This window comes from Vigna angularis, chromosome 5 (genome assembly GCF_016808095.1).
Source record: "Vigna angularis cultivar LongXiaoDou No.4 chromosome 5, ASM1680809v1, whole genome shotgun sequence".
NCBI lineage: Eukaryota > Viridiplantae > Streptophyta > Magnoliopsida > Fabales > Fabaceae > Vigna > Vigna angularis.
In genome coordinates, this window is record NC_068974.1 from 2,702,140 (window position 1) to 2,843,276 (window position 141,137).

At 36.5% G+C, this 141,137-nt stretch overlaps 6 protein-coding genes across 17 annotated transcripts; 1 reads left to right on the forward strand and 5 right to left on the reverse strand.

Annotated features, from left to right (window-relative positions):
- The first annotated feature begins 25,062 nt into the window (after positions 1–25,062).
- On the forward strand, positions 25,063–35,816 carry LOC108340319 (transcription factor TGA2.2). Of its 9 annotated transcripts, XM_052877608.1 has the most exons (13): positions 25,063–25,228; positions 25,872–26,038; positions 27,986–28,083; positions 29,989–30,065; positions 30,182–30,379; positions 30,643–30,714; positions 30,812–30,871; positions 32,660–32,737; positions 32,873–32,924; positions 33,092–33,363; positions 34,143–34,391; positions 35,407–35,561; positions 35,664–35,816. In XM_052877608.1, the coding sequence occupies exons 2-12, from the start codon at positions 25,938–25,940 to the stop codon at positions 35,551–35,553; spliced, it is 1,404 nt and encodes a 467-aa protein (XP_052733568.1). In that variant the 5' UTR covers positions 25,063–25,228; positions 25,872–25,937; the 3' UTR covers positions 35,554–35,561; positions 35,664–35,816. The 9 variants fall into 9 exon arrangements, with proteins under 9 accessions (XP_052733568.1, XP_017433095.1, XP_052733569.1 ...); XM_017577606.2 differs by having other exon boundaries at positions 35,407–35,816; XM_017577608.2 differs by lacking the exon at positions 25,063–25,228 and adding an exon at positions 25,295–25,317 and having other exon boundaries at positions 35,407–35,816.
- A 6,763-nt stretch (positions 35,817–42,579) lies between these two features.
- LOC108340320 (NADH dehydrogenase [ubiquinone] 1 alpha subcomplex subunit 6) lies at positions 42,580–45,084 on the reverse strand. Its single transcript, XM_017577611.2, has 2 exons — positions 44,761–45,084; positions 42,580–43,043 (listed from the first exon to the last, which is right to left on the reverse strand). Exons 1-2 carry the CDS (start codon positions 44,971–44,973, stop codon positions 42,858–42,860), a joined length of 399 nt encoding a protein of 132 aa, XP_017433100.1. The 5' UTR covers positions 44,974–45,084; the 3' UTR covers positions 42,580–42,857.
- Positions 45,085–47,699: 2,615 nt separating this feature from the next.
- On the reverse strand, positions 47,700–51,952 carry LOC108338835 (peptidyl-prolyl cis-trans isomerase CYP22). 2 transcript variants are annotated; one of them, XM_017575875.2, is made up of 7 exons: positions 51,698–51,948; positions 51,051–51,074; positions 50,073–50,160; positions 49,168–49,260; positions 48,712–48,744; positions 48,556–48,612; positions 47,700–48,063 (listed from the first exon to the last, which is right to left on the reverse strand). In XM_017575875.2, exons 1-7 carry the CDS (start codon positions 51,880–51,882, stop codon positions 47,953–47,955), a joined length of 591 nt encoding a protein of 196 aa, XP_017431364.1. In that variant the 5' UTR covers positions 51,883–51,948; the 3' UTR covers positions 47,700–47,952. The 2 variants fall into 2 exon arrangements, with proteins under 2 accessions (XP_017431364.1, XP_052733705.1); XM_052877745.1 differs by lacking the exon at positions 51,051–51,074 and having other exon boundaries at positions 51,698–51,952.
- Positions 51,953–61,210: 9,258 nt separating this feature from the next.
- On the reverse strand, positions 61,211–81,918 carry LOC128196772 (peptidyl-tRNA hydrolase, mitochondrial-like). Of its 3 annotated transcripts, XM_052878375.1 has the most exons (6): positions 81,637–81,918; positions 78,417–78,560; positions 76,952–77,064; positions 76,672–76,756; positions 76,516–76,583; positions 61,211–61,327 (listed from the first exon to the last, which is right to left on the reverse strand). In XM_052878375.1, exons 3-6 carry the CDS (start codon positions 77,057–77,059, stop codon positions 61,226–61,228), a joined length of 363 nt encoding a protein of 120 aa, XP_052734335.1. In that variant the 5' UTR covers positions 77,060–77,064; positions 78,417–78,560; positions 81,637–81,918; the 3' UTR covers positions 61,211–61,225. The 3 variants fall into 3 exon arrangements, with proteins under 3 accessions (XP_052734335.1, XP_052734336.1, XP_052734337.1); XM_052878376.1 differs by lacking the exon at positions 78,417–78,560; XM_052878377.1 differs by lacking the exons at positions 61,211–61,327; positions 81,637–81,918 and adding an exon at positions 62,345–62,833 and having other exon boundaries at positions 78,417–80,429.
- A 28,416-nt stretch (positions 81,919–110,334) lies between these two features.
- LOC108339723 (uncharacterized) lies at positions 110,335–111,399 on the reverse strand. The gene has a single exon (XM_052877589.1). The coding sequence runs from the start codon at positions 111,397–111,399 to the stop codon at positions 110,335–110,337; it is 1,065 nt and encodes a 354-aa protein (XP_052733549.1).
- A 97-nt stretch (positions 111,400–111,496) lies between these two features.
- LOC128196503 (uncharacterized) lies at positions 111,497–112,327 on the reverse strand. Its single transcript, XM_052877590.1, has one exon. It carries the CDS (start codon positions 112,325–112,327, stop codon positions 111,497–111,499), a length of 831 nt encoding a protein of 276 aa, XP_052733550.1.
- Between the last annotated feature and the right edge of the window lie 28,810 nt (positions 112,328–141,137).

Below are 141,137 nucleotides of genomic sequence, written 5' to 3' on the forward strand. Positions count from 1 at the left end.
GTATTTAGTACATGTAAATCTCTGAGATATTTAGGGATTTGATTACGTATTTTTTTACAAATTTGTCATTAAGAATAGATGAGTTCATTCTTATTTTACTAGATTTTTTGTCGTATGTTTTATTATGAGATTATAGGGATAGTGTCTTGGTATAAAAGTAGGTAACAATATGAATGAGTTTGTGTAGGACTTGTTTGAAAATTAAGTGTAAATTTTACTCTAAAAATTAATTTTATAAGATTAAATTAAATTTATAATTATCTTTCTAAGTATTTACATATTCTTTTTGAATGAAAAACATTTTTTTCTAATAAAATGTATTGTTACAATCATTTAACTTAATTTAATTTAAAAGTGATAAAGTAGGTTGGAGTTGTGTCACGTCCATTAAATTCACTGCTGAATCACCACTCTGCTTCCATTAATGTCCGGGACACGTGTTCAGTGTCATTAACGACATGCACGTACTCACTTGCATGCAACGGTCAGATGTCATTTTTGGAACGTTCCAAAACGTTAATGGAAGACGTGTGTCAGCAGAAGAATGGACGCACGTCCTGCCTGGGAAGAGAAAATTGATTTCTGGAAAACTCTTCCCCTTTCTCTGCACACTTCATCTTCTTCCCCAGAATTTCTGAATCCCAAATTCTCCATCTTCTCTCTAAAGACCATTCTCCTTCTCTCTTCTGCAACTCACTATTTCCTGCTCTGTTCACGTTTCAGCACCGTGAGAACGACAACTGCAACGTGAGCTTCATTTGGAACCGAGCGGTTTTGGATTCTGAAACGGGTAAGTTTCAGACTCTTCATTGTTCTTCCTTAGCTACATGCAAGCCTTGTTCTGAATTTGCATGCACCTTCTCTGAACCAATATTAGTTTTATGTATTTTAGCTTAAGGAGTTTTGGGGCTGAACGTTAAGGGTAGAAGAGTGTACTGGAATCTGGTTTTCCTTCTGTAGAACGAACGCACAATCCGGGTAAGGGAAGCTTATTAAATTTAATTCTTGAGTTATGCTGTGTTGCATGAATGATCCGTGATGTGTAATGTGTTGGATGCATGTTCTGTGAATAATATTGAGTATGAATTATGGTATCAGATTTTACTATATGATTCTGATGATGAAATTGTGCATGAGAATTATGAACTATACTATGATTCTGATTTAGAAAATGTATGAGAATTTGTATTGAAAAATATGGTTACTGTATGTTGAATTTGAATATGAAAATCATATGAAAAATGAACGTTCGTTAGCGAAACGGTCATTGACCGTTCGGTATTCATAGTAAATTCCTTGAAGTAGTCGAACCCTTTCATTTGGAAAGGATTTCCTTTTGAGGACGAACGCCCTCTTTTATCTAGCTTTACGTTTGAGCGCTCGGCCAAACGTGAACATCAGGAGTGTTTGTGAGAATTTGAGAAGTCTGAAAATATACCTTTGAACTCTTGATCAAATTATTAGAACATAAACTTTAAGTATCTCATATAAATCCAAATTTTCTATGATTTTGAATCAGCGAATAGCCTCGACCCTAAAGCGTACGTCCTAAGGGGCGCTCGGTCTCAGACCGAACGCTTGACGAGAGGGTCGCGCCTCCCGCAAAAATTGTGCATAAAATTAATGCAGTATAGACTAGGAAGTGACTCCTAGGTCGTCTCACAAGGACCAATTTGGGTTCAGTCTCAGGTCAACACGTAGGGGGGGTTTGTCAAAGTTTTGTTTGCAGATAAATGAAAAAGCGTTGAAATAAAATTCAAAGCAGTAAAACGAAATTAAAACAGTAAAAACGAAATTGCTACAGTAAAAGTGAAATTACAGCAACATAAAACAGTAAAAATAAATCTGGAACAGAAAACAAAAATACAGAAAATTGCAGTACAGAAAACAATAAATACAGAAAACAGTAAAATCAGAAAACAGTAAAATCAGATATGGAAACATAATTAAAATTACAGCTGCAAAATGTAACAAACAAAAATATAAGAAATCATTTTAACATATGATATAAAATATTTTAAAGCAAAAGAAATGGAAAGACAGTAAAACTTCTCTACTATTAACTGTGACCAATTCATCTACCAAAAGAAATTGAAAAATTGCAAATGGTTGTAAAAACAACTCTTGGGCCGTGAGACACTTATGTGTTGCAAGCAAAGTCAAAACAATTTGCATTCTTCTCCATTCCATAAACTTCCAACTTCTACCATATTTTAATCACTATTCCACTCTTTTTGTAAAAGCAATTGAAAACACATGGTCCACTCTTTTTTTGCAAAAAGCAATTGAAAACCATAAGGCTATCTACGTTAACCCATTACTCCTATTCAATGTCCATTCCAAACAAAAGATAAAGAAATTCAATCAAAGGCCGTGGGCCACTCTTTCATTCACATTAGTCTTCATCCAAATTGAAAAATGCATCCTTTTGTCTTCTTCTTCACATGAAAGAATTGTCCACGGCTCCACCATACTAGTTTTCTATCTAAACTTTCTGACTTGTTGCAGCTGCATTCTCCACTTAAATAATCCATTTCCTTCTCCAATTTAAATGAAATATACTCCTCATTTGCTGCTGGAAACTAACGCCCATTCCACATTGCCGTGCACTCATACTTCTCTCTTCCAACCATTTACTCCTTTCTTCCATGTTCAACCACGGTTTCATCACTTCTCCTCTTCATAACAAGTCCTACTCTTCCTCCTTACGTGAGCTACTCTCCAGCAAAGAAAACCAGCAAAAACAAATCAACACCTCCAAAGTTGCACACGGATCTCTTCTCCTTTACACCGAGACCTCCTCTCAACTTTAACAATTTTTTTTTTTGGTTCATTTCTTTTAAGTAATAGCATCTACTCATAAAATAAACAACTTTCTTTTTGTGTTATTTTCTTTTACTGGATGGAAATCTATCTACTACTATACTGCAAAAGCAAAATAAATGAACTTGTTCTTTGGTTCAACACAAGGCCGACAATCACCTTCCCAGAGGTTACAAAATGGAAGAAGAGATTTTATAGAGGAGCAGGGAACAAAATGAAATATGCAATCAGAATTCAAGAAAAGGAATAAACATCAACCAATTCATTCATCATGAAAAACACATTACAGTTCTCTTGAAGTAAAAACATTCAAAGTAAAAGAACAAACAAGTGGTGCCTGGCTTCCTCCTAGCCGTATGCTTCTCCTTCCAGTATCCACACCAGTTGCTTCTTCCTTCTTCTATCCATACTGAGTGTACTCCTCTCTCTCTCTCTGTGTAGAATAATGGAAGTGGAAGAAGATACCAAGAGCTCTCCAAAGAGAAGTTCCAGAGAGAGCCCCCAATAACTCTAAGCCGTGGTCTCTTTTTGTTCTCCTCTGCATCCTCTCCCAAGAAAAACATTCTCTCCTTCTCCCTAGAATCCATGGACCGAGAGACTTCAGCAAGCATGCAACCCCCTTTCCAATCAACAAGTGGTAGCTGGACAATTCTATGATTTTGAATCAGCGAATAGCCTCGACCCTAAAGCGTACGTCCTAAGGGGCGCTCGGTCTCAGAGCGAACGCTCGTCCAAAAAGTGTAAATGATAAGTAGCGCTCGGTCTTATACCGAACGCTCGTTCTTTCCGTAATTATCAAACGAGCGGTAATAGCGTCCGTCCTGAATTGAAATAGCGTCCGTCCTGAATTGAAATAGCGTCCGTCCTGAATTGAAATAGCGTCCGTCCTAAATTTAAATAGCGTTTGTCCAATCGATCTATTGACGTTCGTCCTCTATTACAAAGAGGGCTGGACGTTCGTCTTTTTATGAACGTGGAACTAAGAATGAAAGTGTGAATAAGAGGAAAGATTAAGATGTGCGAATGGTGTAAGAGATGAAATTATGATTGTTGAATTTGAACGAGCGTTCCAGGGAGGAACGACTCTTGAATGGAAATTGAGATTTGTAAAGTATGAATGTGGCAAGCTTAGCTGGCGGGTCATCCTGATATTCCGTGAGTGCCCGTTCTCAAGTAGAGAGGGGTATGTCATGTGTGGGAATGGCAGGAGGTCTTAGTCCATAACTGTAACTTGGACAGAACGGACTAACCTCAGGTGGCTGCTGACAAGTATTGCAACTATCCCACCTGGGTGCACGGACGTCGTAGCTACACAAAATTCATACAGTCCGGACAGTCGGTCTAGTATCAGGATTTTGATTGAGTTATGGATGAATTGAATGTATGTGTTATGATTCATTTGATATATTTGATACGTATGAAATGTATGTTTTGGCTTGAATTAAATTCAATAAGCTTACCCTGTGTTATTTCCTTGTGTTGTCGTTCGTCCATGAACTTTGGTCTTGTCTATGCAATGATCATCCATGTGGATGTGAGCAGACGGAGAGGCGTTACTTGAAGAAACACTGGAAGAAGAAAATTTGGAGGACGCCAATCTCGTAGAAGTAGAAGTGAAGGCCGAACAGTAAAGGCGTTCGGTTTTTAGTTAGTGTAGTTAGAAGACTGAGCGGCTGTGAGCGAGCGCTCTTTTTGTTTTGTGTAAATATTTGGACGTTCGGTAATGGTTTTGTAAACCGTTCGTCCTCATTTATTTTGTGAACGCTCGTTGAATTATATACATGAAAGACCGTTCGGCCACTTTCGAATTTGTCGTTACCTTTGCTTTAAAACTGTTTTGTCATATTAATATATGTGATTATTCTAAGTATATAGTTGATGATTGTATAATTTTGGGATGTTACAAGTTGTCACTTATATAAGAGGTGAATTGATATTTTTAATTTGCACTCAAATTTCTTAATCCAATATTAATCACTAACGAGGTGTACTAATCTACCAACTTATTTTTTATTTAAAAGTGAAAATAAATGATAGACTAAAAATTAAGTTTTCTATATTGTATTATTTAATGTACAATAATATTACAACTTAAATCATTAACACTTATAAATTAAATTAGAATTACTAATTATAAAAAAAATAATTTAACATGTAAAATAATAAACATTTTAATATATTCAATTAGAGATATTAATTAACCAATAAAAACTTTAAAAACATTTACATAATTAAATGAATTTTAAATATATATTATAAGTTTGTATTCTCATGATCCCAATTCTATGAATTAGGTAATTATTACAATTATGCAATTTTAATCTCCAAAATAGGTGTGTATCCATAATGTAAGATGGTGATTTCAACTTAAACATGGATTAAAATCATAAAAGTGCAATTCTTGATGGACCTAACTAACACAATTAGAATATAAAAGAATAAATTTTTGTTAATGGTGATCTCACATCTAGATACAATATATAAATGAAATATATAAATGAGTATAAATCTTGTTTTATAAGTTAGTTTTATAATGTTGAATTAAGTTTAAAGTTGGTGGGTGGGTGCGTGCGTGAACCAATGGAAAATATATGAACCAATGGAAAATATATTAGAGATTTCATGTCAACTAAAGATAAAACAATTTTACAATATCTAAACAAGTGTAACTTTGCTTCACAAATTGATTTTGTAAAATTGAATTAAATTTAAAAGTGTTGGTTTTGACATTATATTTAATCATATGATGTCTATTGATACAATTGAAACATGAAAGACTAAAACCTCAAAATTATCTCATACAAAATTAAGAGTTTTTATGAAATAAATTTTTTGTTTTAATTTGAAAAGGGTTATATTAATTATTTTTTAACAAATGCACCATGGAGAAGAGTGAATGTATAAAGAGAAAATTTCATGGTTTAAAGCGACACAAAATATTGAAAAAAAAAAGAGTTTTGTGATTTTTCGAGATTTGGTGTGTTCAACACTTTTTTAAAAGTTAATATTAATAATAAAAGTGGGAGGTTTTCTAGCGTATATATATACATAAGGGAACATTTGATACAAAGAAAATTTTATCAGTTCAAAAAATTATGATTCATAAAAACCATCAACTTTAATAATCATATATTGTTTAAAATGACTAAAATATATTTGAGTGATCATAAATATTTTTATAATTTTTATGGAAATAAAAAGCTAATTTAAATTTTTTACTAATTATTTATCACAGTCAAACTCTTTTAAACTCGAAAAAAAAATTCTCACTCTTCTATGAAATTAATTTTATAAGTAACAAAACAAAAAGTCTTAGGAAACATTTTCATTTGTTAACTGTCCATGAAGACAGTTCCAAATAAACATCTTTTCTCTTTCGATGTTTGATATACAATGTTTCACATCATTAACTTAGTACACTAAATCATGAGTTCTTTACTATAGTTTGAAAAATCTATCAACTTTTAAAAAGTGATTCATAACGTCCTGCTTGCCGCCTTGGAAGAGGTTCGGAAGACTCCAGCGGTTGAGTAGGTTGACAAATGTACATAGTATTTTATTAAGAAATACATATTCTTTTATATTTATTTTTTTCTAAAACAGATTTAAACTTTCTTATTGATTTAATATTAGAAATTTTTTTGTAGGTAAAACTTTTATATGTTTCAACTCTCAAAAATATATATCAAAAAAGAAACTGTTTGCGTAGTAAATTCCCTCAAAGGATAAAGAATTAGTCTCACTTAGTAAGCCATTAGAAAGCTAAAATGCAGTTTAATCCTTAAACATTAAGTTTAGGAATGGATTAAGATCATTTTTGCATTAATTAAATACTTGTTCAAACTCATTTTAGAAAAAATCCATCTTTTATTAATTTATAATTGAAAGAAGAAAAATTCAATTCAACCTTTTTTTTTATTTCAACAAAATAATATTATGATGATAAACCCTAATTATGTAACAGGTCAATTATGTGTGTGGTTGGTAAGTCTGAACATAAGAAGAAATTAAAAAGAGAAGTTGGTATTCATTATTTTCTTTCAATGACCACCAGATACATAAGAGAGTTCTCTCAATTCAACTTTAATTGATTTAATAATTTCAACTAATTGATGCAGGACACATATATACTTTGAATAAAATAATTACAAAAGGGAATTATGTACGATTGGCATTTAGAAAAATGTTATATTTCGACTTATAGACATTTTTCAATTCATTTTTTAACCCACTACTTTTATATTGGCATTTCTGAACATATTTATGCAACATTAAGTTATAGATAATTTAATTCTATAGATACTCTAAAGTTTTGAAACATCTGGAGGACCAACAAACTCAAACATCCCTTTTTAGAAGAAATACTACTAGATTTTTTTTTCTGCACATTATGATACTTTTCCTTCATATTTTCCTAAAAGAAATCTTAAGAAAATGAGCTTCTGGACATTCGTAAAGTTTCACGAAATATTTATAAAAAATGTCCTATAAAATATGTAAAACTTTAATACTAAAATAAAATTATTATTTTAAATTTAATTTTAAAATCACTATTTTTCTTTTTTATTTTAGCTTTTTTCCTAATGGTAATAAATAACTCATATTTAATACTACATGTTTAAATATATTTTAACCCTTTTAAAATTGGTGATTTCTTTACTTTAAGCATTGCATTTTTTTTCTTTATTCTTCTAAAATAAAAATGTTTAAAATTAGTTACCAACCATCACACATCATGTTTGTTGCTAATCTATTTGATTTTAATATATTATCTAATTGTGGAACTTAAATTTAAATATTTCAAAAATATATTTTTGCTTTAATTCTATCTTTAATTAAGAGAAAATTTTAATATTCACATTTAGAAAGTATTTAAATAAAAAATAGAAAATAGAAATATTTTAAATCAATGTTTTTAAGCAACACACAATAATATTAACCTCTTCGAATTGTTTATACACTTGAACTATATCGTCTCCAGATAATAATGTAAAAGCTAAATGATTTTCTTTAGAGCCCTAAAAAACTATTGTATTGTTTCTTCAAGAATGATCAAGTGTCAAAGATCAATCACTTCCCATGAAACAATTGTTTTTTCATTTGGTAAACTTATCCTCATTCCAATAAGGACAAGCAAATTTTCTCTTTATTACTCCCTTATAGATTTTCATGTGAGAAAATTATTAATACTCAACAAAAATAGATTCATGTATGTAACTGTCACGTCCCATTTATTACTGTGCTGAGTCACCACTGTACTCCTATAAATGCGCCATGCCACGTGGTCTGAGCGTTTGGAAATCCACCAACGAGCCGTGCATGTGCGCCACTTGTCAAAATGGAAACTTCTGAAGTCAGTAGTGGGGTGCAGGTGTCGACGAGAGGGACGCTCGTCCGTCTGACAGTGGGATTTGAACAAAACTGAATTTTCTGGAAAATCTCTCACTCCCTCTCACGCGCACCTTCTCCCCTTCCAAACTCAGAATCTCCATTTCTCCTCCTTCTCTCTTGAACCCTTCTCCTTCTCTCTTCTGCAACTTACCACCATTATCTCCGTTCACGTTTCAGCACCGTAGGAACGTTCCCTGCACCGCGAGCTTCATTTTAAGCCGAACAACTTCCGGTTCTGGTAAGTTCACTTGGACGACCGATTCTGGAGTACCTGTAAACTGTTTTCAGCTGCATGCAACGGTGTAGGCTAAACCTTTCCTTTTCTTTTGGTTAGTTTAGTTGGAGAGTTTAAGAGAAACGTGGAGAGAGCTTCTTTTAGACGAGTCAAGATCCACCCCTTTAGGGCGTTCGCTACTGAATCCGGGTAAGGGAAGCTTATTGCGATTTAATTTATACTGTATGTTGTATGCATGTTCGATATGGATTGAATGCATGAGATGTATGTTGATGTACTAGTTATGAACGATCGCTGTTGAAATTAATGAATATGGTATGCACTGGTTGATTTGTGTGTTGATGGTTGCTTGGTATGAATGATTTATGAGAACCTTATAAAGTATGTAATTTGATATTTGGTATAAAGTATGAACTGAAGTATGATAATATGAATTCTGTAATGTATGAGATTTATGATGGAGATAGATTATAAGATAGGAATCGTATGAAAAATCTAAGAAATATAATAGTTCTTACTTTGATAATGCACGCTCGTCAATCGAACGGTCTTCTACCGTTCGGTTTTCCCTGACAACGATTTAGAGTAGAAATTCTTTCATTTGGAAAGAATTCGACTTAAGAACGAGCGTCCACTTTGAAATGCTATTTGAGCGTTCGTCCCCAATAGCGCTCGGTTTATACCAAGCGTTCGTTTTAAGTAGCGTTCGGTCTTCACTGAGCGTTCGTCCTAATTTGTGCTCGGTCATCTATTGAACGTTCGTCCTAAGTGGCGCTCGGTCTCAGACCGAACGCTCGTCCATTCCCGTAAATTGTAACGAGTGAGAATAGCGCTCGTCCTGAATTCCCATAAGCGTTCGTCCTAAATTTAAATAGCGTTCGTCCAATATATTTAGTGACGTTCGTCCAAGTCTTCGGTGACGTTCGTCCAAATTATTTATTAAATGCCTACTTTCGCGCTCGGTCATTGACTGGCGGTTTGTCCCCTAAATTAAATTGTGTTCGGTTTATTTTATTCAACCAAGTTGTGAGGTATCTATCCATTGGATTCGTTCCAGAGTCATTGAACTTAAATTATTCTAAGTATTTTCCCGATCGTACTAGAGTTAGTTCATTTAACTAATTCAAGAAGTCTTTCTCGGTCTCGCCCTCGACGTTCGTCCTCGTTATGAAGAGGAGTGAACGTTCGTCTTTTTAAGAAAGTGGAACATAGAATGAAAATGTATTCAAGAGGATAAATTAAGATGTGCGAACACTATGAGAACTGAAATTGTGATTTTGGATTTTGAACGAGCGTTCCAGGGTGGAACGACTCTTGAATGGATATTGAGATTGTAAAGTATGAATGTGGCAAGCTTAGCTGGCGGGTCATCCTGATATTCCGTGAGTGCTCGTTCTCAAGTAGAGAGGAGTATGTCATGCGTGGGAATGGCAGGAGGTCTTAGTCCATAATTGTAACTTGGACATAACAGACTAACCTCAGGTGGCTGCTGACGAGTATTACAGTTATCCCACCTGGGTGCACGGACGTCGTAGCTACACAGAATTCATACAGTCCGGACAGTCGGTCTAGTATCAGGATTTTGGATGAAATTTATGTATAAATTGAATGTATATGTTGTGAACTTACTTGCTGGAATTGATATGTATAAAATGTATGTTTTGGTTTGAATTAAATTCAATAAGCTTACCCTGTGTCTCTTTCTTGTGTTGTCGTTCATCTTTGAACCTTCATCTTGTCTATGCAATGATCATCCATGTGGATGTGAGCAGATGGAGAGGCGTTACTGGAAGAAACGCTGGAAGAAGAAAATTTGGAGGACGTCAACCTCGTAGAAGTAGAAGTAAAGGCCGAACAGTGAGGGCGTTCGGTTTTTAATTATAGTAGTTAGAATAGCGAGCGGCTGTGTACGAGCGCTCTTTTGTGGATTGTAAATAGTTGGACGTTCGGTCATTGTTTTGTAAACCGTTCGTCCTTATCTTTTTGTGAACGCTCGTTAAAATTATGTACATTAACGGTCGTTCGGCCTCTTTCGTTATTGTCGTGCCTTTATTTTTTAAAACTGTTTTTGAATTATTAATATATGTGATTATTCTAAGTATATAGTTGATGACTGTATAATTTTGGGATGTTACAGTAACCAACATATTTTGTTCATTAATACATTATATGTCTCTAAACTATTCTACCATAGTTTTTTCAATTCATCAATAAAAGATTGTAAATACACATCAACGTCATTCAAAAACATCCAATAAATGTTGACATTATGAAATGAAAATCTTTCATACACATCCAAGATGAAAATTTCTAAGGATTTAATGAATTACTCATATTTCCAAATGGATTGAAACTATATTGTAAGACTCTAACACAAAAGATGGATATTCTGAGTCAAAAATTCTTCCAAGCAATAGAATGAGCTAGATGTCTCATTTCTCCATCTTTATTAAAAGCTAATCTTTTTGTGTCACCTTATTTCATAATGTCACATACAATTGTTGTAACATTGAAGCCAAAGGAAAATAGTGCATAACTTTCTGAGGTAAATTTTTATGTGAATTTTATATCTAGTAACGTATCTTCAATAAATATTTTGGGTGTCAAAATTTTTAGATACATGTATACAAGTTTTTAAAAGTGTCAAATATATAAAATATTTTAAAAATTTTAAAAATATTTTAAATAATATATTAATTTATATAAAAAACATTGGGAGGCCAATGCCCTATGCTTCTACTATCTGGTTATATAAAGGTTGTATTCTATCAATAATTGGCATCCAACTTTCATCCAATCTCATACTGTTTCGACCGGATCTGGGACGGACCCTATCAAAACACACAAGCTTGTCGAAGGCCGGGCAAACGATCACGAACGGTAGAGGCGGGTGGACGAACGATGAATCTGTTATGGACCGGGCGGACGCTTTCTCACCAGCTGACGCAGATCGAGCGGCTTTGGCGCCTGAGACACTAGAAGCTAACGAAGACCTGAAAGTCGCTGTTGAATCCCACGAACTGAAGAAGGTCAGGCGGACGGTACAGTGATGGACTGACGCTGCTCCACACTCCAAGTCGAGCGGTCGTCCTTGTACTCCAAGCCCTGCTCCATACTCCAAGTCGGGCGGTCGGGTACCTGTCAAAGGAACTCCGACGCTCAAGTCAGTAATATGAAAGAGCGATTTGTGATGCATGTATGTATTGCATCGTAAGGAATTCGTCCAGAACTCATACCTGGAACCTTTATTTATACTGATTGTAATGAGCTTTTACCTTTCGTGGGCCTGATAACGGCCCAATCATACCTTAATCTTCGTTAAGGGCTTTAATGAGTCATTAGTATTTAACCGCGTAGTCGACCAAGCGCGGGTCGGGAGGGAGGGATGGTCGACCAGGGATGTCAACCTGGGTGGGCGGCCAACTGGTTCTGCTATCCAGTCACACTGGACGCTCGGTCCTGATTGCCCACCTGAGTGGACGTTCGTTCTATGAAAGGCCGTCCTTGGAGGGTCACTCGGTCCATGTGTGGCCGTGCAGTGTTAACTTGGACGCTCAGTCTCGGTGCTCGACTCGGGTGGACGATCGGTTCATTAATGGGGAGGACCGGTCGGTAACACATACCTATGATATAAAAATGTTATATTATCAATTTAAGAAATGTTACTGATACATCATATGAAATATTGACCAAGTGGTTACAAACAACCAACCGGATTTTCAGGTAATCTGTTTATATCTTATTCTGTTTATATTTTATTGGGCTTATATCAGCTTAGGATCCATGAGGTCAATTATAAATACAAAGTTAGGGCCAAAAGCCAGGTACGTTCCACTTACGCATTATTCACTCTAGGCTACTCTCAAATACTTAAGAGTGATAATCATTCACTAAATATCCAACCAAGAGCCGAGGCTCTTCAAATCACACGCCTAACTTGAGCGTCGAAGTATCTTTTGCAGGTACATCCTCCCTCGTCAAGAAGGAGACCGATCGGTTTGCGCCAACACCGATCGACCAACAGTAAGAGTTTGGAAGCGAGCGAGCGGCCCAGACACGTCAGCAGGTTAGTCTCTCGGTCCCAAAAATATCTATCGAAACATTTTGACGCCCACCGTGGGGCCGAGCGTCAAGCCCAATGGTGACCACGAGGAGCATGGAGGAACAACAAAGCTGAACGGTAAAGTCCGTTCCCTAGGAAGCACTCCTAGGTAAAGAACGAGCGGTAAATTCCTCTCGGGAGAGAGGTCAAGCCCTCTCAAAGCCGAACGGTAAAGCTCGTTCTCTAGGAAGCACTCCTAGCTCAAAGCAGAGAGGTAAAGCCCTCTCAAAGCCGAACGGTAAAACCCGTTCACTAGGAAGCACTCCTAGATCAAAGCAGAGAGGTAAAGCCCTCTCAAAGACCAAACGGTAAAGTTCGTTTACTAGGAAGAAGTCCTAGGTCAAAGTTGAAGACCGAGACGTAAATTCCTCTCGGTTCCTGTTGAAGGACGAGCGGTAAATCCCGCTCGGTTAATGTAGAAGGTCGAGAGGTAAAACCCTCTCGGTTAATGTTGAGGAGCGAGAGGTAAATTCCTCTCGGTTCCTGTTGAAGGACGAGCGGTAAATCCCGCTCGGTTAATGTCCAAGGCCGAGAGGTAAATCCCTCTCGGTTCATGTTGAAGGACGAGCGGTAAATCCCGCTCGGTTAATGTCGAAGGCCGAGAGGTAAATCCCTCTCGGTTCATGTTGAAGGACGAGCGGTAAATCCCGCTCGGTTAATGTCGAAGGTCGAGAGGTAAAACCCTCTCGGTTAATGTTGAAGAGCGAGAGGTAAATTCCTCTCGGTTCATGTTGAAGGACGAGCGGTAAATCCTGTAAAGACCACATTTTTCTTGGTGGTGGGGACACGGTGGTCACCCACCTTTCGCATTATTGGAGTGCAATTATGAGGGAAGGAGAGAAAAGGAGAGGGGGGAGGCATTTTACGGGGGAGGCTTGGAAAAAAGAAGGGGGGATTATTGGCATGTGAGAGGGAGAGAGGGAAAGTAGCAGAGGGAGGGAACCCTTCTCCCGTTTACAGCCGTCCAAAGGGCAACCATGGGAAGCTGTACAAACTCTGAAGGGCAGAGAGGAGGAGCTGGGTTGGGCATCTGGTGAGAGGGAAGTTCTTGCAGCCAGATCTGGAGAGAAAGGGGAGAGGTACTGAATTTGCTAAGAGATCTGGAGCTGTATGACGGGAGGAGATGGATCACAAATTTCACAAAGGAAGTCTTCAAGAGGTAAGGGGAGTTTGATTTATTTCATTAATTGTTGAAATAATCTGTATTTGATACAAATCTGAGAAGAAGGGGATGAAAATAAGGTTTTCTGGGTTCTCTAGAATCTGGTGCGATTCTGCAGAATTATGCAAAACGCGCATTCGTCCAAATGGCTCGACCAAAATACTATGAGCGTTTGGTTTTACTTTCTGATGTACCCAGAAATAGTATTCGGTGAATAGTGTTCGACATTAGTGTTCGGTGAATAGTGTTCGACAATAGCTTTCGAGGAATAATGCTCGACAATAGTGTTCGGTGAATAGTGTTCGACAATAGCGTTCGGTGAATAGTATTCGACAATAGCTTTCGATGAATAGTGCTGGACAATAGCGTTCAATGAATAGTGTTCGATATTAGCGTTCGGTGAATAGTGTTCGACAATAGCTTTCGAGGAATAATGCTCGACAATAGTGTTCGGTGAATAGTGTTCGACAATAGCGTTCGGTGAATAGTGTTCGACAATAGCTTTCGAGGAATAATGCTCGACAATAGTGTTTGGTGAATAGTGTTCGACAATAGATTTTGGTGAATAGTGATGGACAATAGCGTTCGGTGAATAGTGTTCGACAATAGCTTTCGAGGAATAATGCTCGACAATAGTGTCCGGTGAATAGTGTTCGACAATAGCGTTCGGTGAATAGTGTTCGACAATAGCTTTCGGTGAATAGTGCTGGACAATAGCGTTCGGTGAATAGTGTTCGACAATAGCTTTCGGTGAATAGTGCTGGACAATAGTGTTCGGTGAATATTGTTCGACAATAGCGTTCGGAGAATAATGCTCGACAATAGCGTTCGGTGAATAGTGGGTACTCGGTTTAGCGTTCGACCTATTGAATCTCATAGCGTCCATCCAATTAGGATAGTAGTGTTCGGCAGTTATGTTTGGTGAATGGTGTTCGACCAAATAGTGGTCTACAAATGGTAATGGGTTCTAAGTTCACTTTGCTGTTGTTTGGGTTGAATTAATTGTGTACAATGTTTGATATATATATATATATATATATATATATATATATATATATATATATATATATACTCTGATGTGATTTATGTGAATGCATGAGATATAATAAAATTACTGTGATGACTGTATTTTATGATGTTAATGTGAGTTGAGGAATATGAGTATGGTATGAATCTCATGGAGAAATTATGTAATATTATGTCATTAGTGTGTATGTTGATGTTGAGGGTCCCGTAGTTGGAGGTTATCCTGATACTCTAATAACCATCCAGTCTCATGTAGAGAAGGATGAATTATGTGGTGAGAGGAGCAGGAGGTCCTGGTCTACGTTCCGGTTTGAACATAGTGAGGGGACTAACCTTGTGAATGGTATGAAGTATTTTGGAAGGGTATATGTAAGAAAAAGTAGAAGTCATCACAAGTGCATAACTTCCCGTGACCGCTCATCAACGTATCATCCGGATGAGTGTCTAGTAGGAATTATGGTATGATAGTATATGAGAATGTCTGACCTAAATATTATATGATGTTTTTATTGAAGCAATTATGCATGTTTTATAATTGTTGTGTGGCATGTTAGCTCACCCTTACTTGTTTGTTTGTGCCGGGAAAATTGTATTTTTGCGATGATCGTATAACGTATTTGTTATACGGGAGCAGAGGAAGAATTATCGCATGATCTGGTGTATATGAAGGAAGATTTGGAAGAGCAGATTAGAGGGATTCAATGATATCTCTGCAGTCAACTACGAGCTTAAAACTTATGTATAGATTTAAGTTTGAGGTTACATGGTGTTAATGTAATTGTATTATTACAATTTTTTTAAAATTTTGAATTTTAAAGGGAAAATTTTTGGGATGTTACAAATCCCGCTCGGTTAATGTCGAAGGCCGAGAGGTAAATCCCTCTCGGTTCATGTTGAAGGACGAGCGGCAAACCCCGCTCGGTTAATGTCGAAGGCCGAGAGGTAAAACCCTCTCGGTTCATGTTGAAGGATGAGCGGTAAATTCCTCTCAGTTAATGTCGAAGGACGAGTGGTACATCCCTCTTGGTTAATGTCAAAGGTCGAGAGGTAAAACCCTCTCGGTTTGTCTTTACATGGAAAAAGTTCTAAAAAGAACTCTCCTCAACCACCAACAGGAGCGATAGGAGCTCTCCAATACAGCAAAACACAGCCTCCCTCAAACTCATAAGTCCTATAGTTAACCACGGCTAAAGCCCAACGCTTAACTCGGACTTGGGGGGCATGACACATCATATGAAATATTGACCGAGTGGTTACAAACAACCAACCGGATTTTCAGGTAATCTGTTTATATCTTATTTTGTTTATATTTATTGGGCTTATATCAGCTTAGGATCCATGAGGTCAATTATAAATACAAAGTTAGGGCCAAAAGCCAGGTACGTTCCACTTACGCATTATTCACTCTAGGCTACTCTCAAATACTTAAGAGTGATAATCATTCACTAAATATTCAACCAAGAGCCGAGGCTCTTCAAATCACACGCCTAACTTGAGCGTCGAAGTATCTTTTTAAGGTACATCCTCCCTCGTCAAGAAGGAGACCGATCAGTTTGCGCCAACACCGATCGACCAACAGTAGGAGTTTGGAAGCGAGCGAGCGACCCAGACACGTCAGCAGGTTAGTCTCTCGGTCCCAAAAATATCTATCGAAACGGTTACTATTAAACTGTGTTAAAGAGAAAATAAAAACTTATAATCTAAATTCATGAAATGATAAAATAAATAATTAAAGTACATATTTCATAACTCACCAAAAACAACTTTAATCTCTTCTCTTCAATTTAACAATCTCTTTCTATTTGATCATGTTCTTCTTTTTCGTCATACTTTATAATTTATATAGACTTACATTATTTATTAAATTTTATCTCTTTTTAAAAGAATTTATGCATATCTTTAATATATTTTATATTGTTAATTTGTTTAGAAAAATATGTTATAAAGTTTGTTATTATACATAATTATAGACAATAACAAAATTTGGTTAGCTAGAACACTTTTTTCAAAAAACTTATTCACTAATGACTAAAGTAAAATTAAGGCTTAATTAATATTTTGGTTCAAATATTTGTGATCCTTTGATTTTTCCTTTGTCTTTAATTCAATTTTCATTTTATTTAAAAAATTCAATATAGTCAATTATGTTAATTTAGTATTAACATCATTTAAAATATGATCATGTACACCGTCTTGTTTTTTTTTAGTTTTCTTCAAATCTTTCTTTTTTTTTCTTCTCCCACTTTTCACCATTGGTTTAGAATGGCACGTTAAGGTTTAGAATCTTTGAATGATTTAGAGAATGTGCTACTATGTTTCACAAAATGTGTATGGTATATAGTAATTAGGTCGGCGTTCAAAATATTATTATTGGGTCAAACAGTCCAGCAGACGACAAAATAACCAAAGATATCTCATTAGAGATATTGATAAGCAGTTTATGAGTAACTAATCGAATCTCCAGGTAATTTTATTTTTATTTGATCTATGAAACAATTATAAATACACTGATAGGGCTAAAGGCTATGTACGTTTTACTCAATACTCAATTGTGATAGCTCTTCGTTAAACACTAAAGATTCAATTATGAGCAGAAGCTCTTTCAACACATGTCTAACTTGCGTCAGAGTGCCTTTTGTAGGTACCCTCTCCCTCGGCTCAGACTTGAAGAACTTGGAGCAGGAGATTCAGAAATCAGAAGAAGAAAGGCGACATAAAAAAAGTGTGTTTCTTGGCCCTACACAAATCCCAACCGAAGCAAAATGCTTATTTTATTTATGATAAATGTGGATGGTGGAAAAGAGAGGAAGACAGAGGAAAAATGGTGGTAGAAAGTGATAATTGCATATGGTGGAGAAAAAAAAGAAGGGAAAAGAAGAGAGAAGAATAGGACAGAAGGGAGAAAAGGAAAAAACATACACATACTCACTTCTCAAATATAATGTTAACACCAATTTAATATATAAGACCACATTTAATTTTTTTTTAAATAAAATGATGATTGAATTGAAGACAAAAAGCAAAATTAGAAAATCACATTAAATAAACCCACAAATATTGAATACAAAATACTAATTAAGTTTAAATTTAATGAATAAGAAATTACTATTTAAGTGTATCACCATAAAAAATATATTATTCCTTTTGGAATTAGTTTTATATATCAATTTTTGTTTTAGAAAAGATGCATAATAAAGTTTGCTATTAACATCATAATTTATAATATAAAATTATTTAATTATAATTATTGAGTGGCTATTGGTAGGGAAATATATTAAAATAAATAAATAATAAAATATTAATATAATCATGTTTAAATTAATATATAATCATACTTCAATTTTTAATTTATTAAATTAATAAATATAACTATAACTATATATATATATATTAACTTTTTAATAAATTTTTATGCGCTTTTACTTTACGTTCTTTGATTTTACAAAACTTTTGTCCCCTTTTTCAATTTTTTTAATTATTTATTTCCTCTTGTTTTGTTAATCTTCAATTAGTATTACCTCACTATCACTTCATCATAGATATTTGGTTGCATTTGTACCCTAAATATTTTGTATCTTCTTAATTCGATGCTTTCAAAAAATGCGGGTGAGTATTTCATCTTCATCATTGTTTATCTTGAGGTATTCCATATAGTTTTGTCATCAAAGTTGCTACTTGTTGCTTTTAATGTTAATTAAGAGGATAGAATAATTGTCACCATTTCGTAATTTAATTAAACTGAGGAGTGTTATTTGAAATATCGAACAAAATTTGGAGTAAATTCAGCTTGAACACTAGTATTTGTAATGAGTGTCTTATCATGTAAGATAAAGAAAACAACCTAAATGATTGGTAGATAAAAAAAACGGAGAATTAGAGAAGGCAATAGTTAATGAGCATAACCTTCTCCGGTTTTGAGATCAACTAAGCGGAACACAGATTCGATTGACAGTATAGCCAATATAAATAAAAATAAGACTGCACCTGCCGACGATACTAAGGCCAAAATTTAGTTGGAAATCAACCCTACCAATGAGGGGATGAGGCTACTCAATCTCTTCCGGTAATTATGGGTTGTACTGGGCGTCTTGCGAAGTTGAGGAGTATGTAACTTGCTTCTGCTTGGAACATCAGTTGAGGGGTAGACTGAGTAGACTTATTTTGTTGAGTTCATAGAGAGCCCCAATATGTTCAACGTAATCGTTTGCAAGGGAAATGAGTAAGTATTTCATGGGAAGGAGAATTGTCCTACAAACTTCCTCTTCAAAATGTTTCGGAGCTTAGGGTTGAGGTAAACAGTCCAACATCAAATATATTGTTCAAGGTCCAAAAGTTGTTCTGAAGTTCAAGGTCCAAAAGTTGTTCTGAAGTTCAAGTTCTCTCGTATGCTTGTTCAAACAATTCGGAGGATACCTGCAGAAGACACTCTTATGTCAAGTATTAATGGTGTAATAATTTAGATCACCAACCTTTTTACCCCATACATATATTTATAGATTTTGGAGTGGGCTTTTGATTAACATTGACCTAATTATGATCGAATTGTAGGTAATCACATTTTACTTCTAAATTGGTCAACACTAAGATTAATTACCTTGACCAATGACCGATCAATTCACTTCCCTGATCGTCCGACCTTGACAGTGGCTCGCTCATGAATCCAAATGAAGGTTGATCGTCTAATATGTAATTGACCAGACGGTTATATGATACAAATTTTTTGAAAGTCTTAACTCAAAATACAAAAAAAAAAAAAAGAAGAAAAAAAAGATGAAGACAATGATGAAGATTATACATCCGAATAATTAGAAGAGTTTCCATCTTTGAATGAAAAATATAAAAATTACAATAAAAAAATAAAGTTAAAACACATTTTGGTAGTGAGTATTGTGACACCCGGGCACTGACAATGGCGAGGAGTGATCGCCGGTGCAAGAGGCACAAAGTGCAAGGGACACTAACAAGGAGCGGCTCCTGGCAGGCTTCGAGTGGAAGGGACACATGGATAAATCGAATATACACCGGAATGAGAGAGATCTAGAGACTGTATAGGTATGGGACTATACCGTTGAAAGATAGCTTAAAGGAATTGATTTGGCTACTTATATCACCAAAATGCATGTGCTTTTTGTAATTTAGGGATTGATGACCTTCTGGGAAGTGATGTGTCTTATGAAGATAAAAATATGGGGAGTGGCTAAAAAGAAATTCTCTTCAAAGTAAAGAAAAATGATTGTCAATTGTTCAACATGATTTAACATTTTTATCCTTTGTTTAATTTTAATGTGAATTTACTTGCTCATAATCAATTATATGTTTTTAAATGAATCGATTCTATTTTTCCTGTAATAAAAGGGGAATCGATTCTCGTGACAGTGGTTACTTTGTTTTTCTGCATAATCAATTCTTCTTTCTGTCCCTCATAATTAATTCATTAATTCTTCGTAATGCATAGTAATAGTAGTAATGAACTGTGAAAGATAAAATGGTAATATTTTATTTTTATCTATTAAAATAGTTTTTAAATTTATCAAATCTATTATATCATGCAATAACTTTCATAAATTTTTATTTTAATTTCGTTTTTTTTATCATCTTTTCTTAATTAAAATAACCTTACACTCATCCCATTTTTTTTCACGAAATTTACTCTCCAAAGTCTAAACGCCAAAGAGAATAATGGAGAATATATATATATATATATATATATATATATATATATATATATATATATATATATATATATATATATATATATATGATGCATATCATTAATTTTGATACATGTTATTAGTATTAAAATTTGGAAATAAAATATGGTTTTTATTTAATTTATTTTGACTAATTGTCTATTTGTGTATTTATTAAATACTTTCTTTTTGTATAATTTATTTATATATTTTGAGATGATAATTTTTTTATCTGACGTATAATCACTTTTTCTTTTGAATATTGTATGAAAAATAGTTAATGTAACATCACAATTTTCATATTATTCAAGATATATCATATTTTTAATATTATAAAACAGTTAACTAAAAAAACATATAAATTATTACGACAATTATTTAGAAATAATAGCAAGATATATATATATACCATATTATACAAGGAGATATTACATTAAACCAAAAACATAATATACACTTTACAAATAAAAAAGGAACTATGAAATGTTCTACTTTAACCTTAAGCTCTGTCACTCGCTACACTAGTACAAAAACACATTTAACATCGTTGTTTTTCGGCCTTTCACGTCGAATTCAAAATTCACGTCATATGGAGAGACGTTAAATTGACGTCGAACATAGAACAATTTGACGTTAATCAAATTAATGTCGAATTTTGTCAATATTCGATGTTAATTAATTTTTTTATTTTTTAATTAATTGTGATCTTTTTTACAACTCTACAATGAAAAGCAAGAAAACAACAAATTTTAGTTTTTGATATTTTATAAAGCATGAACTATGAACGTGTAGTGTAGTATCAATAACAAATAATAATAACAAACAATAACAAACAACAAACAAGTTCAATCAAACAACAACAAACAGGTTCAACGAAACAAAAACAACAAACAAGTTCAAAAAAAAACAAGTTCAACAAATAAGTTCTTCAAAACTAAAACGAAAACTAGTATTCAAAAGCGAGTTCGTCGAAATAAAGTATTGCCACCAGTGAGAGAGAAAGCAGAATGCGTCTATGAAGGACAAGAACACAAAAATAATCGATCAAAACAAACGAAAAACATACCTAAAGTAGTTAATTAACATGCATTTGTAACAAATGAAAGAAAGATTATATATGATGGTCGTCAAACTTCGTTATAGAAAAGTTTGAGCAGAGAAGAGAGTGTCACGCGCTAAGATAAAGTGAATGAATTTTCAATCTCCCACTCAAATTTTTATTGAATTCACTAACCTTTTAACATCTAACATTGCAACATTCGACGTTTTATATCCTTTTGACGTTTTGACGTCTAATTCTAGGGAATTCGATGTCATACATAAATACATTTTCACCTTCGCGCTAAACATTTTCACAAAATTTACCCAATATAACAAATTGACGTCGAATTACAATTCTAAACGATGTCTAATAATTGCATTTATTTACAAAAATGATGTTGGTCATTTTTAACGTTGGTTATTCAGTGATTGGACGTTGAACGCGTGACGTTATACGCTGTTTTTGCACTAATGCTAACTCTTGCTTACCAAAGACACCTCTAAGTCACACCATTAAGTTAATCATTGCAAAAGAAAAAACAAACACATATATGAATATATAAAGACAAAAGGGAAAACTAAAATACCAAAAGAACATTCATACATTTTAAAACAATAATATCACATTCATAATATAAATCAAGACATACATGAATAATCATATCAACTTTAAACTTCGATCATTTGAGTTTTAAAGAAAAATAACAATACCTACTGAAATAATCGATCATCAGATATGATAATCAATTATCTTAGAATACCTACTGTAATAATGCAATTCTGACTGAAATAATCGATTATCAAGTCTGATAATCGTATGTTCCTGTCAGTTTTTGAAAACAACATGATTTTTCTAATTTGGTTATCCCCAATACATATCCAAATGAACAAAATGGTATCCTTGACACTAAAATTGATTCAAAAACATGTTTATATCCAAAATTGAATATCATTTTGCTTATTTTTCCAAAAATGAGATGCATCAGATCAATCACACTTCAAAACTCAAGATATCATATTTTTATGAGTTACAAGTCATATTTTGGTGCACTAAGATGCTAAACAAGTTTTAAATGATCTCAATACAAACTCAAAACACCAAATTTACTTCTACAATGATTCCTTTAGAATTTCACCTATCAAAACTCCCAATTTTCAACTAAAATCAACCTTAACTCTCACTTTTCACTACATCAAAAACCAGCAATAAGTCTCCACCATTTATAATATCAAAACCATTAGCTCACGAGACCAAAACAAGCATATTTCATACAACAACCACAATAGCAAACCAACATCCCAAAATGTCCAATTCAGACCAGTAAAACAATTAAAAGTTAACAAGCAACTTCATCAAAATTGTCTCATCAAGCCATAAGATTTTAAACCCCAAACTCAAGTAATTATACCATAACATAGCAGAATTACAACAACAATTCCAGTTAAATAAATAATAATTCTTATCAATCAAAGTTATCAATTTGACATGTCATAAAATGCACTATCAGAGAATTCAACATAGATTCAACAATGGTTTCGTGCATCTTCACATACCAATTCAGAATATCAAGTTACTATAAATTTAAAAACAAGGTATTTAACTTCTATTACCTTACGGAGGACCTAAATTTCTACAAGAGCTAAGACGACTCCACCAACTCAAAAACTTTATCTGCACTACAACTCACAAAAACATTATCAACACACACATATAGACCTCCACACTGGTAAGATATTGTCCGCTTTGGGCCAAGCCCTCACGGATTTACTTTTGGTACCACTCCAAAAGGCCTCTTATAAATGAAGGTATCTTATGTGTATATAAACTCATGTCCATGTCTTATTTTATCTGATGTGGGACATTGTTTATACCCAACCGTTAGAACCACTGATTAACATAGAATCTTATAGAAGACTGATATGACATATCTAAAAACACTACGACTCGCATGTAACGAAAATGAAACCGACCAAAAAAAAAGAGTAGAAACTAACTTACTCTTTTGAAGAAACTAACTTACTCTTTTGAAGAAACTAACTTACTCTTTTGAAGAAACAGACTTGAAGATCTCACTGTTATGATCACTGAATTGGTCTTTGATCATCAAACAGATGAATGCACAATAAAAACTTCTAAAAAAATATTAGAGAATTTTAAAATAATAAAAGCCGTTTATAATACATACATGTTACCACTGATAAGTGAAAATTTCAAATAATAAATATACATATTACCTAAAAAAAAACTAAGTTAATAATTAATATAAATTAAATCAATTTTCTAAGAATAAATTAATAATTTTTATTCCAAAAGTTATTTAATATTTTTGAAAAATAAAAAAATCTTCCCTCCTCTATTTTTCCTTTTATAGGTGAGGGTAAATTCCCGTGAAAATTTATATTTTTATCTTTTTTTCTTTCTTTTTCACTTCTATACAGAAAAACAAAGGATTGACATTGGAACCACAGCAAATGCGACCAAAGTGAGTGCATAATAGCAGACATACGACTAAACTCAGAGGATCACGTCTTTGTCACAAAACAGAAGGTAACTGTGTCAATAAATCTCAAACCTCTGTTCTCTGACACAGTAAAAACTACTTAAAAATATTATAACAGAAAATAAATAAATAAATATTTAAGCCACATATACAAGTAAATTATAATTAAGAATTTCTTTTAATAATATTATTTTTTAACTCTTTTCAGTTTCTACTAGTTTAATCCATAAAGAACTAACAAAAAAACTACGCACGGTTAAAGTACAATACTTTTTAATTAAAAAAAAACTAAAGAAATAATTAAAATAAAAAATTTAATGACACACTTAGGAAATTTATAATTACCAATGGTATTGTTGAAAAAAATAATAATAAACTACAATAAAACTGTTCTGATTCAATTCAAAATACTTGTTCAAGTTGATAAAGGATTGTAGTTAACAGTAATCATTGTCTTTTTTAAGTAAGATTGCTTTTTAGGTTTATTAACATGTCATTTTTTTCTCTATAATTGTAGTCTTTAAATTTTAAACATGTACATATTTTTATTTAATTTTGAATATAGTTTATTTCTTTTACTTTATCCCATTGAATCTTGAACTTGATATATTTATCAAAGATACCATCAAGAAATAATTTAATTAACGAAAATATAAAATATGAAAGTATGCAAAATTACAAATGTAACAAAAATTATTTAATTTTCAAAATTTAGAATAAAAAATAACAACAACCAAAATGTGGAATTAAAAATAAAAAATATATTTACAAATTAATATAATTTTTTTTTATTTTAAAAAACCACTAATACATGATTCTCTTGTCCGAAAACATACAACTGCATTAAACAAAATTATCTAGCAGAATCTGTAGCAGGAAAACAAATTGATCATCAATCACTTTTTTTAAACTATTGACACGATGCTACCAACCTAGTATTGAAAATTGTTTCGACATAAAAATGTCAAACAAAAATATTAATTATCAGAAATAAAATACTGATAATAATCCATGTTAAAGCACTAAAACATTACCATTAAAATTTTAATTAGAAAATCATTAGCCCTTGGAAAGTGGAAGATTTTAGCAGAAGAAGACATCTAGAGATTGGGATCATCCCTGTTCCTGTCTCTCTCTTCTTTCTCTCTCTTCTCTTGGTTCCCTTCTTTACTTAAATCTTAAAATCCAATAACTACAAACAAAGTTCAACAGTACCATCATCATACCCATCATCATCATCATCATCAGAATTCCAAGGTGGGTTTGCTTCATCTTTTACCATAGTTTTATGTTGCATGAGTAAAGACTGTGATGTTCATGGTGGATTTTAGTGCAACTGGGACCAGGTGATTTTTGGAAATATGATCTAGTTGAGCTTAGATTTGGTGTTTATTTATTTTAAATTATTATTATTATTTTCATTTGGGACATCTGGGGTGGTGTCAAATTGGTCTTTTTCTTCTCAAAGTGTGTTGCTTTGACTTTGGAGCTCTTCGTTTGGTGGGCTGTGTTCTCATTCTCGGTAAGTTGGGGTGGCTTATGGTGCACACGGATGTGCTAAAGTTTGCACTTTTTTTTACAAACGTTGGTGATTTTTTGCTCATGCGAGTTAATTCTGCAGCTTAAGGGTTTTTGTTGCTGCTACAGTTTGTGATTTTGTTTTTCTTTCTGTGTGGTATTCGCCGTGTTCTTCTGATTGGCATTCACTTTCTGGTTTCTAAGGATGTAATAGCAATTTCTGTTTTCGGGGGAGGGGGTGTTAGGATTGGTTTGTTCAATGTTTATTTCTGATTCTGTTTTGTTTTGTGCTAGGTCTGAGAATTTCCTAGTAGTTGGTTTTAACTTTACTGAAGACGCCATGTATTTTATTGAATTTGTTTTTTGTTTTGTTTTGGGTTAGGGGTTTTAGGTTTTCATGTTTTGTTGATCTACTGGGGAACTGAGGATGTGGTGGTGAAAACGATGTATGGGGAGTAGAACTACCGGAGGTTTTGGTGTTGAAGATGACAAGGGAGCTGAAAGAGGAATGCCGAGCTTCAATTCTGAGTTACCCATTTCCAATTCTAGGTAAATTTCCTCTTTCCAATTCTTCTTGGTTTAGTATTTGCATAAATGGAGAAATCTTCTCTTTTCTCTTCTATCATTTTCTCATATTTCTGCTGAATTTTTTGTTGTGAATCTTGGTTTTATTTATTAATTCTAGTAGGTCTTCATTTGATGTTTGCTTACACCAATGGTACATGAGAAATTTCTTTGTTTTGTATTGTGATGTTTATTTGTCCTTTAATGATGTTGGGTGATACTTAGAAGACCTATAACATTGTGATTTTTGTGGTTGCTTGCGTTTCTTTTGTTTTGAATGGGGAGTAAATAATACTAAAAGGTTCTGTTATAGTTATCAGTTTGCTAGAATAAATCTATACGAACTGGTGGTGCTCAAAATGCACTCATGCCCTTGTAATTGGGGATAATTACGTCTCTTCTTGAATCCCCAATCCTTGTGAAGGTTGGTTTCAGTTCAAGATCCTAGGGATATGAGTAGGGATCCACATAGCAACTGTTCTCACAAATGCAGCAGTTGCTCAAGATTTAACATAAAAACTTCAGCCTCAGTTGGGAGCCTAAACCTTGATAATAGTTTATAGTACCTTGGGTATGCATATACTCCAAGATGGACTACATAAAGCCCTTGTAAGTTTGCACTCGTTGGAAGAGGGCTAAAATTCAGCCATTTTGTAAATTTCTAATTAGACAATATACGAGACATGGGAGTACAAGTTAGTTGAGAATGAGCATAGTCTAGGTGAGAGATAACACTTTCTCGTTTTCCTATGGAATTTGCATTGGGCCAGAGGTGTTATCCTTGGCTGGGAGCAAATGTTGCTCTTACGTTGTAGTACTTTCTCTATTTTCACAAATAATATAATTCTCCCTTTTTCATTGGATAGGTGTGAATACCTATCAGTTGGTGCTTGTATTGAGAGTTATTTGGGGTTGAGGGAGATTTTTGTTCTATGCCCACTTGCATGGCTTCATAATACTTTGATGTTGGATACTTGTGTGACAATGTTGAGAGGTCTTGGTCTTATCTTGGTAGTTGTAGCTGGAGACTTTGGGGGAAACTAAGAATAATCAACTGAAAAGACCATGACTTCACTCATGATTGTCATCATATCATTCTCATAGGGAACAATATTGGAAATCTACGTCACACAACAAATTATACAAGAAACTGGATGATGTAAGAGAAAGTAGTCTGCAAATTATTCACGAGGACTTAGGAGAATATGTAATGTGTGCATGCTTACTATGAATGAGTATCTTTAGATAAGTTATTTCACAGAGAGGGTTGAAGAGTGGGAGGATTAAATTATGATATATTGGACAATTTGGTACAATTGGCACAATACCGGAGTGGGTTTCAGTAGCAGCCACTAGCAAATTTCTGTGTGCTATGGTCTCATTTCATTACCATGATATAGGCATATAGCCTTCAATAGCCCATTTTTATATGTAGAAGCAGAATGCTGTTTTTTTTTGTGTGTGTGAAAAATATTGCAGAAAAAGTTACCTCTGTTTTAACTTCCGTTCTGTTTTTATATTTTTCCTCTTGGGTTTTCTTTATGGTGTTAAAACTGATACAATGAGATATATATTTTAAATTAAGTTATAGCATCATGTCATGATTTAAGAAAAGACTGTCATAATTGTTTGAACTTGCTTTGACAAAGTTTACTGCATGCCATTGCCAGGTGTCTCCTTGCACACTTTTTGTTTCCTTTTACATTTTCAGTAAAAGTGCTCTAAAGTTTCTCCTTTTACTGGAAATCTGGGATTTGTTTCAGTTAGAATAGAATATGTATTTTAGAAAGAAAATCATGGATTTGGAAATAATTTGGAAACTTAATTCTGTGTTTTACTTATAGATGACTTCTGTTTTTATGTGATTTTTCCCAATAATGAAGTATAAGACTGCCACGTTTTAGTGCAATTCTGACAGCATATAGTATTCAGTTATGCAGAGGGGAGCACAATTGATTCTTTTCGTGTTTCTGACTTTGGTGCATTTGATCAGCCATATCGCGTAGAGGATGCTGTTGGCCTTAGTGGAAGTAAGATTTCTGCAATCAAACATAACCAAGTTTACATGTAACTGTCAATATGTTGTACTATCTCATGTTATGTTACCGTCAAATTACCTTTATAGGACCTTGCTATTTTTTTTTTGTGTCTAGTTTTTCATTACCATTTCTAAAAGAATGGTGTTGTGCATTTATGGAAGGTTGCTTCTTTATCTTGAGGTTGTAAATTGATTTCTTTTTGGTGGTAAGGAGTTCTGATGTGTAGCTTTGTAAGGATTACATGGTAATTGCAAGAGAGTCTTATCCCACAATATAAGATAAGAGTAATAAACAAAGAGCTGAGAAGTTATAAATCCATGAAACAAGTAGTTACAGTTAGGAAGGTTGTTTAGGCCATCTTGAGTAAAATAAAGGTTTTGGACTAAGAGATAAGAAAACTTGCTGGTGGAATAAGATTTTGAGAAAAGAAGCAAAAGGAAGGCCTTAAAAAGGTTGAAAATTGAGCAAGGTATCAAAAGGCTATAAACAAGGCAAGGAAAAACTGAGTGGGGCCTGATCTAAATCTATAGAGGACTTTTATTTAGACCACAGTCACAAAGAATGGAGTGCAAAAGATGGATAAGCTTGCCAAAAATAGGAACCGGAAATCAAGAGTTTTGAACTATGGTACATGTGTAAAGGATGAAGGTGGAAAAAATTTGGTTATAGATCAAGATATCAAAGAGAAATGGGAGAGCTATTTTATAAGCTTTCTACAGTGGACAAGGATTAAGCTTTAGTATGGAAGCATAGTAGTAAATAGCACTGCGATGCGGCTACTGTTGAAGGTGATTTTCGGTAGCAAAGTTTGCTATAAGCAACTACTATCATCACAAACGTTATTGTCACTTAGAAAACTCTCTTCCAGTCTTTTTTTTACCAAAACCCCAATTTGAGTCGATATTGCCACTGCCTCACAGCTCTCCACCATCGCACAATTCCACTACCTCAAGCCCCCTTCAAACTAGCTTCCTCTCTAACTCTATTAAAGTAAATCCTATCACATCTTTAAAATCTGGGCAGGCTTGAAATCTATAACTTGAAACCCCGTGGTGGAGGCGATTAAGAGTGCCATACCTATGTTGGCATCATCATAAAAAACAAACCAATCATTGTCCTTACTCTTGGCCTTCTCGAGAATCTCTTGAATGGTGGTGAGACATTGGGTTTGTGAAAAGGCTTCCTTTTGACCTAACAATGTTCTTTTGGGGCTTGTTGGGTAAGGTTCCAAACAAGATCAAGAGCTAGTATCCCCTCCATTGTGTTGGTGACCACAGGGTGGGCCTGTGGGGAGTTTGTGCAGTTGAAAGGAGAGATTGTGTTGAAGAAGAGGTGGGTGTAGAGGCTGATGAGGGTGGGGTTTGAGTTTGAGGGGAGTGAGGTGATGAAAGCGAAGAAGAGGATGAAGCTCAAAGAGAAGTGTAGAGACATTAAATAAATTAGGAGAGAAGAGTCTCGTGAAAATAAAAACTGAACGCCAGTCAGAAATTGCCTCCAGTGGCGGCATCAAACAGTAGCCAGAGGTTTGTGGGAAGGGGTGGGGATCTGGTGTGGACAATGTTATGATTATTAGATTAGTCTGATGGTTGTGGTCCTTTTTGGACCACTTATCTAGGTGGTTGAGCATAGTCTTGCTCCTCTTATTTTTAGCCTTTAACCTTCAAGTAACTTTTTAAGTGAAAATAAGTTGGGAGACAAACATAGCCTACTTGGCAAAGGTAACATTAACTAAAAGGAATAATCTCATTCCAAGACACATCAATGCACAAATGCTACTGTTAGCTAAACACCTAGAAATGGATGTTTATAACTTGGTTCATTTATTTTTATGCTACAAACATTGTTTACTTTATAGGCGTACCTTTGGCTAATAATTTTCCCTAATCATTGATTCAGACCCAATTTACAACTCACTAAAAGTAAGTAGCCAAACAATTTATCCGGGTTCTGTTCCCATTCATAGCCTTGATCAGGTGAGTTTCTCTAGTTCTTTTCATCCAATGGATTTTCTGCTTTAGTAAGTGAGGTGAAATTTTAGCTGGGTAGTAAGGCTTATTTTCTAGTTTTATGTATTTTCTCTTTGATGTAGTTGCCAACTTCGCTTGATAAAAGCCCATTGACGAATCAAACAGAGCTGCATAGGTTGCGATTACAGAAGGTTCAATCATCAAATCCTGACACTATATTAATTGGTAATACAGATAACCAGGAGGAGTCTGCCATGGCTGATGCCAGTCCCAGGACTGATATTTCTACAGATGTTGACACTGACGACAAGAATCAGCCGGTGAAGTTTCTTTACCGTCTGTTCTGTTTTCCCCTTACTGTTCAACCGATGCTATCTAATGTTCCTAACCTATATTTGGCAACCAGTTCAGAATGAACTTTTCAACAAGTGCCCAATTGCATGATTGAATTTAATCTACAGAGTGTTCAAATAAAATGTTGGATTATATACGTTGTTTTAAATCTGTTCCTTTAAATCAGCAAAGAAACTTTGTCGGTAGATATTCTTCATAATCTAACATTCGATGTGCCCTGTGTTTGCAGTTTGATAGAAATGAATCCCTTACTATTGTTTCTGACTCTAGTGACAGATCAAAAGATAAATCAGATCAGAAGGTTTAATATATTATAAATTTTGTTATATAGAATGTATCTAGAATTCCATATGGTATTTGTTACCTGATGATAATTGCTTTTTAAAATATTATTGTAGACTCTCCGCAGGCTTGCCCAGAACCGTGAAGCTGCAAGAAAAAGCCGTTTGAGAAAGAAAGTATGGATTGTGTTTACTTAGCTTTTTTGGTTAATATTCATTCATATAAATGCATATATTTTCTTGCTTCCATGTGTTAATATGGTTATTGTGTCATGGTGTTTTTTGGTTGTGCAAATAGGACATAAATACTGAATGGCCCATTGTTGCTCTCCCTTTGCCATGTATTTTTGTGTATATGACCATATTCTTAGAAAGTGGATTTGAGTCTAATCTAACTTTAAAAGAGGGTTTGTAAGGTACAGATTGCCCTTAAAATTTATATAAAATTTAGTATCAGAGTTGTGTCTAGAAATTATGAGGCCTGAACTTTATATTCAAATTTTACTTTAATTTATTATTTATTATTTTTTAATTAATTTCAAAATCATTGATCAAAGTTTTGTTAGTAAATATTTTGAACGTTTCACTCTTAATATATTAAATACCAAATTCATTTAATGTATTCATTGGAATAAACATTATATACTATTTGAGTAATTTTAATTTAAATGTTTTTAAGCAATACAAATAGTTACGTGGTCAATATTACTTTCAAACAATGCATGATTTTGAAATACAGTATAATCTTTTGATATAAAATAATATTTATAGTAGAGTCTGAGTTCCTTTTTTATATGCTTCTTCTAGTAATATTTTTATTTAAAGAATGAAGATTAATATAATAATTTTTTGATCTCCTTATTAACTTAATTTCAATTTTAAAAATTCAAATAAAAAATTAAAAGTGATTTCATGATATTCTAACTTGCTTTCACTTGAATAGATGTCAGTTAGTGTAATATGTATATAAAAGAATCTTTAGTTAAATGTGTAGTTTCATTATCAAAATATTTCTTTTAATTATTAATATTAGATTCATTGGTTAAATTTAAGCATCATATTATTTTATATAGCCTTTTTATTAGGTAGACGGAAGGTAAAATCCAAAATGGAAGGTAAAATCCAAAATGAAGACAAAGTTATTAAAGGAATATAAAATAATTGGGGTCCTGACCTAAATTTCTCATTTGGCTTTATGGATGTGTATTTGAATAATTTTGGATATACAGGTTATCTGGGTGTGCTTGATAATGCAATGGTAGGATAAGATGCTAGATACAACAAAGAACATGAACAGTATCTACTAGTCCTGTGTGTGTTGTTGGAGCTTACCAATGTTTCAAATGCCAATTTCCTTGATTATTGGTTTGCTTTTATTTTCTTTTGGAATCTAAAGGTGTTTTCATAGCAAAGGGAATTGAAAATTGATGTATTACTTTCTTATTCAGTATTGTGCTTCTAGAAATTTTTTGTTTTTTTTTGTTATTAAGGGGTGGACTTTAAAACTAACTCAATCCTACAAAATTGGCTTGTTAGGCGAGGTTTTCACCCACTTATATACATTAAATTGGTCTTATCTCTAGTCAATGTGAGATTTTCAACATCTTTCCTCACGCCAAAGTATATACACTCGAGCTTGGAACTAGACATTAATGGATTGGTCTGATTCCAGTCCGATAGTGGGTGGAACAATTTAAACCCAACAAATTCGTTAGAATAGGCTCTAACAATAATTCTCATACTATGTTAAGAAGTGGATTTCCAACATTTTTCTTATGCTTTCTGTCAATATAATTTCTTTATAGTTGATTCAATGGTTTGTTTATAATGTTTAAACTTCTTTGGCCTCTATGGTAGTTCTAAGGAATAATTATGTTTACGTGCCCACTTTCTATTCAAATGCAAGGAAAAAGACCATCAGGCTTAAGCTCATTTTCCTCATACTTCTGTGGCTTCTTTACATAGGCCTATGTCCAACAGTTAGAAAGCAGTCGCTTGAAGCTGACCCAACTAGAGCAAGAGCTTCAACGAGCTAGGCAGCAGGTGTGGTTTTAATTAATCCTCACAGTTAAATTGGACATAATTCTATGCTTTCTTTTTCTCTGCTCTTGTTGTGTAACATATTTCTTGGCAATCATGTTTAATTTTAAACAAAATATCTTGTTTCTCCCTCTGTAGGGGATCTTCATATCAAGCTCGGGTGATCAAGCACATACACTAAGTGGAAATGGTATCTCACATCTATAAAATAAGTTACTCGTTGCTATTGTTTGATATAAAAATGTGTCTAAAACATAGTATAATCTGTCGTGTTGTAACGATTTATTTCAGTAAACATTGTTCTCCATAGTTATGGTAGGTTATCCATACCATAACCATCATTACATTATTTTCCAGGGGCAATGCAATTTGATGCAGAATATGCAAGGTGGCTGGAAGAGCAGAATCGACAAATAAATGAGCTAAGAGCAGCTGTAAATTCTCATGCAAGTGACACTGAACTGCGCATGATTGTTGATGGTATATTGGCGCATTATGATGAAATTTTTAGGTTGAAGGGTGTTGCAGCCAAGGCTGATGTTTTCCATCTGTTGTCTGGTATGTGGAAAACGCCTGCTGAGAGGTGCTTTTTGTGGCTTGGTGGTTTTCGGTCATCTGAACTCCTCAAGGTGAGGTTATACTGATTCTTTTCTTTTCAGTTGTCATGGTTGCAAGACACAGTAGAATTCCCTCGGAGGAATTTGGGATTATCAAGTTAGTTGCAGAATATTGTGTAAAAGAAGTAATGACATTCGCATGCTAGGTCAGTTGTTGAATATATATTTCTAGTTGCTGTGGTGTAATGTACTATTGCTGGCTGGTCAAAAATCTAAGAGAGTGATGGTGTATTACATAGGGCTTCTTTTGTACGATATGTGAGAATGCTGCTGTTGATGCCTCTTGTAGTCTGTGGTTTTGATTTTTCTCTTGATCAAGGATAGAGTTAGTTTTAGTTGTTACTCGACACACAAATGATTAGGGTTAAGTTGTAGAAAATACAATAAGCATAGTTTCTTTTTGCCCCTAGAATCTTGCTCTGCATTTTCTCGCTGTAATTCAATGAACATGCATAACTGTTATGCTCCTGTGCTCATTCTCATTTATAAACTTTAATTCTTCTCAGCAATTCTGTGTAGTTTTCAACCATAATAATCTTTTGCTATTATCCATATATCTGTTATTCTCAATATATCTTGTGCTTTGTAATCAATTGGCTCTGTATCTTCGACTAATTTCAATAAATATCAACATAAGAATGAGAATCTGCTCTGGTAGTGGTAGCCAAGTGCCAAAAGAAGAATAATTAACATGTGTTCTAACCTCTACTTCCAAGTTTCTCATAACTGAAAAATTAGTTTTTTGTTTCCTTGCATTTGGATTGAGTCCTACAAATTTGGTTGTGTTGCAGCTGCTGGCAAATCAATTGGAACCTCTGACAGAACAGCAGCTGATGGGTATCACCAACTTGCAGCAATCTTCCCAACAGGCAGAAGATGCATTGTCTCAGGGTATGGAAGCATTGCAACAGTCCCTTGCGGAGACATTGTCCACTGGAGCACCTGCCTCATCTGGTTCATCAGGGAATGTGGCAAATTACATGGGTCAAATGGCTATGGCCATGGGTAAGCTAGGAACGCTTGAAGGATTCATTCGACAGGTACATTCTTCTTCTGCTTCGATGCAAATAGCTTGGCACAGTGGCATGGTTTTGGTGAAGAATTGAAAAATCTTTCACTGCATCCTCGATTTCCTAATTTATTTAAAATTGATAATCAACATCCTACACCAACCAAACAGAAACATCCCTATTTAATGTTAATTGTTCATGAAACATAGTAAACTAGTTTTTCGTTATAATAATATTATTATTGGGTTAAATATGTTTTTTGTTTCTAAATTATTATAAAAAATTGTGTGTTGTTCCTAAACCAAATTATAAAGTATTTCGTTTGTATTTTATGAAAGTCATGAAGTCATGTAAAATATCCTCCTCATCAAATGGAATGTAGAGGTTATATTATAGTCCATTTTAGAACTGTTATATGAGAAACACTCCACATGTTTGCTGAAAATGATGTTTTGCATGAATTTTATGTAGTGTAAGGACTGAATACTTTATAATTTAGTTTAGGAATGAAATACAATATTTTACAACAGTTTGAGGATGAGAAACATATTTAACTCTATTATTATTATTCCATAAAGAATAATTAACATGTTTATAGATGAGATATAACATTACACTAATATTATTTCAAGATATAATTAACAAAAAAATGTCAAAATAGAAACATGCCAAAAGGATAATAATATGATACTATTTCAAGATTGGTTTAATTAGCAAAAGACTTTTGGTTGGAAGGCAAGAATTTTATGTTGTTATAACTGTTAGAACTGGTTTGCACAAGAATTTTCATCTCCTATGTAACATCTGTAGTACTGATTTTGCTTTTGTCTGAACTCATGTCAATTTAGCATCTCAACCACCAAAGCAAGAATCATTTGCTTACCTAGACCAACTCATTTTGGTTCCATTGAAGTTTCTCATGTGTTGTAAACAATCTCCAAGAACATCATGCTCTTGTAAACAAACATTTCATGTCTTATTATTTGCAACAAACAACGCTATTCAAATATCTAACTTGTTACTCTTTTTGTGGTGTTTATATAAGGCCGATAATCTTCGCCAGCAGACTCTACAACAAATGCACCGAATTCTGACGACTCGCCAATCGGCTCGTGCCCTCCTTGCCATACACGACTATTTTTCGCGGCTGCGTGCTCTCAGTTCACTCTGGCTGGCTCGCCCAAGAGATTGATCGGCATGGTAAATAGTATGTTAAATTAAATTTAATGGATCCATCACCAACCAGCAATACTTGCTCATCATAGGTTTTACTTTGACAAGTTTACTTGTGTTGTATTGCAGTCTTTGTAACACTGATGTTAGTGCTTCATTAAGGCACATAGTCTAGAAACGAAATTGGTGACAAAAAGTATGCTTGTTGTCTCTACTAATAATATTCACCATTGAAATTGTTGAATGGCCTTGTTTCTTCCATAGAAATATAGTTGCTTATGATATATTTTAAGAGTTGTTTTAGTTGCCATTGTTTTCCCTTGGATCTGAATCCATACAAATTGGTTATATTTTATTCTTTTATTTAATAGTTTTGACCATTGTAATAGTAAATAGCACCAAATCAAAGAATTTTCGATTTTGGACTAATTTTTTTTATCATGAGGTTTGATCCTAAGAGCTTACTTATTATAATACACTTTATATTTATACGAATATTCTGAGAAATACTTGTAGAATTATGGAAGATTAGAGTCATCATGGTTTTACTTACAAGATAAATATTTATTCTTTCACAAAATTACTACAACTCCGTGAATCGTTTGAAGTTATGTTACCTTAGTTCCAAAATAATTACAGCTTTATTTGTATAGAAAATTTTTAAAATGAGTAAGATTTCACCTTCTAACAGTAATAATTTTTAATAAATCTTTACGGCAATATATTTATGGATAAAGTGAGACTGACCCCTAAAATTTAGTGTAACATTCCACAAAACTTGGATGCTCAATTGAATTATAGGTAAGCCGTTTTAGCTTGAACCACCTTAAATCACCCGACTTTGGCAATCACGAAAACCTGCCATGAACCCATTGTGAATTTAATTGCATCACAAAAGTGTGTGAACTGGTCCTGTTACAAAAGCGATCGTGAATCACTTCTTTCGAATTTAGTTAGTTTTGATAACATTTCCCATGAAAATTGATGAACGAAACTTATTAATAAACATTATTAATGGGGATTTCATATTTCCCAAAACTCAATAGAGTTTTTCAATTTAAAAACACATACCAGCAAGATCCACATTAAAATTTTATTTTTACTTTTATAAACAACTTATAAAGATGCTCTTTTACTGTCTTTCATGGGCAAATCAATGTCAGATTGGCTATCTAATTGGTTTGAAGTGATGATATAAAAGTATTAAACAATGTGATTAAAAACAGTCTTTTAACATATTCTCTTCTGTTGGTCAAAATTTATTCAAAAATATAAAATTAGGAGAGGAAGACATAAATAAGTCGTACGATCCATTAAATTTTGTAAACCCTAAATAATTTCGATCAATCAATGAGAGTTTTGTTCAAAAGAGTGATAAATAATGCTACCTTCCATTTCTCAGATAATAAGTGGAAGAAAATCTACAAATTTAATTATTCATTGAAAAAGGCCAAATACTAGAAAAGAATAAAACAATTATTTACATTTTACGAACTAATTTCAAGAATTCATGCATTTTAATCTTCGATTAAATTATCCGAAATAGCAAAACTTAGAATAAAAAGAATATTTGGTATTATTAATAGTAAATTATTTTTTTTTGCTTTTTGAAGCAAAGAACCATATAAAAAATAAAAAAAATCATGAAAAAATATTAATTATTCATATAAATTACTTAAATGGTAAATGGCCTGAAAAAATAATCCATGAGTAAAGAAAATAAAGATTCCTTAAATTTAACGTTTATTAGTGGTTTCCAATACCAATTCACGTATAACACTTTGTAGACAAACATGTTTTGGAATAGGACTACTACAACTACACATAGCAGGTCAACTTTTTCCTCTGTCCAAAAACCATAGTAAATATCCTAATTTCTCAGATCTCGATCATCCATGATAAGATTCACAATTATTGTGTAGTTTCTAACAATGAGTTTTGCATCTTTTACCTTCCTTACACAACTGTGAAGGAGTTAAACTCAGTTGAGCGAAATGTGTAAACTGTCATAAACTCTACATCACAGATCTTAAACAAAAATAGATACTTCCTTACCCAACTATTTTATAATACACACATAGGGTTATCTATTTATAATAGAAGAAATATGGACTAAGCCCAAAATACAAATAAGAAATAATAACTAACTAACTAAAAGATATAATATATCTAACACTCCCCCTCAAGCTGGAGCATATAAATCATATGTTCCAAGCTTGTTACAAAGATAATCAATTCTAGGTCCTCGTAAGGACTTAGTGAATATGTCTGCCAACTGGTTGCTTGAGTTAACAAATTCAGTCTTGATATCTCCGGATATGATTTTTTCTCGAATGAAATGACAATCAACTTCAATGTGTTTGGTTCTCTCATGGAAGACAGGGTTAGAGCTAATATGGAGAGCAGCTTGATTATCACATATAAGTATCATTTGAGTGACATCTCCAAATTTCAATTCACCAAGCAATTGTTTAAGCCACACAAGCTCGCAAGTAGCTGATGCCATAGCTCTATATTCTGCTTCTGCACTGGACCTTGCCACAACACTTTGCTTCTTACTTTTCCAAGATATCAGGTTGCTACCAATAGAGACACAATATCCAGAAGTAGACCTCCTATCAGAAGGGGAACCAGCCCAATCAGCATCTGAATAACAAACAATTTTTGTATCGTTGTTAGGGCCATATAGCAAACCTTTTCCAGGTGATCTTTTAATATACTTCAGTATGCGAACAACTGCATCCCAATGGTCTTCACATGGGGAGTTTAGAAATTGACTCACCACACTAACTGCGAAGGAAATGTCAGGACGCGTAACAGTAAGATAGTTTAATTTACCAACTAGTCTTCTGTACCGTTCAGGATCTGAGAAAGGCTCCCCCTGATTTGGTAGGAGTTTGATGTTAGGGTCCATAGGTGTCTCAACAGATTTACAATTCATTAACCCTGTTTCCTCCAAGATGTCTAACGCATACTTCCTCTGAGATATGACAATACCATCATTGGATTGTGCTACTTCAATACCCAAAAAATACCTGAGTTTGCCAAGATCTTTGGTTTGAAAATGATGACAAAGGTGTTGTTTCATCTGAGAGATGCCAAGATAGTCGCTTCCTGTGAGAACAATATCATCGACATACACTATTAAGTAGATACATCCAGCACTCGAGTGGCGATAGAACACTGAATGATCCGCTTCACTGCGAGACATACCAAATTGTTGAACAACACCACTGAATTTACCAAACCAGGCCCGAGGAGACTGTTTTAGGCCATATAAGGATTTGCGAAGACGACATACCAATCCAGATGACTCCCCCTGAGCAACAAAGCCAGGCGGTTGCTCCATATAAAATTCTTCATGCAAATCACCATTGAGGAAAGCATTTTTGACATCAAGTTGGTAAAGAGTCCATTGTCGAAGAGCGGCCATGGCAATGAAGAGGCGAACAGAGGTCATTTTTGCCACTGGAGAAAAAGTATCACCATAATCCAAACCAAAAATCTGTGTGTAGCCTTTGGCAACCAGTCGAGCTTTCAAACGATCAATCGTGCCATCAGGACCAACCTTGATAGCATACACCCACCTGCAACCAACAACAGACTTTCCAGATGGTAATTGGACCAGCTCCCAAGTTCCATTTTCATGTAAAGCACTTAATTCATCCAGCATAGCTTGACGCCAACCAGGATGAGTTAAGGCATCACTCACAGATTTGGGAATTGACACAGAAGAAATGGATGAGAGACAAGTATAAAAAGATGGAGATAATCTGTGGTAATTAAGAGCAGTATAATGGGGGGAAGGGTTACGGGTAGAGCGTATACCTTTACGGAGGGCAATAGGCAAGTCAGACTCAGTTGCTGGAGCCGGAGGAGACACATGAGGCGGCACCGGAAGTGAGTCATGAGGGAGACAGTTACGGCGACTATAAACCTGAAGGGGTGGAGGTGAAGGATGATCCTGTGGTGAATGAGGGTCTAAAGAAGGAGAAGACAACATGGGTGGAGCATCACCAGGAGGATCACATATAAGAGGAATATCAACAGTAACAGGGAGAGGTACAGAACTAGAAGATAGATGTGAAAAGTAAAAAGAAGACTCATCAAAAGTGACATCAACAGAGATAAAATGACGATTGAGGGAAGGGGAAAAACACTTATAGCCCTTTTGTGACCGTGGAAATCCTAAGAAGACACATTTGTGAGACCTAGGAGATAACTTATCAAGACCAGGACTAAAATCATGAACAAAACATGTAGACCCAAAAACTCAAAGAGGTAATGGATGCAGAGGATCTTGAGGAAATAAGATAGAATGAGGGATTTTGTTATCTAGGACGGAAGATGGCATGCGGTTGATAAGATAACATGCTGTGAGGACTGCATCACCCCAAAAACGTGAGGGTACTTGACCATGAATAAGAAGTGTACGAGTTGTTTCAATAAGGTGTCTATTCTTGCGCTCAGCCACCCCATTTTGTTGAGGGGTATAAGCACATGAGGTTTGGTGAAGAATGCCATGAGAAGCCATAAACTGTTTAAACGGTTGAGAAAGGTATTCACGGCCATTATCACTACGTAAATTTCGAATAGAAACCCCAAACTGTGTTTTTATTTCATTGAAAAAAGTTTGAAAAATAGAAAACAACTCAGAACGATTCTTCATTAAAAACAACCAAGTACATCTAGAATAGTCATCAATAAAGGTAACAAAATACTGAAAACCTAAAATGGACTTAACACGACTAGGTCCCCAAATGTCAGAATGAACCAATGAAAAAGGAGACGACGCCCGTTGTGAGACACTACGAGGAAAGGAACTACGAGTATGCTTCCCTAACTGACAAGACTCACACGACAAACTTGATAGTGTGGACAACCTCGGGACAAGTTGTTGTAGTTTGGCAAGACTGGGATGACCGAACTGAGCATGAAGAAGGGATGGTGACTCCATGACAACGCCAACATGTGGAGAAGGGCGGAGATGATAAAGGCCATGAGACTCACATCCTGTGCCAATCATGTGTTTCGAACTCCGGTCCTGCAACCAAACAGAATCTTTAGTAAATGAAATAACACAATTAAGAGTACGAGTTAAACGACTAATGGACAATAAGTTGAAGGGAGACCCAGGGACATAAAGTACATGATCAATGGATATGGATGGAAAAATATTAACAGTACCAATACCATGAGATGAGACTCTAGACCCATCAGCCATTGTTACTGAGGGTAAATTATTCGGACATGACAAGGAAGAAAACAAGGACTTGTTACCAGTGATATGATCGGTGGCGCCTGAGTCAAGGACCCAAGGTCCGAGGGAGTGAGTTAGACCAACAAAAGGTGTACCTGTACGTGCAACAGATGCAGATGTAGTGGAACCAGAGTGCTGATGATCCTCATACCATTTGAGAAATTCGTTGAAGATTGCAGGTTTGTCTACGATATTAGATGAAGTAGGATGGTCTGCAGACGGTGATCGGGGAGGTGGATCAGAATTTGCCATTGCTACAGGCCGAGGAGGACGTCCATGGAGAGCATAACATCTATCAATTTTGTGGCCTAACTTGCCACAATGGTCACATTTTAAACGTCCTTTACTTGGCTTGCGAGACCGACTTCGATCATCACGTTGAGCAGCCATAACAGAGGAATCATCAGTATGAGGGGATGTCTCAGTGACGGGTTTGCTCGGTATACGCAAAAGAGCAGAACAAGTAGAAGTAAAGTTGGGTATGACAGGAGAACCCAAAATCTGATCACGGACATGAGAAACATCATCAGAGAGTCCGTATAATGCCAACAACATGAAGAACTTTGATCGTTGTTCCAATTCTTCAGCAAGAGTGGAAGCAGGAGGTAATATATCATTAAAGTCATGAAGAAGGGCATGAATTTTACCCAAATATTCTGCCATAGGACCAGGATTGCGCGGACCAATAACAGTGAATAGGTCCTGACAAACACCATAAAGACGCTGAGTGTCATTTGTGTATAACAACTTCGCTTGTGCCCATACTTCTGAACATGTTTCATAGGATCGAAACATTTGTTTCAGTGAGGAGTGAATGGTGGACTTTATAACAATGCATAACTGAGCATCAATTTTCATCCAGCGGGAAGTGTCATCTATGAGAGCAGTAGTCACATTTTGAGTAAGATGATCTAAATACCCTTGACTCTTCAACCAAAGTTTGATGTCGGACGCCCATGTTGCATAATTTGTGCCATCTAACTTGTCAATGGACAAGTGTACATTCACATAATTGGTATATATTGAAGGATCAGAAGATGAGCCACCAATAGAGGTGTTTGTAGACGAGGAAGACGCCATAGAGAAGGAGAAACCCTAAAAATTCAAAGTGCTCCGATTGACGCAACGACCACAGATCCAGAAAGAGGGCGAGGAGGCGATCACGGCGGTGCTGATCGGCGGCGGAAAGCTCCGGCGACGCGCCGGCACGCGCGGCGGCAGCGGCGAATCTTGCGGCGGCGCGTGGCGGCGCGTGGGTGCTCCGATCGCCGCGGTCTTTGTGCGACGGTGGTCGCCCGGCCGAGACGATTCCGATGGTGTGGTCGCCGGTCGATTCTGGAACTCCGACGGCGACGGCGACGGCAGTGATGAGTGCCGGAGACCGTGGAGTTGACCGGAACTATTCCTGTGCTCTAGATACCATATGAGAAATAGAAAAGATTGGGAGAGAATATCCCCTTGTGTTAAATACACACATAGGGTTATCTATTTATAATAGAAGAAATATGGACTAAGCCCAAAATACAAATGAGAAATAATAACTAACTAACTAAAAAATATAATATATCTAACAACTGTCATAAACTCTACATCACAGATCTTAAACAAAAATAGATACTTCCTTACCCAACTATTTTTACACAACCAAATGCACAAACTTATTTTTCATCTATTTCTTCTACTCCCCCTATATCTGCAAAATACCAAACGAATAGTAAAAGGCACTTAATGGGAATGCAAAGACATGATGCTTCATAAAAAATCATTAGCACCTGCGAATCGTGGTGACCGAATATCATGGAATTATTACACAAAAATACAATATTATTTCTCTAACATGCTATCCAATGTATTCATTCATCTGGAATGATATAAAATAGACTTACACGTGTGCAAGCATGCACAACAATAAGCAAAAACATCACTTTCTTAACTTAAGCCAGGAAGAATGAATGCAGTAGTTTGATCCAAACCCAAAAGCATTATCTCATCCAGTATTGACATACAAAAACATTTTAAGATAACTCTTTATTTGAGGAAACAGAACAGCTTATGACCAAGTTTCAAAAGTAGTTGCCGCTGTAGAAATTCTTCAGAAAGGGAGAGATGGCCGGGTCTTTTGAGGCTGAATCCTGCATTTGCCCTTGCTGACCAACTACGTACTGACCAATGATATGATGCCTCTGCTTGGAATGGTTCACAACGTTCATCAGCTCTTCCATCCCTTTGAAAAGCAGCATATCGACCACCTGAACGTCCACAAACATTAGTGATATTCCTAAAAGCTTTCACAGATATAATTCTTTAGTTTTTACTGAAGTATCACTTTCAAAGTCTTCCATGCATTGCATCTGTGAGATACAGAATTTGAATAAAAACTATATGTCCAAGTAGAATATATGTTTTTTGCATTGAAGGGGCGAGTCACTGAGCCCAAGTACACAAAAATAACTCGTGCTTGAAAGTTTCATCGTGTCTAAGGATCAAAGGAAGAATCTGGCATGTCTTCGGACACATCCAGACATAAAATATTTAGAAAGATTGTGGTGTTCTACAAAATTTGCAGAGGTATAACAACATTAAGCATGGCATGAAATAAGAGATAACAAAGCTAATAAAAAATGTTAATTTGCCGACAACCAAAACACGATTCACAGGTTGCCAAAACAAAAAAAACCATTATAGTCATGGGTTGCCATCTGGAAAACCCAATTTGGAGCCTTAATTAAACCACATATCAGCAAGACATATCCTATTTTTCCACATGTTTCTATCATGACAATGATAAAGTTGAAACTAAAACCTCCACCTTCACATTTGCAACACATTAGATCAAAGAATACAGCCTCCTCTTTACTATACGTAAATCATAGAAATGCATCCCCTTGAATTAGAAGAGGAGAAAATCCTATAAGCTTAGCCATTACAAAACTCTTCCCATTCGTTAGCCTATAGTTTAATCAAACAATGTGCCCACAACTTACAAAGTAAAGACACTTTGTAAAATTTTCTCTCGATAAGTTAAGTCAATGTGGGAAACTAAGCCCCTTTTATGTTGGAGAAAATAGATGGGGAGATTGGAAATACTGTTCATTGTTTGATTGAATAAAATAGAGTGGTGTACACTAGTACTTTTCCACTCTATTTCTTACCTATTTTTTATTCATCTCTTCAACTCTCTCCTAATTTGTTTTCTACTTCTCTTCAACCAAGCACCTTTAATTTCCACCTTATTTTTAGATTAGTTTCATTTACCTTTTCTATTTTCGCAGGTTTTATTTCTTTTTTCTTTACCAAACAAACACTAAATGGCGTACACAAGAATTTTCATACAGCATGTTTCAAATGGTATTCCATTAACAGAACAGGCGATTTGAAAGCTAACCAGATTATACATTGAAATAGTTTAACAATAACCTTACCCATAAGGTGAGGTTCGTTGCAAACATGACATCATTAAACGTGGTTAAAAACAAAATTGTCAAATATTAAAACTGAGGGAGATTATCGTATATCCTTTCTAATATCTCAAAAAACGTCTTTCTTATAGAATTCCTAGACTTAACCAAGCTAGCTTGCTCCAAATCCAATTTGAAAGAAACAACAAGCGACCCCATTGAATCAATAATTGCAATGCTTCCACCACAAACAACAAAATGTTACATCTTTATTATCTTACCAAGAAACAGCATCAATAAGAGGGAATTTACTCTACTTTTATTTCTGTTTCAAATTCATATTTTTGCCATTAATTTTTTGTAATTACATAACCCTAATTCCCTGCAATGCACTTACTGAACAAAATCAAATCTATAACACTGAAGGTCAATTGGTGAATGAATAAGTAAATAATAATCTTCAACCACTATCTTAGACCGAAATTGATTGAAGCTCAGAAGAAGATTAGAAGATGTTCAAAAACAAATTAAAAAAAATTAAAGAATAATGAAAAGAAATGAAAAATACTTTTGGATCGCTGACGTCGATGTTCTTGCGGATCTCGGAGGCGACGGTGGAACGAAGCTGGGCGACAGAAGTTACATCGTATAGGTTGTAGATTTCCATGACAGAGGGTAGAGAACGGCACGCTGCTCTGAAGAAATCGAACACGCGCTGACGCGCCTCCTCCACACTCCCCGAGTTCGGAAGCACCTTCACGTTCCGAAGCGCGCTCGCCATTTCTAACTTGAAACTCGGAACTCACTGAGTCACAACTCGATCGCTTTTTCGTTTCTTGCTTCTATTCTTCCCTAGAAATTGCACTGGTTTATTGCGATGAGAAAAATGGAAGAAAGAACGTGTGAGAAACACATGATGGCCACGCGCTCGACGGCATCGTTTCGAATTTGGGCTTTTTGCTTATGCCATGTACACCCAATTGGCGGATTACTATGTACACCAACTTTTGTTTTCTTTTTTCATTTTTCAATTTACATTCATCTACATTACTTAAATTTATCAATTCATTTTTTTTTGTATTTTACCATCATATTTTTTTACATATGTTAATGATTAAAATGTCAATAGAGTAATAAAAAGTGTTACCATTTTTTTAAGAAATTTTTTTGTTACCAATTTTTGTAAAACATAGTTACAATTTTTTAAAAGAAATTTCGTGACATATAACCGTTGTTAATATTTTACTTATCCATGAAATGAAAAAAAAAGGTAAAATGTGTGACAGAAAACTAAATTATAACATTTAAAAAGTAATAATAATAAAGTAAGAGAATCTAGAATTAAATATATTCTAAAATATGCTAATAGTTATTCCCTTATGCCATCGTGGTTGATTATTTCATAATCACTAACATTTCGAATTAAGATTCTGAAAGTTGAGACGTATATTTCGTATCTAGACCTCTAGAATTATATTTATATTCCGAAACTAAACTATTACAAATTTATTTGTATATTATGAATTTATAGTTGTGAGAATTCATTTGTTACACAATTAAAAAATATCAAACCATATAAATAGGCTTTAGAAGTTTTATATTAAAAATTGTAATATTTTGGAGGATGTGAGGAGGAATCATCAAGATAAATAAGTGGCACGGAATGACTTTTGTTCTGGTAGAGTGGCTATGCTAAATGTTTAAAAACTATTTCTTGAGTGTGCATATAACAATATTAGTGTTGATTGCGATTATTTTAATTAAAATAAGAGTTTGGATTCAATAAATTATAAAGTAAAAGCCCCTCCAAAACTTAACACATTACAAAGTCTTAATTTTAATTAAAAATTAATATAAAGAAGATATAACTTTTTTTTTTGGTTTAATTGCTTGCATTGTCCACAGTTTGGCTGCAACGTGTCAAGTTAGTCCATCTTTTTAAAAAAGTTTCAATTACGTCCAAACTTGGTTTAAAAGTGTCAATTTTGTCCAAACGTATGTAAAATTTGCTTCAATCAAGTCCCTCCCGTTAAATCCACATAAACGGACGTTAATTTTTTTTCTCTCTCCTCTGCTTCTCTGCTCTTCTGCTCTGCTGCTCTGCTGCTCCTTTAGTAAAATGTTTTTCACTTATATTTAATATTTACATAAATTAAATCATGATCATGATGTAACTAAATGATTTTATCTAAATTATTATTCCACTTTTTTTTTACCAATATGCTACATATGATTTATTAATAGAGAATTGTGCCTGTTAATTGAAAGAAAAAATTAAAGTTATACAATATCTATTAATTTAAATATGTGTATTTTAAAGTAAAATAATTTTATTAATCTCAAATATAAATATCTATCTTATATTTTATTATCTTAAAACTATTTTAGTAAATAAATTAATTAATAAATTATTTTAAATATATATGATTTATCCTATTATCTTATATATATTTTTAATATACTTTTAATGACGATAAATTATATATATATAATTAACACAAAACGTATAATTCTTTTTTAAAGAAAATGAAAATATGTAGAAACAGTTCAACCAATATTATACCAAAATAAATAATTTTGTAAATACCTTTTTAGTTAAAGAACAGAAAAATGAATTATTTGATTTTTAGATAATATTTTACTACGAATTATAATATTTTAATTATATTTATTGTTATTATTTTAATATAATATTTTACTATGAAAAGCAATTATCGAATGAAGCAGAAAATGGGTGTGAAAAGAATACTTTTTGTTTAGATTTAGTTTTCATGTTTTTGTAAGATAAACTAAAACCAAGTATAAATATATGAGAAATGAGAGTTTCATCCACAATCATTACTCTGTGCAGAAGTTTTGTATAACTTAGTCCACGTATACTGTTTTTTCAATTTAATATATATGCATAATATTTTCAAATTTTCTAATAATTGCTTAATGTATTATTTTATATTTTATATTATCATTATATTATTTTATAATGTCCAAAGGAGCAGAGCAGAGAAGCAGAGGAGAGAACTAAAAAATTAACGTCCGTTTTGGTGAATTTAACAGAAGAGACTTGATTGAAGCAAATTTTACATACGTTTGGACGAAATTGACACTTTTAAACCAAGTTTGTACGTAATTGAAATTTTTTTAAGAAGATGGACTACTTTGACACGTTGCAGCCAAATTAGGGACAATGCAAGCAATTAAACCTTTTTTTTTCAATGGAATTAGTCATTACTTCCGATAATTAATGTGACATGTAATACTTGTGTTATAATGCAAAACTCCTAATAATTTCCCTAGATTTTATTAAGAACATTGGGAGCAAATTGCTAATTTTGAGATTAGATTATAAACTAGGCAAGTATTGTGTAAATCTTTCCTCCATAAATATTCTATACTCCACCTGCTTTTAGAAATAATGTGCCAGTAAGTAGCTCTAGAAGTATTTCTAACACACTATTAACTTGCATACTACAACTGCGTGTACATGTATGATGATTATGGGCCTAAAAGATGCATCAAAGTAAGATCATTCTATCATCCTCGAGCATAACCATTCAATTAGCTGTGCTACTCAACTGTATGCTGATATAATTATACAGTCTTACATTAAAAAATCCCATGGCAAGAATTTTTAGTTTCAAGGGGGCACAAAGAAATACATGTAGTGCAGAAATTCCACATCTGTATAGTGAGTGCAGTTGGTGTAGAGGATTCAACCAATTGTTTGGGGGACAATTGTTTGTTGGCGAAGTTCCATTAAAATTTACATTTCACCACATTCTGCAATGACGCAAGCTAATTTTGGCCGGTTATTGGGTCCAGTTGCCACGTTCTCAATCTTCCTTACAACCAAAAGGCCATCTCCAAGCACTCTCTGCATGAAGGGAGGATAGATTGTAAATGCACAACACATTAAAAAATTTGGGAGAAGGAAGATGCCAGTAAAATTTCCAAAAAAGCACATAGACAAGGAGTGCATATGAATTTTTGAGTTAAATTTCATTTTAGACAATAACTGCGATATGAGCAAGGCATGTAGTCCTCCCCTCAAAGGGAGACATATTATTTTTTCCCATCACATTTGGCATAATAAGCAATTAGCAATCTGTGCATGCCGAAAAAACCTTCACATTTTCTACTTGCGTAACTTAAATTTGAAAGTTGATTTAGTTTGTTCAGATCTCAGGCTTAAGGTATTATTCTAAGTTTACAGATCTGATAAAACCTTGCAATCTTTGTTACCCAAATATCCGGCATCTGAATTTGAATTCATGAAGACATAAAACTTGAGGAACAATTAAATTCAGATTCTGGTGGCTGTTTGAAGAATAATTAATATATGCAACAGAAGATATGAAAAGTATACCCCGAAAACGACATGCTTGTTGTCAAGCCAGTCGCATTTTGCACATGTTATAAAAAACTGCAAGATAGAGAAGATTTATCAATACAAATACATGACCAATTCAAAGTTGCCACTGAGAAAAGGGAAAGAAAAAGGGGGTGACCATTGGAAAGTTACCTGACAACCATTGGTATTTGGTCCACTATTTGCCTGCAGATTAGACAAACTGGACTTAATCCTTTTTTACATTATAACAAGCGAAAGCATAATTTACACATACATATAGAATCAATTGATGCCGTAATTGGTTGAAGTTAGCAAAGAAAAATCAATATGATTTCAAAGTGTTCAGGAAGTAAAACAATTGTAAGTAAATCTGTTCGGAAATATAATATAGAATTGCTTATGTAAGTGCTGCCAATTAGTGCTCCAGTTAAGTAGCTATTTCACGAATTGATAACCATTGTATGATTCCAGTGTGCAGGATGCAAAAACTTTGTAGATTAACCTTGTTAGGAACTGTCGTCTAGATTTGTGTAAGTACTGTCAATTAGTACTCCAGTTACGAAGCTATTTAAGGAATTGATGAACATTGCAATCATCCCAGTACAGAAGGCACAAACGAATACATACCATCGACAGAAGGCCGGGGCCAGTGTGTTTGGCAATAAAGTTTTCATCATCAAGCTTAAGTCCATAAATTGAAACACATCCACTACCATCACCCTGCAAGGAAGAATTTATTAGAGTAAGGATTTTGTATAAAACTAGGATTAGTTCTATTGTTGCTCCTGACAAATTTATCCAAGCCATACAAATCTTACGAATTAAAATGGAGGGCAGAACTGCATGCAGGTAAATTCAAAGATAGATCAATTAATGCATACACATGAACAGCGGTACTAACTAATTATCTACATAAGGGAACTTTGAGGTTGTAAATTGTGTGTTTTTTTTTTTTGTAGGATTCCAAATAAAAAGACATTGCAAGGATCACAAGAAAATTCTAGAAGAAAACCTTAGTACACTAAGTCGGCTTTTGGTCCTTGAAGTTTGGAACAACTCCCTAGCACAACTCAATTTTCATGCAAGTACTTTTTGTCACACAAATTTCTTGCTTTTGTTTTCCTCTGTTCTGGAGTGTTGCTCAGCCTTTCATTTATAATTTACTCAAATTATTAATGTCTTAAATTTTGGATTATTTTTTCATTGTGAGTATTTTTGTGTGTAGTATAAATTTTTATGGATTTGTATTTAAAATCTTCAAAATAGCAGTCATGGCGTTAACCCACTACAGCAGTTTCGCAGTGAACCTCTTCAGCTATAAGGATTCATCACTATAAGATAGTTTCCACAAAAATGTTGGGCATGAAACATGGATGTTATAACTAAGTTAAGCATCATGTCGTATCTGTACTAAAAGATCAAACCATGCATAGGCATCATCTTTTTTTATTTTCATGAATGTTGACATAAACACCTCAGCTATGGCATAGTACATATTTAACAGATAAAGTCAGAAAAACCACACCAGGTACCTTTACAAAATCGCCAGCTTGAATCATAAAATCCTTAATCACTCTATGAAATTGACAACCCTTGTAACCAACCGGAAGTCCAGCTTTTCTGCAAATAAAATCAGATCATGAGAAGTATTCTTTAACTTAAACCCACCAACCAAAAATGTAAACAATCTGGCCGTTTGAATGAGTTTTGGGATATAATTGGGATGACTTCAGCCTTCCGTACTCACAGAATTGTACTTCTATGAGTAGAATAATGATTTCAGTAATCATCCCCTTTCCCCACAAATAGATGTATGCAGCTTTATCCCATCAAGTGGAGAGACCATTTCTAAAATTCAAAACCTTGACCTTCCACTCACAAGATTTGACTTAGAAATACTATCGCACCACGGCAACATTTGACTTAGAAATACTATCATTATCAATTCATCATTATGACAATCATGAAAACAAAGGCTGAAAGCCAAGAAAGCAACACTAAACATCCTAGCACTGGCCGTCATTCAATTTTAAGACTCTGAAAGCAGGAAACGACAAGAAAGTGCTGCCAACTAGGATTAAGGCTAAGAATCTTGCATTGAAATTCACCAGTATAAACAACCAGAGTATACTACGGGGATGACAGTAATAGATTCATATCGTCATAACTATCTTGAGTCCAAATGGAAAATTATAAAAACAAAATATCCCAGTGAAACAGTATGGGGATACAATTGGGATGACTTTAACATCCATCCCCTTTTTTCCCCACAAGTGGAGAAACCATTTCCAAACTATAAAACCATGACCGTCAGGTGACAAGATAACAACCTTATCACACCAGACCAACATTTGACTTAGAAATACTACCATTATGGCAATCATGAAAACAAAGTCTGAAAGCCAAGAAAGCAACACCACCCTAGCATTGATCCTCATTCAACTTTCAGACTTTGAAAGCAGGAAATGACAAGAAAGTGTTGGATAGACTGGAGAAGACTGCTTCACTACCTGTACTCCCCAGTGCAGAACTGCCTGCCAAATAACATAAGCCAAATTCATCAATTGATCTGGAGATGATTCTGTCATTAGAGAGAATCTGAAAGCAAAACAAACACCCACAAAAAAGTCCAAAACAAAACTTAAGGAGAGAGAACAAAATGAAATGGTTTCAGTCCCTTGTTAGGGTCTATACAAGCACGTGTAGTTACGGACTAAACATCAAAACTTGAGATATTTTCGGGAACCAAAAACTCTTTTTTTTTCTCCAATTCGTGGAAATTCGTTCATCAACTTAACAACAAGGTTAACTAACAAGCAAGCCAAGGCCCAGAAAATAGTTATCAGCATAGCCCTCAGTGGTTGCAGCAGAAGCACATAAAGTCAAGGCACAGAGAAATAGTTATCAGCATAAAATATCGGGAGGAATTAAAAACAAACAAAAAATTTATAACGAACAAAATCAAAGCTTGAGATATTTTCTCGCACATAAAACATATTAAAACTTTTTTTCCTAATTCGGGAAAGTTCATCCACAGCACGATAGCAGAAGCCAAGGTTCAAATGAAGAAGTCTAAGCATAAAGCACAGTGGTTGTACCACATGTATTCTAAATAAGGAACAATAGAGACTCTACAAAATCGAACGGAGTAACGAACCTGAAATTCTCGGCGGTTTTGGGCGCAATGTCGGCGAAGAGTTCCATCTTGATTCGACCAGCAGGTATGTTGCCGATGGTGACATCGAAGAAGACGATTGGGTTCTTAGGGTTTGGAGGACGCACGTGCCACTCCACACCCGCGTTCGTGTTCGTGGTCGCGTTCCCTGCCACCGAAGCAGCCATTTTCACCTCAGACAACTACTGCGTAACGATTCCAAGAGCCTCACGCTCGCACTTTAAATTGAAGTGAAGAGAAAAAGTGTGGAATAAAAACCAAATGGAAAATAATAATAATAATAATAATAATAATGTCTGAATTATTAAGTATTAACGGTTCAATTTTTCTGTTTAATTTTAAATATTAAGTATTTTGTCAGTTCTTTTATAATAGATTTAAGAATAATAAACATTGGTTAAATTAATGTCTTAATCATTTTATTTATTTATAAAATTCAATTTCATACCTCTATTTTTTAAATCCCTAATTTTATATCTTAATTTTTTTTTTAAATTTCAATATTATTCTTTTTGTTTAAGTCGACTTGGCATCTTTAAAAAAAAGATTGGGAGGATACATTTGATTAAAGATGATAAATTATTTGATTGAGACTAGTTAGGGACAAAATAAGTTGGTTTTTAGACCAATAACTTGGTTAAAAAAATTGACATAGTTAGAAAATAAATTGATACTAACTTCGGGACTTTCTGTAACACATATTTTTATATAGGTTTAATTCCTATTTTGGTCCCACTTTTCGTAGGGTCTGTTCAAATTGGTCATACTTTTTTCCAAAAGTTCACTAAGATCCCACTTTTCGCAAAAACGGTGCAAATTAGTCCTTTTTGGTTACGGCGTTAAAAAACTAACGGCACAGCTGCCCAGTTGGAAGAAAACTGATGAGCTGTACATTTTTTTGTTGACGTGGCACTGTGAATTGGTGATTCATCCTGAGAGCAGAGGATTCATGGCTGTTTTACCCAAATTGAAAAGCAAAGTTAGGGTTCTGAAATTTAAAAGCAGAGGTTTAGGGTTAGGGATGAATTCATCACAGAGTTGTTCTTCCTGTTCGAAGGCAACCTCCAAAGGATTTTCGCAATCCTCACACGGTGTTGTTTCCAGGGGAGTTGGGATAACCCCTATTTGCCACTGTGGTGATATTGCTGTAATGAAAGTTGCTAGAACTTCAAGGAATGCTGGGAGGAAATTTTGGGGATGTCGCCATTACAAGGTGTTTTGAATAGCGTACTGTCCACTTCCATGTGTTTTGGATTTTATTTGTTTTAACATTTTTGTGTTCTTGGTGAATAATAGGGTGGGATATCAAGTGGGATGTCATGTAATTTTTTCAAGTGGTGTTTTGAGGACAATGCTGATGATAGAGATGGTACAATTGTGAGACAAAGCAACAGGATATTTGATCTGGAAAATAATGTCAAAGAGTTGCAGAGAAGGATAAAGTTCTTACTTGGAGTTGTGTTTGCTGTTATTGTGTTGAACATTATGACATTGTGGCTGTGTTTAGCTTGATCTTAGGTGTGCAATGTGCAATTTTATGTTTTGTTCATGTAATGGGTTAGGTGTTTAACATCATGTTTTGTTGATGTAATATCAGTTGTTGTAATATGAGTGAACAATCTGAGTTCGTGCAATAAAGTTCGTTTTAGTCCCCCCTTTGTTTTAAAAATGTTAAATGTAGTCCCCCTTTGCTTTAAAAATTGTTCACGGTGGTCCCTTTTTCCTTTAAAAATTGTTGAAGGTGGTCCCTTACGTATATTACTGTAATACATATTAAGGATACGTGGCAAAAAACAGATATAATTACATAATATCACTACTTCCAAATATCACAACATAATATCAGTACAACTATAATAAGATATTTAATTAAAGTGGTTAATAAGAATTCAACATAGACAATGAAAGTGCTTAATAAGAATTCAACACACACAATTAAAGTACTTAATAAGAGTACAAAATACATCCAAATACATCCAAATTAATGGTAATTAATGGGAAGGAGTTGATCAAATTCTAAGTGGGGAGATGAGTGTTGGTCATTGATGTAAACGCAAGAAGTGTGGAGTGACCCGTGATGAGTAGAGGGACGAAGTAGTGCATGGGATGAGTCAGAGTGTTGAAAAAATGGTCTGGTAATCGTTTACAGAATCCTGGTAAACGATTACCCGAGAGAAAACTGGATTTTGTACAGAAAGTCCAACACAGGTACTCAGTCATGTGAACTGGGGTCACCATTGGCCAAAAAGGTGAGTTTTAAGCACTTTTGCACTTTTCTTAGGGTGGTCCTGGTGTTTCAATGGTGGGAGAAGTTGGTTGGTGATGTGATGTGAGTCCAATGAGTGTGGGGTGACCCCTCATTAGTTGGAGGAGCAAGGTGGGTTCAGAAGTAAAAGGCTGAGGAGCTAATTGGACAGGAGCATCAAACTGCTGATTCTCGTATTGCTGGACTGGCGGAGGCATAAAAGTATTCTGGAATGGTGGTTCTGGATATTTCTGTGGAGCTTCATACCATCCCAAACTAGGGTCATTCCATCGAGAATTATTGTTGTAACTCTGTTGTACACGGGGAAATTTCTTCAAGAACAAATGCATCAGATTCTCCCATTTGATAACGCACTCTCGAGGAAGACGAGTTTTCCAATCCTTTGCTGCTCCTTTTAACGAGTGGGAAAATGCCCTTAAGAAAACTTGATTATCCGCGACATTTGGAGGTTTCATTGCATAACAAATTAAATAAAACTTCTCCAAATGTTCATGTGAGCATTCGCCGGCAAAACCATGAAACTGGGGCATCATTTTTATCATTCCAATATTGAGAAAGTTATGATCACCATCCTTATTAGGTGGAACTGGCTCCCAAGGAGAGCTCTCAGAAATTGGAGGATGGGCCATATTCTTCTCAACATAGAGGTCAGCAGAATTATAATCATTGTACCACGCAGAAGAAAAATCATAATTGGAGGTATTTGTAGAATAAGCACTGTTCACAACATTAAAATAGGTAGACATGGAAAAATAAAAATACTAACAAATAAAAAATAAATACTAAAAATTAGGAAACAAATAATTCACAACACATTTATACATGCTACAGGTACACACAAAACAGAACAAAATATATTTTTTTTTATATTTTTTTTTAATTTTTTTTTATTTAACAGACATAATACAAAACACAACACAACAAAAATATAAAAGACTAAACATATATTAACACAACATATATTAACACAGTAAAAATCTAAAAGAAACCTGAACTGAAGTGACAACGCCGCCAAAATTTGCTGAAGGTGTCGTTGTCGCCTACAAAAATATACAAGACAAAACACACAAAACAAACATATTAACAGAACAAAACTTTATACAACAAAAATCTAAAACCGAACCGTTATTGGTCCCCGACAGCGGCGCCAAAATTTGGTACAGCTGTCGCGGCCGATCAAATTTAATGTGCAATTAAAATGCAGTATAACTAGGAAGTGACTCCTAGGTCGTCTCTCAAGGACCAATTTTGGTGGTTCAGTCTCAGATTTTTAACAAGAAAAGGGGGGGGGGGGGTTTGTGATTTTTGGTTTTGTTTGGATGCGATAAAATTAAAATTGGAAAACACAACTAAAATTAAAAACGTTGAAATAAATTTTAACGACGGTAAAAACTGAACGGTAAATATACAGAAACGGTAAAATTAAACGATGCAGAAAATAATAAACGGTAAAATAAAAGAGACGGTAAAATTAAGAACACTTCACTGAAAATGAAATTTGTCAAAGATTCAGCATTTGCAGAAACAGTAATTGTGCAGAAAATGGTAAATGAAAATAAAATTCAACGAACATTGATTGAAAAATGCAACTGGAAAATACAATTAAACTTCAATTATGAAACTGGAAATTGAATCAAACACACAACCTCCCCCAGAGGGGAGGAGAAAACCAAAACGTAAATTTTGCACTCCTAACTCTACTCCTAATCTCTAAGTACTAAAATCTCTCCTCCATTCTCTGCTTTGTTGCTGCCAATTTATAGCAAAACTCAGGAATCTAGCCTCCTGTGACTTCTCCATTTGTTCTCTGTCTGTTTGTGTAGCTGGAAGACTTTCTTCACCTCCTCCTAGCCATGCCATGCCATGGGGCCCTCCATTTGTTGTCTTCTTCTTCAATCCTTGGAGCCGTGGGCTCCTTTCTCAATTCTTCTACTTCCATCAGGCCGTGATTGTGGCTGCTGTATGTGCAGCCTTCGTGACTTCCTCCATGCTCCCAAGCTGCTGGACCATTCTCACCAAAGCTCTGCTCACCGTGAGCTCCACTCTCTTAGCCATAAGCTGGACAAGGCCGTGAAGTGTGTACTGGACGTGGATCAGCTGCCTTCTGCCGTGAAGCTTCTTCTTCAAACTCAGCTGGATGTGCTGGACTGTGAAGGTCTTCTCTACTGGACCAGCTGCTTCCAAGCTGCTTCTTCACGTCCCATTCCAGCCCCCTTTGCTCATGGCTGCTGGATGCTTCTTCATATTGATGAACTCAACCTCAGCTGCTGTGTTCTTGTGTGGGGCTGCACTTCTCCTTTCTCTTTGCTGCACCGTGATCTTTCTCCTTGACCAAACCTTCACTCACTGCCTCTCCTCTTTGCAAGACTTGAAGCTGCTGGATTTGTAAGCTCCATCAACGTGAAAGGGTGGCCATTCTTTTCTTCCTTCCAAAATTAAATCAACACAGTCGTGACCTCCTCTTCTTTGGTAGACCAGCTGATGCACTCCTTCTTGCTTCCAGCAGGCCATGTGATCTTCTACTCCATAGAAGCCTTTCCCTTGGACATGAGCTGCTGCTGGGTTTGGACGCTCCAAGCTGGATGCGTGAATGCTTCATGCTTGCTGGACCAGCTGGACCGTGAAGTTCTCCTTAAATAACACTACTTCAAATAAAATCCTGCACTTCTTTAGAACTTCCCATATGTGGCCGTGAACTTTCATGGGGTGGTAGATCCCTTTATTTAATCAAGTTTTAACACTTCAAAATGAATTTTCCAATGCTAACAAGTGGTGGCCCCTTGCAAGTTTCTGAATGTATGCTCTCAACAGAATTTTGCTAAAATAAAATCTCTATGGGCCGTGTGTTTTCTTCATGGTCACTTACAAATGTTTATTTAATTTGTCAAAAGCATAAAAGGAGGTCATGTGTTTTTTTATGAAGAACCAAAAGCTTACCATGAGCTCACGTGAACTCTTCCCAATTACTTGACAAAACGGTGGCCACTACTTGGAACTTGGTGGTCCCTTCCTTGTCTCCCATTCAATTTCACTTGCAAAGAGAAAGAAGACTTTAGTGATTTCTAATGTGAAGTGGCGGCTCCCACCTACTTGTAAATGTTTGCAATATAAGTTGTTCATGACCGTGCTCTTCACTTCCCTTGGTAATAATGGAATAAAATTCAGCATTTGGAATAGCATGTGTGGACTTTCAACCAAGTGGTAGCCCCCCTCATTCCATTCCATTTGATTCACGGCTTTACTACATTCTCTCAAGCCAAACCAAAATTCTCCAATCCTAGGTGGCTCTCTTACTTTTTGTTTCCATCCAAAGTATGTGATGTTTGCTGAAATACTTCTCCATGGCCGTGGCATTTACTTAGAAGGTGGCTTCCTCCAACAACAAAAATCACAATTGTTATCTTTCAAGAGAATTCTGAAACCGTGAGCTGCACTTGCAATGTGGTGGCTTCCTTTCATTATGTGCTTCCTCCAAAACGTATTTCTTAAGAGTGTTGGGAGGTCTTAGCATTGTCCAATTATCAATTCCTAGTCACCACAAGTACCAAACAACAAGCAAATGCAAACAGATTAGAAGTCACTCAAACAGTGTGCACTAAACTGACATAAGAGAGTAAAACAAATACTGGGAACAATACGTAACGAATTTGAACAAAGTAAAAACTATACATGAAAATAGACATCCAAACGAAACTATGAAAAAAAATTGCACGGAAAACGGATAAGAATTGAACTCAAACGAAGACACACAAGTTGACACAAAATTCACGCAGCACTGAGCGAAAATTGAAGTGGCTGAGATGCATTGGCTCAATTGCCATTTTTCATTTAACCTTCAAATGTCCCAAATTTATTTCCAAAATTTTCCTTGAAATTACTAATGCGAATAATTAACTCAAATAATTCAAATTAATAAAAATTAGAATTTCTGGTCAAATTAAGCACAATTAGCAAAAACGGAAAAATACTGGACATTTAAGCACAATTCCCCGATTAATTCTAGCACAATAAACTAAGTGAAGTGAATAAAATAATGATTCATCACTTCCCTTACCTGGATTCGTGAACAAATTGTCCTAAACACAAGATTTGCAGCTCGCCCAACTAACGTTTTCTACCCTCAACGGTCACTTAACTCTTCCAATCAAATATAACCACAAGAAAAACCGAAATACTTAGACTACACCCTTGCGTGCAGCCAAAACTTGGTTTTGCATGTAACCCATAAACGAACGTACAAGGTCGAGAACTTACCAGTTTCAGAATATGGATCTGTTCGGTTCAAATTGAAGTTTACGGCGTCGGGAGTACTTCTATGGTCTCTAAAACGTGATCGGAGTAGAGGAAAATGAGTTACAGTAGAGAGAAGGAAGAGGTTTCTAGAGAGAAGGAGGAGAAATGGAAAGTCAGAATTGTTGGGGAAGAAGAAGGTGCATGCAGAAGAATGGGAAGAGAGTTTTCAGAAAAAATCATTTTCCCTTCCCACGTAGGACGAGCGTCCGTTCTTCTGCTGCCACCTGTATTCCACTAACTGATTTCCGATCCTCGTTTAACAACACCTGGCGTCCGCGCAGAGGAGATTTGGATGCGTTTTAATGGTTCTGAGGAGGGTTTGGACACATTAAATGTGATTTGACAGGTGGAGGCTGGTTTAAATTTCCAAGGCCTTACAGCCAACTTCAATGATTATTATTTTAATGTTATAAGAGAAATTACAATAAAAAGATAAAAACAAAATAAAAATGTAATGAAGCATAATAGCTGTAGTCTCATCTTGCAAGTTGCAACCTTGATAGACATAATTTATATTGGAGGAGATGGTGAATCACAATTATTGCTTTGTGTAATAATTGAGGTTTAGGGTCACTAGTTTTTTTCCTTTATTTCGGGTCCAATATTTTTCTTTTAAATAAAATTCAGAATACATTATTATTAGGCTTTTATTTCTTCCGAATATTACATTACCTTTTCCTTTCCATGAGAGATTAAAGTGTATGATATTTTATTCCATTTTCTATTTTCTATTAAAGTTCTATTCACTTTTTTGCAAAAAGTACTTAATATTGAGAAACCTTTTTACATTAAGGATACAAGTGTATTATCATTTTCTTTTACACTACAACACGCACTCTTCTTTTTAATAAACAAAATTATATTCTATTTTACTCTACAATGTTGACATATGTATTATGCTAATATAAGTTTCTTTTCCAAAGGCTAACTCAAATATTTTTCTCTACAATATATAATAGAGTACCAATATCAGGTCAATGTTTAACTAACACTATTGGTGTAGTATTTATATAAATTCATGAATACATTTGTATTTTGTTGTATATTGTTAATTATTATGTTCATTAAATATAATTCAAATTTTTATAATTTGATTAAATATTTCATTATGAAATACAAAGTAATTATCGGGTTTTATAATCTTGATATACTTTTTAAATTAATCCATATACATGACAATTTTAACATTAAACGAACTTTATTTATTTCAATTAAATTTGAAGTCTTTCCGATAATATCTTAGTAATGTCAAACTGATTGACCATAGATTATTATTATTATTATTATTATTATTATTATTATTATTATTATTATTATTATTATTATTTTGTGATATTGAATACATAAATTAGACCGTTTGAATTTACATTAAAACTATTTGAGACTCATTAAATTAAAGAAAAATATTGTGTAGTTCTAAAAATAAAACCCTTTTTTTTAGAAAATAATAATTTAGAATGAGTAGAATATAATTTGAATACACTGAACGCTAACAATATAATTTTTTTGCATCATTATTTAATTGTAGATGGCAATGTATTATAAGCTTATTGGCTTTTGTAAAAATCATTTTAAAACTGAAGGTTGCTCCCTCCACCATCACCGATTCTCTCTGCACCTCCCATAAAATTTTTAATGATAAAATGGCTCTTTAAATTTTTACTTTTTATTTTAATCTTAAAACCGTAAATAATTCCATCTCTCCTCTCATTCAGTTAGCCGCATCCCCCTTTCTGTCTCACTCTCTTCTCACATTCGTCTCTCATTCTCTTCTCTGTTTTCGGCGCAGTTTCTTCTCATCATCCAGATTTGTTTGGTGTCGTCCATATCCGTTGGAGATCCGTTGGTGGTGTGGGTGTCCGTGTTGCGGTGGTGTGGAGGTGGTGGTACGTTGGTGGTTCGTCGGTGGTGCATTCGTGGGTGGAGAAAGTTGGTGCTGAAGGTTAGTTTTGTTTAGATATTTCTAATTGAATATGAATGTGTGTTGTATGTTTGGTTTGCTGGATTGTTTTGATCCCGGATGGGTGTTGTGGGTTCGTTTAGTGTTCACTGTGTCATGGTGTTTATGTGAAGAAGATGACCGGAGCGCCAGAACGGATGTCGCACATTCGTTTGGCACTGAAAGGGATGTCCCATATCTGTCGACGGATGTCGCACATCTGTTTGAAGGCGAAACGGATGTGGGACATCGGTAGTGCCGTGGGCGGTTTTTCTTTTTATTTAGTATTTATTATTTTGTGAACACTAAACGAACCACATTTTTATTTTGCTCTAATTCCTATTTAGCATCTTCTAAGGACTTCACTACATTCATGTCATTTGTTTACTATAACAGAGGATTCCTCCTCAGGTTGCAAGGGAATCCTTCAATATATATGTATCAGTTTTTTTTCTCTCTTTCAATCTATATCCTATCAATGTCTGATTGAGGGGGGAAAGTTTATTGGTGATGGGTTATTTGCCCCTCAAATCACAAACCAAGATGCAACCTAATCATGACTCTTATGATATCCACATTGTTTTATGAAATTTCACAGTCATTCACAGTAATGTTGATGTACCACAATGTTATGTAATTTGGCTTACTCCATCTATTTTTTCATTATAACAAAACGTAGAACCTACTTCCAAAGTGATGTGAATTTGATTATGTTTCCAATAACATATACATGTTAATTTCAACATAGATAACTATTGGGTTCGGAAATTAGTGAATTACATAATCTAGTGATGCATAATAAACACCACAATATCTCTAGGGCAGTAGGTACTTGGATTAGTAACCAATTTCTTATGGTCAATGTGAAAAAGACTTCAGGATGAAGATAGTATTAATTTAACTTCAGAATTATCATTTAGTATTGTACCCTTTGTGGCTTCCATGACCCCCTTTGTCATAAAGACGAAGCACCCCACATGGCAAGGTCATGTCATCAACCAAAAATAGATGATTAAATAAAGAATAGCACACCAGTCAAGGAGTGGGATACAGAATAACTAACCACAAGCACTTGACTAAGGGGTAGCTTATAATAAGCAGCCAGTGGTCCCGTCTGCAGTAAAATGAAGAGTCATGAATAACATAAATTGATAATAAGAACAAGGTTTCATATGTAACGTAAACATCAACCTATTAGGATTATGAGAAAGGGATAGTTAATACAGGTAGGATATTACTGGTTAGGGAGTTAATAAGTTAAATAAATGCAAGGATTTATATATGTTCATTTGGAGATTGAACTTTGACACTTTATGAAAGGAGAAATCCTTTGTGAAGGGCAAACCTTGGAGGTGAGAGAGTTATGGTATTTCTTGTTCTTTTCATCCTATTCAATAAAAAAATCTTTCTCTTTTCTTGTTGTAATTCCTACAACTTGCCGGATCTTCAAGGGACAGGCAGTGTTGGAGATGAAGTTCATGTTTGGACAAGAGGATGGAGCTGCCAGCATCTATAGGGGCAGACCCAATTGGTTGATTGCTAGGGCTGAAAATTTCTGAGGTACAAGAAATTCAGTCATTCCATAAGCTGCAATATGCATTCATGGGCACGAAGGGTTTGGCCATGCAATGGTTTGAAATTCTTGGTGCCAAATGAACCCAAATTCAAATTGGGAATCCTTTTCTCAAGATTTGATCAAAAGATGCTTATGGTAACCATGTCTTTGAAAGATTGACTACCTTAAAGCAAGAAGAGAAATGAGATGGAAATCTGCATCAAAGAAATGCATACTTCCACAGTGTTCTTGAAAGAGAGGACCAACAATTATCTAAGTTCAAGCAAATGGTGCAGCAGTGGGTGAAGAAACAAGAAATCAAGCCAAATTTCAATGAAGAAGCGTAGGTGAAGTGTTTGTGGTGAAGGCAACCAACTTAGGTGAAGTGTAGCATCATTCTTGCAAGCAAAAACAACACAAGATAATAAGAGTTAAGACACAATTCTTGTAGAGAAAAATGTGAAAGATGAATCAGAAAGGTTGAGGGAATAAAAGAGAACAAGATGTAGCTGAAACAGTAGATGTAAAAGCAAGACAACACTCAAGAGGTGATTGATCCCCATTCAACCAAGCATGTCAAGAAATTATGCAAGGGAGTGATCAAAATATTGCATAATACAGAGGTTCATTCTTGAACAAGAATGGTGTAGTCAGCCCAAACAGGGGGAGATTCAAATGAGGAACACCCTATCTGTTATTACATTAAGAACTTGAAAAGGTACAATGCACTCAAGTGTTGAATGAGATCAAGATAGGGAGATCATCAGAATCCTTGAACCTAGAGAAGTAGGTTTTTTTCTTCGAGGAAGAGGTAATCAACCCATCATCATACTTTGAACCAACAAACAAAATCAGCAAAGGTAGACATTGTTGCGCAGGACAATGGAGATGGGGAGCTGGTTGTTTAGGATTTCCCATCAAAGACCACCCAATGTCTCAAGTAGAAACCTCCCATGGGTTCAAATTGGATCTTTGTTTCAAACTCCAACAGTGGACCTCGTACAACACTCACCCAGCTCAAGTCAAGGTCAAACTGCACTCATCCTACTCAAGAGAATATTTGGCCTGCAAACAAGGGAAAACCAAGGAGTGGCTTCAATGTCATTTAGTTGATTTCGAAGGCCACTAAAAGTTTGGAGAAACAATTACATGAAATATATATGCTATCAATTGTAACCTTGAGGACAAGGTTGTACTTTAAGAGGGTGGTATTGCTAGGACTATGGTAAAGGGAGAACTAGTTAATACCAATGTTGTCAAACTTGAGGAATGAGAGGGAATAAAAGATCGTAACACGACTTTGCAGAGTTAAGCATATTAAAAAACTATACTATAGACATGAACTTAAATTAAGAAAATATAGACAAGAAAAATAACTAAATAAATGTTAGGTTCCTAGGTTTGGAACCTAGCAACACACCCTCTCGATGCCGATAAAAGAGATGAAACCCAAACAATAACACCCACTGACAACAGATAATAGAGATGAAAGAATGGATTTTCTTATTCACTGTTAAAATGTATTATGTTTATGTTGTTGTTTGATGTTGTTTGTGTGTGTACCCAACTTGAGAAGTGGGTTATATTGTGTAATTGTGTTCTGTCATGGTATTCTATATATATATATATATAGAATACCATAACCTTGTAACTTACACTTTTCATATATGAATAAAATGTCTTAGTGTTTTAACATGGTATCAAGAGCCAGACCCAGTGTGTCACTGCTGTCGCCGCCAGTTTCCGCCGCCGCCGATGCTATCACCGTCGCCGCCGTACGCCGCCGCCGTTTGTCAGGCAAAGTTGAGGGTTAGGTTCGCCTAGTGAAGCGCGACCCAACCCTGGTGGCCGCTTCCTCAGAAACCTCCACACGCTCCTCCACGCGCAGCCTCTCTCCGATCTACGCCGGCCACCGTCCGGCCACCGTCACGGTTTTGACTGGTGACCAGCGGATCTGGACCGTCTTCTCGAGCGACGACCAACATCGTCGGAGTCAAGAGCAGACTCCTCTTCACGCGCCGCCACGCGCCACCTATCTCCAGCAAGTTCCCGGCGCGTGGTCCTCACGCGCCGCCTGTTTCCGGCGACTCTCCGGCGCGTGTTCCTCACGCGCAGCCTTCTCTGTACTGGGTCGACACTGTGCCATTGCAGACAGTTTTTCGTAGCTTCCTCAGCGTGTTTTGGCCCCTTGCTTTGCTGGTTTGGTAGTTGTTGTTTGCACCTAGGGTTTTCTCTCTTAAATTTCACATTGGAAAGCTTCATTTCTTAGTATGGTTGAAGAGGGATTCTGATTTCCCATAGTCATAAGACCTTGTTTCTTTTTGGATCCTACTCACAAATCTAGAATGACATCGTCTACTAAAACTAATTTCTCCTTATCTGCCACTTCAAGGAACGGAGCTAATGGAGGATGCCATAGTAGTCGAAGTGGGTATGTGCAATGTTCAAATGAAGAGTATCAAGAATTTTTGAGATACAAGTTTGAGAAATCCACTGGCCATTGTCAGTTTCCTTTAGTGCCAAGTATGTCAAGTGCACGTATCTCACAATCTGCGGAATGTCAAGGTTCATGGATTCTTGATTCAGGTGCCTCAAATCATTTGTCTGGTAACACTCGTTTGTTTTCCTCCATTACCTCTCAAAAAGTTCCTCAGTTAGTTACTATTGCCAATGGATCCAAATTGACATCTCAAGGAATCGGCAAAGTGTCTTTATCTCCCTCACTGAACTTAAATTCTGTTTTGTATATTCCTCATTGTCCTTATAACTTAATGTCCGTGAGTCAATTGACACGTTCATTAAATTGTTCTATAACATTTACTGCTACTTCCTTTGTCATACAGGAACATGGTACGGGTCGTCGAATTGGAGAAGGATATGAGTCAGGAGGATTGTATTTCCTAAAACCTACCTCTCTTGTTTCTTGCATTTCAACTTCATCTCCTAAAATTTTACATGATCGTTTGGGTCACCCAAATTTGTCTAAGCTGAAGTTGATGGTTCCAAGTCTTAAACACATTCCTGTCTTAGATTGTGAGTCTTGTCAGTTAGGAAAACATGTTAGATCTTCTTATCCAAAGAAATCTGAGACACGATGTAAGTCTATTTTTTCTACCATTCACTCTGATATTTGGGGACCGAGTCGGGTTACTTCCTTTGGTTTTAACTATTTTGTAACCTTCATTGATGAATTTTCTCGATGTACGTGGGTTTATCTTATGAAAGAGAGATCTGAACTTTTAGCCATTTTTATGTCCTTTGTTAATGAAATTCAAAATCAATTTGGAAAGACAATTAAAATTCTCAGAAGTGATAATGCTAAGGAATATTTTTCTGCTGCATTTTCTTCATTTTTATCTTCCAAAGGAATTTTACATCAGTCAACATGTCCTCACACTCCACAACAAAATGGCATAGCTGAGAGAAAGAATAGACATCTTATTGAAACAGCACGTTCTCTGATGTTAAATACTAATGTTCCTGTTCATCATTGGGGGGATGCAATCCTCACTGCCTGTTTTCAAATCAATAGGATGCCGTCTTCCTCTCTTGAGAATAAAGTTCCTTATTCTGTTATTTTTCCAAATGACGCCCTATATCATATTCCCCCACGTGTATTTGGGTGTACATGTTTTGTCCATAATGTTTCTCCTGGTCTTGATAAACTTTCTCCCAAGTCTATTAAATGTGTCTTTTTGGGATATTCTCGCATTCAGAAAGGATATAGATGTTATTCTCCCTCCACAAGAAGGTATTATATGTCTTCTGATGTCACCTTTTTTGAGGATACACCCTTCTTCTTGTCTTCCAAGGAGTATCCTTCATCTGTTGAAGAGATGCTTCCTATACCATTATGTGATCCCTTGGTCATTCCCGCTTCTCCATCTTCAGCTCAAACTCAGAATGCACAAGATATTGTTGAACCACCTTCCTCCGTGCCTGAAGATCCTCGAGACTCAGCTCCTTCTCCATCAGATTCTCAGACCATGGATCCTTCATCCTCTTCGTCCTCTCTTGACTCAAATCAGGCTTGGCCTATTGCTCTTCGAAAAGGTATTCGATCTACTCGAAATCCTTATCCTGTTTATAATTTTTTAAGTTACCATCGTCTGTCTCCTACATATTTCTCCTTTGTTTCCTCCCTTTCTAACATCAAAGTTCCTAATAATGTTCGTGAGGCACTTGATCACCCTGGATGGCGACAAGCCATGATTGATGAAATGCAGGCACTTGACAAAAGTGGCACTTGGGACCTTGTACCTCTTCCTCCTGATAAGAAACCCGTGGGATGCAGATGGGTATATGCTATTAAAGTTGGTCCTACTGGTGCCATTGATCGTCTTAAAGCTCGTCTAGTCGCAAAGGGATATACTCAGGTTTATGGTCTCGACTATTGTGATACTTTTTCTCCGGTGGCCAAAATCAGTAGTGTTCGTCTATTTCTTGCCATGGCTGCCATTAGACAATGGCCACTTCACCAATTGGATATTAAAAATGCCTTTCTTCATGGTGATCTAGAAGAGGAGATATACATGGAGCAACCTCCTGGATTTAGTTGTGTTGCTCAGGGGGAGTCTAAGTTAGTTTGTAAATTACGTCGTTCACTCTACGGTTTGAAACAATCACCTCGAGCTTGGTTTGGTAAATTTAGCCATGTTGTGCAACAATTCGGATTAAAACGATGTGAAGCAGATCATTCAGTGTTTTATGGGCATTCTACTCCTGATAAATGTGTTTATCTAATGGTTTATGTTGATGATATTGTAATTACAGGAAATGATGTTGCAAGAATTGCTCAATTAAAGGATCATTTGTTCAACCACTTTCAAACCAAAGACTTAGGTCGGTTGAAATATTTCCTTGGTATTGAAGTGGCACAATCAAAAGAAGGAGTCATCATTTCACAAAGAAAATATGCCCTGGATATTTTGGAGGAAACAGGTCTGACAGATTGCAAGCCCATTGATAGTCCTATGGACTCAAATAAAAAGTTAATGAAAGACCATGGTGAACCTTTCTCAGATCCAGAAAGATACAGAAGGTTGGTTGGAAAACTGATATATCTCACCATAACAAGACCTGATCTTTCTTATCCAGTGGGAGTTGTGAGCCAATTTATGCAAAATCCTCATATTGATCATTGGAATGCCGTGGTCCGCATCCTTAGATATGTAAAAGGGAATCCAGGTCATGGACTATTGTATGAGAACAAGGGAAGTACTGAGTTAGAAGGATATTGTGATGCAGATTGGGCTGGTTGTCCGAATGATCGAAGATCTACTACAGGATATTGTGTACTCCTTGGAGGGAACCTTGTATCATGGAAAAGCAAGAAACAAAGTGTTGTTGCTCGATCTAGTGCAGAAGCTGAATACCGATCTATGGCCATAGCTACATGTGAACTTATATGGATCAAACAACTCCTTCAAGAATTAAAATTCTGTGAAAACAAGCCTATGAAGTTGTATTGTGATAACCAAGCAGCTCTTCACATTGCCTCCAATCCAGTGTTTCATGAGAGAACAAAACATATAGAAATTGATTGTCATTTCATCAGAGAGAAGTTATTGTCCAAGGATCTCATTACAGAATTTGTCAATTCTAATGAACAATTTGCAGATATTTTTACTAAGTCTTTAAGAGGGCCTAGGATTCAGTTTATATGTTCCAAGCTTGGTGCATATGATTTATATGCTCCAGCTTGAGGGGGAGTGTTAAAATGTATTATGTTTATGTTGTTGTTTGATGTTGTTTGTGTGTGTACCCAACTTGAGAAGTGGGTTATATTGTGTAATTGTGTTCTGTCATGGTATTCTATATATATAGAATACCATAACCTTGTAACTTACACTTTTCATATATGAATAAAATGTCTTAGTGTTTTAACATTCACAATAGTAGAATTGTCACTTTACAGAGAATGGGGTTGGGAGCATAACCTCCCTGGTTGAGAGCAAAACCTCTCTCTACAGGCTAAACCTGACTTTACAAAATAATACCCGATAATCCTCTCTAGAGTTACAAGAGCTCTATTTATATCAGCTCTGACCCGCTACCCGTTTTACAACCGACACCCCCACACCCTTAACTCCTAAACCCACCTATTCTATCATCCTATATCCTAACAATAAATCATAAATATTTATATCCAATACATAACAGAACTAATTTTATAATTCATAAAAGAGTTCAAGATGTACTTGGAGATTGACTCATTGGAAGAAATTAGGAAGATAAGTTTTACGTTGATATCCTTCTCCATTCCATGAACCTAGATTTTGATCATGTATTTAGAAACCAATTTTGATAGGTCATGATGTTCCATCCATGGAAAGCCTCATAACTTGATTGCTTCGTGTTCCCATCAGCCAAAATCTTTATGATTTTGCTAAATGATTTGCCAAGGTTGCTATTGTAAGAGATTGGGTTATACTCACGAAAATTATTTCTTTTTACATGGTATTAAATATAGTAAAACTAGGTATAGGATTAATCTCTCTTGTATCTAAAACACACATAGGGTAATATATTTACAATGAAGAATGATACAAGTATATATGGCAACCAAACCTAGATATGGTAAATAAAAGATGTTAAAAACAATATCAACAATATCTACCAATATCAAACTGTTAGATGTTAAGATGTGTGTTTCTGTTGGGCTCAACCTATTCTGTATTAAGGGCATTGGTCCATATCTTACAATATAAATAAACTATCCTGTGTATACAAAACACACAAGGGATATTTTCTCCCAGTCTTCTCTATTTCTCACATGGTATCTAGAGCATAGGAATAGTTCCAGCCAACTCCACGGTCTCCGGCACCCATCACCGTCGTTGTCGCTGCCGCCACTGCCGTTGCCGTCGTCGTCGCCACCGTCACAGGAGTTCCAGAATCGACCGATGACCACACCATCAGAATCGTCTCGGCCGGGCGACCACCGTGGTACAAAGATCGTGGCGAACGGACCACCCACACGCCTTCACGCGCCGCCGCAACAGTCACCGCCATTGCCGCTTCCCGCCGCGCGTGCCGACTAGAACCGCCGTGATAGCCTCCTCGCCCTCTTTCTAGATATGTGGTCGTTGTGTCAATCGGAGCACTTTGGATTTTTAGGGTTTCTCCCTCTCCATGGCGTTTTCCTCGTCTACAAACACCTCTGTTGGTGGCTCATCTTCTGATCCCTCAATATACACCAATTATGTGAATGTACACTTGTCCATTGACAAGTTAGATGGCACAAATTATGCAACATGGGCGTCCGACATCAAACTTTGGTTGAAGAGTCAAGGGTACTTAGATCACTGATGCGGTCGCACCGCATACAAATTTGATACAGATAAATAATGCAGTACAGTGCTAGGAAGTGACTCCTAGGTCGTCTCTCAAAGACCAATTTGGGTTCAGTCTCAGATCTAACACGAAGTGGGAGGGGGGGTTTTGTGATTTTTGTTTTTGTGCGGAAAAATAAAATTAAAACTGGAGTTTAAACACAACTGAATTTAAAAACACTAAAATAAATTTTAAACACGGTAAAAACTGAACGGTAAAAAACGACGTTTGAAAATAACATGAACAATAAAACACGATGACAAAATTTAACGGTGCAAAAAAATAGTAAACGATAAAATAAAAAGAGCAACAAAAATAAAATACTTAAATGAAAATGGAATTTATCAAAGATTTAACATTAAAATAAAATGACTGAATAAAACTCAAACCGAAGAAATGCTCCAACAGATTACACACTTTCAAAAATAAAGTTTTACATCATTTTAGTACAGGAAAATGAAAATCCCAGAACCCCTGGAAGAGAAGAAACCGAGAGCCTCTTCCAGGCCTCCAAGCCGTCTGCCCCTACTCTCACAATTGAGATTCTACACTACCGAGAGCTCTCCTTTTATTGCCAAAATCTTTGACAACTACTGTGTGCCCCTCCTTCATTTCAGCAATTTGTTTTGTCTCTAGCGGGAATTTCTGCCAGCAAATCTTAGCTTGGACGTGAGAAAAGAAAGGTGAGGGCCCTCCATTTTGCCAATTACTCTTGTCATCTTCTACACCTTGCAGACGTGGCTTCCTTCTCCATTCCTTCTCCCTCCACATTTCCATCATTCTCCAAAACAATTGCAAGTGTTGCTGCACGTTCCTCCATCATTCACGTTCCTCCATCAAGGCTTGTTGCTGCACCAAGAACTTGGTCGTGTGTTCTCTTCAAGGGCCGTGAGAGCCTTTTCTTCCCAAGCTGCTGGAATAACCGAGAGCTCCCCTGGGTGCAGGCCGTGATCTTCTCCTCTTCCTTGGTAGACCAGCTGATGCACTCCTTCTTGCTCCCAGCAGGCCATGTGATCTTCCACTCCATAGAAGCCTTTCCCTTGGACATGAGCTGCTGCCAAGCCATAGAGAAAACCGTGAGCTATACCCCCTTGGACGTATCTTCTTCAAGTGCTGCGTGAAGGCTTCTCTTCCAACACTGGTTAATTCCTTCCAGCCGGGCTTCTTTCTCAATGACTAAGGCCGTGTGTGTTTTTATGAATGGAAGAATCAAAACCAAAGACACCGTGACACCACTTCAAGCCAATCTGAATTCATTTCTTTTGTGTAGGGCCGTGGTGTTTTTTTTTTGGTGCTCTTTCTCCATGCCGTAAGATAGACTTGATAGCACAAAGGATAGCTTCATTCTTTCTTCACTTAATGGCTCTTTGATGTGCCAAAAGCCATGAGGGGACCATTTCAACAAAATTCAGACTTTGTTTTGGAGTTGCTACGTGATATGGATCACTAAATGACAAAATAAAGCCTTGGGAATAAAAGTGAGTGGTGGCCCATATGTTGTCTCCTTTATAAAATGATAAAATAAACACAACCAATGCAAGGTGCACTCTTCTTTTTATATGGCCGTGACATTGATTCTTGTTTCTTTTAGAAACCAAATTGAAAACAAAAGAATTTTGCTTTGCATTATTTTTCCATGACCGTGAGCTTCCAAGTAAAGTGGTCCCTCCTTCATTTCATTTGCCAACGTGAATTGTCCACATAGGCCATGCTATTGTCTTCCAAAACCGTGGCTGCACTTAGAACTTCCCTTTGCCAAAATTAATTTTCCAAACATGAATGCTTTCTATTTTTTAAGAAATCAAATTCCCTTTTTGTGATGGTTGCAATTGCTGTGTGTTGTACTGATGCGCCAAGCAATTTTTGCTTCTACAAATTACAAAAAAAAATATTTCATTAGAGATTAACACACATTAAATCACTGCAGAACAACTTCGAGTAAATAACACAGTGTACAAATAAATTTTCTTCCAAATGTCCTAAAATATTATCCAGAATTTTCCCTGCACTCAATAATGTAAATAATTAGTTTCAGATAACTCAAATTAATTAAAATAAGAATTTCTGATCGGATTAAGCTCAATTCAGTAAAATGGGAAAATATTGGACAATTAAACACAATTCCCCGATTAATTCTAGTACAGTAAACTAAGTGAAGTGAAGAAAATAATGATTCATCAATCACCTTACTTAAAATGTGACTACTGCTACCATAAAGTCCACCATTAACTCCTCATTGAAACAAATGTTTCGATTATATGAAACATGTTCAAAAGTATGGGCACATGCGAAGTTGTTATACACAAATGACACTTAGCGTCTTTATGGTGTGTGTCAGGACCTATTAACTGTTATTGGTCCACGTAATCCTGGTCCCATGGCAGAATATTTGGGTAAAATTCATGCTCTTCTTCATGATTTTAATGATATATTACCTCCTGCTTCCACTCCTGCTGAAGAATTGGAACAACGATCAAAGTTCTTCATGTTGTTGGCATTATACAAACTCTCTTATGTTGTCTCTCATGTCCGTGATCAGATTTTGGGTTCTCCTGTCATACCCAACTTTACTTATACTTGTTCTGCTCTTTTGCGTATACCGAGGAAACCCGTCACTGAGACATCTTCTCATACTGATGATTCCTCTGTTATGGCTGCCCAACGTGATGATCGAAGTCGGTCTCGCAAGCCAAGTAAAGGACGTCCAAAATGTGACCACTGTGGCAAGTTAGGCCACAAAATTGATAGATGTTATGCGCTTCATGGACGTCCTCCTCGACCTGTAGCAATGGCTAATTCTGATCCACCTCCCCGATCACCGTTTACAGACCATCCTACTCCATCTAATGCCGTAGAACAACCTGCAATCTTTAACGAATTTCTCAAATGGTATGAGGATCGTCAGCACTCTAGTTCCACTACATCTGCATCTGTTGCACGTATAGGTACACCTTTTGTTGGTCTAACTCACTCTCACTCCCTCGGACCTTGGGTCCTTGACTCAGGCGCCACCGATCATATCAATGGTAACAAGTCCTTGTTTTTTTCCTTGTCATGTCCGGATAATTTACCCTCGGTAACAATGGCTGATGGATCTAGAGTTTCATCTCATGGTGTTGGTACTGTTAATATTTTTCCATCCATATCCATTGATCATGTACTTTATGTCCCTGGGTCTCCCTTCAACTTATTGTCCATTAGTCGTCTAACTCGTACTCTTAATTGTGTTATTTCATATACTAAAGATTCTGTTTGGTTGCAGGATCGAAATTTGAAACACATGATTGGCACAAGATGTGAGTCTCATGGCCTATATCATCTCTGTCCTTCTCCACATGTTGGCGTAATCATGGAGTCACCATCCCTTCCTCATGCTGAGTTAGGTTATCCTAGTCTTGCCAAACTACAACAACTTGTCCCGAGGTTGTCAAAATTATCAAGTTTGTCGTGTGAGTCTTATCAGTTAGGGAAGCTTACTCGTAGTTCCTTTCCTCGTAGTGTCTCACAACAGGCGTCGTCCCCTTTTTCATTGGTTCATTCTGACATTTGGGGACCTAGTCGTGTTAAGTCCATTTTAGGTTTTCAGTATTTTGTTACCTTTATTGATGACTATTCTAGATGTACTTGGTTGTTTTTAATGAAGAATCGTTCTGAGTTGTTTTCTATTTTTCAAACTTTTTTCAATGAAATAAAAACACAGTTTGGGGTTTCTATTCGAAATTTACGTAGTGATAATGGCCGTGAATACCTTTCTCAACCGTTTAAACAGTTTATGGCTTCTCATGGCATTCTTCACCAAACCTCATGTGCTTATACCCCTCAACAAAATGGGGTGGCTGAGCGCAAGAATAGACACCTTATTGAAACAACTCGTACACTTCTTATTCATGGTCAAGTACCCTCACGTTTTTGGGGTGATGCAGTCCTCACAGCATGTTATCTTATCAACCGCATGCCATCTTCCGTCCTAGATAACAAAATCCCTCATTCTATCTTATTTCCTCAAGATCCTCTGCATCCATTACCTCTTCGAGTTTTTGGGTCTACATGTTTTGTTCATGATTTTAGTCCTGGTCTTGATAAGTTATCTCCTAGGTCTCACAAATGTGTCTTCTTAGGATTTCCACGGTCACAAAAGGGCTATAAGTGTTTTTCCCCTTCCCTCAATCGTCATTTTATCTCTGCTGATGTCACTTTTGATGAGTCTTCTTTTTACTTTTCACATCTATCTTCTAGTTCTGTACCTCTCCCTGTTACTGTTGATATTCCTCTTATATGTGATCCTCCTGGTGATGCTCCACCCATGTTGTCTTCTCCTTCTTTAGACCCTCATTCACCACAGGATCATCCTTCACCTCCACCCCTTCAGGTTTATAGTCGCCGTAACTGTCTCCCTCATGACTCACTTCCGGTGCCGCCTCATGTGTCTCCTCCGGCTCCAGCAACTGAGTCTGACTTGCCTATTGCCCTCCGTAAAGGTATACGCTCTACCCGTAACCCTTCCCCCCATTATACTGCTCTTAATTACCACAGATTATCTCCATCTTTTTATACTTGTCTCTCATCCATTTCTTCTGTGTCAATTCCCAAATCTGTGAGTGATGCCTTAACTCATCCTGGTTGGCGTCAAGCTATGCTGGATGAATTAAGTGCTTTACATGAAAATGGAACTTGGGAGCTGGTCCAATTACCATCTGGAAAGTCTGTTGTTGGTTGCAGGTGGGTGTATGCTATCAAGGTTGGTCCTGATGGCACGATTGATCGTTTGAAAGCTCGACTGGTTGCCAAAGGCTACACACAGATTTTTGGTTTGGATTATGGTGATACTTTTTCTCCAGTGGCAAAAATGACCTCTGTTCGCCTATTCATTGCCATGGCTGCTCTTCGACCATGGCCTCTTTACCAACTTGATGCCAAAAATGTTTTCCTTAATGGTGATTTGCATGAAGAAATTTATATGGAGCAACCGCCTGACTTTGTTGCTCAGGGGGAGTCATCTGGATTGGTATGTCGTCTTCGCAAATTCTTATATGACCTAAAACAGTTTCCTCGGGCCTGGTTTGGTAAATTCAGCTGTGTTGTTCAACAATTTGGTATGTCTCGCAGTGAAGCGGATCATTCAGTGTTCTATCGCCACTCGAGTGCTGGATGTATCTACTTAATAGTGTATGTCGATGACATTGTTCTCACAGGAAGTGACTATCTTGGCATCTCTCAGATGAAACAACACCTTTGTCACCATTTTCAAACCAAAGATCTTGGCAAACTCCGATACTTTTTGGGTATTGAAGTAGCACAATCCAATGATGGTATTGACATATCTCGGAGGAAGTATGCGTTAGACATCTTGGAGGCAACAGGGTTAATGAACTGTAAATCTGTTGAGACACCTATGGACCCTAATATCAAACTCCTACCAAATCAGGGGGAGTCTTTCTCACATTCTGAATGGTACAGAAGATTAGTTGGTAAATTAAACTATCTTACTGTTATACGTCCTGACATTTCCTTCGCAGTTAGTGTGGTGAGTCAATTTCTAAACTCTCCATGTGAAGACCATTGGGATGCAGTTGTTCGCATATTGAAGTATATTAAAGGATCACTTGGAAAAGGTTTGCTATATGGTCTTAACAACGATACAAAAATCGTTTGCTATTCAGAGGCTGATTGGGCTGGTTCTCCTTCTGATAGGAGGTCTACTTCTGTATATTATGTCTCTATTGGTGGCAACCTGATATCTTGGAAAAGTAAGAAGCAAAGTGTAGTGGCAAGGTCCAGTGCAGAAGTAGAATATAGAACTATGGCATCAGCTACTTGTGAGCTTGTGTGGCTTAAACAATTGCTTAGTGAATTGAAATTTGGAGATGTCACTCACATGACACTTATATGTGATAATCAAGTTGCTCTCCATATTAGCTCTAACCGTGTCTTCCATGAGAGAACCAAGCACATTGAAGTTGATTGTCATTTCGTTCGAGAAAAATTCATATCCGGAGATATCAGGACTGAGTTCGTTAACTCAAGCAACCAGTTGGCAGACATATTCACGAAGTCCTTACGAAGACCTAGAATTGATTATCTTTGTAACAAGCTTGAAACATATGATTTATATGCTCCAGCTTGAGGGGAAGTGTTAGATGTGTGTGTTTCTGTTATTTGGGTTCAGCCTATTCTGTATTAAGGGCATTTGCCCATATCTTACAATATAAATAGACTACCATGTGTGTATGCAAAACACACAAGGGATATTTTCTCCCAATCTTCTCTATTTCTCACACAAACAATAGCAAAAGTCTACATTTTCCTAATTAACATAAAACACAATATATAACACATGGCTTCCCTGACAAAACAGCCTTAAATCATATACGTACAAACAAGTTTACCTATTAACAAGCTCTATTAAGTCATACCTCTAATCAATGAGACTCCACAGCCTAAGAACTACATCCCAGTGGCTGTCCTCTATGATGCTTAACGCAATATTTCTGGTCAACCCCTCAGTAGGTAACCTTTTCTAGCCCAAGACCGATCACAAGTAAGGTGGCTTTCCAACCATTAACTTGAATTTACAATTCTTAAATTTAAAATTCTTTTTGATTGCCGTATAATGCCAAACAATCAAAGTACTCTCTGTTCCATTCAAAATTTACAAGGTCACAAATGTGAATCTGTCATCAAATAATCATGGTTCACTAAGAGGAACTTTGATTTCAAGATTGCCAGCATGACTACCAACTTGCTACAACTTTCTAGTTTTCAATATGCTAGGCTCTAACATTCTAGAAATATTATAGGTGGCATTTGGATAAGCAGAATAAGTTCTTATTCAAGATTAATATAACATAAGAGCCTATATAATAAGCATACTAAAATAAGAAGAGATTATGTTTATATTCACCTTGAAAGTAATTGAAATAAACTAAAGGGACTCATAAGAAATTCATAAGTCAGTTTAAAATTAGCTCAATATAAGCTCTTCTAAACACACAATATTCAAATGAGAAGAAACTAAGGAGCTAAACACCATCCACTCTGTCCGAGCTTAAACTGCCGACAAATATTGTTATTCCTTTAGCAGTCATTGTCAATTTCAAGATTTTCCTACCCCTGTTGTCGTAATATTAAACTTATATACTTTCAGTCTTTTAACTGTTTACAACTATTGATAGTACATATAACTTCACAAAAATGCCAACCAATAAGAGTAAATTTCAATGTGCAGATTAGAAAAGCTACCATTCAAAGTAGACTATAAGCTTAAGCGATTAAAGGAACTCGTGGTCAATAAATTTTTGTGAGTGGCAAGGCAAGTGATAAGCTATATAGACAGCACAAATTGCACAGTCTAAAGTTAAATATCCACATGGTTAAGAGAGAGAAAAAAAAATCAGCACATCTTGTTTCCTTACTGATTCACCACTCAGATTCATGTAAGTCTGAGGCTTTGCAAGGAAGACAGGAACTTCACCAACAAAACCTGCAACAAACCAACTTGCGCAAAAATTCATGAATACAATAAACATAGAGAGAAAAACAGAAATATCTAAGCAAGGCAGCCGGCAAACCTTTTCCGAAAATGGCTTTGGAATGGGCAGTGTTCATAGGAATCCCCTGCGACTCAGCAAATGCATCAATCATCTCAAAGCCCACCTAGACAAAAACATATTTTGGAAATTCATCAAGAAAATGCTAAATCAGATGCTGATTATGCCCCCGTAACACTGCAGAACACTTCTAATGCAATTTAAAGACAGAAGACTAAAACTAGTAACCACCGAAACAAACTCCTAACAGAGCTGTAGAAGCAGAAGCAGAAAAAAGATAAATGGAAAGGAAAAAAGGTACATTGTGGCGAGTTCCTGCGTACTTGTTACCAGGATTGCCCAACCCCACAAAAAGCCATGGGCGTGGCACAAGGGTGCATAAACAACGGTTGCTCAACCAATTAAGCATTTCCTCTGCAGAAAAATTCAAAAAAATAGAGTTTCACTTTCGTCTATTCGAAGCTGTTGTCAACATAGAAAATCAACGAAACGACAAAGTTGAATATGCATTAGTAAATTAATGAATTAACTCTCTTAGCTATCACCATTCTCTCTCCATCTTCACAATCACTAATCACTGCAGCAACTCACTGCTATGTGTGCCCATGATTCAAAGCCATGCAATCAAGCAATGGGTGTCGGGTTTTACCCGTAATTACTAATGGAATTGTTGAACTAGAACTCTAATCAAGTCTCTCAAACGGGTCAGTGGCACGACCATAAACCACACTGTAGCCTTTTAGAAAACCTATGGCTATCAAATGATCATAAACCACGCTTCTTGCCCAACATCAATTTCTACACTTTACACAAGGACATAAAATCTCATTTCCTTGAGGTCTTCCCCTAGTATATGAAAAATCCAAAAAAGGTTCGACACCATTGATGTACTCTGCATTAAACCTTGGAAGTTTAGTCCACTCTTTGTCCATGCCCCTTAATATAATAAATGATAGAATTGTGTTATATAATGTAAGTTATTCAATAATTTATTTCAAAACTAATATTCCAATTATGGCAAGATTTAGAATAAGTTTCTGAATCTTGTACATGCCACGTGAACAACACAATGACAATAAGAACCAAATTTCCTTTCTTAATTTCATCCAGTGAAAAAATTTTGTGGATTACTTTCTAAATCTATGGAATTAGATTAATATAGACTACTCTTAGTATTTTTTATTATAACTATTGAAAATAGTGAAGAAGATTAGGAGAAATCTCCCTTATGTGTTTAGCATACACATAGGGTAGTTTATTTATAATATAAGATAAGGGTTAAACCCTAAATACAGAATGGGCTAAGCCCAATTAACAGAAACACACAACTTAACATCTAACAATAACAATATTAAAGAAGAATCTATTTTCAAATTGGAGAGAAATAATATATCAGGCAATTATTGCTACCAAGAAATCAAATTTCAAAGACATTTTGTGGAACTTGATATTTGCTTTATTTTCTAAGAAACACGTAACAAGTATAAACTCAATCATGTTAACATCTTGTTGAAATTAGAGGAAATATCTATAGAATCTTCCTAATTAGAGAAAACATGTGTATGATCTTCTAGATTATTTTGTTTCCTTATTTCCCTTTCTGGAAGATTAGATTGCTATAAATAGAAGCAAGGAGAATGTAATTACCATGAATGAAAATAATAAAATCATTCTCTTTTTCAAGTCATCTCACAAATAATGCTAAAAAGAAAAAATATATAAAATAAGAATTAATCAAAAACAGATGAAGAACAATGATCACTAACCTGTTTGTCTGCTCTCTTAGTTCTAAGTTCCTCTACAACTCAATCTTAGAGATCTGTCTTGCTTTCGAGATCCGTAAATTCAAAGTGTCTTAGACAAAAATCACAATCCTCAACAACCAAGCCTTTTCCAATCAGTAAGTTCAGCTAAATGGATCAAATGACATTACATTGTATAGTACCAAAGCAGACATAAAAAAACACAGTTTTTCAAAATTTTAGAGATGCTTCAAACCAGCTCTCGAACAATTACGAAATTCCACAAGTGCATACATGCAATTTGCAAGCAAGAACAAAATTCTGATTAAAGACATGAATTCAACCTAAGAAACTATAACACTAGGAAGAAACGTATCATTTAGTTTATACCAATAACAGACCCAAGTACCAAATTATCCCCACTTGCAATCTATACTTTTCTACAATCAAAGACACAAAAATGTCCATTTATTTAAAAGCAAACATGTCCAACCTGTAACAACCAAGTGAAGCCAAATGTTGTTTCAATATACCAGGGACAGTGAAAAAGAAAAACTGAAAATGAAAATGAAAAAATCTTAGTTTTAAAAATGGAGAGACAAAGACAGTGATGGAGTTTAGTGCAAAAGAGAGAATGTAAAGAATCTAACAGGAGAGAAGTGATGAGAGTCTGTACGGATGAAAAGATTAATAAACAGGGGTTAAAAAATGCATCAAACAAACCTTCAAATGAAAGTGAGTAAGTGGAAAAAACAGATAAAGATAGAACCATTTTTGAAAATAAACCTCTGACAAGACATCATGAAGAACTGCATTAGAGGACAAAAGACGATCACAGAAAGTTAGCAGCGGTAAAGGAAAGTTAGCAGAGGCTAAAACGAAAAACATTCAAATAGTTGTTAAAAACCTCACCCTTGAGACAAGAATTACTGACAAAGCACAATGGTGAAATCCTATGAAAAAAGTGACAATAATCATATGAAGATATCCACAGACAACAATCCTGTGAGCTTGGTTCAAAGGGGGCATCAAATCCCCCTCCCACCCATTCACTATCTTGCTTTATTTGAGAGAAAAAACTGGACTATGAGTTAAGTTCTGCAACTGAATAACACCATTTTTTTAAGGCTAAAATAAAAACTTGCTATCATTGATAGTACACTGTTTTTTTAAATTTCATCATTAAAATTTTTATTATTTTAGTGAACAAACACTTCCCAGTGCATGGCTTAAAGTCAATCAGCACACATGCTTAAAGGCAAGCAAGGAAAATGAACAAGTATTTTATTTTATAACAACCAGGGGCATGTAACAGCCTACAAGTCTTATGCTAAAAGCCAATGCTTTGATGGAAAAATAGAAGTAAAATAAAGAGATCATTCTCATCAATTGTGGGGAAACCTAATTACACTACACATTTCTCAAATCATGATTCCATAATAATTCCATTTCACAAAACCAAGTCACTCTTCAACTTAACCAGAAGCTTCAGGAGCATTAAATTGCACATTATTTCAAAATAACATGGGAAAGAAAACAGGGCAACTAAAATCATTAGGCATGTCCAAGCTTCAGATTAAATATTGGTTCTAAAATTGATTAGCAGAATCAAAGTTGAAGGGCTTAAAGATTAGTTCTATGATTGGTTCATAGGATCAAAGTTTGTAGAAAAATCGTGAAACTGAGATGTTATAGTCTCTATATAGTAATTGGAGTAGTTAAGGTATTTAAAAATGTCAAATTATATTGTATATGTATTATGATCAAATGAAAGTTTAAGAGAAATTATTATAGACTCTATTCATTGTGGAAAACTAAGTCCAAATATACGATTCAATAACATTTTTCACTCTTCCAAATATAAGGAAACGTAAAAGTAAAAAATTCATGAAAAAAAGAAGAAAAATTAACAAACACGTGTTTAATATAACTTTTTTTTCATTATGAACACAAATCAATTACATTTCTAACACTGTTGATGGCACGTAAACATCAAAGCACAAGCATATAATTGTTGTGTTCACACTTTATTCCTCACATATGTGCATATAAATAAATATAATCAGGCTCTTCCTCTACTACATGATTCTTCAATCCTAAGTAACATTTTAGTGGAACAAGGCAAAGAATGACAAGACTAAGGCACCAACCAAGGATTCAACAACAGTGGCTGAGGCACCACTGCTGGGGCCAGGAGCAGATGAGTAACCTCTGTGGCAGCCAATGCTGCACTCATGGAGGCAGCAACTTAACAAATATTTCAATTATGACCACAAAATCGCACAGGAAAATGGGAAAGAAAACAGGGCAAAAAGAAGTTTCAGATTTTTCTTACTCAGATAACAAGATAAAACCCAAACAACTGGAAAACCCTAAAATCAAATCAGCAAAAACTATCTATCATCTACCAGCTGAAGATCGTGAACATACTGTGTTGACTTTATCACAACAAAGAATATTGATTATTTTGGCATACAAGCATAAACCTAGCCTGTGAACTTCCACACACACCTTTTAATCTAGCTTCGTCAAAGCAGAACAACAAATGAGCATCACAAACGGACCAAATATCTAACAGTGAGTTAGATGCAATAAATCAACCACAGTAGAAACCACACACATAGGCAGAGAAGAAACCTACTCGTACAACAATTAGGGAGGAAAGTAAAACACATGTCCTAAATTCAAACCAATTAATCAAAACAGCTGTAAAACCCTAAATTATATTAGAAAATAGATTATTAACCATGTGAACCGAACAAACAACACGCACATGAGGAGAGGGGAACGTGAATGTGAGGTCTGAAATGGATGGAGACGAAGATGAAAGTGTTTTGAGGGAGATGCGCATGCACGAATGATGCTGAGATGAAAATGCACTCAGATAAACGCGATGAGGGGAATTCCAAAATGCGCTTATCAAAATAAGCCTGGCTTCTAAAATTGTTTGCTCTCGAAAGTTTTTGAATTTCTCATGTTGAAATCTAGAATGCATTTTCTGGAATATGCAAAAAAAGAAAAATGCTTGTGGATACAACAATCCATACTATATTTCTTTTTTCCCACAACGTTATCGAATGCAGAACTACATCTTCCGGAAGCAACAATCCAGAAGCCAATGCTTGTTGCCAAAACAAAAATCCAGAATACGAGTTCGAAAGCCTATTTCCAAACTCTGAATTCTGTTAACCAAATTTGCATCATTACTACAAAACTAAACAAAAAGAAACATATTCCTTCATACCTTCTCTACATACTGCAAGTTACATTACTTCAAAACACCGCCAGCACCACCCATTGTCGAACTTCTTTTTCTTCCAAGCCCCAACGAAGAAATCAATAGTGGAAGAACGTTCCGGCAAAGGAGAAGATCATTCCAAATATAAGTTCGAGAGGGTAAAACGGGTATTTCAAAACACATCAGGTGCAAGTAATAAATAAGGAGATGCACGAAGCAAACACCTACCAAGAATAATGTGAAAATAGGTGCTTATTGCAAAACGCCTATGTTGTTTACTGTTTAATTATTATTTTTTTTTCATTAATTGGACCAAACACATAGGCAGAGAAGAAACCTACTCGTACAGCAATTAGGGAGGAAAGTAAAACACATATCCTAAATTCAAACCAATTAATCAAAACAGCTGTAAAACCCTAAATTATATTAGAAAATAGATTATTAACCATGTGAACCGAACAGACAACACGCACATGAGGAGAGGGGAACGTGAATGTGAGGTCTGAAATGGATGGAGACGAAGATGAAAGTGTTTTGAGGGAGATGCTCATGCACGAATGATGCTGAGATGAAAATGCACTCAGATAAACGCGATGAGGGGAATTCCAAAATGCGCTTATCAAAATAAGCCTGGCTTCTAAAATTGTTTGCTCTTGAAAGTTTTTGAATTTCTCATGTTGAAATCTAGAATGCATTTTCTGGAATATGCAAAAAAAGAAAAATGCTTGTGGATACAACAATCCATACTATATTTCTTTTTTCCCACAACGTTATCGAATGCAGAACTACATCTTCCGGAAGCAACAATCCAGAAGCCAATGCTTGTTGCCAAAACAAAAATCCAGAATACGAGTTCGAAGGCCTATTTCCAAACTCTGAATTCTGTTAACCAAATTTGCATCATTACTACAAAACTAAACAAAAAGAAACATATTCCTTCATACCTTTTCTACATACTGCAAGTTACATTACTTCAAAACACCGCCAGCACCACCCATTGTCGAACTTCTTTTTCTTCCAAGCCCCAACGAAAAAATCAACAGTGGAAGAACGTTCCGGCAAAGGAGAAGATCATTCCAAATATAAGTTCGAGAGGGTAAAATGGGTATTTCAAAACACATCAGGTGCAAGTAACAAATAAGGAGATGCACAAAACAAACACCTACCAAGAATAATGTGAAAATAGGTGTTTATTGCAAAACGCCTATGTTGTTTACTGTTTAATTATTATTATTTTTTTCATTAATTGGACCATGTGTTTGTTGTTTGATTTTTTTTGTTTGTGATTTTACTCATGGTTATAATGTCCACACATGACCTTAACCACCCATCCGTCCCCATCTGGAGATGGTTTAGCCTTTAACCTAAACGGACACTCACATTTACGAGTGCCGTATACACTAGCCACCGCATCGGGTTTGTATTTCTGATATTTTCCCCCTCTTTCACATCCAAGTATGACGTAAGTTTTTCTTTCCCGCACACCAGTAGCTATGTCAGAAATACATCGGGTTTGTATTTCTGATATTTTCCCTCTCTTTCACACGACGCATACTCACACCACCACCACAATCTCGCTCGCCAAGAAGAAGAAGATTTACTGCGGGACATATTTATCATGGGGGTGCATTTCTTATAGAGGGAGCAATAATTAATGAGGTAGGTTAGTGTTGGTGAAAATTTACTACGGGACATATTTGTCATGGGGAGATGCAGGAAGTATTGAGTGGAGGTGGAGAGAGCATCTCTCTTTAAAACTCATACGTAACCTAATTTTGTTTTATTGCGTGTGATACTAACAAGGTCCAAATATTGAAAACTAAAACACATGGTCTAACAACTAAGTTATATCTTTTCAATGGGTGTTGCTCCCTCCACCATCACCCTATACTTCCTCCACCTCCCCACATTATTTTAAGTACAATTATATCCTTAAGTTAAAATGATTTTTACTTTTACCATATTTTAAATAATTTGAAACCCTAATTACAATTATATCCTTAAGTTAAAAAGATTTTTACTTTTACCATATTTTAAATAATTTGAAACCCTAATTACAATTATATCCTTAAGTTAAAAAGATTTTTACTTTTACTATATTTTAAATAATTTGAAACCCTAATTTTACTTTCCCAGCACCCACCCATAAAACTCTCTTCCCCTTTTTCCATTTTCGTTTCACCTCCCCACCTCTCGCACTTTCCTTCTTTTTTCTTCTCAGTTTTTTTTTGTTTGAAAGCTTCCATTGCCGCCATGGTGTGAAGGAGCGTCGCCGCCGTGGTGTGGAGGAACATCGAGGAGCGCCAGAGCATCAACCAGCGTGATGAAGTATACATCAACGGAGGTGCCGTCCTTCAATGGATGTCACCTCCGTTTAAAGGTTATATTTTTTATTTTAGAGTTTTATTTCAAGGTTTATTCGAATACGAGGAAGCATGACACGCACTGCACCACTCCACGCACTACACCACGAGAGCGATACTGCACCACGAGAGCGATACTGCACCACGAGAGGGAGACTGCTTGATAATTCTTTCCACCACCACCAACCTTTGCAATTTGTAGTATCTCACAACGACGAAAGAAAGAGAGAAAGAAATATAATGTTAAAATGAAAGAAAAGTATTTTACTCATGTACGAACTAGAATAGGTTATTAGTGAAATAGGTTGTGAATGGATAAAATTAAAAAATAATAACCCTAAAAATAAAATTTTACTGAGAGACAAAATAGTAAAGGGGAGCTGAAGGGAGAAAGGTGTGGTAGTGGAGGGAGCAACACCCCTTTTCAATAATCGTTGTTGTGACGGAAAAATGAGAAAGACATCATAAAATGTTAGTATAAAATAATTTTCATCTAGTCACAAAATATTATGTAGGTTAAATCTATTAATTTTTACAATAATTACCTTAAAAATCATACAAAATGATTAAATAAAAACGTAAAATTATTTTATTGTTTTTAAAATAACTTTAAATATTATTTTTCAATTTCAATAATAAGAATATAAGACTTTTTTTTTGTCTTTCAAGGTAAAACCACTGTAATATTGTATTATTTTATAATAGTTTTACATTATTTTATTCAAAGATACGATAGTTCAAACATGGATGGTGTTTTATGTTTTATAACTTATCAAAAGAGAGTAAAGAAGTACATTGTTTAATGTTGCAATAATGGTTTGGCAATCAAGTGATGTGAATGATTAAGTAAGAAATGATAAAAATTATGTTTTATGAAATTTTCTTATTGTAAATGTGTTAAATGAGAAGGGATTGTCGATTGTCACCTATATTAATGGTAGTTCCAATAACACTCTTTTAGTTATTATAAATGATGAAATGAATGTAATTTGAAAGTATAACAATTTTATTATTCAACATGATATAAATGTCACTTTTCATTTTACACCAATATTATTTTATATTGATTATAAACCTTCATTTTTAAATTCGTAGAAACAATTGAGTAAAATCACAAACAAAAAAAATCAAACAACAAACACATGGTCCAATTAATGAAAAAATAATAATAATTAAACAGTAAACAACATAGGTGTTTTGCAATAAACACCTATTTTCACATTATTCTTGGTAGGTGTTTGCTTCGTGCATCTCCTTATTTATTACTTGCACCTGATGTGTTTTGAAATACCCGTTTTACCCTCTCAAACTTATATTTGGAATGATCTTCTCCTTTGCCGGAACGTTCTTCCACTATTGATTTTTTCGTTGGGGCTTGGAAGAAAAAGAAGTTCGACAATGGGTGGTGCTGGCGGTGTTTTGAAGTAATGTAACTTGCAGTATGTAGAGAAGGTATGAAGGAATATGTTTCTTTTTGTTTAGTTTTGTAGTAATGATGCAAATTTGGTTAACAGAATTCAGAGTTTGGAAATAGGCTTTCGAACTCGTATTCTGGATTTTTGTTTTGGCAACAAGCTGTTAGGATATTTATCCTATTTTATCATCATTATAGTGTGTCAAGGGTTACCCTATTTATCATGATTATATTATGTCTAGGATTACCCTATTTATTATGATTATATTGTGTCTAGGATTACCCTATTTATCATGTACTTGTGTATCAATTTATTCTTATAAATAGAAGATTGTGAGAGGGATCAATTAAGCCCTCTAGAATTATTTTGCAGTTTCAATCTTAAGTTGGTATCAGAGCGGGTCGATCCCGCTCTGGTTTCTATCTCGTAATATATATCTGTCCGGCGCCACAGTTCTTCGTCGCCCGCCACTGTCCGGCCACCGTCCGGCCTCCGTCGCCGCCGGCCACCGTCGTCCATCACTGTCACAGTTTCCTTCGTCTAAACCCTTAGGGTTTTCTTGTTCCAAATTAGTACTATTCGTCTTCTTCAGAAATGGCGTCTGGCAGTACTCTTTCCTTTTCTGGAAGTCCATCAATTACCTCCGAGAAGCTAAATGGAAAAAATTATCTATCATGGTCCTCCACTTCTATGTTTTCTGAGGATGAATATCAAGAGTATTTAAGGTTAAAGTCTAACACCTTGGCACAACCATCTCAATCTCCCAATACATCAACAACTTGCGTTTCTCAATCTATGGAATGCCAAAATTCATGGGTAATTGACTCAGGTGCTTCTGATCACATTTCTGGTAATACCTCTTTGTTCTCATCTATTTCCTTTCAAGAAAAACCTCATTTCATAACCCTTGCAAATGGATCTAAAACTTCTTCCAAAGGAGTCGGTCATGTTTCTTTGTCTCCCTCTCTCAATCTCAACTCAGTCCTTTTTGTCCCTAATTGTCCTTTTAATTTAATTTCCTTAAGCCAGTTGACTAAAATGTTAAATTGTTCAATAACCTTTGATCATAAATCTTTTGTTATACAGGAGCGTGGTTCGGGGAGACAGATTGGAGAAGGATATGAAGCTGGCGGATTATACCATTTTGGATCTCGTCCAAGGGTGTCTTGTGTTGCTACTCCTAATCCTAAAGTGCTACATGATCGACTTGGCCATCCTCATTTGTCCAAATTAAAAAAGATGTGTCCTGAACTTAGTGGTCTCCAAACCCTTAGAATGTGAGTCATGTCAATTGGGAAAACATGTTAGATCTTCCTTTCCTAAAAGGTCTCAATCAATATGTAATTCTAGTTTTTCCATCATCCATTCTGATATATGGGGACCTAGTCGTATCTCCTCCTTTGGTTTTAGATATTTTGTTACCTTTATTGATGAATATTCAAGATGTACTTGGGTTTATCTTATGAAAAATCGTTCTGAATTGTTAGCTATCTTTACATCCTTTTTGAATGAAATCAAGAATCAATTTGGTCAAGTAATCAAAATATTAAGAAGTGATAATGCAAAAGAGTATTTCTCATCCTCCTTTTCTGCCATCTTAAGTTCCCATGGTATCTTACATCAGTCTACTTGTCCTCATACACCACAGCAAAATGGTATAGCAGAACGAAAAAATAGACACTTGGTTGAAACTGCTCGTACCCTTTTGCTTGGTGCTCATATTCCTGTCCATCACTGGGGGGATGCCATCTTAACTGCATGTTATCTTATTAATAGGATGCCCTCCTCCTCTCTTGATAATAAAGTCCCTTTCTCCATTTTGTTTCCTAATGATCCTCTCTTTCATACATCTCCCCGAGTGTTTGGCTGTGTATGTTTTGTTCATGACATGTCTCCAGGTCTAGACAAACTCTCCGCTCGCGCTCTCAAATGTGTCTTCTTAGGCTATTCTCGACTTCAAAAAGGATATCGGTGTTACTCTCCTGAAACTAAGAAGTATTACATGTCTGCCAATGTCACATTCTTTGAACAGACTCCTTACTTCTCTCCATCTGTTCAGGATGTTTCTTTCCTCCAGCAGGTCCTTCCTATTCCAATGGCTGAGTCAAATAGCTCCACTGTCTCTGTCATTCCAACTCTTGATCACAATCCTTCTACACCTGTTCCTCCACATACTGATATCATCCTACACAGGGCCCCAATGGATAGTCCACCTCCCCAAGACAATGGTGAATCTCCTACTTCAGATTCTTCTCCCTCGTCACCTCCTCCCACGCCTCCTGGTGCAAATGATTCAGCATGGCCTATTGCCCTCAGAAAAGGTACTCGTTCCACTCGGAACCCTCATCCCATTTATAATTTTCTAAGCTATCATCGATTGTCATCCTCCTATTTTTCTCTTTTATCCTCAGTGTCCTCTGTTGTTATACCCAAGAATGTGAAAGAAGCACTTGATCATCCTGGATGGCGACAAGCTATGATTGCAGAAATGCAGGCTCTTGACCACAGTAATACTTGGGAGCTGGTGCCCCTTCCCCCAGGCAAAAAGGCGGTTGGTTGTCGATGGGTGTATGCAGTTAAAGTTGGCCCTGATGGTGAAATTGATCGGCTCAAAGCTCGGCTTGTTGCAAAAGGTTACACTCAGGTTTATGGTCTTGATTATTGTGACACTTTCTCTCCTGTAGCCAAGATGACTACTATTCGTCTCTTCTTTGCCATGGCAGTCATTCGTCACTGGCCACTTCATCAATTGGATATCAAGAATGCCTTCCTACATGGTGATCTTGAGGAAGAAGTTTATATGGAGCAACCTCCTGGGTTTGTTGCTCAGGGGGAGTCTGGTATGGTATGCAAATTGCATCGATCTCTATATGGCCTCAAGCAATCCCCACGTGCTTGGTTTGGAAAGTTTAGCTCCATTGTTCAAAAATTTGGGCTAAAACGCAGTGAAGCGGACCATTCAGTTTTTTATTGTCATTCTTCTCTCGGAAAATGTGTTTACTTAATAGTATATGTTGATGATATTGTCATTACAGGAAATGATGTTGTTGGAATATCTCAACTAAAAGAGTACTTGTGTAGACATTTTCAAACCAAGGATCTTGGAAGTCTCAAATACTTCTTAGGCATTGAAGTAGCGCAATCAAAAGATGGAGTTGTAATCTCCCAAAGGAAGTATGCTCTTGATATATTACAAGAAACAGGCATGATTGATTGTAGACCGGTAGACAGTCCCATGGACCCAAACCAGAAATTAAGGACAGAAGAAGGTGAATTATTCTCCGATCCAGAGAGGTATAGGAGGCTGGTTGGCAAACTGATTTATCTCACTATTACAAGGCCAGATCTATCCTTTGCAGTTGGAGTGGTTAGTCAGTTCATGCAGGCTCCATGTGTTGACCATTGGAATGCTCTCATTCGCATTCTAAGGTATGTAAAGAAGGCTCCCGGGCAAGGATTGTTATATGAAGATAAAGGAAGCATTCATGTCTCTGGGTATTGTGATGCAGATTGGGCAGGTTCACCTATTGATAGACGGTCTACAACAGGATATTGTGTTTTTCTGGGAGGAAACATTATTTCATGGAAAAGTAAGAAACAAAATGTAGTAGCTCGATCAACCGCGGAAGCCGAGTATAGGGCAATGGCATCACTAACATGTGAACTTATATGGGTGAAACAATTCCTTCAAGAGATTAAATTTTGTGACATCCATACTATGAAGATGTATTGCGACAATCAAGCTGCTCTCCACATTGCATCAAATCCAGTGTTTCACAAGAGGACTAAACATATAGAAATCGATTGTCATTTTGTTCGTGAAAAGTTGTTGACCAAAGAAATATGTACTGAGTTTATTGGGTCAAACGATCAACTCGCAGATGTATTGACAAAGTCATTAAGGGGTCCTCGGATTGAGTTTATTTGTTCCAAGCTTGATACATATAATTTGTATGCTCCAGCTTGAGGGGGAGTGTTAGGATATTTATCCTATTTTATCATCATTATAGTGTGTCAAGGGTTACCCTATTTATCATGATTATATTATGTCTAGGATTACCCTATTTATCATGATTATATTGTGTCTAGGATTACCCTATTTATCATGTACTTGTGTATCAATTTATTCTTATAAATAGAAGATTGTGAGAGGGATCAATTAAGCCCTCTAGAATTATTTTGCAGTTTCAATCTTAAGTCAAGCATTGGCTTCTGGATTGTTGCTTCCGGAAGATGTAGTTCTGCATTCGATAACGTTGTGGGAAAAAAGAAATATAGTATGGATTGTTGTATCCACAAGCATTTTTCTTTTTTTGCATATTCCAGAAAATGCATTCTAGATTTCAACATGAGAAATTCAAAAACTTTCAAGAGCAAACAATTTTAGAAGCCAGGCTTATTTTGATAAGCGCATTTTGGAATTCCCCTCATCGCGTTTATCTGAGTGCATTTTCATCTCAGCATCATTCGTGCATGAGCATCTCCCTCAAAACACTTTCATCTTCGTCTCCATCCATTTCAGACCTCACATTCACGTTCCCCTCTCCTCATGTGCGTGTTGTCTGTTCGGTTCACATGGTTAATAATCTATTTTCTAATATAATTTAGGGTTTTACAGCTGTTTTGATTAATTGGTTTGAATTTAGGATATGTGTTTTACTTTCCTCCCTAATTGCTGTACGAGTAGGTTTCTTCTCTGCCTATGTGTGTGGTCCAATTAATGAAAAAAAAATAATAATTAAACAGTAAACAACATAGGCGTTTTGCAATAAGCACCTATTTTCACATTATTCTTGGTAGGTGTTTGCTTCGTGCATCTCCTTATTTATTACTTGCACCTGATGTGTTTTGAAATACCCGTTTTACCCTCTCGAACTTATATTTGGAATGATCTTCTCCTTTGCCGGAACGTTCTTCCACTATTGATTTCTTCGTTGGGGCTTGGAAGAAAAAGAAGTTCGACAATGGGTGATGCTGGCGGTGTTTTGAAGTAATGTAACTTGCAGTATGTAGAGAAGGTATGAAGGAATATGTTTCTTTTTGTTTAGTTTTGTAGTAATGATGCAAATTTGGTTAACAGAATTCAGAGTTTGGAAATAGGCTTTCGAACTCGTATTCTGGATTTTTGTTTTGGCAACAAGCATTGGCTTCTGGATTGTTGCTTCCGGAAGATGTAGTTCTGCATTCGATAACGTTGTGGGAAAAAAGAAATATAGTATGGATTGTTGTATCCACAAGCATTTTTCTTTTTTTGCATATTCCAGAAAATGCATTCTAGATTTCAACATGAGAAATTCAAAAACTCTCGAGAGCAAACAATTTTAGAAGCCAGGCTTATTTTGATAAGCGCATTTTGGAATTCCCCTCATCGCGTTTATCTGAGTGCATTTTCATCTCAGCATCATTCGTGCATGCGCATCTCCCTCAAAACACTTTCATCTTCGTCTCCATCCATTTCAGACCTCACATTCACGTTCCCCTCTCCTCATGTGCGTGTTGTTTGTTCGGTTCACATGGTTAATAATCTATTTTCTAATATAATTTAGGGTTTTACAGCTGTTTTGATTAATTGGTTTGAATTTAGGACATGTGTTTTACTTTCCTCCCTAATTGCTGTACGAGTAGGTTTCTTCTCTGCCTATGTGTGTGGTTTCTACTGTGGTTGATTTATTGCATCTAACTCACTGTTAGATATTTGGTCCGTTTGTGATGCTCATTTGTTGTTCTGCTTTGACGAAGCTAGATTAAAAGGTGTGTGTGGAAGTTCACAGGCTAGGTTTATGCTTGTATGCCAAAATAATCAATATTCTTTGTTGTGATAAAGTCAACACAGTATGTTCACGATCTTCAGCTGGTAGATGATAGATAGTTTTTGCTGATTTGATTTTAGGGTTTTCCAGTTGTTTGGGTTTTATCTTGTTATCTGAGTAAGAAAAATCTGAAACTTCTTTTTGCCCTGTTTTCTTTCCCATTTTCCTGTGCGATTTTGTGGTCATAATTGAAATATTTGTTAAGTTGCTGCCTCCATGAGTGCAGCATTGGCTGCCACAGAGGTTACTCATCTGCTCCTGGCCCTAGCAGTGGTGCCTCAGCCACTGTTGTTGAATCCTTGGTTGGTGCCTTAGTCTTGTCATTCTTTGCCTTGTTCCACTAAAATGTTACTTAGGATTGAAGAATCATGCAGTAGAGGAAGAGCCTGATTATATTTATTTATATGCACATATGTGAGGAATAAAGTGTGAACACAACAATTATATGCTTGTGCTTTGATGTTTACGTGCCATCAACAGTGTTAGAAATGTAATTGATTTGTGTTCATAATGAAAAAAAAGTTATATTAAACACGTGTTTGTTAATTTTTCTTCTTTTTTTCATGAATTTTTTACTTTTACGTTTCCTTATATTTGGAAGAGTGAAAAATGTTATTGAATCGTATATTTGGACTTAGTTTTCCACAATGAATAGAGTCTATAATAATTTCTCTTAAACTTTCATTTGATCATAATACATATACAATATAATTTGACATTTTTAAATACCTTGACTACTCCAATTACTATATAGAGACTATAACATCTCAGTTTCACGATTTTTCTACAAACTTTGATCCTATGAACCAATCATAGAACTAATCTTTAAGCCCTTCAACTTTGATTCTGCTAATCAATTTTAGAACCAATATTTAATCTGAAGCTTGGACATGCCTAATGATTTTAGTTGCCCTGTTTTCTTTCCCATGTTATTTTGAAATAATGTGCAATTTAATGCTCCTGAAGCTTCTGGTTAAGTTGAAGAGTGACTTGGTTTTGTGAAATGGAATTATTATGGAATCATGATTTGAGAAATGTGTAGTGTAATTAGGTTTCCCCACAATTGATGAGAATGATCTCTTTATTTTACTTCTATTTTTCCATCAAAGCATTGGCTTTTAGCATAAGACTTGTAGGCTGTTACATGCCCCTGGTTGTTATAAAATAAAATACTTGTTCATTTTCCTTGCTTGCCTTTAAGCATGTGTGCTGATTGACTTTAAGCCATGCACTGGGAAGTGTTTGTTCACTAAAATAATAAAAATTTTAATGATGAAATTTAAAAAAACAGTGTACTATCAATGATAGCAAGTTTTTATTTTAGCCTTAAAAAAATGGTGTTATTCAGTTGCAGAACTTAACTCATAGTCCAGTTTTTTCTCTCAAATAAAGCAAGATAGTGAATGGGTGGGAGGGGGATTTGATGCCCCCTTTGAACCAAGCTCACAGGATTGTTGTCTGTGGATATCTTCATATGATTATTGTCACTTTTTTCATAGGATTTCACCATTGTGCTTTGTCTGTAATTCTTGTCTCAAGGGTGAGGTTTTTAACAACTATTTGAATGTTTTTCGTTTTAGCCTCTGCTAACTTTCCTTTACCGCTGCTAACTTTCTGTGATCGTCTTTTGTCCTCTAATGCAGTTCTTCATGATGTCTTGTCAGAGGTTTATTTTCAAAAATGGTTCTATCTTTATCTGTTTTTTCCACTTACTCACTTTCATTTGAAGGTTTGTTTGATGCATTTTTTAACCCCTGTTTATTAATCTTTTCATCCGTACAGACTCTCATCACTTCTCTCCTGTTAGATTCTTTACATTCTCTCTTTTGCACTAAACTCCATCACTGTCTTTGTCTCTCCATTTTTAAAACTAAGATTTTTTCATTTTCATTTTCAGTTTTTCTTTTTCACTGTCCCTGGTATATTGAAACAACATTTGGCTTCACTTGGTTGTTACAGGTTGGACATGTTTGCTTTTAAATAAATGGACATTTTTGTGTCTTTGATTGTAGAAAAGTATAGATTGCAAGTGGGGATAATTTGGTACTTGGGTCTGTTATTGGTATAAACTAAATGATACGTTTCTTCCTAGTGTTATAGTTTCTTAGGTTGAATTCATGTCTTTAATCAGAATTTTGTTCTTGCTTGCAAATTGCATGTATGCACTTGTGGAATTTCGTAATTGTTCGAGAGCTGGTTTGAAGCATCTCTAAAATTTTGAAAAACTGTGTTTTTTTATGTCTGCTTTGGTACTATACAATGTAATGTCATTTGATCCATTTAGCTGAACTTACTGATTGGAAAAGGCTTGGTTGTTGAGGATTGTGATTTTTGTCTAAGACACTTTGAATTTACGGATCTCGAAAGCAAGACAGATCTCTAAGATTGAGTTGTAGAGGAACTTAGAACTAAGAGAGCAGACAAACAGGTTAGTGATCATTGTTCTTCATCTGTTTTTGATTAATTCTTATTTTATATATTTTTTCTTTTTAGCATTATTTGTGAGATGACTTGAAAAAGAGAATGATTTTATTATTTTCATTCATGGTAATTACATTCTCCTTGCTTCTATTTATAGCAATCTAATCTTCCAGAAAGGGAAATAAGGAAACAAAATAATCTAGAAGATCATACACATGTTTTCTCTAATTAGGAAGATTCTATAGATATTTCCTCTAATTTCAACAAGATGTTAACATGATTGAGTTTATACTTGTTACGTGTTTCTTAGAAAATAAAGCAAATATCAAGTTCCACAAAATGTCTTTGAAATTTGATTTCTTGGTAGCAATAATTGCCTGATATATTATTTCTCTCCAATTTGAAAATAGATTCTTCTTTAATATTGTTATTGTTAGATGTTAAGTTGTGTGTTTCTGTTAATTGGGCTTAGCCCATTCTGTATTTAGGGTTTAACCCTTATCTTATATTATAAATAAACTACCCTATGTGTATGCTAAACACATAAGGGAGATTTCTCCTAATCTTCTTCACTATTTTCAATAGTTATAATAAAAAATACTAAGAGTAGTCTATATTAATCTAATTCCATAGATTTAGAAAGTAATCCACAAAATTTTTTCACTGGATGAAATTAAGAAAGGAAATTTGGTTCTTATTGTCATTGTGTTGTTCACGTGGCATGTACAAGATTCAGAAACTTATTCTAAATCTTGCCATAATTGGAATATTAGTTTTGAAATAAATTATTGAATAACTTACATTATATAACACAATTCTATCATTTATTATATTAAGGGGCATGGACAAAGAGTGGACTAAACTTCCAAGGTTTAATGCAGAGTACATCAATGGTGTCGAACCTTTTTTGGATTTTTCATATACTAGGGGAAGACCTCAAGGAAATGAGATTTTATGTCCTTGTGTAAAGTGTAGAAATTGATGTTGGGCAAGAAGCGTGGTTTATGATCATTTGATAGCCATAGGTTTTCTAAAAGGCTACAGTGTGGTTTATGGTCGTGCCACTGACCCGTTTGAGAGACTTGATTAGAGTTCTAGTTCAACAATTCCATTAGTAATTACGGGTAAAACCCGACACCCATTGCTTGATTGCATGGCTTTGAATCATGGGCACACATAGCAGTGAGTTGCTGCAGTGATTAGTGATTGTGAAGATGGAGAGAGAATGGTGATAGCTAAGAGAGTTAATTCATTAATTTACTAATGCATATTCAACTTTGTCGTTTCGTTGATTTTCTATGTTGACAACAGCTTCGAATAGACGAAAGTGAAACTCTATTTTTTTGAATTTTTCTGCAGAGGAAATGCTTAATTGGTTGAGCAACCGTTGTTTATGCACCCTTGTGCCACGCCCATGGCTTTTTGTGGGGTTGGGCAATCCTGGTAACAAGTACGCAGGAACTCGCCACAATGTACCTTTTTTCCTTTCCATTTATCTTTTTTCTGCTTCTGCTTCTACAGCTCTGTTAGGAGTTTGTTTCGGTGGTTACTAGTTTTAGTCTTCTGTCTTTAAATTGCATTAGAAGTGTTCTGCAGTGTTACGGGGGCATAATCAGCATCTGATTTAGCATTTTCTTGATGAATTTCCAAAATATGTTTTTGTCTAGGTGGGCTTTGAGATGATTGATGCATTTGCTGAGTCGCAGGGGATTCCTATGAACACTGCCCATTCCAAAGCCATTTTCGGAAAAGGTTTGCCGGCTGCCTTGCTTAGATATTTCTGTTTTTCTCTCTATGTTTATTGTATTCATGAATTTTTGCGCAAGTTGGTTTGTTGCAGGTTTTGTTGGTGAAGTTCCTGTCTTCCTTGCAAAGCCTCAGACTTACATGAATCTGAGTGGTGAATCAGTAAGGAAACAAGATGTGCTGATTTTTTTTTCTCTCTCTTAACCATGTGGATATTTAACTTTAGACTGTGCAATTTGTGCTGTCTATATAGCTTATCACTTGCCTTGCCACTCACAAAAATTTATTGACCACGAGTTCCTTTAATCGCTTAAGCTTATAGTCTACTTTGAATGGTAGCTTTTCTAATCTGCACATTGAAATTTACTCTTATTGGTTGGCATTTTTGTGAAGTTATATGTACTATCAATAGTTGTAAACAGTTAAAAGACTGAAAGTATATAAGTTTAATATTACGACAACAGGGGTAGGAAAATCTTGAAATTGACAATGACTGCTAAAGGAATAACAATATTTGTCGGCAGTTTAAGCTCGGACAGAGTGGATGGTGTTTAGCTCCTTAGTTTCTTCTCATTTGAATATTGTGTGTTTAGAAGAGCTTATATTGAGCTAATTTTAAACTGACTTATGAATTTCTTATGAGTCCCTTTAGTTTATTTCAATTACTTTCAAGGTGAATATAAACATAATCTCTTCTTATTTTAGTATGCTTATTATATAGGCTCTTATGTTATATTAATCTTGAATAAGAACTTATTCTGCTTATCCAAATGCCACCTATAATATTTCTAGAATGTTAGAGCCTAGCATATTGAAAACTAGAAAGTTGTAGCAAGTTGGTAGTCATGCTGGCAATCTTGAAATCAAAGTTCCTCTTAGTGAACCATGATTATTTGATGACAGATTCACATTTGTGACCTTGTAAATTTTGAATGGAACAGAGAGTACTTTGATTGTTTGGCATTATACGGCAATCAAAAAGAATTTTAAATTTAAGAATTGTAAATTCAAGTTAATGGTTGGAAAGCCACCTTACTTGTGATCGGTCTTGGGCTAGAAAAGGTTACCTACTGAGGGGTTGACCAGAAATATTGCGTTAAGCATCATAGAGGACAGCCACTGGGATGTAGTTCTTAGGCTGTGGAGTCTCATTGATTAGAGGTATGACTTAATAGAGCTTGTTAATAGGTAAACTTGTTTGTACGTATATGATTTAAGGCTGTTTTGTCAGGGAAGCCTTTGGCAATCATTCGAGCTGTCAGACGATCAATTGTGCCATCAGGGGCAACCTTGATAGCATATACCCACCTGCAACCAACAACAAACTTTCCAGATGGTAATTGGACAAGCTCCCAAGTTCCGGTTTTCTGTAAAGCCCTTAATTCATCTAGCATAGCTTGACGCCAGCCAGGATGAGTTAAGGCATCACCCACAGACTTGGGAATTGACACAGAAGAAATGGATGAGAGACAAGTGTAAAAAGATGGAGATAATCTGTGGTAACTAAGAACAATATAATGGGGAGAAGGGTTACGGGTAGAGCATATACCTTTACGAAGGGCAATAGGCAAGTCAGACTCATTTGTTGGAGCCGAAGGAGACACAGGAAGCGACACTGGAAGTGAGTCATGAGGGAGACAATTGCGGCGACTATAAACCTGAAGTGGTGGTGGTGAAGGACGATCCTGTGGTGAATGAGAGTCTTGACATGCTTGGTTGAATGGGGATCAATCACCTCTTGAGTGTTGTCTTGCTTTTACATCTACTGTTTCAGCTACATCTTGTTCTCTTTTATTCCCTCAACCTTTCTGATTCATCTTTCACATTTTTCTCTACAAGAATTGTGTCTTAACTCTTCATTATCTTGTGTTGTTTTTGCTTGCAAGAATGATGCTACACTTCACCTAAGTTGGTTGCCTTCACCACAAACACTTCACCTACGCTTCTTCATTGAAATTTGGCTTGATTTCTTGTTTCTTCACCCACTGCTGCACCATTTGCTTGAACTTAGATAATTGTTGGTCCTCTCTTTCAAGAACACTGTGGAAGTCTGCATTTCTTTGATGCAGATTTCCATCTCATTTCTCTTCTTGCTTTAAGGTAGTCAATCTTTCAAAGACATGGTTACCATAAGCATCTTTTGATCAAATCTTGAGAAAAGGATTCCCAATTTGAATTTGGGTTCATTTGGCACCAAGAATTTCAAACCATTGCATGGCCAAACCCTTCGTGCCCATGAATGCATATTGCAGCTTATGGAATAACTGAATTTCTTGTACCTCAGAAATTTTCAGCCCTAGCAATCAACCAATTGGGTCTGCCCCTATAGATGCTGGCAGCTCCATCCTCTTGTCCAAACTTGAACTTCATCTCCAACACTGCCTGTCCCTTGAAGATCCGGCAAGTTGTAGGAATTACAACAAGAAAAGAGAAAGATTTTTTTATTGAATAGGATGAAAAGAACAAGAAATACCATAACTCTCTCACCTCCAAGGTTTGCCCTTCACAAAGGATTTCTCCTTTCATAAAGTGTCAAAGTTCAATCTCCAAATGAACATATATAAATCCTTGCATTTATTTAACTTATTAACTCCCTAACCAGTAATATCCTACCTGTATTAACTATCCCTTTCTCATAATCCTAATAGGTTGATGTTTAGGTTACATATGAAACCTTGTTCTTATTATCAATTTATGTTATTCATGACTCTTCATTTTACTGCAGACGGGACCACTGGCTGCTTATTATAAGCTACCCCTTAGTCAAGTGCTTGTGGTTAGTTATTCTGTATCCCACTCCTTGACTGGTGTGCTATTCTTTATTTAATCATCTATTTTTGGTTGCAGTTCCATGATGACATGACCTTGCCATGTGGGGTGCTTCGTCTTTATGACAAAGGGGGTCATGGAAGCCACAAAGGGTACAATACTAAATGATAATTCTGAAGTTAAATTAATACTATCTTCATCCTGAAGTCTTTTTGACATTGACCATAAGAAATTGGTTACTAATCCAAGTACCTACTGCCCTAGAGATATTGTGGTGTTTATTATGCATCACTAGATTATGTAATTCACTAATTTCCGAACCCAATAGTTATCTATGTTGAAATTAACATGTATATGTTATTGGAAACATAATCAAATTCACATCACTTTGGAAGTAGGTTCTACGTTTTGTTATAATGAAAAAATAGATGGAGTAAGCCAAATTACATAACATTGTGGTACATCAACATTACTGTGAATGGCTGTGAAATTTCATAAAACAATGTGGATATCTTAAGAGTCATGATTAGGTTGCATCTTGGTTTGTGATTTGAGGGGCAAATAACCCATTACCAATAAACTTTCCCCCCTCAATCAGACATTGATAGGATATAGATTGAAAGAGAGAAAAAAACTGATACATATATATTGAAGGATTCCCTTGCAACCTCAATGTAGTGAAGTCCTTAGAAGATGCTAAATAGGAATTATAGCAAAATAAAAATGTTAACACCCAGTGACTGTGAAATGACAAGTTCCTCTGCTCAGACTAACAACCCAACACGATGCTTCATAAATTTTCTCATTTCCTCATCCCTTTATCTGTTTTCACGTCAAACTAAACAATCATTCTCTCTCCATGTTTGATTTCTGGCTTCCCGCATTCTATCCTACATGCCACCTGTCCAATTTGTTATTCCTCTCTCTTCTGCTCACAGTCTCTCTCATGTCATGTTTTTTCTTTTCCTCTCATATGCCCCCAGGCCTTGATTCTCAGGTCCATGTTCCTTTCATTCACTTCCTTACCCCTCACATTCTTGCATAATGGGCCTATATCATACATATTATAGTTCTAATGGTTCATCCGTTTCATTTATTCTTTCATGCAACTTTGTTTAGTTTTTCACAATCAAAGATATCTTGTGCTTGTACTGCTGTAACATGTTGATAATAATGTGTTTTGAACGTTGCCCAATTTAATTGTTTCCTAATCAATCATTTTGCAGTCCTTGTTCTCTTCTAAGTCCATTTTGCTACTCGAAGAAACTTCTATCCGCTCTAAAATAGCATTAGGAAGCTAAAAGTATATAAGAAGAGTAAGGATTGAACGGTATATACATTGATACCGAACGGTGGATATGAAAGGAGGAATAGAAGAGGAGGGCCGATCGGTAATGTTGATGTAATATCCGAACGGTAATGTGTTAACACCGAACGGTGTTGCATTGGAGGAGGGAGCTAATGATTGAACAACTCAATAGTGGGGAAGTTTGTTAGTTGTTCGTAGAGAGAGAGAGCATAAATAATTTCAGAATAAGGGAAGAGGGGGGATCAGATATTTTCATTTTGGTTATAGACTGGCCATATTTGCCAGTGGAGGAGGATAGGCCTCTTTGGGGAAGATTATACTTGTATTTTCTTTCACTTTGCAGAATCAATAATACATACATACTTTCATTTGTGTTGTTTGAGTATTTGAGTGAGAAGAGAGGATAGATTTAGGTTACTTGTATAAAGTAACCTAACAAATAGTATCTCACTAACTTTCCGTAAACGAACAGTCTATTAGTACTTTGTATAGAAACCTAATCACATAGTTTTTCTTCACCATTGTTAATTACATTTTCACTTGTCAAGGGGCCATATGTTGTCATATCTGTAACGCTTCATGGATTTTGGTGAAAAGGAAAATAGTTTTAGTGAAGCTGGATTAAAGAATGTGTTTATATTGTTTAAAGGATGAGTGGTGATGGAAATTGAGTTCATGAAATCTTTTCAGCTCTGATTTTTTCTTATTGAGTGCTTCTTGACTCAAGTAAAGCTACTCACCGTACTTCTCCTCACTTCTTACCACAGGCTGAAGAGTGTGATCTATCACTTCAGAGGAAATAGAGAATTTCCTAGGCTGAGAATAGGTTGGTGCTTTTCTTGTAAATCCTTTATTGTTTCCCTAGTTCAGTTTATGGCTGTCTTTTTTATTTTCAATTTGCTTTGTCGATAGGGATTGGAAGTCCTCCTGGGCAAATGGATCCTAAAGCATTTTTGCTTCAAAAGTTTAATTTAATAGCTAGACAACGAGTAAGTTCTTCGTTAACTGCTAAATGCACTTTTGGTTCTTGTTAGATATATTATATCTCTTATCTTTTAGTTAGTTTGTTATTATTTCTCATTTGTATTTTGGGCTTAGCCCATATTTCTTCTATTATAAATAGAGAACCCTATGTGTGTATTTTATACAAGGGAGATTAATCTAAATATAGTTTTTCACTATATTCAAATATCCCTTGTGTGTTTAGACTACACATAGGGTAGTTTATTTATATTGTAAGATATGGGCCAATGCCCTTAATACAGAATAGACTAAGCCCAAATAATAAAGACACACATCTTAACATCTAACACTCCCCCTCAAGCTGGAGCATATAAATCATATGTTCCAAGCTTGTTACAAAGATAATCAATTCTAGGTCCTCGTAAGGACTTAGTGAATATGTCTGCCAACTGGTTGCTTAAGTTAACAAACTCAGTCTTGATATCTCCGGATATGATTTTTTCTCGAATGAAATGACAATCAACTTCAATGTGTTTGGTTCTCTCATGGAAGACAGGGTTAGAGCTAATATGGAGAGCAGCTTGATTATCACATATAAGTATCATGTGAGTGACATCTCCAAATTTCAATTTACTAAGCAATTGTTTAAGCCACACAAGCTCGCAAGTAGCTGATGCCATAGCTCTATATTCTGCTTCTGCACTCGACCTTGCCACAACACTTTGCTTCTTACTTTTCCAAGATATCAAGTTGCTACCAATAGAGACACAATATCCAGAAGTAGACCTCCTATCAGAAGGGGAACCAGCCCAATCAGCATCTGAATAGCAAACGATCTTTGTATCGTTGTTAGGGCCATATAGCAAACCTTTTCCAGGTGATCTTTTAATATACTTCAGTATACGAACAACTGCATCCCAATGGTCTTCACATGGGGAGTTTAGAAATTGACTCACCACACTAACTGCGAAGGAAATGTCAGGACGCGTAACAGTAAGATAGTTTAATTTACCAACTAGTCTTCTCTACCGTTCAGGATCTCAGAAAGGCTCCCCCTGATTTGGTAGGAGTTTGATGTTAGGGTCCATAGGTGTCTCAACAGATTTACAATTCATTAACCCTGTTTCCTCCAAGATGTCTAACGCATACTTCCTCTGAGATATGACAATACCATCATTGGATTGTGCTACTTCAATACCCAAAAAGTACCGGAGTTTGCCAAGATCTTTGGTTTGAAAATGATGACAAAGGTGTTGTTTCATCTGAGAGATGCCAAGATAGTCGCTTCCTGTGAGAACAATATCATCGACATACACTATTAAATAGATACATCCAGCACTCGAGTGGCGATAGAACACTGAATGATCCGCTTCACTGCGAGACATACCAAATTGTTGAACAACACAACTGAATTTACCAAACCAGGCCCGAGGACACTGTTTTAGGCCATATAAGGATTTGCGAAGACGACATACCAATCCAGATGACTCCCCCTGAGCAACAAAGCCAGGTGGTTGCTCCATATAAATTTCTTCCTGCAAATCACCATTGAGAAAAGCATTTTTGACATCAAGTTGGTAAAGAGGCCATTGTCGAAGAGCGGCCATGGCAATGAACAGGCGAACAAAGGTCATTTTTGCTACTGGAGAAAAAGTATCACCATAATCCAAACCAAAAATCTGTGTGTAGCCTTTGGCAACCAGTCGAGCTTTCAGACGATCAATGGTGCCATCAGGACCAACCTTGATAGCATACACCCACTTGCAACCAACAACAGACTTTCCAGATGGTAATTGGACAAGCTCCCAAGTTCCACTTTCCTGTAAAGCACTTAATTCATCCATCATAGCTTGACGCCAACCAGGATGAGTTAAGGCATCACCCACAAATTTGGGAATTGACACAGAAGAAAAGGATGAGACTCGGAACAAGTTGCTGCAGTTTGGCAAGACTGAGATGACCTAACTGAGCATGAAGAAGGGATGGTGACTCCATGATTACGCCAGCATGTGGAGAAGGGCTGAGATGATATAGGCCATGAGACTCACATCCTGTGCCAATCATGTGTTTCGAACTCCGGTCCTGCAACCAAACAGAATCTTTGGTAAAAGAAATAACACAATTAAGGGAACGAGTTAGACGACTTACGGACAATAAGTTAAACGGAGACCCAGGGACATAAAGTACATTATCAATGGATATGGAGGGAAAAATATGAACAGTACCAATACCACGAGATGAGACTCTAGACCCATCAGCCATCGTTACCGAGGGTAAATTAACCGGACATGACAAGGAAGAAAACAAGGACTTGTTACCAGTGATATGATCGGTGGCGCCTGAGTCAAGGACCCAAGATCCGAGAGAGTGAGTCAGACCAATAAAAGGAGTACCTGCGCGTGTAATAGAAGCAGATGTAGTGGAACTAGAGTGTTGACGGTCCTCATACCATCTGAGAAATTCCTGAAAGAGTAAAGGGTTATTTATGGGATTTGATGTAGGATGGTCTGCAGACGGTGATGGGAGAGGTGGATCAGAATTAGCCATTGCTATAGGTCGAGGAGGATGTCCATGAAGCGCATAACATCTATCAATTTTGTGGCCTAGCTTGCCACAGTGGTCACATTTTGGACGTCCTTTACCTGATTGGCGAGACTGACTCCGATCATCAAGTTGGGCAGCCATGGAGAGGGAGAAACCCTAAAAATTCAAAGTGCTCTAATTGACGCAACGACCACAGATCCAGAAAGAGGGCGAGGAGGCGATCACGGCGGTGCTGATCGGCGGTGGAAACCTCCGGCGACACGCCGGCACGCGCGGCGGCAGCGGCGACTCTTGCGGCGGCGCGTGGAGGCACGTGAGAGGTCCGATCGCCGCGATCTTTGTACGACGGTTGTCGCCCGGCCGAGACGCTTCCGATGGTGTGGTCGCCGGTCGATTCTGGAACTCCGGCGACGGCAGCGGCGGCGACTGCGACAACAGCAGCAGTGATGGATGCCGGAGACCGTGGAGTTGACTGGAACTATTCCTATGCTCTAGATACCATGTGAGAAATAAAGAAGATTGGGAGAAAATATCCCTTGTGTGTTTAGACTACACATAGGGTAGTTTATTTATATTGTAAGATATGGGCCAATGCCCTTAATACAGAATAGACTAAGCCCAAATAATAAAGACACACATCTTAACATCTAACAGTTAATGATGGCAATCCTTGTAGTTTTGTCTCTTCCAGCCACTACAGGCCCCATCAGTCAGCGATGGCAATTTAGTCCCTACAGTTTTATAGCTATCAACCGCCGCTGCATTCGCTACTGTGTCAAACAGACGCAACTGCGTCAGTTCTTCTTGGGCTAGAGTTTAGTCCGATCTTCTTGTGATACACTGCTAAGTATCACCACTTGGGAGTTGTCCAGCAAAGAATTTTGGACCTCCAACATGTCTTTGGATCTTTGATGCCTTTGTTTCAGCATTGTAGCTTAATATTTTGTTTTGTTTTAGTGGTCCAGCAACTGTGATATTCCACATTTCTGCCCTTCACACTCAGGGGGAGTACGTTTCCAAGACACTGCAAGTCACATATATATGGGTGTAATCCCTGCAGTTTTGTAGATTTCAGCTACTACTGTTGATCCCATCACCCAACCATCAATGATGAGGATTTAGTGTAGTCCCTGTAGTTTTGTAGCTCTTAGCTTTCAGCTACTACTGTTGATCCCGTCACTCATCCATCATTGATTGGGAATCAGTCCTTGCAGTTTGTCATTGTCCACCACTGCTCTCCTTCATCCACTTTTGAAGTTGAGGTTTCACAAGCTGCTGTTAGTCCATCTATGTTTGTCTCACACTCTTGAAGACAAATCATCTAGTTCAACACTAAGTTCATCTATTCCAAGCTTAGTTCATATAATTTGTATGCTCCAGCTTGAGGGGGAGTGTTACATATATTATATCTCTTATCTTTTAGTTAGTTTGTTATTATTTCTCATTTGTATTTTGGGCTTAGCCCATGTTTCTTCTATTATAAATAGAGAACCCTATGTGTGTATTTTATACAAGGGAGATTAATCTAAATATAGTTTTTCACTATATTCAACAGTTCTCATGGTTCAAATTGCAATGGTGCTCCTCATGTTTTCTACGAAGTACGTAACTTGAATCCAATTATCAATGTCAATGGAGTTCAAATAGAAAGGGTAAATAATGATTTGATATTGTAATGTGATTCCAAGAGGTGATAGCCTTGTTGCACTGCGGGGTGTGACAAATTTCAAATACGATAGCAGTTCAGTCGCTTGCCACGTTAGCGCAATGTCACAAAAACGTGCTAATAGTTTCCATTGGGTGGCTTTATAAAAATGAGTGTACTGATCCTGAAATTTTTAGGCCAAACGTTTTATAAGAGCCATAGTTGTTACAACCATGTGATATGTGGAGGCAGTAGAGCACTACCCTGGGTGACATTACCCCATTTTTATACTAAAGCAGTTTTCTTGTGGAAATTGCTTTTGCATATTTTTCACATCGTAGTACATGCACCGTATTAAAACTGGCCTAGTTACAAAAATCTTCATCTCAATGTATCTGGCTTTTCTCGTTGAACAGATTGACGAGGCTTTGCAAGAGGGAGTTGATGCCTTGAAGCTCCTTTTATCTAAAGGTTCTGCAGAGAGTGCAAAAAGATTCAACAAAGAACAGAAGTATAAGCACTTGAGAGTGCAAAACTTACCAGTTTGATAGGATTCCCTTTTTCTCTTTAGGTTGCAATACATGTGTACAATTTAGTGATTGAAAATTGCCTGAATTTTGTAACATTCCATATATATGTATGTATAAAATTTTCAGTCTTTGATTTGCTTTAATTTGGATATTGTCTCTGAAATGTGCAAACTCAAAACTGGTGGGATAACATTTAAAACGTATTAAAGGTTGCTACATTGTGTATACTATATGGACTTTGATGAAAGGGGCATCATCTGTTAGAGTAGCATGCATGTACCTTCTCCCACCCCATGGAAAATGTTTTTAATGTAATCTGAGACGCGCTATTAACCATGGAGTAGGTAAGGAAATTTGACATAATCAGGTCAAATTATTTTTTGTTGAAAAGTTATTAAGACATCTTCCATAAATTAGTTTATATATACGTTAATTCTAGCTTGGAAAAAAAGATTTTGTTATTAATGTCGAAAAGGTTAATCTAAACACGTTAAAAAATGATTTTTCAAACTTCAACATACAGATATTGGACTTGGTTGCAACTAGAAAATTGCAGATTAGGAACCTAACTTCTACTTCCTGTCCATTAGCTACGTATGTGGCTTGATGTAGAGGTTAGTTAGAAGGTACAAATACTTGGATAAGAACAAGAAAAAATATTGAGAGGATTGAACCTCTGTATCATTATCATAAGACTTGAATAATGTGGTTGGTAAACCATCACTCGTTAAGTTACTCGATTTATGAATTGTCTTTAACTAATTTCTTCTGATGCTTTTATCTTGACTTTTCGGGAGTTAACACCCTTTGATATTAGGTTTAATGTCTCAATAGGTCCCTATTTCCGTCCCAAATTTGAAATAGGTCCCTGTTATATTTGAAGTCTTAATTAGATCCTTATTTTTGTTAATTTGATACAAATAAATCATTTTCGTCAATTTCAGAAAACGGCGTTAAAGGAGTGCGTGACGTGACGTGTGTGAAATCAATTTTTTAATACTCAGAAATTTTGATTGAATTAAATATAGTATAATTCATGCTGAAAGTAATTAAACAGAGGGCAAATTTAGAAAAAGTGAATGTTTTTTTTGGTGAAACATCTCTGGAAGGGAGAAATCAAAATCAACTTGGGAATTTTTCTATTCTAGGGCTCGTGTGGTGTCAGAGTTGGGAAAGAGTGGATGTTGTTCGAGTGGATGCGCGAGTGGGATAGGAATCAGAAACCTATTTCAAATTTGGGATAAAAATAGGGACCTATTGAGACATTAAACACACACACACACATATATATATATATATATATATATATATATATATATATATATATGTGTGTGTGTGTGTGTGTGAGACTAGACATTAGTGAGATTAGGTATATCTAATATAGACATTAATGACCTTAAGTATACCTAATAAACACAAATTTTATTAAGATAGGTTTTAATCTATGACTCATGTCATGTTAAGATATGAGTTTTAAGTATTAATTTAACTTTACAAAATCAATTTGTAAGGTAAGATTTGCATTCAAATATATTTTAAATTGGTTTTTTGTCGTTGGTGAGATGGATGTTGTTCTAAGAAAGTACAAGTTTGGGTATTTATGAAAAAGCTATCATTAAACTAAACACCTTTTAAAAAAATTAACATTCAACAAAAACTGGAATTCATACATCTAGTCAGCCAATACATAGTTAGTTCATTTTGTTTGTTCGTCAAGAATCATCACAATTGTCAAAAAAACCCAAAAACCCAACAATGTAATGAATAGTTCTCTATCTTGTTTATGAAAACAATATTATTCATGCTTATTTTACCAACCCTTGTTAATTTGATGGTTGTTTCAAAGTTTCAGAAATGTAAATTTCTGGGGTCTATTTTTCTAATCTTCAGTCAACACGGAAAAGAAGGCCTTAGTACCGAGTTGATGTGGTTGATATATATTATAGAGGGATGATCAAGATTGTAGTATATTTTGAGTTTGTAATTTTACCTTTGATTTAAAGAACACATTATCTTTTAATGGTAATTGATCTGAAATATATTGCTAAAGGTTTTAAATAAGGTGAGATACTTGTCCCAGCGTGATATTTAAGCCTTTGTAACTTTATGTTTCATTTTATCAATGGTGCAACGGAATGGTTAGCTTAAATCCCTTACAGATAATTTAAAACAAATAAGAGAGTAAGGAAGAGAGAAAATTACGCAGGTTAGGTGAGTTCAAATCATAAGAATTATATGTCTAGTTGTTAATCTCAAATAAGAATTAAAGATCTATCGTTACAAACCAACAAACTGGTACAATTATAAAGAAAATAAACAAGTTTAAGGTTATAACACAGGATGATCACTTCTTTTGAATATTCATAAAAGATGACAAGACTATGACTTAGCAACAATAACCGCGTTCAATTACAACTCTTGTGAAAGTTTTTGCTCTATGTCCACACCAAGTTCTCAAGCCAGTAAAGGGTTACACAAACCTATAACACACGTATCACAGCTAAGGTTGGCAAAAAAACGGTTGGCAAAAAAACATGTACCCGTAGGTATTTATGCATAAAATCTGCTTCGAGTATTTAGTACTCGTAGATAAGAGATATCCGCGAGTAACTAGTATTTTAATACCCATTTATTAATGTGTCGGGTTCGGATATCACACTATCTGATGGATACTTGTTACCCGTTTGAGAAATAAAATTACAATTTTGTCCCTTAGGTTTTCTTATTTATTCTCTCTGTGGTCAAAGAAAAAAGCAAACCCTAAATCTCACTTTTTTTTTCTCATTCACTCTCCCTTCCGTCACAGAACTAGGGTTTCCTCTAGTCGTTTTTCTCATTCACTTCCTGCCGTCACAGAACTAGGGTTTCCTCTAGCCAGTGCAACAGTTGCAAGACCCATTTCACAACGTTGTTGAGCGTTTGTCGCGTGCTGATGAGTGTGCCGCTCTCAACGTCCAAATACACCATGTTCCATTCCGTGCGAAATCGAAGCAGGGACGGCGACGAACTAAGCGAGAGCGACTGTGGACCGTGAACGTGTTGCGACTACACGATGCCACAAGGGACCTACTTGAGGAGGTCGACCGACGGTGATTGACGCAGGAGAAGGAGATCAAACCTTTTGACTTTGATTGCTGGTTCGTGAGGTGATGACGGAGAGGTTAAAGGTGAAAGATGAGGCTGTCATCTCCATATCTGCTTAAGTGAAGATGATCCTGGCTTTGTTATATTTTTTTACAAATCTGGTTGAATTTAGTGTTATTGGCAATGTGCAGAAGAGATTGTCTATGAGTTTAAAATGGGAAGAGAATTGAAGAAGAAGGAATGACTATGGGTGAGAGAAGGAAGTTGTCGTGGAGAACTTCTCTAGTTCTAGAAAGGAAAGAAACATAGGGTTTGAGCTTGTCCATTTTCAAACATAAAAACAAAACAATATAAAAGGTGATTTGAGCTTTTGACCCATTTTCAATTCTGAAAATAAAGGACTTGGGCATCCAATTTTGTTTTTGAAAATTATGTTTTTTTTTTCAATTTAATTTGAACTTTTTTTAAAAAATCATAAAATACTTTTAAAAAAAATATTTATGGATTGAAAAGTATACGCGGGTTGAAAAAAATCTACGGGTTTTTTTTATGCAGGTATCCGCACGGGTAACATATGTTTTTTGTATGCGAGTTGAGTTGCGGATAGATACTATTCGTGTCTAATCTTACTCGTTGTCATTCTTAATCACAATATATAGCAAAACAAATAAGATTTTTGAAATTTATGTAGTTCGTATTTTAAAATGTCTCAAGCAAATTTATAGAGATCTCACTCAAGGATACCTCTAAAAATTTGTTCTCAACTATTTAATGCGAGACAATCGATTATCCACTTATGGTAATCGATTATGTATTTAATGAATACACAACTATAAAAAATTTGCTTGAAAATTCTCATAATTGCTCGTGAGTTGGTAATCGATTATTATGAGTCAAAATGAAATTTTGTGATTTCAAAACGAATTTTAAAACAGACTGAAAACAAACCGATACATGAAATCAACATTCTATACATTAAACTACTAAATTACAAAAGTTTTCACATAATATAAGTTTTCATAAAGATATATTCTTGCAACATAAACATTTGAGACTTAACTTTGAGACATCATCAAAATTTCTAGCTTTATTCTATGCTAGCATTATTTTATGCTAGCACATTTGGTTGAAATTTTTTATACTCCATTTGCTTTATTATAATATTAAGATTACATGTAAACATATTTTTAATCTATACAAATAATATAACTCTGTTAGTGGTGTTATATAGAAACTATGATTGACAATATGACAATGTTCTATTGTTAGAGCAGAGTTTCTTGAAGAATTTGTCCATATCCACATCAAGTTCTCTAATTAGGGTTAGTTAATACTTGTCATCCTTACCTTAGAAATTTCTACAGCTAAAAATTAAACACGTCTTAAAGTTATTCAAGTTGGCTTTCGAACAACTCCGTAAGAATATATACAAAAAAACATTAAAATTAGTCACTTTATAGGTTAAAATTATTTAAACTAAAATAAAAAGATAAAAGTTCAATGAAGTTATAATAAAAATTCTATAGAAAAATATTCTTTTTTCTTATTTTCCAAACTTGGGATCTTGTAAAAAAATTCGTCTAAATGAACCGATACTATATTATACAAAAGTTGCTCAATTTCCACATGGAAAACACCCATTTCATACACCAGTTTTGGTCTGGACAGATATAACAGTAGAGTGCATTCTGATTAGTAATAAACATTCAACCATGCAATCAGTACAGTTATTCAAGTTACTACCCATCTTATACATTCTAACAGTGCACAATGAATATGAACATTTTGGAATCTGTAAAATCTACCATCGCATTGCAATAGGCTAGATTAATAGGCAAAATGTTTCTTCATATACTGCATTCATATATCGGTTTTTTTTTTTCAGTCTAAAAAGCCAGAAGGATACTGAATTATGTCTAAATGCATTGACCCTGTAATGCTGTGAAATCTGTCTAGGACAATGTACCAGTGCTAACTAAGATCCTATAGTATCATGTTAAACTTGTTTTTCTGAACATTCATGTCATTAAATTCTGCAAGTATATATAAAAGGAAATACATGTTAACAAGTAGTAAGGTTTTGGTTTGATAAACTAATAATTTTTTCAACAGTAACCAAATTTTGCTATCTTTAATTTTTCAGTCACTGTCTTCAGTTTTTTGATTCTCTGTTCAAGATCTATTACATTCATTCCTGATACACAATTATAGCTTTCACCTTGAGCCCCAGATAGGCTCACTCTCTCAATAGACAGCCTTGCTTCTTTTCTCCCATTTGCATCTTCAAGATCTTCCTTCAAAATCAATGGGTTAACAGTATCTTTCCCAACCAGTTTTTCCTGTGGTGACATCCTTTTAGCATTTTCGTAATCTGCAGTAGAGGCTGAAGAACTCTGGTTGGACAAATTTTTATATCTTGCTGGAACTTCAGCATCAATATTTTCATTATCTTTGAAACCATCTTGAGCAGAATTTCCAGAAGGAACAGTTTTCAAGCGTTTTAAAAGAAAATCAGAAGGCACATTAGCATCACCGTTACGTTTCCTAGCATTTGAAGCATCATCATTGGATTTTCCAGAATACACAGTGCCACCAAGTTTGGGAGGAAAACCGGGAGGAACATCAGCATCATTGCCATATTCAAGACGACGTGACCTTAGACTTCTCTTTCGCTGCACAATATTCTTAGCAAAATCATGTTGATTCGGTAGCACTGATTGCTTCCACCACTTTGCATAACTTGTGGTAACATCTCCCTCAAAAAGCCTAGCAGGAAAATACAACTTATCGTTAGATATTGGCCTGCAGTAATTTCTCCAAGCAAACTCTTTACTCCCATTAAATTCAGGCACACAACCTGGAATATCTTGATCCATTCCAAATTGCATAGCAACTCTATGTGGCATGTATTTCTTTATAGTATATTCAACTCCAACAAGCACAGAAACTTTCAAGCATGTAACAAAAGGGACTAGTTTTTTATCCAAATCCGTCTCTAATGGTACCAACGTTTCATTTTCTGGATAAAACACATTGAACCTATCAGCATATTGAACATAAGGGCGCCATCGAAAATGCTCCATACCCGAGTCTAGTGCCAATCTCGCATTGTCAAAATTCAAGGCCTTAACCTTGTGCCACCTATACAACCAAGGGTTTTCAGGGTTCATCACCCTCGGCTGTGGTTGGAAATTCTTGAACCTCTCCCACCCCCAAATTTGCACCAAGTAAAAGGGTGAACGAAGTGTTACCTCCAATTCCAAGTTATCACCAAGTACTAGTTTTTTTTGTCAAGTCAACTACTGTTTCCTTTAACAAAGACAAATCCTGATATATGCTGGCCAAAACTGTTGGTCCCAAAGCAATGGGGTTCCCTCTAGCAAGATGAATGGCAATAGGGAAAACAAGTTGATTAACACAGTCATTGGGGGAAAAACCAACCATTGTCAACCAAGTTGCTAGGAATGCTTCATGCTCTATTTCACTACCACTATTGCGAAAAATATCCATCCATGCTGATAAGGAAACGTTACCTTTATTCCTCTTCCAAGGTTCCTTTCTTGCAAGAATCAGTTTTTCCTGCACTTCTATCATTTCCTGGCTTTGAAGTGTGGTGAAGATAGGATCACCAACAACAGGGTAACCCCCCAACACCATAACATCCTCCAAGGTGATTGTTGCCTCACCCCATGGAAATAAAATGGTATTTGTCTGAGGACACCACTTCTCAGCAACCCCAATACACAAGTTCCGATCTTTCACCAGGGAACACTTGGTACTCATGATGGCTTCAAAGATACCAACTTTCTTCCACACTGATTCATACCTGTCTCGAAGGGCATCCACCCATTCAACCCATTTCCGTTTTCTGGAGCGCCACCAGCTGAAATGGACAATCAAAGGCCACTTCTTTGGTTCAAAAACAGGTGGCAGTGGCATATTCATAGAAGTTGAAAGGACCTCAGAAATTGATCCTTCAAGGGACTTTGCAAGGGGTTTCTGAAAATAGGCAGATCTCAAAGTTGGTTTACTGTCACCATCTGGTGAAACCATGAAATCTTCCCTCACCTCCATGATGCTCGACAATGATTCATCCATGTTGAAAATTAAAACCAAAAACTTTAGTTCTATTCTAAATTGTTCAATGGAATGTGAAAATGTAACAAAAGGTGCAAAAGATTAATAAAATGAACCCAGATAAACAAAAGTGGTTACTATCAATACTTGCCTGGACCAAGAAAATGGCTCATGTAGTTGCTGTGTGCAACTTCAACCATCACCATTCTTCAAAGAGGAAAGGGTTAACACGTGTCTTCTTCGTTTATCGGAAAATTTGGAATTAGTTCTTCTTTAAAATTTGGATTAATTTAGTTTTCAAATTTTAAAAATATGTGAACTTAGTTCTTTTAATTAAATTTTATTAATTTTATTTAATGTTTTAAATACATTTCTCAATTAACATTAAGTAAAAATGTATTAAACGGTATAAAGAATTCAAATGTTATCATGAATTGAAACATCAAATAAATCTAATCAAATTTAGTTAAAAAAAATAAATTCACACATAAATTAAGTCAAAGTTTTAAAGATGAACTAATTCCAATTTTCACTGAAAGTTAAGAGACCAAAAACATATTTAACCAAAAGAAAAATTCTTTTTTTAGTGTGTCAAAAAGAAGAAAAACATCTCCAAAATAAATAAATAAATATTTGAAATGTGATTTGACCAATAATTTTTTCTATATTAATATATTTAAAAAGCAATTTCTAAAATATTTTAATATAATAATAATAACATTTAAAAATATAAATTATAATTAAAATAAATTTCAAAAATGAAATAAATAAAAAAGTTATATTTCAAAATAAAAATATATTACAATAATTAATTTATTTAATTATTTATTTTAATATAACACAAAGTATAATTATTATTAAAATGCTAACTTAATTATTTTATTTTTTTTGTTATTTTGTTATTTTATTTTTATTATTTATTTCTATAGTACAAAAACGTATACTCAAAAATATTAAAATTAATTTATTTGTTTCATTTATTATTTATTAATATTATTTTATTATAATATACAAGTATATTAACGAAGTATTAATAATATAATTAATCAAAGTTTATAAATTCTTATAATGTATTCTAATATTTAAATTGTGTGAACGTAAATGTTAATAAAACACAATCTCTTAGATCTATTTTACTGTAATTTAAATGTAAGAAAAATAATATAGTATTAAAGTGTCATTATTCTTTTATATTGAATATAATAGTGACAAGTAGACAATTTTAAAATCTAGGTAAAATTAAAAGTAAAACAGATAATTATAAAGTATTTGTGTAATTATTTTATTTTGTCCCATAGTATATTCTCTTGGAAAAAGTTAGTTTGACCAAAGAAGATTCATTTCACACTACTTTTAATAATATAATAATATATATTTTGATTTTAAATTAAAAAATAATATAATTATAATCAAAATATTATTATTTAACATGTCGTTTATGTCAAATATAAACGTAATTTGTCGTTTTGTATAGTCAAAGTATCACTGCTCTATTATTTTGTAAGTGTGGTTCATCGAGGAGACTGACAAACACAGATGTAAGGGCTCGAAAATGTAATCAGTCTCCAGATGTCAAATCACGTTTTAATTGTTCAAAAACCCTGTTCAGATTCTTATTAAGAAATGCGCTCAAACCCCACACTCTGACCACCATTTAATGCACCTACGCCGCACGTTCAGTGTCATTAAAACGCATTCACACCCTCTGCATGCAGCTGTCAAGTGTCACTTTTGGAACATTTGAAATCGTTAGTGGGATACAAGTGGCAGCAGGAGAATGGACGCTCGTCCTACGTGGGAAGGGAAAATGATTTTCTAAAAAACTCTCTTCCCACTCTTCTGCATGCTTCGTCTTCTTCTCCAGAATTCTGACTTCCAAATTCTCTACCTTCTCTCTAGAAACCTCCATCTTCTCTCTACCATAACTTACCTTCTTCTTCTCCGATCCAATTTCAGAGACCGTAGAAGAGATCCAGACGTCCTAAGCTTTCCATTAAACCGAACAAGTTCAAGTTTTGAAGCTGGTAAGTTTCTTCCCTTAATCGTTCGTTCTTAGGTTTCATACAAAACCAAACCTGGTTACCTGCATTAACTTCGTCTGAATCAAATTTTGATTCTGTAAATTGTTTTAGTTTGCAAGTGTTGAGTGATCTGAGGATAGAAGTGATAGTTGGGCGAATCCAGTTTTACACGTTTGGACGTTCGTTCACGAATCCAGGTAAGGGAAGCTTATTAAGTTTAATTCATGTGTATGTGTTGTGTTGTATGACGTATGTGATTTTATGAAGTATGAAATCTGTATTATTGGATCTTTGGTATATGATTTTGACTTTGAAATGATGTATGAGAATTTGAAAATGTGCTATGGTATGAGTAGTTAAATGTATGGAAGTTTATATTGAAAGATGAGTTTACTGTAAGTGAGATTTTTGAATATGAAATTCTATGATAATGAACGTTCGTTATCGAACGGTCCTTGACCGTTCGGTATTTTTATAATTCCCTTGAAAAGCAGAATTCTTTCATTTGGAAAGAATACTTATTTAGGACGAACGCCCTCTTATATTAGTCTTGCGTTTGAGCGTTCGAGCAAACGTAGGTGTTCTGAGTGTTATGTGAGAAATTGAGAAGCTTGGAAAATATAAATTCTATACTTAGTCATTCTGGAATACTTCACTTCCCAATTGTTATCTTATAAATTTCTATTAATATTTCGCGTACGTCCTAAGTGGCGCTCGGTCTCATACCGAACGCTCGTCCCAAAACGTACGTCCTAAGTGACGCTCGGTCTTATACCGAACGTTCGTTCTTATCCTTAATTACTAAATGGGTAGAAATAGCGTTCGTCCAAAAGTTTCAGTAACGTTCGTCCAAAAACTTCGATAAATACATATTACCGCTTTCGGTCATTGACTAACGGTTAGTCTCTTTTATTTAAACGTACTCGGTATCAGTATCTAAACGCCTTGCGGAGTCTTTATCCTTTTGGATTCGATCTATGATTATTGTACTTAAATTATTCTAAGTATCATTTGAATCGTTTTAGAATCAGTTCATTTAACTGATTCAAGTGGTCATAACGTCCGTCCTTGGAAAGACGTTCGTTTCCTTCCTTTCAGAAACGAGAACTTCTATGTATCATGATAACGTTCGTCCTCATTATGAAGGGGGCTGAACGCTCGCCTTTTTATGAAACTAAAATGGAGTATGAAAATGATGTTAAGTTGGAAAGTTGTGAAGAGTGAACTGTATATGAGGTGAAAATATGATTGTGGATTTTGAACGAGCGTTCCGTGGAGGAACGACTCATGTATTGAATATTGGAAATTTGTATAGTATGACTATGGTAAAGCTACTGATGGCAGTTCATCCTGATGTTCCGTGAGTGCTCGTCTTCACGTAGAGGAGGGTAGGTCATGTGTGGGAACAACAGGAGGTCCTAGTCCTTAGGAGTACTTTGGACTGATAGGGCTAACCTCAGGTGGCAGCTGTTGAATGTTTTTCCAGTTACTACATCACCCGGGTGCAAGAACGCCTGTAGATACATAGATTCATACAGTCTGGACGGTCTGTCTTATGAGAGTTTTGAATGATAGTATGTGTTGTGAAATTCTTATGTTTATGGATATGTTGATTTGTATGAATGAAATGTGAATTAAATTCAATAAGCTTACCCTGTGTTCTTTCCTTGTGTTGTCGTTCGTACCTGTACGTCCGTTCTGTCTATGCAATGATCATCCGTGTGGATGTGAGAAGACGGAGAGGCGTTGCTTGAAGAAACGCTGGAAGAAGAAAATTTGGATGACGCCAATCTGGTTGAAGTGGAAGTTAAAGCCGAGCCCTAGAGCGCTCGTTAGGTTTTAGTCTTTAGTATTTCTGTTCAGCTTTTTGAACGTTCGGTTAATGTTTGTAAAACCGTTCGTCTCTGAACTTTGAAATACTGTTTTGTTGTATTTTAACTCTGTACTTAAGCCGTTCGGCTTTGGAAGTTTGTTATTAGTGTAAGACTGCATGACTTAACTGTTAATTGTAATTAATTCTAAATTATAGTTATTACTGTATTTTGGGATGTTACATTAGTGGTATCAGAGTAGTTTTGTTCTTTTAAGGACACTGTAGGTTATGAGTGCACTGTGTTTTTGTTGTGTGCTTATTGTGTGTTTAATGAGTTAATTTTTCAACTCTTTGAACATTACTAACACTCGTTTTTCTCTGTTTCCAGAGAACAAATGGCACATAGACTCCTCCGCCACCACAGCCAAATGAACCTGATGCGTCCAACAGCACTAGGCTGTTGGAAACGGTGATTGATAGATTGCAGCAGCATAATAACACTCTGATGGAGCAGAACGCTACTTTGATGCAACAAAACCAGAATGCTATGCAGAGTTTAGAGGCCTCTCGCGCCAACTCTGAGGCTACTCAAAGGCAGTTAATAATAATATTATAATACTTAACAAAATAAGCATTTATTGTGTGTGTGCATGTATGTGGAGGGGCGTGTGTGTTTATGCATTTAAATATGTTTATTTATCATTATGACATAATTAATGCTTTATATTGGAAAACCCTAAATTATATTGTGTCGCAACCGGAATCGCGACGGGACGACAATCCAATAAAAGAAGAATAAATATATTTTGAAAAGAGATTTTGGAGTCGCCACCATAGTTTATTCTGGAAAACTACGGAAAAACCATAAAATGATAAGGCATGGTCAAATAGAACCAGATTCTTGGTTCGGGAGTCGGTTACGTGTAGGGAAGGTATTAGCACCCTACAACGCCTGCCCTAAGGCAGTACCTTTAACTAAATGCGCGAATGTGGATGTGGTTTTCAAAGTGTTTAACATTCCCTTTAAATAAAACTCTAAAGAAACAAACAACATTTTTTAGCTTTTTGGGGCCCGACAAGGATTGACCTTGCTCCTACGTATTCTCATGTGAGAAATCAGGGTTACGTAGTTCTTTTAGAAAACTGCTTGAGAAAATTGTTTGGAAAATTGTTTGAGAAATTGTTATGGATAATTTGGATTTTTGGGAAAGTGAGCCTGACAAGGACTGGCCTTGCTCCTACGTATCTCCACTTTTGATGGAGAATCAAGGATCACGTAGTTCTGGCAAGGCGATATTGTTTGTAGCTTTGAAAAGTAGATGTTTTTGGTTTTTTGAGGATTTTTATATTTTTTGGTATTTTTATTTAGGAAAAAGAAAAGGTTTTTTGGCACAAGGACGATGCGTGCGATCACACATGTGCCTAAACCTTTAAAACATATTTTTTGTAATTTTATTTAAAAGAGAGAAAAGGTTTTTAGCACAAGGACGATGCGTGCGATCACACATGTGCCTAAACCTTTGGAACGTATTTTTGGGATTTTGAAGAAAGAGAAAAGGTTTTTGGCACAAGGACGATGCGTGCGATCACACATGTGCCTAAACCTTTAAAACGTATTTTTGGTATTTTGAAGAAAGAGAAAAGGTTTTTGGCACAAGGACGATGCGTGCGATCACACATGTGCCTAAACCTTTAAAACGTATTTTTGGTATTTTGAAGAAAGAGAAAAGGTTTTTGGCACAAGGACGATGCGTGCGATCACACATGTGCCTAAACCTTTAAAACGTATTTTTGGTATTTTGAAGAAAGAGAAAAGGTTTTTGGCACAAGGACGATGCGTGCGATCACACATGTGCCTAAACCTTTAAAACGTATTTTTGGTATTTTGAAGAAAGAGAAAAGGTTTTTGGCACAAGGACGATGCGTGCGATCACACATGTGCCTAAACCTTTAAAACGTATTTTTGGTATTTTGAAGAAAGAGAAAAGGTTTTTGGCACAAGGACGATGCGTGCGATCACACATGTGCCTAAACCTTTAAAACGTATTTTTGGTATTTTGAAGAAAGAGAAAAGGTTTTTTGGCACAAGGACGATGCGTGCGATCACACATGCGCCTAAACCTTTGAAACATATTTTTTGGCATTTTTTGAAAGAGAGAGAAAAGATTTTTGGCACAAGGACGATGCGTGCGATCACACATGTGCCTAAACCTTTAAAACGTATTTTTTTGGATTTTGTCAAATTCATTATTATTTATTTTATTTATTTATTTTTGTAATTTTTATTAATTATAAAAAAGTGAGGGTATGCAGATAAATAAACAAGACAAAAACAGTACAGAGGGATGAGGGTTATCTTACAAGGGGATTACACAATAATAAAAAAAAGGAAACTAAAGCTAAAAAATAAAACAAGAGAAAAGCTCAATTAAATTAGGGGTACAGAGATAAAAACCAGGGGTGCCAAGTGAAACTGAAGCTCCTTTGTTTGGGTCAATTCCTTTTTCTCCAACTTTGAATCTGCCAAGGTGTGAGGACGAAATTTGGGGGTGCCATTGGCTATTGGCTGCTCAGGCCCGAGGTACCTTTCTTGTTATTTGCGGGGAGTGTGAATATGAGTTGCGCCTCAACATGAAGAAAAGAGAAGCCCATGCCGAGCCCAAAGCCTCCTCCCAGCAGCAACATTAGGGGTCTACTCACATCTTCCTCATTCTTTCTCGTCTCTCTCCCATACCGGCCACCCAGGGAGGGGTTCATATCCGCCAACTCAAACACACGGGTGGCCTCCTCTTTGAACCAGACTACCGTGAACCTCCTTCATGGCGTCGCCAGTAACCACCCGCACCGCCAGAGCCTGCATCGGCCCAAGCTCCAGTCTGCCCACTCTTTCTCTTCTCCACTTCCTCGCGTGCAAGAAGAAACTCTCGCCTCTCCACGCCACACCGATGCCACTCCTGGTGAAGCCCAACGCCGTAAAACGTGAACGAAGGTCGCGCTCGTCGTCGGGGTTGTCTTCCGTCAAGATACCAGGGCGCCTCCTTTGTATAATGCCTTCCGCCTCTCCACAGATATACTTGGGTTCCCTTTTTGGTGATTCGTATCTGTTTTGGTGTTCCTTATTGCTAGAGCAATGAATGGGTGTCGATGAGTCTGATGTTCATGGGGTCAGGGGCAGTCTATCGTGTTTGGGTTGTTGGGAAAAGATGTAGCCGTGGGTGAAAAAGAAAAAGTGGTAAAGGTGGTTACGGTCTTGGGGCCGAGGAATTTCCAGTGAATACAGCACGAAGTGTATGATAGATGATGGGTGTTTGGTGATGAAAATGAAGAAGAAATGGTGTTGGCCGCGAGGTGAAGATGATGATTTTGGAAATAGTATATGGATGAAGATGAGGTGCTGGTTCAGTGTTGGAACAGTGTGGGAGATGAAAGTGATGCTATTGGTCGAATGGTAAAGATGAAGTTGGTGGGTTTGGAGTGGTCGAGTATGGGTGTTTGACCGTGGGTGTTAGCAGTGGCCGTAGGTGTCAAGATGGTTGGATGTGACGATTGTTCGGTAATAACAGGCATATACAAATATTCACAACACATCTATTTAACAACAATACATGCAAACTCAACCCATGCAAACTTAGCAACAACATGACAGAGAGACAACGTTCAAAGGCAACGTAACCAACATATTCAAAGACAAGTAACCAAACTCAGTAGAACAAGGAGTGGGAAGCATTACTAACCTCTTGAAGCTTGGTTCATTCTTTGCTAATCCCGTGCGCCCGATGTCTTCTCCTTCCTCATGGTTAGCTTGCCTTTTTCGATAAGGTGTTCCACCCTCTGAATGTGGAGTGTTGTAGCGTGAGGGAGTATTGACTGAAGATCGATGTTGGCCGTGAGGTATAAGGATGCAGGTTGGAGAAATGGCGAGTTCTTCTGTTGTACGTGATGGAGGGTGGCTGCTGGATTCTCACGCTTCTACTTGTTGTTGGTGGCTGGACCGTGTTTCCTTTCCAAGCTGCTGTCCGTATCATCCTTCCAAGTGAAAGCTCCTTTCCCCATAACCAACTGGACGGTGTTTCTACTGCCGAGAAGCTCCTGGACAGCTTGCATGCATGAGAGTTGCTGCACCGGTTTCTGGAAGTTGCAAGAGTGGTGAGTTTCTTCCAGGTCGTGAGTATTCTTTCAAGCTTGGATGGGAGCTACTTGCTGGGACTCTTTCTCGGTGGTTGATGAATTGTGGTTGAAGCTGGAGCTTGAGTCTGGTTTGGTGAGTATGATAAGTGTTGAGAGGGAAGAGGATGGGTGATGGAGAATGGAGATATGAGGCAGGCAGTGATAGGGAGTTTCACGGTGGTAACAGGGTTGAGAAGGTGATGGCATGCAGTGACTGCCACTGTAGTGTTGGGTTAGATGGGGAATGTGATGAAGATGGGGGTGCGGTTTAAGAGAAGGAGAAGTTTGGCTGGGAGTAGTGAGGCAAGGTGATAGTGTGGCGGTGACTAGGATGACAACGGCGGTTGAAGCATGGAGGCAGCAACTTGGCGGTTTGGGTGGAAGGTTTCCGAGGAAGATGATGACGGTGTTGGACCGGTCACGGTGGTGAGTTACAGTGGTGCAATGTTCATTAGAGTGCAAAAACGAATTGGTTCAACCCATGACTGTTGTTTCAATATTTCAGGTTCTCAAAATCTGTCTTGTCTCTGGCCGAGTGGTTATTGATGGTTCCGGGTGAATCAGGTGAGTAGTGTGAGGGGAGGAGATGAAGGTCAGTAGTGGTGTCTGGTCCCTGTGGTTGGTAATGAATGAAGAGTTTTTGTTGGTTCAGAGATCAATGATGGATGATGGGTTGGGGGCCAAAAGGCGTTGGAGATGAAAAATGGGGAAGATGAAAGAGCTCCCCCTGAGTTGTTGGTTGTGTGGGCATATGGAGGATGGGTGGCCGTTGGGAGGCTGACCCGTTAGGTGTTGGTGATGGGTGGTGGTCATGCGATGTTGGAGTTGAAGGTCATGGTGTTCAGTAATGTGGTAAATGAATATGGATGAAGGTGGTGATGATCTCGGCTGTGTGCCCAAAAAATGGAGGATGAAAGAATCAGGATCGTCGTCCTTTCTCTGAAGTCTCCTCCTCCTCCTTGGTGTAAGATGGGCGCCCCCTGGGCACTGCGTGGGTGACAAACAAAAAGTCAGTGCCTCTGCCAAATGATTCCCTCCTTTCATTTTTTTATTCGGGAAACCCATATTGCTTTCACTTTGGAGGCCTGGTGTGCTTGATCATGTGCTCCCGACAAATGCTCTGTCGTGTTGGTCTGCTTCCTTTCCAGCCAGGCCGCGAATATGGAGCTGCCCACGACGCTGCCAGCGTGTTGCTCCCCATGCTTCCAGATTGCGTCTGCTTCCAGCCATGCATCTAACTTTTTCTAAATTAAAATTCAAAAGTGAAAGCCAGCCAAAACTATTCTTGCAGGAACCCATACCGCCAGTTGCTCTTCAGACGGTTAATGGTAGACAGTGGCAGCAGCTGAAGGTGGAAATCTTTGGTGGAAGGTTCAGACCATTTTAAAAATGCAGCCACCAACTTCTGGACGCTCGGTCAAAACTGAAATCGAACGAACGCTCAAATTGTATGAACGAACGCTCTGAAACATCTTAAAACATTGCCCCCACTAAGTTGGACGCTCGGTCAAAACAGCAAACGAACGAACGCTCGAACTAATGAACGAACGCTCAAAGAACGCTTCACTATGTAAAACAATCTGGTACAGGCCGAACGCAAACAGTAACAAAGAACGAACGTTCACAAGGTTAACCAACGAAAACCGAACGCTCACAATCACTACCCGAACGCTCGACATCTCAAACAGACCGAACGCTCGGCTTGGACGTTCGCTAAACTGAGAACAAAAAACACATTAAGAACGAACGTTCAAATAGTACAGACCGAACGCTCACAAGCTTGAACACTCACCGAACGGTAACCATGCCAGGCCGAACGGTTGATGACGAACGTCCAGAGGAAACGAAATGCCGAACGGTTGAACAGTACAAAGGACGAACGTCCTAAAAGACCGGGACGAACGCTCGATCAAAATATTATGACCGAACGTCTGAACAGTGCATAGGACGAGCGTTCAAAACCGAACGCTTACATACAAAAACCGAACGGTAAAAATGAGAGGCCGAACGGTTGAGGACGAGGACGAACGTCCAAAATGAACAAATGGCCGAACGGTCGAATAGTGAAAAAGGACGAACGGCCTCAGCAACAGTGGGGAAGGACGAACGTCACAACAGTGGGGAGAACCGAACGGTCACTGTTTGGACGAACGGTTGAACAATTTGGACGAACAGCCTCAGCAACAGTGGAGAAGGACGAACGCGCACTGTTTGGACGAACGTCTGATCCCCCTTTTTTTTATTATTATTTATTTTTTTTCATTATTATTTTTATTTTTTATTATTATTATTTTTTTTATTATTATGAAAATAAAATTATTAATCAACCCTGACGAAATTGAGTGTTGACATATTGGAAAGTAGATTATTCAACCATGTGAACCAAACATACATGAGGAGAGAGGGGAACACAATGTGAATGTGAGGTTTGAGAAGGATGGAGATGGAGATGACAGTGTTTAGAGGGACATGTGCACGAACAAATGATGCTTAGATAAAAATTCACTTAGAGCAAAGAGACATTATAGGGGATGTAAAATTATTATTCTAAAATGCGTTTTTCAAAATAAGCCTTCATTAAAACGTTTGTAGTAGCCCGCAAGTCCCACAAAGCTACGCACCTCAGTGACCGAACGCGGACTCTCCCATTCCAGTACCGCTCAAACTTTCGCTGGATCTACAAAGATGCCTCCAGCTGACACCACATGCCCTAAAAACTGAATTTCCTTCATCCAGAATTCACATTTAGATAACTTGGCGTACAATTCCTTCTCCCCTAGTATGCCAAGTATAATTCTAAGATGCTCCTCATATTCGTCCTGGGTCTTGGAATAGATGAGAATATCATCTATGAAGACGACCACAAACTTATCCAAATACGGCCTGAAGATGCGATTCATATACTCCATGAACACTGCTGGAGCATTCGTTACTCCAAATGGCATCACCACGTATTCATAATGCCCATAGGGAGATCTGAACGTTGTCTTCTGGACGTCTTCCTCCTTAACTCTGATTTGATGATATCCGGATCTCAAATCAACTTTTGAGAATACTGCAGCCCCATGCAGTTGATCCAGCAAGTCATCTATCCTTGGCAACGGGTACTTGTTCTTGATGGTCAGCTTGTTTAATTGCCTGTAGTCTATACACAACCGCGAGTTGCCATCCTTCTTCCTTATCAACAGTACAGGTGCTCCCCAGGGGGATACGCTCGGCCTGATGAACTGCTTGTCCATCAACTCTTCAATCTGCTCCTTGAGTTCAGTTAACTCTACAGGCGACATCCTATAGGGCTGATTTGAAATAGGAGCTGTCGTCGTCACCAAATCAATGGTGAATTCAACTTCTCGAGGAGGGGGAAGTCCACGTATCTCTTCCGGAAAAACGTCCGGGAATTCGTCCAAAACCGATCGTCCTTCACTGTACTTGTTATTGGACGATCGTTCTTGATCCATCCTTCCGAATTCCTGATCCGCGTGCGTCAAAATCAGGAAACAGCTAGCGCCCTCCATAATGTCTTCTTTCAGTTGACCGAGCGTCACTGATAGTTCCTCTTCTTCCTCACCAGGAAAAATTAATTCCTTCTTACCACAATCTATGAGGATGTGATTGGTAGCCCACCAATCCATTCCTAAAATCATCTCCAAACCTTGAAGAGGTAAGCAGATGAGGTTAACTTTAAACTTACGCCCCTCCACTTCTATAGAACATCTGACGCACATAGTGGACTGATAAGTGCCAAGAATTGGATATCATAAGCACTTATTTTAATCTCCTTTGATGCATTATGGAGTAAAATCTCATGAAAAGTTGTATAATATGTATATATTGTTGATTTTGTATCAGTTTGAGTGTTTTTGTGTGTTTATTTTGCAGATAAATAAGGATTGGAGAAGAAAATAAAGAATCAGTATTCACGCGTTGACCGGCACTATTCATCCGTTGACTTTACTATTCACGCGTTGACTTACTGTTTGACTCGCCCAGCGAGTGGAATATGCTCGCCCAGCTAGCGCGCGCGCCCAGTGAAAAATTATGCTCGCCCAGCGAGCTTGCACCAGTCGCCCAGCGACTCGACCCTGTTCGCCCAGCGAAAAATCACTTACGACTCATCTCTTTAAGAACGCGAACCAGAGGCAGAGAAGTCAGTTTTTGGAGGGGCGAAACCCTCCCAGAGCTCAAGGACGAAGGTGTGGAGGCGCGACTTCACTGCAGGAGCTCATGGAGGCCGCTTGGGGCATGTGGAAGCATCTCTTTTCTCCTCCTTGGGTCTTCTTCTTCTCCCATCCACCATGTTTGTAAGCTTGAGGTTCTTCCATGGAAATGGAGAACCAGTTTCATTTTGTTAAGAATTGATGTAATTACTGAATTCTTGTGTATTTGAAGAATGATTTGATTATATGTATGCCTGCTCTGTTAATTTCTAGTATTCTTATTTCCGAGATTAAAGCATGCATGTGATGGAGACGTTCATGTCATGGACTAATTTTGGGTTTCATGGGTTATGGGGACGTAAGATGGAACCAGAACTGAAATAGGAGTCCTAGTGATTATTGGTTCTAGGGATGGAAGATGATCGCTTGTTGTCTTAAGATCCTAGTTCTTAATGCGGTTTCACCTGTTAGATTATCCAAGACATTGGGATTTGATAAGGAAAACCTAGACTTTTTCACCTAAGAGATTAGGGGTAAAGTGTTTTAGTGGATTGACATTAGTAATTAATAGAGAGGAGATGAAACTTTTTATGCACAAGAGTGAAAGTGGTGAAATCTAATCTGAGCAAAACTGATCCATATCATTTCGGACCTTTTTCCATGTCTTAGTGTCTTCACTACCAGAGTCCAAATTTATAATTATGTATGAATTTATATTTCTGCACTTGTTTTGTAAATTGTTGTTATGTTCTAGAGTCTGGATGAGTTGTTAATCGCACAATTATTTAGTTTTACGAGTCTCTTGGGAAAACGATACTTGGACTTACCATTTTATATTACTTGAAGCGATTCGGTACACTTGCCGAAATAATCGCCTAACATGGACGTCCGCACTTCGCCAACCGCTGGGGTTGACACCACCAGGTCGAACGGCATCTCACTCACTTCTAAACCCAGTTTTTCAACACACACCTTCGAGATGAAGGAGTGAGTTGCCCTAGAATCATACAGTACACAACACAGTTTACCAAACAGCAAGCATTCACCAATTATGAGATTACCTAAGCTTGCTGCCTCAGCGCTCGTTATAGCATATACACGTCCCACTGCTTGTGCTCTGCCACCTCTCGGTTGATTCCTTCCTGCGTTTGGTGGCCTCATCACTGCACGTCCACCCATGTTGAACTCGTTATCCAAGTGCCCATTCCTTCCACAACGGTTGCAGTGTTTTCCTCCCACCAGCTGAGGGCATGAAGAACGGTAATGTGGCCCTCCACACCGGAAACAAGTAATGTTCCCTTGTCCAGCCTGTCCGACAGGAACTATTGCTTGTGACCCACTTGCGTTAGAGGGTTGGTTTGGACGAGCGTAAGGGGCTCTCCTCTGAATAATACCTCTCCTGGACACGATTGGTCCCCTACTCACTTGTTGCGGCTTCTTCTGTCGTTCCGCTTCTGCCATATTCTTCTCCAATACCTTGGCTCGCTCAACCATAGCTGGAAACGACCGGATGCACAAACTGGAAATCAAAACCTTCAGATCACTCCGCAGTCCGTTCTCAAACTTCCTGCACTGCCACTCTTCACTGGTGGCCATCGTATTGAAACGGACAAGGTGCTTGAACTTGTTGGTATATTCAGAAACCGACATCCCACCTTGAACCAGCTGTAGAAACTCCACCTCCTTCGCAAAACGGACGCTGTCAGGAAAGTACTCCTCATAAAACTTGCTACGGAATACTTCCCAGGTGATAGGATGTTGGGCGTCTGCTAAAATAGCTCTCGTGCTCGCCCACCAGTGGCTTGCTTCCCCAGTCAACAGATACTCCGTGAATGCCAACCTGTTCTCATCTAGACATCTCTTGGCGTTGAAGATCCTCTCCATGTCCCTTAACCACTGATCTGCCTCGTCAGGGAGGCCCTTTCCACTGAATTTAGCCGGATGGTGTTGGAGGAAACTTTCCAAGCTCCACTTAGCAGTAGGTTGGGCAGCGTTGGAAGAGGACGCTCCCGGAGTGTGCCTGGTTGCTGCTAAAATTTCCATCAACTGTCTTTGAGTAGCTTCAGAGTTGGCGCGAGAGGCCTCCAAACTCTGCATAGCGCTCTGGTTTTGATGCATCAGGGTGGCGTTTTGTTCCATCAGTGTGTTATTCTGTTGCTGCAACCGATCGATCACTGTTTCTAGCAACCTAGCGTTGTTGGACGTATCAGGTTCAGTAGGTTGAGGTGGAGGAGGGAGTCTAGGCGCCATTTGTTCTCTGGAAACTGAGAAAAACGAACGTTAGTCACATTCAAAGAGTTGAAAAATAACTCATTAAACACAAATTAAGCACACAGCAAAAACACAGTGTACTCATAACCTATAGTGTCCTTTAAGAGAACAAAATTGTTGTGATACCACTAATGTAACATCCCAAAATACAGTAATTACCGTAATTAGAATTAATTACATTTAATAATCAAACAGTGCAGTTTTACATTAATTAAACTTCCAAGGCCGAACGGCTTAAGTACAGAGTTAAAAATACAAAACACAGATACACTGCAATTCAGAACGAACGGTTTTACAAAACATTAACCGAACGTTATTCTAACAAAACAAAACGACTAATAATTAAAACTTAACGTGCGCTCTAAGGCTCGGCTTTAACTTCCACTTCCACCAGATTAGCGTCGTCCAAATTTTCTTCTTCCAGCATTTCTTCAAGTGACGCACCTCCATCTGCTCACATCCACACGGATGATCATTGCAAGGACAGGACGAACGTACAGAGACAATAGACAACACAAGGAAAACGAAAGGGTAAGCTTATGTAATTTAATTTATACATCCACATATACAATAAACATTTCAATCCACACAAGTACATAATTCAACATATAACATCATCCGAAATATATATATAAACTAGACCGACCGTCCGGACTGTATGAATCTGTGTAGCTACAAGCGTCCTTGCACCCGAGAGATGTAGTAACTGGGATACACTCAACAGCTGCCACTCGAGGTTAGTCCGTTCTTATGTCACCCATGTTAACTTATGGACTAAGGACCTCCTACCGTTCCCACACATGACATACCCCCTCTACGTGAGGATGAGTACTCACGGAACATCAGGATCGACAGCCAGTCTTAGCATAGCCACAGTCATACTTTACCAAATCCAATACTCAATATATATAAGAGTCGTTCCTCCCTGGAACGCTCGTTCAAATTCCATGATCATCCGTGTGGATGTGAGCAGAAGGAGACGAGCGGCTAGAAGAGGCGCTGGAAGAAGAAAGTTTGGAAGAAATCGAAGTCAAGACCGGAGGGTAGGACGTTCGAGCAATAGTCTAGTTGTAGTAAGGTGGACGTCCGCTCATCTTTCCTCTTGTTTTAGTATAAACGATCGGTATTGTTATTTTTTTGTAAACTGGTCGCATAGTTTGGTAGTGAGGTACGGTTTTAAAGTGTAACTCTTTTTGTAAGGACGTTCGTCTCAAAGTGTTCGTTCATTAGTGGAAAAACTGTACTGAATTATTATTAATGTGATTATTCTAATATATAGTTTATTGCTGTATTTTTGGGATGTGACAGTTATCTTTAAAAAAAAAATTGTTCTGTTTCAGGTCTGTTATTTTGTTAATGTATGTTTTGTAAATATGTGTTTTGTCTGCTGTCTTTGACATTTGCGTTTTGTGTGCCTTTGATATTTTGTGTTCGGTATTAGGTCTTTTGTTTTGTTAATGTGTGTTCTGTTTTTTATTTAGTTTTTGTTTAAAAAAAAATAAAAAAATAAAAACAAAATCAACATAAGAGCAGAATTAACAAGTAATGGCAGAGAGGTGTAGTTTGAGCAGAGATACTAATTTAAGTGCATTTATTAAAAATAACCAAATACGCCGATAGCATTCTGTCTTACATTGTTAATAAAAATAAAATACATAAAAACATAATAAAGATGTTCGGGGTTCGATCATTTCTGATCGTTAATATTACAGACCATAATAAAAAAAACATAAAAAAATTAAGTGTCCATATTACAGTCCTTATTCAAATTCTGGCCACACTCGGCCAACAAAAACATAAAAAAAATCTAAAAATATAAAAACTTTAAAATGGAAAGTGGTTTCTGGGTGGCGATCTTAAGGTAAGCTCCGTCGAGGGAGCTCTGGTACGGAATGCAGGAGGGATAGGTGGAGGGATTTGTCGTTCATCTCTTTCGTCGTCGATGATGATCGGAATGGGGAACAGATCCAGTAGCCTCGGTGCCCTCATAACTACCCAGTCATATTCTTTCAACAACAATTTGTATGTCAATAATAGAAGAGAAAGAGAAAAATTCAATAAAAATAGAGATATGATCAGAGTTCTTACCATACATGTATCGCGACAGCAAAGAAAAGATAGTGCCAGTGGGGTCTATCTCCGCTTGCATGCGCCTGACCCGATTGCCATGGTTGTTGAACCAGCATTGCACGTTATATTCGTCGACTTCTCCGAAAGTCCTTAGTCGAGACGCGATCTCGAAGACTTGGGCTTTGCTTGGGTGTGTAACCCCATAATTGTATATGTTGGTCATCATCTTGATCTGATCATCAGTAGGACGCCACCGCTGACAGGTGGATCTCTCTATTTCCATCTCACTCATCCTTCCTCTCGAAGTATTCTAAAACATAATATAAAAAAAAAGAACAAAAACAAAACAAAAAGCATAACATAAAAAAAATATTAGATTCTTAGTTCAGTGTTTTCTTTATTTGTTTTTGTTTCCTTTTAGGTTTATTTTGTCCAGTCAGTCTTTGATGTTTCAGTGTTTAGTCTCAGATCTGTTTCACGGTCCTTGCAAAAGGGTCCTAAACGGATCTATGTCCAGTTGTCCTTGTCCATGTTGTTCATGTAAATTAAGTTTCTGTGTTTATTTAGTTTTAAGTGGGGTACGTGGCGTTGTTCTACCCGATTGTCTCTGTCATACCTTCAATCGAAGGGAGATTAACGTCTGGTTTCCAGCCTATATACCCCTTAAGTTTTAAGACAGTTGTGTTTTAAGTGTTTTAAGTTTAGAAAAATGAAAAAAATGGAAAAGAAGGAAAGAGAAGGCAGGAAAAAGTAAGCAAGCAGAAAGAAAGGGAGATCCAAAGTGAAGAGGACTTACCTGGAGTAGTAGGGCTGGTAGAGAAGCTCCTCGCGGTTCTCAGACTCTTCAGAAGGCGCGGGGGCAGAGGCTCCGCGCAGACTCCAGACGCTCGAAGGAGAGAGAAGAGAGAGAAGAGAGGAGTAGAGAGAGAGTGGGCAGTCGGGAAATGTCGCTCGGACGCCGAAGAGTGGCCTATTTATAGCAAAAAAAAATTTCACTGTAGCAATAGTTTCGGTCATTCCCACTGAAACTGTTGTCACAGTGCCGGTCATCCCTTTTGAAAAAAAAAATTAAAAAAAAATATATTAGCATCTACTAATGGGTGCTAGGTGATTTAGACATCTGCTGATGGATGTCAATGATAACATCTACTGATGGATGTTACTGAAAAATTTTCTCTTTTTCCTACCTTTTATTGCACTTGTCTGTAATATGTTTCCTATTTTGATTGCTGATGTATGCTTAGAACACATTGAGGACAATGTGTAGTTTAAGTGTGGTCTATTGGGAGAGATTCTGATCGTTCTTTGTTTTGTGTGTTAAATTTTTGTTTTTTGAGTGTTAAATTTTTTCTGTTTTAAATTGTTTTTAGTGTGTTTTGTGTGCAATTTTACATTTTTCTCTTCAATTCTGGACTCTGTTAAAGTTGTAGACTCGTCTTTCATTTCACTTGATTGATACTCATGGCGTGAAATCTTTGCTTTTCTCTGCTTGGAAAATGATTATGATGTTTAAGAGGTTGATTTGATTGTGACAAATACCCTGTGTGAGAATTTGAGCCACTTTATTTCTTTCTTGCGTGTGACATGTCTCTTGATTGCTTGCACATGTGCCTTGGCTTGACTCTTATTGATGATTCTTGATGGATATGCATGTTTAGAAATGATAAAGGCATTTTATTTCTTGAGCCTCATTAGCCAAATAAGCCTACCCTGTTATTATCATTTGATAACCCCTTTGAGCCTATATTGTAACCATTTCTTTGTTTTAAAGCTCATACACTCGACCTAAGTGAAAAACTATGATTACCTTAACCTTAGGAAATTTTGGAGCTTTGGAAGTGTTTTGGGAATAAGTGTGGTCTCTGTGGGGATTCTTATAAATTGGCTAGTTGGTTCCTCATCTTGTTTTATTTTTGAAAATATGATCCTGTTGAGTGATAAAGAAAGAAAAGAAAAGAGATAGGATAAAAAAAACAATTTTGTGAATAATGGAGTCAAGAAGAGGATTGAATTAGAGGTTTGGGTGTGATTTCAGTGTGTTAACACTTGTTCCCCATTGCTCCTTTATTTCTTTTGGGCTGTAGCTATTTATCCATATTTATCCTCCCTTGTCCTTGGCCCCATTACAGCCATAAAAGACCTTTTGATTTGAACATGCATATGTTTCTGAGTGTTGATTTTAGAGGCTTGCCAAGTCTACTTGTGTTTGTTCTCTTGAGTACATCGAGCTGATATTATTATTTACCCTAGACACTCGAGAGAAACACTGTTAGTGCATCTGTGAGGTCTTGTTATTTTTGATTCACCTCTTGAACTGATTAATTGTTTTACAATGTTTGAATTGCTCGAATAATTTCATGAGTATCTATTTTCTGTGATTTGGTGTCGGATATTGTCTACCTCTTTTCATTGTCCAGATTTCTTGAGAATTATGTAATTCGTTTTGTTTCCTTGTGAGTGTTTATTTTCTGTGTGCTAAGTTTGTGTCGTACCCCTGAGGTCCTTGAAACTATTCCCTGATTTACGTCTTGATTTTGCCCAGGAGTGCAAAAGACTAAGTGTGGTCTATTTTGATGAGTCGATATTTTATTCACTTCACTTAGTTTATTGTGCTAGAATTAATCAGGGAATCGTGCTTAATTGTCTGGTATTTTCCCGTTTTTACTAATTGTGCTTAAATTGACCAATAATTCTTATTTTAATTAATTTGAATTATGTGAGCTAATTATTTTCATTAGTAATAAAAGAAAAAAAAAATTGGAAATACATTTTGGGACAAAAGGAGTATTTTATTTTGTCTTTGGAAAAGTGGACTTCAAGTGGTGTGTTTAGAGAAAAGGGCAGTGCAACAAGAAATAAAATGGAAGAAAACAACAATTGGTTTAAGAGGAACTTTCGGACCAGCAAACTAGGCATGAAGGGGGTGTGCAATCGGAAGAAAATCAAATTAGGTGGTGCCACATCTTTGATTGGAAGTACACGGTCCAACATAAATCACACTTACAGCAGCTATCCAAGAAGCCCACGGAATTAACAATCCAGCCGAAGAAAGAAAGCATGGGAAATAAAGTGGTAACAACACGTGGAGAAGATGCATGTCAGCAAGACATACAAGCATGGAGATATTATTTTCCTTACTGCAATTGGGAGATCGAAGGCTGCACTCATTCACGATCGGGAAGAATAACTGCCACCTCCAGAAATGCAGAGAGAGTGGCACGCTTGCTGCCACGACATGATGGGAAACGTCTGTTGTTCATATTTCTCTGAAAAGAGGAGTGGAAGAATTATTTTTGAAAGGGAGGTGGAGAACAAGAGAAGGTGGATGGCCAAGGAGATTCTCAAACAACAACTCTCGGTCTCATCCTTTTTCCAGGGGAGGAAGAAAAGTGGAGAACATAACATCCAGTTGCATACACTTCTAGAGAGAACTCTCTGAGTTTTGCTTTCGGAGATTTGCTTTTTGAGAATGTTGCTTTGAGAGAATGTCGCTTGGAGAGAGGAGAACTGACCCAGAGGTGGAGAGATGGATCACGGCTGAATGGAGAGACACCAGGACTGCATCCAGCTGCCCTTGGAACGTACACGACCAACTGCACTACTAAGGGAAGAACACGGTCATTCTTGTAACGTTGCATGGGAGAAGAAGCAAGTTGAGTTTGGTCTGCAAGCCACCTAGAAAGCACACGTTCAACAGCCACTACCATTCTCGGTTTGCCTTAATATTATTTCTGCTGCAACGTGTTTTCACTCTCATGATAACTTGAATGTTGTTGTATTTTAATTCTTGAACTGCTGGAATGTACTGTTATTTTATTAGCTCATCACTTCAATTTTATTAGCATTGGCTTATCTTTGCAATTCAAGTTCTTTACTCAACTGCATGTGAATCTTATTTCTGCATGCTTAGTGTTGAATCTTATTGTCGTGACCTTAGTCTTTGTCACGTCTCAATTAATACACTGCTGAGTCACCTGTCAGCTTCCATAAATGCACCTACACCACACGTTCAGTGCAATTAAAACGCACTCACATTCTCTGAAGCACGCCTGCCATGTGTCAAATTGGAATGTTCTGAAATCCATAGTGGAAGCTAGGTGTCTATTCTGACTTTGGCAAGTGTACCAAATCGTTCAAGTAATAAAACTGGTAAGATCGGATATCGTTTCCCAAGAGACTCGTGTCCTAGACAATCGTATAATATCTAACTAATTTAGACTAAAGAATGATTCCATGTTTTTGTGGTTTTCATGCAATTGAATTAAAGATAAAACATAAATTGTAAAAGTGATCTTTGATAACGCAAACACTTAGGAATGGAAAGATTAGAAATGCTATGGAATGATATTGTTGGGGGATGATTTCACCTACATCACTCTTATGTATAGAAAATCACTTCCTCTTCATTAATTAGCCAATGTCAATCTTCTAATTTACTCAAACCCAATCCCTTGGTAGAGAGAGCCTAGACTTACTTCTTAAACTCCAATCCCTTGGAAAACCTAACAAGTTCATCCGCTTTAAGAATTGAGATTCAAGACAACCAAAGGTCCTAGTTCTATCCCTAGATACAATTTCCTTTAGGTGTTTAATCCAGTTCTAGATTCACCCAATATTTCCCAATATCAAGCAAACCCTAAAATCATGATATGGTTGAATTACTCATACAAGCTTTAAGTAGAGGAATTAAACACTAACAATCAATGAAAGAGGCATATAATCATTCAAAACAACTGTAATTACATAAGAGATCCGTGGTTACATCAATCCCCAACAAGAATGAAACTAGCTCTCCATGAATGGAGAGCTTGAGCTACCAACAATGGTGGAAATGGAAGAAGGAGGAGGACCCAAGGATGAAGAAGGGCTGTTCCCACAGCTCCTAGCTCGCCTCTGGACGCTCCAATTGAGAGAATTTGTGTCTGGGATGCCAAAGATGTCAAAGCCCTTCTAATTTGGGGTTAAATAAACCCAATCTGCCAAATCAGCACAGGCGCGCTTGAGACCGCGCTCCAGCGCACGAAAACAGGAAAAAGGGCGCTCTAGCGCCCTTTTGTAGGGGGCGCTCCAGCTAGCTCCAATCCTGGTGTAGAGCCCGCTCCAGCGCCCATGGAAAAAGGGCGCTCCAGCTAACTCTAACAGAATTCTAGTTCTTCATATTTTTGCTGTTTTTGCTGTTTTCTTGTTTTCTCTGGTTGCAACACTCTTCATTTGATGTAGAGACTTCTTCCAACTAATTCACTTGTATAAATGAAGGGGTTAATGATCAATTTATCTACTTAAAGCTTAGGATGAAACAACATCTTAAACTAAATGAAAACTAGGATTTACAAGGTAAAAAGGATGAGAAAGAGTTGATATTTTCTCTAATTCAATACTAAATTCATAGTAAAATATGCCACTATCAACTCCCCCAAACTTAGAACCTTGCTTGTCCTCAAGGAAAAGGTATCTGACTGTCAAACAAAACATATTTTTCAAAGATTACAGCTGGATTCATAAAACATTGCTTAACTTTAAATAACTAGAAATGTGTATCATGTTAGTTTTCCACTATGATGCTCACAACACAATCAATCAATCAAATGCCATAGTTTATAAGAGATCAACAGTCATGGCAGGATGCTTTACTGAATTATGTAGAACCAATCCTCACTTAAGATGGTGTTTGACTCTAATGCACTGGTGTATAAGGATGTGTGTCTATCACTCTACTATCAAATTGTCACACAAATCAACTTTGCCATTTGTTTCAACCAAATTAAACACATTCACAAGTAAGTCAACATCACAAGGACTTTCATTGGCTTGTATTGTGGCTGGGCTAAGAAGGAACATGGTTTTTCTGGATAACAAAGCACATTGAGCTAAGAGATTAAACAATTACAATCATGAATAAAAGTTCTCTTTTGCTTCACTTAGATTACCACCAATGTCGAACTTATATCCCAACTTTCTTTCATTCAGTTATTTTTTCTTTATCTTCTTCTTTCTTCCTTTTTGTTACTTTTGTATCTTTCAAATTTTTCACAATTCATCCTTTCATAACAACTCCCCCAAACTTAAATGATTCTCCTGCAGTACAGATGATTTCTCTATTTAGCTCAAGGTAAGGAAAATAGGGAAATTTCATTTGGGCTTTAAGGTTTAAAAAGATTCATTTATCAATCAAGGTCGAAAGGTTTTGAATTGGTTTCTTTTGGCAATATGTGGAAGAAGTAGGAAAGCAAGATGGCCTTGATCATGTGCAACTAACAAGCAAATGGTTCATATCAGAGAAACTCAGGCAAAGTCAATTGTGATCAAATATGATAGCATTCACAAGAAAATTCTAAGGCACAACATCTCACAAGGTCAACTCGAGGTTCCACAATAACATCAAGCAACTGCCATGAATAATGATCTCAGTTAAGCATACAACATTCTCAGACTTTTTCATGAAGGAAGCAATACAATTTGAACTAAATTGACCCATCTCAAGCATCATTTCATATCAAACCATAAGGATTATGAATCAGCATAAGTCTATCAAGCCAGATAACTAAAACAACTTAACTAAAATTGAAAAACAAAAGCTAACTAGCAACCAAAGTAAAAGAAAGCAAAATAAAAGGTCCTGTGACTCATGATTCGTAGCTCATTGTCAGACTCCTTCATTTTCTGCACCACCTCCCCCAATAAATTGGGTTGGTCCCCAAGACATGCTACTTGGGTCGCAAATTCCTTTGTTGACATCTCTACTTTGTGGCGGCATTTGTTTTTATTCTCTTGGAGTTGGATGAAGAAGTCATTTCTGCACAAAAGATTGAAAATAAAGTTTGCAAATGTGAGCTCACAATATATGTATTTGTAACAAACAATCATTAGATCACATGATCATGAGTTCACAAGGTCAAACGCACACTAAATATGCAAGAAAAATCACAAAACACAGCCTGGAGCATGAAAAATTTGAAGCAGAAGAGAAAAATAGAGTTGCTGAAAAATCTGGTCTGGTTGGAGCTAGCTGGAGCGCCCCTAAGCAGAGGGCGCTGGAGCTAGCTATGGGTTAGAATGCCAGAAAACTGGATTCGTGCTGAGCGCGCTGGAGCGCCCCTGAGCAGAGGGCGCTGGAGCGCCATACCAGATTGCAGATTTGCAGAATTTCACAACTACACCTACGATTTTTGGAATTTGGCACTTCTTGATGCTCAATTCAGCCCAGATTAACATGTTTTCACTATACAAACTTGATCAAATCCATAAGGATTGAAATTGAGTGCAAGAATGCCAATTTAGGTGCACACTTCCAAAGCTTTCTAATTCTACAACTCAAGGCTTCAAATTTTACACTTTAAACATACCTAAACTCAACATAACCATTCAGAACATACTCAATCACACTAGAACACATAAAAACAGATTGAACAATTCTAAAACACATCAATACACAATAAAACTCAACATTACACTAGTTAACCATTAACAACACAAAAACTACAATTGAAACTAACATGCTCCAAAATAACCAAATCAAATCAAAACATTCTAAAGCAAATTCAAACAATAAAAACACACTCAAATAACAAAATCACACATAGAGAAAGGGTTAGAAAGCTGGGTTGCCTCCCAGTAAGCGCTTGTTTAACGTCATTAGCTTGACACCATTAAGCTCAAGTTTGATTTTTGATGTTGGAATGCTTCTTCTTGTCATGACACCAACATCCTCTCAGTAATTTCCTAGTCACCAACTTCACTCTTCTAGAATATGGAGCCTCTATCTCAAGCACTCCATTTATCTTTATGTTCTTGATGACCCATAACCTATTCCTGAATCTCACTGGTTTTCCAAGTTTGGGTTCATCTCTTTCCATCACAGGGTTTTGGTGAGCTAGTTTCTCTTCCTTATCTTCTTCGTCTCCCTTCACTTTTGGAGAGAAGCAATTAAGGCTCCTCTTGACCAACTTGGCAGCTTGCTCTGTTAGACTAGTAATTGATAGAAGTTCATCTGTAGCTTCAAGACTAGTCTCTTTTTCATGATTTTGCTACTCAACCCCAAAGACGTTGAAAGTCACCTCCTCATCTTGGTCTTTCAATTTCACTGTTCCTTCTTCCACATGAATGACAACCTTGGCTGTCTTCATGAAAGTTCTTCCAAGGATGAGTGGTATATCTGCAGATTCCTCCATGTCCATAACTACAAAATCCATCGGGAATTGGAGTTTATCTATTTTGACCACCACATCTTCCACTACACCATATGGGTACTTGATGGATCTATCTGCCAGTTGCAACATCATTCTTGTAGGCTTGACTTCAAGACCACCAATCTTCTTAAGCATAGATAGGGGTATCAGATTGATACTAGCTCCCAAGTCAACGAGAGCTCTACCTATATCATGATTTCCAATTGTGCATGGAATGGTGAAACTCCCCGGATCTTTAAATTTGGGAGGAAGGGTTTTCTGCATGATGGCACTACAATTCCCTTACACTTCAATTGTTTCCTCATCTAAATACTTCTTCTTGCTGAGGATTTGCTTCATGTACTTCGCATAGGCAGGAATTTGTTGTAGTGCTTCGGTCAATGGCATGGTAATCTCAAGTTGATCAAATATTTGCTTAAACCGAGCCAATTGTTTCTCCTTCCCTTCAGTAGATGGGATTTTTGGGTAAGGAAGGTGTTTCACAATCTCTTTCTCTTTTTGATTTTTCTCGTTTTCTTTCTTTTTATTCTCTTCTTCACTTCCAACCATGTCTTCTTCTTCTTCATTTTCTTTCTGATCTTCTTCTTCTGGCTTTTCTTCTTCTTCTTCTTTTCTTCCAACCTCTTTCCCACTTCTTGTGAATATTACATTACACTCCTCCTTCGGGTTGGCTTGAGTATTTGCAGTAAAATGTCCACCCTGTTGGTTTGCTAATTTCTTAGCCAATTGACCAACTTGCACTTCCAGGTTCTTTATGGATGCATCAGTGTTTTTCTGGTTTTGGATGGACTGCTGCATAAACATCTGCAATGTGTCTTCTAAGTCCGATCATTTTGAGGTGGATAATGTTGACCAGGTTGATACGGATTTTTACTGCTAGAAGCTTCTTGATTTTGTCTCCACCCTTGATTGGAAGGATTAGGGAAATGATTGTTGAAGAAGTGTTGTCGTCCTTGATTTCCCATATAGTTGACTTCTTCATGTTGGGAACTACTAGGACTTTGACAATGGCCGTTGGGGGTGGCTATCTCCACAGAAATCACATCTCATTACTTGATGATGTGGTTGAGGTTGAGCTTGCATTGCTTGCAACTGCTGAGGTAGTTTGGCCATATGTTGAGTTAGGAGTTCCATTTGTTGGGCCAGAATCTTATTTTGTGCAAGTAAAGCATCCTAGGCACTCAGTTCATACACTTCTCTCCTCTGTGCTGGAATTCTCCCATGTTGGCTCCTCAAATCAGTGGAAGCCATATTTTCTATCACAGCAATGGCTTCATCAGCAATCTTAAAAAGTACTGAACCACCAAAGGATGCGTCTAATATCATCTTTGTATGAGGTTGCAAACCATTACAGAAAGTTTGCACTTGCATTTCTAGACTGAATCCATGGCTGGGACACTTTCTCAATAAAGATTTAAATCTTTCCCAGGCTTCACAAAGTGGTTCATCTACTCCTTGTACGAAGGTAGCAATGGCAGCCTTCACCTCTGTGCTCTTTGATGGTGGAAAGAAGCGTGCTAGAAATTTATATTCCACATCCTCCCAGCTTGTAAGACTTTGATTAGGTTGTGACTGGAGCCAAGCCTTTGCTTTGCCATTCAGCGAGAATGGGAAGAGTCTCATGTATAATGCTTCTTCATCCTCCCCTTGTACACCCATAGTGCCACACAACTCATAGAAGGTGACCAAATGTGCATGAGGGTCTTCATTGTCCAGGCCAGAAAATTGGTTTGAACTGATGAGCTGGAGTAGAGCAAGCTTCATTTCTGCCAGCTTGTCACTCATAGTGGGCCTCACAATGCTTGAGAAATTCCTTGGGCTTGTGTAGGTTATTGAGTCCCCTATGGTTCTCCTTGGAGGTGGTCCTGCGCCAGCCATCCCGTTCACAAAAGAAGAATCAAAAGATTCTATTTCTTGATTGTTGAAAGGAAATGAGGATTGAGGGGCAGCTTGTTGACTTAGAGCTCGTTGTCTCCTTGTGTCACTATTGTTTCTACGAGCTGTTTTCTCGATCTCAGGATCCACAAGGAGTGGTTCAGATGACACCGTTCTCCTTGTACGGATGTTTCCCTGCATACACTAGAAAACAACCAAACTCGTGCCACAAGTCAGCCCAAAAAATAAAGATAATAATTACAACAAAATAGAAAATTATACACAAAAAGATAAAGTCTAAATCGGTTTAAAGATCACACAAAAGTCTAGTTTAACACGGGTCCCCGGCAGCGGCGCCAAAAACTTGTTGTGACTTTGGCAAGTGTACCAAATCGTTCAAGTAATAAAACCGGTAAGACCGGATATCGTTTCCCAAGAGACTCGTGTCCTAGACAATCGTATAATATCTAACTAATTTAGACTAAAGAATGATTCCATGTTTTTGTGGTTTTCATGCAATTGAATTAAAGATAAAACATAAATTGTAAAAGTGATCTTTGATAACGCAAACACTTAGGAATGGAAAGATTAGAAATGCTATGGAATGATATTGTTGGGGGATGATTTCACCTACTTCACTCTTATGTATAGAAAATCACTTCCTCTTCATTAATTAGCCAATGTCAATCTTCTAATTTACTCAAACCCAATCCCTTGGTAGAGAGAGCCTAGACTTACTTCTTAAACTCCAATCCCTTGGAAAACCTAACAAGTTCATCCGCTTTAAGAATTGAGATTCAAGACAACTAAAGGTCCTAGTTCTATCCCTAGATACAATTTCCTTTAGGTGTTTAATCCAGTTCTAGATTCACCCAATATTTCCCAATATCAAGCAAACCCTAAAATCATGATATGGTTGAATTACTCATACAAGCTTTAAGTAGAGGAATTAAACACTAACAATCAATGAAAGAGGCATATAATCATTCAAAACAATTGTAATTACATAAGAGATCCGTGGTTACATCAATCCCCAACAAGAATGAAACTAGCTCTCCATGAATGGAGAGCTTGAGCTTACAATAATGGTGGAAATGGAAGAAGGAGGAGGACCCAAGGATGAAGAAGGGCTGTTCCCACAGCTCCTAGCTCGCCTCTAGACGCTCCAATTGAGAGAATTTGTGTCTGGGATGCCAAAGATGTCAAAGCCCTTCTAATTTGGGGTTAAATAAACCCAATCTGCCAAATCAGCACAGGCGCGCTTGAGACCGCGCTCTAGCGCGCGAAAACAGGAAAAAGGGCAGCCCTTTTGTAGGGGGCGCTCCAGCTAGCTCCAATCCTGGTGTAGAGCCCGCTCCAGCGCCCATGGAAAAAGGGCGCTCCAGCTAACTCTGACAGAATTCTGGTTCTTCATATTTTTGCTGTTTTTGTTGTTTTCTTGTTTTCTCTGGTTGCAGCACTCTTCATTTGATGTAGAGACTTCTTCCAACTAATTCACTTGTATAAATGAAGGGGTTAATGATCAATTTATCTACTTAAAGCTTAGGATGAAACCACTTCTTAAACTAAATGAAAACTAGGATTTACAAAGTAAAAAGGATGAGAAAGAGTTGATATTTTCTCTAATTCAATACTGAATTCATAGTAAAATATGCCACTATCAGTGTCAGCGTGTGAAAGAACGTCCGTTTGACTTTGGGAAGGGAATTGATTTTTCTGAAACACTCCTTCCGATTTTCTGCGCGCACCTTCTTCTTCCTCAGAAATCAAACTTCCATTTTCTCCTCCTTCCCTCTAGAACCCTTCTCCTTCTCTCTTCTGCAACTTACCATTCTCTTCTCCGATCACGTTTCAGAAACCGTAGAAACGTTCCCTGCACCGTGAGCTCGATCTTGGATCGAACAACTTCCAATTCTATAACCGGTAAGTTTCCCCAACCTAGACGCTCGTTTCTGGATTACCTGTGAACCCAGATTCAGCTGCATGCAAGGGTGTCAACTAAGTCCCTACATTTTCTTTTGGTTAGTTTTAGTTGAAGAGCTTAAGAGAAAAGTTGAGAATAGAAAGCCACTTTTGGACGAGTCAAGATCACTCTCTCTTAGAACGATCACTACTGATCCGGGTAAGGGAAGCTTATTAAATTTAATTCCTATGTCTGCACTGTATTGTATGCCTGTTCGGTGAATTGCATGAAGTCTGATGTTTGATATTTGACTTTTGGTATATGATTATGATCATGAGTTGATGTATGAAAATGATGAAATGTACTAT

Coding starts and splice junctions, on each gene's coding strand:
- LOC108339723 (XM_052877589.1), bottom strand. CDS start 111,399: ATGAACCCTGAAAACCCTTGGTTGTATAGGTGGCACAAGGTTAAGGCC.
- LOC128196503 (XM_052877590.1), bottom strand. CDS start 112,327: ATGGATGAATCATTGTCGAGCATCATGGAGGTGAGGGAAGATTTCATG.
- LOC128196772 (XM_052878376.1), bottom strand. CDS start 77,059: ATGCTTAATTGGTTGAGCAACCGTTGTTTATGCACCCTTGTGCCACGC. Junction 76,584..76,671: donor CAAAGCCATTTTCGGAAAAG/GTTTGCCGGCTG, acceptor GGTTTGTTGCAG/GTTTTGTTGGTGAAGTTCCT. Junction 61,328..76,515: donor TGAATCTGAGTGGTGAATCA/GTAAGGAAACAA, acceptor ATTTTACTGCAG/ACGGGACCACTGGCTGCTTA.
- LOC108340320 (XM_017577611.2), bottom strand. CDS start 44,973: ATGGCGAGCGCGCTTCGGAACGTGAAGGTGCTTCCGAACTCGGGGAGT. Junction 43,044..44,760: donor TCGACGTCAGCGATCCAAAA/GTATTTTTCATT, acceptor GTGGACGTTCAG/GTGGTCGATATGCTGCTTTT.
- LOC108340319 (XM_017577606.2), top strand. CDS start 25,938: ATGGGGAGTAGAACTACCGGAGGTTTTGGTGTTGAAGATGACAAGGGA. Junction 28,084..29,988: donor TGCTGTTGGCCTTAGTGGAA/GTAAGATTTCTG, acceptor TCATTGATTCAG/ACCCAATTTACAACTCACTA. Junction 32,738..32,872: donor TTCAACGAGCTAGGCAGCAG/GTGTGGTTTTAA, acceptor CTCCCTCTGTAG/GGGATCTTCATATCAAGCTC.
- LOC108338835 (XM_017575875.2), bottom strand. CDS start 51,882: ATGGCTGCTTCGGTGGCAGGGAACGCGACCACGAACACGAACGCGGGT. Junction 48,745..49,167: donor GCCCCGGCCTTCTGTCGATG/GTATGTATTCGT, acceptor TCTAATCTGCAG/GCAAATAGTGGACCAAATAC. Junction 48,613..48,711: donor CAAATACCAATGGTTGTCAG/GTAACTTTCCAA, acceptor TCTATCTTGCAG/TTTTTTATAACATGTGCAAA.